We start from the raw sequence: 123,803 nt of genomic DNA, 5'->3' as shown, positions 1-123,803 counted from the left end.
AATTATCTGAGTTAAAATTACTATATATTCTGCTAGATTCGTAACAACCTTTCTAGCTCCTCCCTTGGAGTCAACTATTCTATCTTGTGAGTCAAGTACTTGCTATTAAAAGGAGTTTATAATAGTTCGTATTGCTCCCCTTCTTGACTAAATTATTTGGTTGGATCTTTGAAAATTCTTCCCAACGCCAAACGTAATCACCCGTACCACTTAGATGCTTTCGTAAAATTTCATCTCTTGCTTATAAAAACTACAACTTCGAAAAATATTGTTTTGTTAAGATTGTACTTAAAATGATTTCCTTTTTCTTTTAATTTATGTGGCTTGCTTTTCTTTTTAATCAGCTTTTCACATGAGATGTTAACACTGTTTACCCCGAATTTGGATAAGTAATTGAATTTGTAAGTAGGTATAGGATATGTGTTTGGATCCCGATATAAATCGTATGGAAAATGGAACGCGTGGCGCTTCCCAGTTGGCCGGAAACCATAACCGCCCAAACCCCATATCTATAAAACATCCACTACCCCTTCATTCTTCCATTTGAACACCCTTCAAATCTTCAACTCATTTCCTCTTTGCCTTGAACTTTTGGTACTTCGTTTCTTCACCTTCATCACATCTGCTCTTCTTCTGTATCAAGTTTGTTGCTAATTTGTTGCCTATTCTTTACGCAAAAAGGGCTCAACTCTGCTTCTTTCCTTACACTGATCTGTTACTGTTCGTCGTTGGTTCTCGCCTTCTAAATTCTCCTACATTGCCTGTTCCCTTACTGCCTTCTGCTTTCCTTAGCCCTTCTTTTGTGTCCCCGGCTAAAGCGAAGAGCTCCTTCGAGCCTACAACTTCGGACATTATACCGGCCAAATTCAACTTCAACAAAGACCTCGAGGTTGAAAAACCTTCGTCGGTGTCTGATAGGGGGTACGACGTGAGGAGATACCCCTCCTCTATTACCGAGGACAGGATCGACCTTGTCCGGTCCGACTAGGGATGGGACAATCGCCCGATCCGAGTTTTCGCCCCCGGTCTTGACGAGTCAGTCACCGACCATCAGGTGGGTTTTTTGTATGTCTATACTTATCCCTTCACCCTCAAGCTCGATCCTCCGATAGATTCGGTTATTTTGGACATGTGCCGGACCTACGGCGTGACCTTAGCACAAATTGGTCCGATCATCTGGAGGGTCGTGGCGTGCCTCCGGTTGTTGGTCGACAACGCTGAGAAGGAGCTCACGCTGGCCCACCTGATACGTCTATACTCCCCGAGGCTGTTCCGGGGTGGCGTAATGAAACTTGCCAAGCGCAGCCGGAATCCATTCTTCTCGAAAATGGACGAGAACAGAGATAGGGGCTGGTTGGAACGGTATGTCCGAGTGAAGACCGAAGACATAATTCCGGCAGACCACCTGCCCTTCCCAGAGAAGTGGAACAACAAGCGTAAGTCCTGAGCTTTTAAGTGATCACTTTTGTATGTTTCGCAAAATTTCGATCCTACTTTCTCACCGTTTTTCCTATTCATGCAAGCCAATGGGTGCGTTCCCCCGGTTGTCCGTAATCTGAGTAAATGGGTCACCGCACTCCTTAGCCAACATGCCCATGACAACCGGACGTGGGCCCACTTGTCACGCGGCCGATGGGTCACCCAAAATCACGGTAGTGTTTTTACTTCTATCCGTGTTCACTGCGTCTTTTACTTATCCATACTCATTGTCTCTTCGACTTTCAGGTTTTCCCAAGGGCTCGGTAAACCCCCGACCGGAGTCGACAGCTAAACCCACAACGTCGGCATCCGAGTTCGATACAGCGGGTGCATCTCGTGCCCTTGCTGCTGCTTCTGCTGCCAAAAGAAAGAGGCCCTCGGATAAAGGGCAACCGTTGAAGAAGAAGATGGCGAGAAGCGTTACTCGGACCTTACGGGACGAAACAGAGCCCGATATTATAGTTCGGAGGGACGATGCCGAACCTTCTGTAGCCCCGATCCCGGAGGAGTCTGTAGCCGTTGCACCTCTTCCTTCCGCCGGTGAAAGACTTTTAGTTCCGGTTTCTCACACAGGTGCGGAAGAAATCCTTTCCCCAGCTCCTTTAAGGTCGATTGATTTCGTCGACATTTCAAGTGAAACTTCCTCCGAAGAGATTCCCCTTCAAAGGATAAGAAGGCCCGGGGAGGCGGCCGCTGCTGGAACCGACCAAGGGACTGAACCGGTCCCGGAAGTTGAAGTCCCTACTGTTATTCACCTGACGCTCGAGCATGAGCCCGCTGCTGTTACGGAGCCCCCGACCTTTGCCGAAAATATTGGGGCCGCTCCCAGCTCCTCTACTCCGGCTTCGAGGTCCGACGAGTTCGAGGACATTCTCGGGCACCCCTCCTTCTACCAGTGAAGCTTCGGGATTTGGGCATCTCCCTATTCCTCTGGCCACGAGGTCGGCCAGCCGGACTTCCGAATCCGGGGTTAGGGACAGCCTAGTGCGCACTTTTCCAGCCCCAAGTGTGGAGCCGAGAAGAACGAGATCGGTTACGGTCACCGTCCCTGAAGATTGTAGCTTTCTTTCTCGCCCGGTGGGTATGGAGAGCTATCTGAGGCCCCTTGTCTCGGATTCGGATAAGCGCAAGATGACCGGGGTCTCCTGGTAGTGCCTTATGAACGAGGGTATGCATGCTAGCAACCGGGTAAGATCTTTAGCCGTCTATGCATAGCTTCATTGAGAGCTTCCACTCTGTTTTGTCCAAGTTTTTAATTTGCTTCATTTGCAGAGTGTGGTGCTTGTCAACGAAGCCTTCGTCCGTGCCCAGCAGGAGGTGGACGATCTTAAGGGCCAACTGGATGCCCAAGGCCGCGAAACGGAGAAGTATCTGCACCTTCTTCGGCAAAAGGAGGAGGAGTTGAACCGGGCGGTCGCCCTTTCCAACCTCCGACCCGAGCTTGATGCGGCAAGGGCCGAAAACAGTCAGTTGAAAAGTGAGCTGGCCGCAATGACCGAATATAATCGGAGTCTCGAAGCTGACAAGATCGGCCTGACCCCGGACAACGCTCAAATTTCCTCGAGGCTTGGTGAACTCGAAACCACATTCTCCCAACTTCGGGGGGAGCTGGATCCGGTGAAGTCCGATGCTGCGGGCTTGGCCGAGAGGAATCGGCTGCTTGAATCGGAGAGCGCCCGATACAAGGAGCTTGCGAGGGTTTTTGAAGAGAAGGCGGAGACGAGGGCCCGGATGTGCGATGACATGAAAAATGAGCTTAAGGAGACGGCTGATGCCAATGATTCTCTCCAGGTCGATCTTGAAATGGCCATCCGAACCCAAAATGTTCTTGGAGAGGCGCGGGATGCTCTGGCGGTGAAGTTAGCCCCGACCGAGGCTGATTTGGACGAAGCTCAGAGAAGCGTGGAGGCCGCCGAGGCTCAGGTTATTATTGTTGCTCAGTACGAGAAATGCAAATCTCGGAGGATCACTCTTGAGCAAGCCGAGCATGGCTTTTCTGATCTTCCGACCCTTATTGCCGAGGCTAAGAGAATCGAGGGAGAGGCTAAGGATGCCCTTGGTTCCGACTCCGATGATTCTGAGCGGACGATGTCCGAACGTTCCGGCTCCAGCCATTCCAGATAGTTTAGAGCCTGTATTTGGCTTTTATCTTTTTATTTTTTGCCTTTGTAGGACTTTGGTTTTTCTTTTGATGTAAAAAACATCCCTTGTATAAATGAAAAGTGCATCTTTCTTGTTTCTTCGTTTGAGTGTTTGCCTATTACTTTTGCCAGAAGTGTTGGTCCGTTTCGAGGCAAGCTGACTCGTGGTCGTTAATTCATTGTGCCCGTAGGACTTACCCGATGCTTTGTGAAATCAGATGTCTCCGAGACACGCTAGGTATTTCCCTAGGGCCGGTATATTTCGGCAATATTTTTGGGCCGAGCGTCTTTCGGCCTTGGCTAAATTTTGCCGTAACAGTCCCCGTTTGGGGAAGTTTATCAAATTTTGGCTCGGATCATTGTGACCTCGTTGCCCTAGCCGAATTTCGACCATAGTGCCCGGTATAGGGTATGTGAATGAGGCAGTGCCGAAATACAGCGGTTATCATCGGGGTAAAGTCCGTTTAACAGAAAGACACGCGAGATTTTGTTATCCAAACTTCGATAACTTTTTGTTTGCAAAATGTTTGTACATATGAGGATTTTAATTCCTTCTGCCTTTGCCGTAGCAAATATAAAATGGGACATGATTCACTATGATCGTTTGGTCCTAACATCGAAGGCTATGGCCGATAGCCGGGCCTTAGTTTTGCCGTAGCAAATGTTAAATGGGACACGATTCATTATGATCGTTTGGTCCTTACATCGAAGGCTATGGCCGATGGTCGGGCCATAATTTTGCCGTAGCAAATGCTAAATGGGACACGATTCATTATGATCGTTTGGTCCTTACATCGAAGGCTATGGCTGGTGGCCGGGGCAATTTTGCCATAGCAAGTGTTGAGTTTCCCCGTCTTCTTTGACCGAGGTAGTCTTCGATGTGGGCATAGTATTCCCCTAGCACTTATCCGAGCTGCAAGGTCGGGTGAGTGATATTAAGTCCCCACTCGGAGGGTGTGACCACGGTGGTCCGGACGCTCGTCCTTTGTTTTTGTCAAGTAACACGTTGTACTTGTTGCCTCAATAAAAACCTTGTCGGAAAACCCATTTTGGGACAAAACCGTACTAAGGAAAAGAGTGCAACACGTGTTTTCAGTTCCGGGTTCTCTGCTCTGCCTGGTACTTGGTTCTCTGCAAAAAACAAAAGGTCAAAAAGAGAGAAAACATGGGGTGTCCCTACCTTAACAGTAGTATCTCTTTAGATGAGCCACATTCCAGTTATTGCGCCACCGCTGCCCGTCCATGGACTCCAGCTGATATGATCCCTTGCCCGTTACCTCGGTTATCTTGTAGGGTCCTTCCCAGTTCGGGCCCAGTTTTTCCTCGTTGGGATTCTTGGTGTTCAAGGTAACATTTCGGAGCACCAAGTCCCCAACTTGGAAATGACGAAAATTGGCTCTCCGACTGTAGTATCTTTCCACCCTTTGTTTTTTAGCGGCAATACGGACCAATGCGTTTTCACGCAGCTCGTTCGTGAGGTCGAGTCTTACGGCCATGGCCTCCCCGTTTGATTCTCCGGTTGCATATCGGAACCGGAGGGTCGGTTCACCAATTTCTACGGGGATAAGAGCTTCAGCCCCGTAAACCAACGAGAAGGGCGTCTCCCCGGTGCTCGATTTTGATGTAGTTCTGTAAGCCCATAATATCTCCGGTAATATTTCTCTCCAATGGTGCTTTGATGCTTCGAGTCTTTTTCTCAGGTTTTGGATTATTGTCTTGTTCGTGGATTCCGCTTATCCGTTTGCACATGGGTGATACGGAGTTGATACAATTTTCTTGATCTTAAACCCTTTGAGAAATTTGTTGACTTTGCCGCCTACGAATTGGGGCCCGTTGTCACAAGTTATCTCGGCGGGGATGCCAAAGTGACAAACGATGTGATCCCATATGAAGTCGATGACCTCTTTTTCTCTGATTTTTTCAAAGGCCTGCGCTTCAACCCATTTGGAGAAATAATCAGTCATAAACAAAATGAAACGGGCTTTACCTGGTGCCCTCGGTAATGGGCCGACGATGTCCATTCCCCACTTCATGAAAGGCCAGGGTGACACCACCGAATGCAGCAGCTCTCCGGGCTAATGAATCATCGGAGCATGCCTTTGACACCCATCGCATTTATAGACAAAGTTTTTTGAGTCCTCGTCCATCCGGTTCCAATAGTAACCAGCCCTGATAATCTTTCTGACCAGAGCATCGGCACCGGAGTGATTGTCGCATATACCTTCGTGTACCTCTCTCATCACGTACTCCATCTCCCCGGGGCCCAAACACCTAGCCAGCGGTCCGAAGAAAGACCGCCGATATAATTGGCCGTCCACCAAGCAAAAATAGGCAGCCTTGGTCCTTAGTGACCGTGATTCCTTCGGGTCGTTTGGCAGCTTACCATCACGCAAGTAGTCGATATATTTGTTGCGCCAATCCCAAGTTAAACCCATAGCGTTTATTTCAGCGTGTCCGTTTTCTATGGCTGTGTTTGACAAGTGCACCGTCGCCCCGGGGTTGATTTCCTCCCCTTCGACCGAGGATCCCAAATTAGCCAATGTGTCGGCCTCGCTGTTCTGCTCCCTTGGTATGTGCTTCATGGTCCATTCTCTAAATGGATGAAGTACCACTTGGGTTTTTTCAAGATACCTCTGCATCCGCTCGTCTTTGACCTCGAAGACGTCGTTCACCTGGTTCACGACCAAAATCGAATCGCATTTTGCCTCGATTATTTCAGCCCCCATACTCCGAGCTAATTCCAAACCTGCAATCATAGCCTCATACTCGACTTTATTGTTAGTCAATTTAGCAGTCCTAATGGACTTTCGAATGGCATCTCCGGTCGGGGTCCTAAGGACGATCCCTAGTCCGGAACCTTTAAGGTTCGAGGCTCCGTCCGTATGTAGAGACCAAATGCCCGAGGCCTTTCCCGAGGTCAGCAGAAGCTCTCTCTTGACCTCGGGGACCATAGCCGGTGTAAAATCTGCCACGAAGTCGGCCAAGATCTGGGATTTGATGGTCGTTCGAGGTTTATACTCGATATCATAACCGCTAATTTCTACAGCCCATTTGATTAACCTACCCGACAATTCCGGTTTATGCATGATATTTTTGAGAGGGGAAGCGGTTACTACACATATTGGATGGCACTGAAAATAGGGTTTGAGCTTTCTAGAGGCGCTCACTAATGCCAATGCCAATTTTTCCAAATGGGGATAACGGGTCTCTGCATCCCCCAAAGTTCTACTTACGTAATAGATAGGGAACTGTGTACCTGATTCTTCTCGGACCAAGACGCCGCTTACCGCTATCTCGGAGACAGCAAGGTAGAGAAAAAGCGGCTCGTCCGCCTTCGGTGTGTGCAGCAATGGGGGGCTAGACAAGTACCTCTTCAATTCCTGCAGAGCTTTTTGGCACTCCGGTGTCCAAACGAAGTCGTTCTCCTTCCTCAGTAAGGAGAAGAAACGATGACTCTTGTCTGAAGACCTTGATATGAAGCGACTCAACGCCGTTATCCTTCCGGTGAGCCTCTGTACTCCTTTGACGTTATTCACTACCTCGATATCCTCGATGGCCTTGATTTTGTCCGGGTTGATTTCAATACCCCGGTTTGACACCATGAATCCCAAAAACCTACCGGATCGGACACCGAAGGTGCATTTTTCCGGGTTGAGCTTCATGTTGTACTTGCGGAGCACGTCGAAGGTTTCCTGTAAATGCTTCAAATGGTCCTCTGCTTCCAGGGACTTAACAACCATATCGTCAATGTAAACTTCTATTGTTTTTCCTATTTGTTCTTCGAACATCCCATTAACTAGGCGTTGGTAAGTTGCACCAGCATTGTTTAGGCTGAAAGGTATCACATTATAGCAGTAAGTTCCGTACCGGGTGATGAAGGACGTTTTCTCTTGATCCCCCGGGTGCATCCGAATTTGGTTATACCCGGAGTAAGCATCGAGAAAACTTAACATCTCATGTCCGGCCGTCGCATCGATCATTCTATCGATGTGGGGCAACGGAAATGAGTCATTCGGGCATGCTTTGTTCAAATCCTTATAATCGACACACATTCAAAATTTATTACCTTTTTTGGGTACCACTACCACGTTACCAAGCCAATCCGGGTATTTCACCTCCCGGATAGAACCTATTTTTAAAAGCTTCCTTACCTCGTCTTTTACGAAGGCGTATTTTGCTTCCGTCGTGGGCCTTCTTTTTTGCTTCACCGGGCAGAACTTCCCGTCCAAGCTGAGCTTGTGGGTTGCCACTTCTGGTGATATACCTGTCATATCTATGTGCGACCATGCGAAGCAATCGACATTAGCTTTAAGAAATTTAATTAATTTGCGCCTGAGCTCCGGGGTAAGCCCCGTGCCCAGGTATACCTTTCTGTCCGGTAGGTACTTGAACAGGATGATCTGCTTCAGCTCCTCTACAGTTGTTTTAGTTGCATCCGAGTCATCCGGCATGACGAACGATCTGGGCACCTCGAAGTCATCCTCTTCGTGCATTGGACCCGACCCGGTGTGCTTTGATTGCTATTGGGCGTGCTCTCCTCCGGTCACGCCCTTTTCCTTCTGAGCCGATTCTATGGGCCGAGGCGCTGCTTCCTCCACTGCGAACATTTCCCTTGCAGCGGGCTGTTCACCTCCGACGGTTTTCACTCCTTCCGGGGTGGGGAACTTCAGCAACTGATGCAGCGTCGAGGGCACGGCTCTCATACTATGTATCCAGGGTCTGCCCAGCAATGCATTATACTTCATGTCCCCTTCGATCACGTAGAACACCGTTTGTTGAATGGTGCCATCGACGTTCACGGGCAATGAGATCTCACCCTTCGTGGTTTCGCTCGCTATATTGAACCCGCTGAGTACCCGGGCCACCGGTACTATCTGATCGAGCAGCCCTAACTGTTCGACCACTCTCTATCGGATGATGTTGGCCGAGTTACCTGGGTCAATCAAAATACATTTAACATTAGTTTTAAAGATAAGTACAGAAATTACCAATGCATCATTGTGCGGTTGAATGATGCCCTCTGCATCCTCATCATCGAAGAAAATAGAGCCCCCGGTTGAGTGATCTCGGATGCGCTTTTCACGAACAATAGAAACCTTGGTCCGTTTCATTACCGGCCCCCGAGGTGCGTCAATACCCCCAACTATCATGTTGATTGTATGCTGGGGTTCGACCGGCTCGACCCTTCGATGAGCTTCCCTTTCTATGTAATGACTTTTGGCTCGCTCGCTTAGCAGATCTCGGAGATGACCGTTCTTCAATAACTGGGCTACCTCTTCTCTCAACTGGCGACAATCCTCGGTTCTATGGCCATGGGTTCCGTGATATTCACACACCATGCTCGGATCCCGTTGGCCCGGATCCGACCTTAGAGGTTTCGGCCATCTTACATCCGGGACGCGGTCGATGGCCGAGACGAGGCCCGAAGTACTAACGTTGAAGTTGTACTCCGAAATCTTTGGCAGACCCTTATTACCGGCAGAACTTCCGGCATCGCTCCTGAATGAGAGACCCCGGCTGTTTGACGGGCGTTCGCCCCGTTTGCTACCCCGACCTGAGAAACGGCTTGGGCTCTCCCTTGACTTTTCCGACCTAAAATTTTGCCTCTCCGAATGGGAGTATGGCCAGTACCTTTCCTTCGGTGATTCGGCCTTTGTTTCGTAACCCTTCCTTGGTTTCTCAAAACTTTTATCCATATTTACCGGGCCCGGGGGGAGCTCGAATTGATCATCCTCCACCCGAATCTTTGACTCATACCGATTATGGACATCGGCCTATGTCACAGCCTCGTATTCCATCAAACTTTCTTTTAATTTGAACGGAGCTGTTGAACTTAGAACATTGAGCCCCTTTGTGAAAGCTTGCACGGCCCATTCCTCTGGAACCGGGGAGAGTTCCATCCGTTCCCTCTGGAACCGGTTGACGAACTCACGCAGTAACTCATCGTCCCTTTGGGTTATTCGGAAGATATCGGCCTTGCGGGCCTGTACTTTTTTGGCACCGGCATGAGCTTTTACGAAGGCATCGGCGAGCATTTCGAAAGAGGTGATCGAATGCTCGGGCAGGTGGTCGTACCACGTCAACGCTCCCTTTGACAGGGTCTCCCCAAATTTTTTCAATAACACCGACTCAATTTCATCTTCCTCCATATCATTGCCTTTTATAGCACAAGTGTACGATGTCACGTGCTCGTGCGGGTCCGTTGTGCCGTCATATTTCTGTATATCCGGCATTTTGAACCTCTTTGGGATCAGTTTCGGGGCTGCGCTCGGAGGAAAAGGCCTTTGGATGTACCTCTTCGAATTCGGCCCCTTCAGCAAAGGTGGAGCCCCCGGGATCTGGTCCACCCGAGAATTGTATGTCTCGACCCTCTTTTCGGTTGAGTCTACCCGTTTTTCCAATGTTTCGAGCATCTTTAGAACCTCGGTAGAAGAACCGGCTCCAGAGCAGTTGCTCTCAACCATTCGTGCCTCATTTCTTCCGGTTTCGGCAACACCCTTTGACTTCTCCGGCTCTGCTTCATCTTTTCCGCTCTACAACCGGGCAATCGCGATTCCTTGCTCGGCGATTGCCGCTCTTTGTTCCCGTAACATTTCAAAAATTAAACGTAAGTTAACATTATCGTTTGGTGCGTCCGGTTCTCTCCGGCCCTGGGTCCGGGACAATGTAACGGAATTGTGAGTATTTAGAGGATCAGTGGCCGGTAGGGTGGCATTCTCCTGGTCCACGGTGTTTTGGCGGTTGAGGCCCTCCCTCGAATCGACGGGGTTCGGGTCAGCGGGATTTGGCAATCCCCATGGTCCGCTGCCTTCATTTTCTGCCACAATCTCGGTGTTGTTGACATGGCCAGATTGTTCGATGCCAGCCATTTAGTTCGTTTTTGCAGAGACGGGCAGGAGATGTTTTTGATTTTGATGAATACGATAGAAATCAAGACCAAAGACCACCATTATCCTAGCCCCACGGTGGGCGCCAAACTGTTTACCCCGAATTTGGATAAGCAATTGAATTTGTAAGTAGGTATAGGATATGTGTTTGGATCCCGATATAAATCGTATGGAAAATGGAATGTATGAACATTATGTAGCAAAGCAATTGGTGAAGTGTATTAATGTTTTCCAAATGACGTACACTACTTATTTGAAGAAATACAACGGAAATGCAAATAATTGCTATGGACCGAATCCAATCTTAGAGAGAGAGAGAGAAATTGCATATATGTTTTGCTATTACAAGTGTTCTTGGAAAATGAAGAAGCCAACCCCTTCAAAGGAGGGGGATGAGCTCTATTTATAGTGTTGCCTCTATGGGCCTCATACCATGTGAATCATAAAATAATAATAATAAGGAAAACTCTGAACGGATTTGGTGGGATTAGGTTGGCCGTACGGTCTGACACACGCATGGTTGGTGGTTGACCATGGCAGGTCGCTACTGACGCGTGGCTCGTGTGCAACGGCTGTACCGGACCAACGGCCCGGATACTCGGGCTAACGACCTCGACCAACTCGGTGATGAAGGGACCGGACCAAATGGCCCCTCCAATAGCTCCGGGCAAGCGTTCCTCCAGCTAAGAATGAAAGTCTTCATGTACGTTCTTGTCTCCTTCTTCCTTCGGTTTCTCGTCTCACCGGTTTGACCCATATCCGGTTTTTACCGTATACAAACACCACAAGATTTAAAGGACATTTTGTTTCATAATTATACATATCTTTAATTTAAGACCATAAAATTATACAATCTTTTTAAAAAAAATTGTCCAATCAAATTAAGACACACCAAACAAAACGGAGAATAATACAGTAATGTAGATTCCTTTTTTCTTTTTTAATTGTAATTAAAAAAAAAAGAAAAAAAAAAGAGGGAGTGCAGGTGGAGTCATTTTCTCCAACAAAAATTGTTTGCTTAGTGATTCATTCTGTATCCTAAAAGGTTCAAATAGACCCCCAGTAATTTGAACCTTAGCCCTTCCCTCTCTTACTAAGACTATCTAATGTTTTTTTATCAATTATGACCAATATCGACTACCGAGTATATATGTTATACCCCGTATTGTCGTGCGTTGGATTATTCGTAAGCTTATCGACATGAATTCAAGGACAAGGTTATTTTTGAGATACGAGACAAGGACTGGTAATCCCGATTTTAATAAATACACGATTTGCTTGTAAATTCCAATTAGTATGAAAATATTAGTGGAGATTAGGAATTAACTAACCATGATTAGATTATTAAGCGGGGATTAATAATTAATTAAGCTAAGTACACCGTGAGTGGGGCCCACCCGATTCTTTAATAAATAATATATATATATATATATATATATATATATATATATATATATATATATATATATATATATATATATATATATATATATATATATAACAATAAAACAATCAAAATTGGATGATTCATGATGTGGGACACGTGTGGAAGTTAGGGGCTGCCTATAAGTGGCCTAAGATGACTAAGGAAATACTTTTCATCTTCACAATTCAAGTTGAATTGAGAGAAAAAACACTAGCCATGGCTGCCAATGCTCACGGCCAGCCATGGTGTTAATTTTTTCTTTTGTTTTGCTTAGATTAAATTTCCAAGAGGTTCTAGACGTTCGAGTGGTTAGCAACGTGAATTAATCCATTGGGGGCAGCAAGAACGTTTGTTATTTGAAGTTACAAATTTCAACAACGTCAAGGAGCCAAGCTTGTTAAGGTAAGATTTAATTTTCTCCCACATGTTTTAGAGATGGTTTGGTCTTTGTACAATTTGGTAGATGTGGAATTGGATATAAGGAATTGTATGTGTTGACGCTAAGTTGCTGTTGGAACGTGTTGGGGGTTGTCCTAACTTAATAATGGTGAATTAATTTTAATTGGTATTGTTGTTGTTGTCATGGATTAAGTGAAGGAATAATGATAATTAAAGTTGTAGCTGTTATATGGAATTGTTGAGTTGAAAGACTAGAAGTGTGGTTTATGTTCATATGTTGTTGTATTGCCGTTGATATGGCTTCTAAATTTGGAAGAAAGAAGTGTATAACGTATCGTATATAAAGCGTATGTTGATCTGTTTGGCGTATGATCTTAACTGTTAATGATTTAGATTGGAAAAGGATTAAGAAAGGTTATTGGGTTGTTTGAGTTGTTTATGGGATGGATTGTAAGGATATGATATGAATATTTCTATTACTGTCGTTGTTGGTATTGCTGTGATAACAGGAGGTTAATTGGAAGTTCGGGTTAGGCGAGTTACATAGGGGAAATGCTGCCCGATTTCCGTTAAGTTCTTAACTAACCAAAACCTTAATCAAGGAAGTATGAACTAAAGAATAGCTCCTATAAGCGATTGGTTGTAGATTTATAAGCTAGAAAGTATAGTTTACTAACGATAGCATTACTTTCATATTAAATAGGCTAAAGGGACGACGAAGCGAACTTGGTTATGGTTAACCTATAACAGGTATATAAAGCTATCCCTTCTTTCTTTTGGCATGTCTTAGATATAAGTGACGTATGATATGAACTTTGGGATAATTCTATTCATAAGTTTCGAGTGTGATTCATAATCCTTATTCACTTCTTGATGTTAGAACTCTTAAGGTAATTGAGCTATTGCCTCTCAAGTCTTCTATACGTTAGATAGTAGTCGGTATGTAAAAGCTCCTAATCTTAGAAACTCTACGATGACTAATGTCCTTGATTTCCATAAGCTGTTTCATATTATCTTGATACATGTCTATGATTCCTAAGGTTCTATTTGATATAGTCCATGGTGACATCCAAAGGGTACTTAGCATGACTATCGCCTTTGATACTCAAGTGTTAGTTTATTCTACTTATTCTATTGAGTCTCAGATGATGATTTAGTTGCATATGGTTGTTCATGATATTCTACTCATGCATGTTGTTATTGTATCATTCACCGAGTCCCGGGCCGGGTATGTATTTGTCGCGTATGTATTTGTGCACAGTTTCACTGCATTATTCACCGAGTCCCTCATTGGAGGGCTAGGTACGGTATATGTATATGATGATATGATTATGGCACCGAGTCCCATGATGGGCCGGGTATGGTATACGTTTACACGACTTTATTCACCGAGTCCCATAATGGGTCGGGTATGGTATATGATAATGATATGCATGATTTTGTTCCGTAAGGCACAGGTACAGTGATTTCTTGATTATCATACTTGTCTCCTGGAATCTCTACTTCAGTTATGATCTTCCTTAATGCATTTCATGCTTTATATACTCAGTACATATCCCGTACTGACCCCCTTTCTTCGGGGGGCTGCGTTTCATGCCCGCAGGTACAGATAGTCGGTTTGGTGACCCTCAGCATAGGACTTCTACTCAGCTGTCTTGGAGAGCTCCGTTGTTCCGGAGCCTAGACTTTTGGTACAGATCTTATGATGTATATATATATATATATATATGTTTACCCAGGGGTACGGCGAGGCCCTGTCCCGTCATATTTCGCTATCGATATTCTTAGAGGTCTGTAGACATATGTGTGGGTTGTGTATAAGTTTGTTCAGCTGTGTCTATACGATGTGCTATGGATATGTTCGTATGTAGTGGCAGCCTTGTCGGCTTGCGTATCATTTTATGATTTGATCAGTTGTGACTCCTCAGGAGACAATTATCTGGATATATATATATATATATATATATATATGACGACGTTATGAACCTTCGGAGTTCTTTGCAAGTTTCCATATTGTTCATAGTTTCAATTTGGCTGTATCTAACAGGTACGTATATGAGTGTCCAGCTCGGGCACTAGTCATGGCCCATGGGGTTGGGTCATGACAATATAAATAGCAATTTCAAATCCAAAGGTTAATGATTCTGATAACTCTGCATAAGACGGACTTTTTATTTTTATTTTGAGATAATTAAAAAAAAAAAAACTTATAAGTAAGTCACTCTTACTGTCACTCTTCAGCTTCGCACCTGATTACTAACTTCAATTAGAAATGCTTATAATTGTGCTTCATCTTCCCTTCTCTTTTTTTTTTTTTTTTTTTTTTTTTTTTTTTTTTTTTTTTGGTTCTTTGAGCTTAGATGACGGTGCAAACATCTTGGATTTGAGAGAAACATACTGTGGAGAGCGTACGAAAATCAATTATCATACTTATCTCTAATAACTAGTTAACTAGTGGAGTTATTATTTATTTTACAATTAATTAAAATAACAAATCAGTTGGATCCGTTTTTGGACTTTTTGCTAGCTGAAGAAGACTTAAGTCTATACTGTATAGTGCGACTGACCAAATGGAAATTTCGTGCTAGTTTCTTTTGCGGATGAGTCACTGTCTGTTCTAAATGTAAATTGTAAGTGAAGATGTCATCTGAAGAAAATTTCCTCGTCATTTTCAAATAGTACTTTATATTTTGGAGTCCAACGTTACGATCAACCATGTTTTAATATTAGAAACTAGTAGTGTATTCTTTTTCATTCAATTTATAAAGCTAAGAATTAATATTAGACTATTAGTCATTCTTCATTCACATTCTCAACATCATTTAATTCTTTTAATTAATAATTGTTCATGATTACGTAATGAAAAGCATCAAATTTGATTGTTGTATATTCAATCTATAAATTTGCACCAGCATATAGATGAACGACATTTATTTACACAGATTTCCCTCACCTAATCATAATTAACTATGCATGTACTTTCACCTATTAAACCGTTTACCATGACAACAACAACGACAACATACTTGGTTTAAGGAGGGTAAAGAGTGTATGTAGACATTATCCGAGCTAGTTTCCGATAGACTCTCGATTATCTGTTTACCATGACAAATTATACTATATAATTTATATAAACATTAGATGTTGATAAGTTTCTATTGTTACAAATTGTTCGCATGTCTCTTTCAGAGGCGTATCTAGCCTAAAAGGTTGGCGTTAAATTGAACCCCAAACTTTTGACACGGAACCTAAATTTATATGTAAAAAATTATTAAAATTGCAATAAATAGTAGATATGAACCCTTAACTTTAAAAATATAATGAATTCAATGCTAAAAATTTTAATATTAAACCCTTAAAATTTAAATTTTAGATCTACTTCTGATCTCATTTGTTTTTTGCGAAAAAAAAAACAAAGGAATGGATCAACGTGATGAAAAGAAAAAGTACACTATTGTGGTCAAAGCTCTAAAGTCAAAAAGCAAAACAACATGGTGGTTGGAATTTGTTAACCCCAAAGCCATGTTCATATTGGTCAAGGCAAGTAGTCAGAGTCTGTTAATCTATCATTGGATTACCATATATATTCTACTCCCTCCATTTCATAATAAGTGGTTTGGACTTTGGATACACTCTTTAAAAAATTACTCACTTCTAAAAAGTAAAAAGTATTTTTACTAAATCACTCTTAATCAAATGTCATGAAAAGAAAGTGTAGCTGTTTAATGTTTCTTTGGTTATGTAAAACTCCACTTATTTAATAAGGATAAAATTGAAAGAAAAAAGTTAATGTTTTCTAACATCACTTATTTTTTAATATAAAATAAAAAGATAAAAATATCACTTATTATAAAATTGAGGGATTAATATAAAGACTATTTGACATTGAACTCTGTGAATAAAAGGAGATCATTTTTCAATTTCTAAGATATTCTCCTATTATTGATCAAACACACTTCAAGAAGATCGAATGATCATCATGGACTATATTAATTTGACTTTCGTCCTACATATTGAATAATTTTATGGTGTCCACTTCACAATTTATGTTATGTAGCGATGTGCATATATCTACTGAGACATATAATAAAAAAAAATGGTTGAGATTTAGTCACTCTTAATTGGACAGACTTGAATTTGAAGAATGAAGAATATTCCAAAGCCGGCTAAGAGCCAAGCCAAGCAAGTGAAGTCCTTGCTGTAGGCCTCTCTAAACTTGAGGCACCCTGAAATTGTTAGTAATTATATCTGTAATTTAAAAATCTTTTAAAAAGATATTGAATTTCGTATTAAAAAAAAAAAGTACAAGATCTTTGTTAAAAAATATTATTACGGAAAAGGAAAATTTAAAGGAGACGTGTGTATAATGAGCCTTTTTGTGGAAAAAAGTGTTTAATTTACAACCTGGAAGTCACATTTCCTTTTTGAGGTCATTTCTTCTAAATTCATATTTATACGTATGCTCTTTGTTTTCTTCTTCATATGCATCTACAAAATCGGTCAAACAAGAAGGTCTATTGAATAATTTGAGTTGCACATTATTTCTCACATTTTCAAGTATTGAAGTAAGCGAATTGAGCACTGAAACTTCCCCACGTACGGATAGATTTATTTTAGTATCAATCATCAAGTGTGTGTGTTTTTGCTGGAAAAGAAAGCATTTAAATTAAAAACTGGAAATTAAGAGTTATTACAAACAGTGTTAGATCTTGACGATACTATCCCAAGGTAATCTTTGCACAAATTAAAACGAGTAAATCATTAAGTGTTTTGCTAAGCTGTGTGCCACGCTATTAGCTTCACGGTATATGTCAATCATCAAGTGTTCATTTGACGATTAGTCTGTATATAAGTATTTACTGTCAATTTACATGCATCTTAGTTTATCCACGTGAAGATTTTGAATACATTTACACATGTTGTGTTTTCAACATTAAACTAATTTTATACTTAAGCATCTTGTTAAATGAAATCATATCACTAATGACAGTTTTGTGACTATTTATCGTATTCATTCTTCTTATAGTCATGAGTTTTTTCCTCTCTTAAAACATTAGTTACCAAAAGGTCAACTTTATCATAAAGACAGAATAAAACTATATAGTAATGTGTCCACACTATTTCACATATGCTAACACCATCATTCTCTTTACTATACTTCATTCGTCTCAATTTATGTGACACTTTTTTCTTTCGGTCTGTCCAAAAAGGGTAACAGCTCTCTATATTTAATAACAATTTAACTTTATATTTTTCATTTTATCCTTAATGAGATGATTTATAGTCACACAAGTATCTATAGCTTATTTTGGACCACAAGTTTCAAAATTCTTCCGTTCATTCTTAAACTTTGTGCTCAGTCAAACACCTTCACATAAATTAGAACGGAAGGAGTAACTATTAGTGTTATCTGCAACAATTTGGAAATGGATATTGAAATTCCGCAATTTTGTTAATCATTTTTTGCGCCGGCTCAATATTAGCTTCAAAATATGTGATCAACTACATGCTATGGGTTCATTGCAAATTTGAACGACGAATGATTTTATTCATCCTAGGAATTAGACCTCTCACTTTCTACATGTCTGTCATTGGATAAGATTAAAGAGTTTGCATATTAATTAAGCTCAAATAAGCAGCAGTAAACATTTTCAATATGTTGAAGGATGGGAATATTCGTTTGAATTGAAGTGTACCTAAATCTCATCCTAATTGTTTTATGAGTAATAAGTGCATCATCTGAAATCTCATTTTAGCCCTTTTTACGATCATTTCCCTTGTGTTTAATTTGATGGATGTGTTGAACGTATATCATTTCACCATTAAAGGTTAATGTTGTGGTAGAATAATGAGTATTTCATCATTCTTAATCAGAGGTCTTAAGTATAAGTGTTGAGAATGAAATCACATTTTATAGGAAGCGCTTTACCCCCATAAATTGGAAACCGATACCGAACACCGAGCAGAAAACATTGTTTTTTAAAAAATAGAATCTTTATTATTCGTTCTCTGTTTAGGGTGTTTGCATCCTCGTGAAAATGCAAAGTGATTGCAAATACTCCTACTTCCTCTTGGCATTGCAGCCAGTTTATTTTCAACTGCATAATGGACACAAGGTGTTGAAACGGAAAAAGCTGAGAGAAGCTAATTATTACTAGAATATGCAAGAAAACATTGAAGAACTTTTTGAGGTAATGCTTACAGAATCACATAATTTAATTTTTTATCCACAAAAGAGTGTTCCATCTCTTTCAATGAATACTTCTTGTCCTCTACCACTCATCAATGTATCATGCTTTAATAGGTCGTAAACATACCAAAAAATTTGAAAAGACAACAAAATCAGAGACATTTACTGGAAGGCATAACTACGAATTACATAAGATACATTCTCAGAAAAAGAAAACAAGAGGCAACATTTTTGCAGCAGGAAAGAAGAGAAATTCAAATTCCCAAAGCTCTAAATACAGAAATGATCAATTTGTATTTGAGTTGCACCCCACTCCTTAATACCCGGTTCAAAGATTCATTTCTTGCTGGGGAAAGATTCACAATGAAATTACAGGATACATGATGTCCCCCAAATAAGACTTTTCAATTCACTTTGAATGTTATGACCTGTTGATATAACATCATTTTAATATTCTTGATCTGGCACGGTTATTCTCCATCTCGATAAACAGTAACCACCTTAATCGTTGTCCCATGTTCAAAAGCTGGTGATCCATCCACGGCAAACCTCGGGACAGTTTACAGTGAGCACTTTCCTCATATCGGAAAAGAAAAGTTATTTCAAACCTGCAACTAGGATGATCGTGCTAGTGAAAATAGACACCGGTTAATACATGTCAAATCTCAGTGAAACAAAAGGAACTAATAGAAAAGTACAGTGATATTGAGCAACCAACTCAAGGAAAAAAAGGTATTCTCCTGGATTTAGTTCCAAATAATTTGTTATTGCACTTTGAGAAAAATTCTAGTGAACAAGTTCCTTTCAACTAGTTCCAAACAAATGATCTTCCATTATTTCCATGCTGGCCTATTATGCAAATGGCACAAAAACAACCAGTAATGCTGGTTATCAATTCAGATGCAGAATTAGACATTGAATTAACTTTCTCCATTCGGAAAAAAACAACTTTCTCCAGATAAGAGGATTACAAACAAAATAGGCAAATGGGTATTGACCAAATGGAAAGGATCATACTTACATGGCATTTGAGTGAACAGGAAAATGCTTATTGACTTGCTTAAGAATATGGACGGACACCAAGTAGTGGCTCCATACTGGACAATTGATGTTGCAGAAAATTGTAGACTGATTCGGTAGTCACGGCAGCTATTCGAGTAACAACACCAATTCCCTGCAAGAAAAAATCTCTTGTGAAGAATAACATGGAAGTGAGTTCTGGTTTGCACTTCAAAATGGTTCAGAGTTTTTATTTTCAACCACAATTAATAGCATGAGAAGAGCAAGTTCAGATATAGTACTGTTCGGCAAAGATATTTATTTCTTGATGGTAGTAAGCGATACTTTCATCAAATGCCATGGTATGCAAAGAAATAAAATATGGTAAACAAAAGGTCCAAAACAGGACGTCTAACAGAGATAAAAGTTTGGTGATGGTACTGTTACCGGTATCATATTTCTGTGATTAGAACAGTATACAGCCCGTCACAACAAAATTGGGAGTTAGTGGAAAACTCCCTCCGTTCCACCTTGTTTGGCAGGGTTCGGAGTACAAAGGTCGAAGTACTTGATTTTTATGTGAATCTATGTCTGGATAGTTTTTGGAAATAAAATTTGTCTATTTGGAAACAGCATAAAAAGAACTATATATAAAAAAAAATACTACAACAACAACATACCCAGTGTGATCCCACAAGTGGGGTCTGAGGAGGGTGGTGTGTACGCAGCCTTAACCATACCTTGTGAAGGTAAAGAGGCAATTTCCGATAAGACCCTCGGCTCAAGTAAAGCATATCAAAATCAAGTATGCAAAGGAAATACAGTAGTGAAGAAGTCATGCTAAAAATAAAGGAGAAGAGAACAGTAGTCAGTAGCAACAACAAATAATACTGCAACCGAAGCAAAGGAAACATGAGGTAACAATAAAATCAAAGAATAAAAATTTAGGAGAGTAATAATAATGATACCTCGACTACCTACAAACCTTCTACCTAATCCTCGCCTCCATATTCTCCTATCTAGGGTCATGTCTTTGGTGAGCTACAGTATGCAAATATTGAAAAAATATTTAAGAAATACGTGGTCAAAGAACCTGCCGAGGGTCTATCGGAACCAGCCTCTCTACCTTTAAAAGGTAGGGGTAAGGTCTGCGTACACTCTACCCTTCCCAGACCACACCTGGTGGGATTATACTGGGTATGTTGTTGTTGTTGTTGTGTTCAAAGAAGAACCTCTGACTCTGGAACTAGTAGATCTGTCAAAAACAGAGGGAATAGCAACTAAAGCATTATGGGTCAGATATTTTTGAAGTCTTGAAAGACCAACATGGAGAGGGGGCCAATAAGTGAAGGGAAAAAAAAGAAAGAGGACAAGAAAACTACAAAATAAATCAAATGATAATGAAAGCAACACATGGACAATCCGAGTTAAAATATTTAGGGGTTGACTTGGTTTTTAAAGCAATTAACAGATTGAATAGATAACTGTCTCAAATTTATAGGAGTGGTGTATTGAGAGCAATGATTAGTCTTATTTGCACAAAGACCTACTCCCTCCGTCCCAATTTATGTGACACACTTTCCTTTTTAGTCTGCCCATAAAAGAATGTCACCTAACTTTAAAATTCCCTTTTTACCATTAATTAAATGATTTACAGCTACACAAATTCCTAAGGTTTGTTTTAGACCACAAATTTCGAAAGTATTCCTTTATTTTAAAACTTTGTGCCTAGTCAAACGGTGCCACATAAATTGGGACGGATGGAGTAATTGATGTACTCAAAAACTAGCGTGAAATGCACAGGTCCTACCCCTGCAAGGCAACTAGAGATATGGAGTAGGTGTTGATGTATGATACCTTTGGACCAAATACGCTGCAGGAAGCAAGGAAACTTGGTTTGGTCAAGTTATGATCATTATGTCTACTAGTGTACTGTCTTGAACCAATTGTAGGCATGTGTAAACTCTCAGACATTATTTTCTTTACATCTTCCTGGATTTGGTTTTGGACATGCTTCAACTTTGGCCTGCAAACAAATAACAAAGATTCATAGGTTAGTGCAACTTCCTTTTTCGCAAAACAGATGAATGCTGGCTTAAAAGGTAAAAATTACACAAGGAATGAGAAAAAGAATGACAATGGGCGAGTGAAGAATACTTTAAGTACCGGGTGAGTAACCTATACATACCCCAATAATATCACCATCGCGGTCACTTGATAGTCTTGCATACGCTCAGCAAGACCTGCATCTGTTCCTTGTTCTAACAATATCTGATTAAAAGTAAAACGGTTAAAGGCTGAAGCATGACATGAAAAAAAACATGATGTTCAGATGAGTCGCTCTAAATATCTAATTTGAAATAGAAGATCAGTGTGACGGAGATTGGCTATTGGTAAAAGGAGCACTCGTGGATATGCAATGGACCAAGTGATATTGATTAGTGGCTAAGATCTATGTTGCTCGTACTCTACAAAATCCTTGCCACACCCGTGTTGAGACAAGACAACATGGGTGTAGGTGTGGGTGTGGGTGTGGGTGTGGATGTGGGATGCACACCGGATTTGGTCAAATGAATTTGGGTACTTTGATGGGGTATTTGGTTTAATTTTTGGGAGTTATATAAAGTATGAGAATGTTTTGTTATTACACGAGATATCTTATGAATGAAATATAGGTGTTTAAAGAAATAATTTTTATTAGTTTGAGTTCAATAGCTTTAATTAATCAAGATATATACTCTATATGTCGTAATCTACATTTATTGGCCGTGTCCCAACACCCGTATCCCGACTTGGATCCATACACTCAAATCCTAAAATTTATATGATGAAAAAACTGACCTTTAGATCCGCACCCGTATAGGATGCCCGCACTCGAGTCCGAACAACTTAGGCTAAGACCCTTATGGAGATGGAAAGGGAACATCATGAGTCATGCTCAAAATGAAAGGTTGGTTCCGTGTTATTGAGGTACAATATACACATTTATGGACTAAATCTAGTAGAGCGACAAGCGTAGAGAACAGACATCAGGGTTCCAGCTAAAAGGCAGGGAAGTGTCTAGGGTCGAGATGCTGGGGTTAATATAACACATTTTTGGGCTAAATCTAGTAGAGCTTAGTTGGAAAATGGAGAAGAAATATAGTATATCATTTAGCAAAAGGCATTATTAAGCAAAATTAGGAAAAACTACAAGAAGCTCAATGGAACCACTGAAAATCTCCTAGCAATGTTATCTACAACTCCAGTAAGAGAAGAATAGGAGCTTTTTTTTTTTTTTTTTTTTTTAAGTAAAGATTTTATTAAGAAAGTACCAAGTTGGTACAGAAAAAAAGTACAGGACCTAGCAGCAAACTCTTTAATCCATATTACATATTATCTCCTAGCAAGAGTAAAAATTCCAAATACTTCTCCATCCTATATTCCTATCTATAGTACTGCTATTACACCAAAAGGACAGATTTTTAATGCATTTGTTTTGTACTCTAGAAATCTGTAACTTCTTCCCATCAAAGCATGCCTTGTTTCTTTCCAGCCATAAGGTCCACATTATGCAATAGGGAATAGTTCTCCGTATTGGTTTTAAGCTCTTTTTAACCTCCTGAGATTGCCACACTTCCAACAGGCTACTAATTTTCTCTGGTAACACCAAAGATATGCCCATTATGCTAAAGAAAAGTTCCCAACATTGCCTTGAAAATCTGCAATGCAAGAAAAGATGTTCAACTGTTTCCTCCTCTGAATTGCAGAAATAGCATCTACTACACAAGGAAAAACCTCTCCTTTGTAACTTGAACTGTGTTTGGCAACCATCCCTAGCTGCTAACCAACCAAAAAAAGCTGCTTTCGTAGGTACTTGGTTTTCCAAATCATCTTCCATGGCCAGTTAGGGATTCCTTGACTAAACTGTTGCAACAACAGTGTGTAGCAGTTATTGACTGAGAATACCTTATCATTGCTGTTGACCCAAACTAGCCTGTCTGCTCTGTCTTGTTCTATTGAGCATGAGTTCAATTGTTGAAGTAATTGGCAAAAACTGTCTATTTCCCAATCATTTAGATTTCTTCTAAATGTAACACTCCATCCAGTTGCTGAATTAAATTCTACAATATAACCCTCTTTATTCCAAGCACAGTTGAGTAAGTCTGGAAACCTGCTCTTGAAGTTCTCATTTCCACACCATGTGTCCATCCAAAATTTAATCCTCCTACCATTTCCCACTTCCGATCTAGTGAACTGTAGAAATTCATCCCACCAACTACTAATCATCTTCCAGATTCCCCCACAACTTTTCAATTGTGAAGGATTTTGTTTCCACCCTACCTTTGCACCATATATAGCATCCAAAACTTGCTGCCAAATCTCATCACTTTCCTAACTATATCTCCAGAGCCATTTTAAAAGTAAACTCTTATTATGCATTTTCAGATTCCTTAACCCCAGTTCACCATCCTCCTTCTCTTTAATAACCATTTGCCACTTGATCAGATGAGTCTTTTTTCTGTTTGAGTTTCCATCCCACAGAAAGTTTCTCCTATAGAGTCTAATTTCCTTTCAACTGTTGTAGGCATACTGAATAAAGACATAGTGTATGTAGGAATCTCATCCAAGACACTGTTAATAAGAATCAGCCTGCCCCCAAAAGATAGGTATTGTTTTTTCCATGGAGTGAGCTTATTCTTGCACCTATCAATGACCCCTTGCCAAATGCTATTGTCCTTTCTTTTTGCCCCTAAAGGCAACCCCAAATAGACAGTAGGTATTGTCTACCAGCTCTTCTATATTCTCATCAACATTTATGCTAAAGATGCTACTTTTAGCCAGGTTAACTCTTAGCCCAGTGACTACTCAAAACAAACAGCACCCCTCTCAAATGTAGAATATGATCTATATCAGCTTCACAAAACAAGAGAGAATCATCAGCATACAATTTATGATTATCATACCCTCCTGGTCATTTCTGCCGATTTTGAGCCTCCTAATACAACCTAGAGATTCTGCCTTCCTCAACATGTTGCTGAGGATTTCCATTACCAAAAAAAAAAAGATAAGGTGAGAGAGGATCCCCTGTCTGATTCCTCTTTGCGAGCTGAAAAATCCTTGAGGGTTACCATTGATTAAAATGGAAAACTTCATTGTCGAGATGCAAAATCTTATCCAATCCGTCCATTTCTCACCAAAATTCATCAACTTCAACAAATACAATAAGCCTTCTCTAAATCAGCTTGCAAGCCACGCCTTTTTTCTTTATCCGAAACAGATTATCTAGACTCTCATTTGCTAACAGGGGAAAGCATTTTGATGAGGAAACACCAACTTGCTAATGACTGCCTTAAGTCTCTCTGCGAGCAATTTAGAAACAAATTTGTAAGTCTCTTTGAGAAAGCATAGCACAAGGGAGAGAATTATTCCTTGTAAGTTTTTTCTTATACCATTGTTGAAAACGTTTAGCTGCTTTTTTTCTTGTTCTTCTTTAAGGCTTTCCTGTTAAACAAATCATGATACCATGTTCTTTTGCTTTTGATTCCTTGTTATGCCAGTACTCGACATATCAGATTGTGCAGGGTTACAACCATCCAAGGGACATCTGCAAGGAATATCCAGTCCTTGTTGACACTCTTAATTTAGATGATGCTAAGATCGCTATACATAGCAGGTTACGTAAGATAGAGCCAAGATTTAAGGGGAAAAATAAAAAAAACTCTTAAATGAAATACAGGCAATAAAAGAAGTGATGGACAAGCTAAAGGCAAAAACCATGAAGTATTTATTCCAGTTATCTAAAAAGGGAAACTCCTACTGATGCGACTATCCATGTTTCTAGTTATGGAAATAGTAGACTGAAATAACTGATAAAGTTATCCTTTATGAGGAATATTTACTATTTTCTATGCATTAAATAAAAAATACATACTACTAAAAGGAAGAAACTTACTGTATCAAGGAATAAAGGCTCATCACCATCATGAAAGATGTGATTCGTGCTCTTATAAAGATCAAAATCCCATTTTTCTCCTCTTTCATGACGGCCACTAGTCATCCAATCGACTATAAGCAAACTTGAGTCTGACATAGCTTTGAACACTTGCCTCTGAGAATATTTTGCGGTGGAAAAACAGGTCACTGGATCTGGAATTACAGCCAAAAAGGCATTGCTTCCTATTCTTGCCTACTGCATGGCATAAACAGCCACTTTTACTAAGATGGCTAGCCAGGGATCAAATGAGAGACTTAAAAGGAGCTAAAATAACAAATAAGAAAATGAAGATAATGATATGCTCTTTAGAACTTACTACATGTTCTCCAACAAACCTCATCATCTATTTACCAATTATTACATTTTTGAACTGTAAAATCTTTGGAACTGATAATGACAAAGTTAGGTCATAATTCTACCCATCCTATTTGATTGCTAGCTCCCTCTATTAACTAATGCAAACACTGAGAAACAACGACTCCATTCACACATAACTTTCACCTCAACCATTTTGACACTGATTTCAGGTTCTCAATTTCCCTACTTCCTTTTCTTTCTTGTCCTGCGACTATCTCCCTAAAATATAGGGTTCTTTTGCTTTTTCTGCGTCGTCAAATTCAATGCAATAACATGGTGACTAAAACCTAATTTTTCTTTTTTTGTATGCATGCAATGGCTTTTAGGATTTGCAGCCTTATGCAAGTACAATATTTTTGGGATTTATCCAAATGCATTAAGAAGTTATACACCTAAATAAACACACAGAAGAATAATTTAATTGTCTTAGAATGGCATTACCTCCAACATTTGTTCAGAACACTTTGATCCCACAGCTTTATAGACCTGCAATGGAAATTTTACTGTACTATAAAACATGAAACAAGCTAAAAAGGCCACACAGTTATGAACTTATCTATTTGTAAATAATAAAAAAGAACTATAACCTTGGTAGAAGCTTGAGTGGTCAAAACAGTGGTGCAACCATTTCCCACTATAATATCACATGCTATAGAATCTCCCTGGAAGCAAACATATACCCACATTGAATTAGCTTTAATCAAATATAGACATTGAATGAATAAAACCCATACTGCGAATCAGCATAACTCTAGGGGGTAAAAATCTGTTTGCAGCCACAATTTCCTTAAGGCTTAATACATAGCAGCCCCTTGAACTTGCCAACAAATTCCATTTAGAAACTCGAACTAGGGTTTGTTCTAACTGAGCACCTGAACACATAATAAAGTGTTCTTATAGACACTTAAGCGTCTATTAGGTAGTTACGCTAACCACATAAAATATGTCATCTTCTTTAAGTATACACATCAGCCTCAATTGGAATATGACTGAGGTTTTGCGGCTTATTGAAGCAAATGCATATAGTTAAAGGAGGTGACATATTTAAGTGTTTAACTTATTTATGTAATCGACGATTGAGAACACGCACTGAAGTTTTAAAAAAATAAATTGAGCTGAAAGTGTGGAATAGGAACAATTTATTATGTGCTCAATGTCAGGTTTTCCCTGAATTTTCCTATCTTGTTTGGATTCTACCATAATTATGTTTTGTTTCAAAAATAAATCTTGATGGAAAAGGTTTCCTTGATGGAAAAAATCTATTCCATATTTGAATAATCCTTTCCTGGAGAAAAAGTTTCGAACTTCTATAAATTGAAGATTCGTCTCTTTCACACAAAACACAATAGTATCCACAATATAGTCTTTTAGGTCAAGAGTTTTATTCAGAGGGAGATTTTTCTCTACAATTTTTATAGTGTTTTATATTAGTTTTTCATACGTAGGTCAATTGACCAAACTATGGAAGAATATTATGCTTATTTTAGTATAGTTCTTTTTGTTGTTTTTTTTGTTGTCTGATTTATCTTGCAATTATTAACTTCTCCATGATGTCGTGTTATTTCGATTCCAACATTCAATTAGAACAAGCCTCAGTTCAAGTGTCTAAATGGAATTTGTTGGGAAATTTAAGGGGCTGTCTATGTATTAAGCCTTTCTAAAACAAATTTACAATCTTGGGTTCTGGAGGGCAGATGACGTACAGAGACAATTCCTCCACCATAAGTGATTGTGTAAATCCAAACAGCTTCACTTTCAGAAGAACCCACCTATTAAAATGAGATAAACAAATCAAGATTATAACTTTAGTGCATATTGAGCTATGCTAGGTGACAAACTGGGGAAATGATTGATAAGCTGACCTTTCTGGGGATGATGAATTTGAGGGGATACTTTGAGAAGCACTTTGTAACTGTTGATTTTCCTCTTACTTTCTCCACTATTACTTTCCCTGTTTCCATCTCTCCAATACTGCTCTAATTGAGAATTGGGTTATTTTTTCTTTGTTTTCCCTAGCATTTTGAGTGTTCCCTTGGCCTTTGGTCTGTTACAAACCCCATGTTTGGAGAGTGTGCGACTTAAGTGACAAAAAAAAAAAAAAAAATGAAACTAAAATAACACAAAAAAAAAAAAAGTTGAGAAAATACTTAAAATACCCCCAATGTTTGACCAAAATTTCAACTACACACCTAACTTTTGCGTTGGTCCTATTACCCCCTGAACAATTTTTTTCAATATTAAAATGCTCATTTTTTGCTGATGTGGCAGTCCAATATGACAACCCCCAATTATTAACAGGCGTTTGTCCATACGCACCTAGCCCACGTGCCACATCTTTAATTTCCCCCCATTTTTTATTAATTCCCCCCCTTCCTCCATCCATCTACTTTTCTTCAAAAAAAAAAAAAAAAATCTCTCAATTTTTCATACTCCATTTTCAGTATGAGCATCCGAAAATCCATACCCAATTCTCCTTCATCTTCATCAACATCATCATCATCATCATCTTCATTAGGAGTTGGAAAAAAAAATCACACCAACTTCCTCAAATCTGATCCAAACAAACCCAAATGTGAAAGGAAGCTTCCTAACACCAAGTAGAACAAAGTTCATCCATTAATTTGATCAAACAATCGAGAATTTAAAGAAACTCACTTGGTGTTCTTCATAGCCTTCTCTAAATTCCTAGCAATGGAGTTTAATTTTCTCCCCAAATCAACTCAAAGAATTAGTACTTAAACAACTCCAACCAAGCAACAAGCAGCAACTCCAAACAAGCAACTTCCAATAAGATTTTCTTTAACAAGATTCGATTTTCAACCTTGTTTTTTTTTTCCAGATTTTTCATTTTTTTTCTTCGGAATTTTTTTTTGTTGAATTTGATTTGGGAAAACAGTGATTATAAGAATAATCACTATCCTAGCTCTAAATTTATCTATGTGGCAGTCCAGTTGGTAATGGAGTGTACAAATCAGATTTTCTTTAAATTTATCTATGTGGCAGTCCAGTTGGCATTTTAAAACACGTCAAATGTTGTTTTTTAAAGGCTATAACGCGCCACTGAGCGGTATAGTCACGCTCTTGTCCACATCAGCAAAAAAGGGGCATTTTAATACTGAAAAAAATTATCCAGGGGTAATAGGACCAACGCAAAGATTAGGTGTGTAGTTGGGATTTTGGTCAAATGTTGGGGGGGGGGGGGGGGGTATTTTGAGTATTTACTGAAAAAAAGTTATAAAAGTAAGTTTCACGCACAGAAGGACCAAACCGTAACTATTTGAGTTTGGTCCTTTCACGCACAGATTCTGTGCGTGAAAGAGGCTAGGCTACTTTTTTTTTTTTTTTAAAGCTATCAAAATCACATTTTTTTCATACTTTGGGCAAAGATTAGTCGTATTAAAACTCCGAAATATCAATATTATATATAGAACTTAATATATAATTTTTTGCGTATAATAACGTCGGCTCATTACATCAATATACCTAAACGTTTGGATCGTCGTTTTAGGGGTTGTAATGCCTTGAAGTAAGTTTTGTTTGTTTGGAAACTTGTCATCTTTAGATCTAAGTGTCATATTTTATAGGGTTTTGATTTAAGTGTTTTATTATTTAGTCAAGTCGAATGTACAAATAAGAATATTATATTCAAAAATAATTCATCCAATACGAGAGGTTCAACCAAGGTATAATATATCTCATCCAATGCTCCCACCAAGGTTTGATCTCATGTTGTTGGCATAAAAAAGAAGCAAGTAAAAAAGAGAGGCTAAACCACCAAGCCAAATTGGTGTAAGCAACAAAGTAGACTATTTTTTATTTTGTTCACTAATGCTATCTAACTCGTTTTCATAAATTGAATTTCGAACCTCGAAATTGACATTCAAAACATCACTACCACAGGATTTCCATCTTGAAATCTACTTTTTATCATCAGATTTTCACCAAGCAAGAATGAAAATTGTGCACCAATTTGGGGAAAATTCAAATTGAATGGGATAATGGGCATTTTTTGGAAAATCGGCCTAGCTAAACTCGAAAAAATACCCTGAGTCGAAAAAAAATCGCGTAAATTGGACATCCGAGCGTAAAGTTATGACCATTTAAAGTTTCAACAATTTACAACTAGTTTTCTACCTATGCTCCTATCCTTATTTTTTATTTACGTCAAATCTTCTATGATACATAAATTAATTAAGGTCATGCCACAACGTTAAGGGTTTGGAGCTACTCAAATTTAACATTTAACTTGGGAATATGTCAATTTTTTTCGTCCCACTATAAATACAATTCAACATTTGTTTCCATTAGCAATCATAAAAATGCAAATTTGCCTCCCTCTATTTGAATATTTTTCAATGTATATACCTCATATGTATGGGCAACACGTTTTTTGGCCTCTCATTTTTTGGCATCTCGTGTGGACAACAAGGTCGTGGTGGTGCAGGTATGTCTCGTGGTGACAGAACATTTCAGAGTAAAAGAGCCTCTCGTACTTGAAGTTTTATTTTGAATATTTTGTTATTGTAACCACGAAAAAATCACCAAATTCGTGGTTACAAAAATTGGGACTTTTCATGGTTATATAACCATGGGATCAACTACGGGTTTACAACACCATACCACATAATTTTAAGAACAATGAAAACAAACATGGTTTCATAGAAAACCATATATTAATGAACCACGGGAAACCACCATCCAAACAGGGGGTAAGGAAAAGAAAGTAAATGAAAGGATTGAGGTATGTTCAAAATAGTCCCTCATGTCTCAGGGTAGGTTTAAAATAGTCCCTTAAATATGCACTCAACAGTTTTGACTCTTTTGAGTTTGTCAAAAACTTAATAGTTTAGTCTCCGTCAAATATTATTGAAGTTTTCTGTTTGGTTTGATGGAAACAAAGGAAAAAAGTAAATTAGCGGGAATCACATTTAGAAGTATAATTTTTATAGTTTCTGCTATTTTAATTTATTTCTAGAGTGGGGTGCAGCCTTTTAAGGTGTAATTTCTATAGTTTTATATCTTTTAGTGTCTAGTGTAGTCTCTTGTATAGCATATTTTAGAACTTGAAAGAACTTTAGTTTTTTGTGTTATACTAGTCAGTGAAAAGTATTTAAATGGCACAGTCAGACCCTACTTTAAGTGTCTAAATGAAACATGATTTGATTAAGATATTTAAGTGAAAAATCTTGACGACCACAAGGAATTGTCGATGGATTTGGCCATAAAAATACTATATATGATTACTTAAACTTAAAATACAAAAAGAAACAAGAATATTTCTAATATATCTTCAAGGAAATAATTCGACGATGTGTTTCAAGATTCTGAACCAAGTCACACGTGTCTTATTGAGTTTCTCTATGTTTAAATCTCTATCTTTGGGTCCCGTTTGGATATAATTTGAAATTATGATATGAAATTAGTGATTTGAAATCAAGATGATTTGAAATTGAAGTTTTGTTTGGTCAGGCAATTTAGATTTATTAAGTTGTATTTTACTCATAATCATAAAACCCCACAGGTTGTGAAAATCATCAAAACTTTCTCAATTCGTATACAATCTTACCTAATGATCAAATCACAGTTCATCACAAAGTTAATACACTACTAGAATACCTTTTTTTTTTTAAAAAAACAACATTTATTGATCGAACTTTTGTTAAATAAAAAGAAAATTTGAACATAAGTTGTAGTTTAACTACTCTTTAATATAATTCTCCCACATGATATGAACAACAGGCGAACATTAATAAAGGCTGGTAGAAGTAAATTTAGTTGGTAAATGGTTGGTAAGATTAAATTTTTTATAAATATACTACCAACTTGTAAATCTTATTTTATATTTGATATAAATGATTGGTAAATATTTCTACCAAAGATCTTTATTTTACAAATATAAACTTATGAGTTAAGTTTTATATTTAAAAAAAAAAAATTGAAATCATGCCTTGTTGGAGAATTTGAAATTTGAAATCATGATATGAAGTTGAAATTGAAATTTTGTGTAAATTTTATAAACAAACACTGATTTACAATCAAAATATGAAATCATCGCATGTTCAAACGCTTTCTTAGTAAAGATTGTGTAAGAATTAAAAAAGTTTTGATAGTTATCACAACTTGTGGGGATTTTTATGTCTATGAGAAAAAGTACAACTTAAGAAATTCAAATTACATGTCCAAATAAAACTTCAACTTCAACTTCAAATCATCATAATTACAAAATCACTAATTGTCCAAATGGCTCCTTAAACTAGTATTATGTGGAATGAAATTTATTTTTAAAAAGTCGCAGATCATTCCTTTTTATTTACCCAAAAAAAGAGGTTTCCATCCATTTCGAAACAAATAGCAGAAGGATAACGAAATGACATTATTGTCCCTGTGTTTTAGGAGAAAAGGCTAAAACTAATTTTGAGATTCATTTCTAAGGGTGCTCCCAACTATCTCAGTGTCTCTGCAAGTGCCGCTGTCATATTCCTTGGTCAACTTAAGGTCAGTTTGCACCCAATATTCATTTGCTGATTTGTGGTAGTTATTCAGTTTCATTTGATAGGTCGTATCTTGGCGGGGCAGTTCGGTTATAGGATTTGTAGCCATGGCCGTGTTAAGATTTCCGTGCCCGAGATGGAATACAGATCTGAGCCTCAGAATCTTTCTTATTATCATATATATATCTGACCTTTTGTCTTGTTTTTCCTCTCTTGTTCTCCTCTCTTGAGCCAAGGGTCTTTCGAAAACAACCGTCCTACCTTTCAAGGTGGGGGTTAGGTCTGCGTACACTCTACCCTCCCCAGACCCCACCATGTGGGATTATACTGGGCTTCTTGTATTTAGTTTCATTTCGATCTAGCAATAGATAAAAAGAATCAGCTTCGCTAAGGAACAAAAGTAGTTTATCTGGAAACTGCTAAATAATGGTAGTCACCCACTTATTCTAGTTTCGTTACTCATGAAAACAATAGAGCGCGGCTGTGGCTCCAGGCGAAATCCCAGTTTTTTTTTTCCTTCAAAATTATGTGGATTTTCACTATGCGGTTCCTCCATTTCAAAATAAGTGATGTCTTTAGTTTGAGTCACACCCCTTGAGAAAACTAGAAACCAACATGTATTTTTACTACCCCCTCTGTCCCAAAATAAGTGTCACCCTCACGCCCATTCAGAAATTAATGAATACAACATAGAGTCTACTAAACTACCCCTATATTTATTAGATGCTTTTTGAGAATTCTGCAATATTAAACAGGACTTAAGGGCATAGTTGGAAACACATGTCAATTTTTGTCTTGAATTGCGCAGGTGACACTTATTTTGGACAATTTTTTTTTTTTTTTGCTAAGGTGACACTTATTTTGGAACGGAGGGAGTAACTTATTCTTAATAAATACCTTCAAAAAGACTAAACTCTTTAGTAGTTTCTTGGTTATGTAAAATTTCCTTTATTTAAATGAGGATAAAATTGGAAGAACATCATTAATGCCTTCTTGATTATGTGAAACACCACTTATTTTAAAATAAAATGAGTACATAAAAACACCACTCATTTTGAAATGGAGGGAGTACTACATATAAATAAAAAATGTTGACCTTGTATATACATCAGGCTAAGGGGGTTCCGATGAACCTTTTTTACTCCTCTAGCTCCACCCCTGGGTACGGGGCATTGTGGTTTTTTTTGTTCAGTTTCTATACATGTAGCGGAGGCAGGAGGCCGATTTAAATGTTTGTGTCAGAGAAATGATTTAGTTGTTCTTTTATTTTTAATTTAAGAGAAATAATCATCCTTATGTTAAAGAGGACCTTTTTCAGTATAATTAATCTTATTTGGGGTATGAAAAAAAACCTTACTATCACCCAAGGATGTGGCCTAGTGGTCAATGAAGTGGGAGGAAAACCATGCGGTCTTAAGTTCAAATACCAATGGAGGGCAAAAATACTAGGTGATTTCTTCCCATTGGTGGACAGAGTTACCTTGTACCTGTTATTGATGTGAGGCAACAGGTATTCCGTGGAATTACTCGAGGTGACAGCAAGCTGACCATAACACCACGGTTATCACCAAAAAAAAAAAAAAAGAACAAAAAAACTTACTGGTGTATCTGCTTCTATTTACGACGCTTCATTTCATTATAAGGCTTAACTAAGGAGCATTGGTTCAGTACATGTCAAGGTCATGGGACCTAATAGCGTTGATCACCCTTATCATCATCGTGTCCATTGTGCAATCTGTCTTTTGTATATATAAAGTAGCAGTTACAAAAACAAGCGTAGTTCACCAAATAGTTCCATGAAATCTTTTTCTTTTTTCATTGCAACTCTTAGTAGTTTTTTTACTGAAAAATTGTATTAAATTTTCATTTAGTTTTTCTAGATTTGGAAAGAAGACCTTAAGCGGGATGGGGTGGGCTAAATTTGTTGCAGGGAAAGGCTTCACCCACTCCGCTTGCCATCCATAGCTGTTGCCCCTGCTCTAACATCTTCTATGAGCTTTTTCAAAGTTGTCATTTTGCTTCTGCTTCTCCTTCGTAAACACCCTTCTATTTCACAGACTACTCACAGTAATTCCTTTTTGCTCTTGGTTATTAAATTGAAATTGAGGCTGCTATGCTGCTACTTGGATTCGATCGAATTACCACGTGCAAGACCATGCACAAGTAATTGCGGACATTAGCATTGTAACTTTACTTGCGGACATTAGCATTGTAACTTTACTATCACACATTACTATGTGATTCTCCAAGTAATCCTTAAGGGGGGTGGTTGAGATATAGTAAGTAACAACCTATAAATCCCTCGTTCAACTACCAGTTACAACACATCAGTTTGAGCCCGTCTACTCGAGCTTTAGTGGGTAGGTTTAGTTGGCACACGGACAATTGGGGAATCTCCGATGACTCTTCAAATGTCTTGGTTGCAATTAGCATATTCGAGCCACTAAGGGAGCAAAGTGGAAAGAGAGCCATTATTGATTCCTAGACAGTGGGTCGGGGTGGAGTTTAGCATATAAAAAAGGGGATCTAATTGGTACCTATGCTTGTGGGCTATAGTAGGTTGCCGGGTGAACTAATCGAGGTGCGTGCAAGTTGGTCTGGATTCAGCCACCTTTGTTTGACCTCGAGTAATAAAGGAATACTGGGTCAAGAGCAAACATTCAAACCCATTCAACATGCAATCCCAATTCAAAAGTGACGGTAAGCATTAAGAATGGAGAAGGAAATATATGCAGTAGCGTTCAATTCCACCATCTCCTTTTTTCAAGGCATAATAAATATCAGAGGATGTGTATCCAGATTTGTGGAATTATTGCCGCTATGTTTCTGTGAAATTGCATAGTTGCTTGGTGCCTTTCAAAATAAAGTGTCTATTGGTTTTAGAGAACAATTGCTATCTAAACTTTTATCAATGCTGATGCAGTGCAAGCAGGGGCGAGTCCACATATTAACGAGTGGGAGCTCGATCACCCATGATTTTTTACTTGAAGTATAAATTATTTTACAGGTCATTAGTAATAAGTTATATATGTGGTGACCGCCCATGATACTACCAAGTCACTAAATTTATTTTACAGGTCATTAGTAAGATACCTGTCGAAATGATTCATTTTCTTTCTATTTTTCTTCTTTTTTTTAATTCACATGGATTCTTTTGTTTTTTCTTATTTTCTTAATTCACACGAATTCTTTTGTTTTACCTTTTTGGCCTTTCTTTTGTTCATCGTCTACAATACACCTGCCATCTTCTCACCTAGGAATACAAAGTTCTTTTTTTTGGATAAGGTAAAGTGATGGCCTTTCACTGGGACATTTGGTTCTTCTCTCTTGCAGCTAGGGACGAACCCTCTTAGAGCCAGGTGGGTGATTGAGCACCCATGGCTTTAAAATCTTGGGTCTGCCAGTGTTTGAATGTTACACTTCTTCATGACTTAGATAGGTTGTTGTAGAGAGAATAAACAGCCTTACTGTTGTGAAGTGAAAAGACCATCAGATATTGCACAAAAGAAAATACTTATTGTTTTCCTCTCAACAATTAAAAAAAAAAAAAAAAAAGCTTACCATTTTTCCCTCAGGTTTAATGAGGCACCAGATTTTACGTTTTTGTTGTCCATTAGACAATTGGTAATATATGTTCCGAGTAGGAAATATAGACTTGAGCAAATGCTGTATTTTTTTAAGGGAATTTTCAAAAACTTATTCTATATGATTTTATCAATGTTTGGGTGTGATTCTGGTGGTAAATTGGTATGTACACTGTGCAGTGGTGTATATACCTTCTTATTAGTGTAATAAGCTTTAGAGTTGTGTTGCATCGAATGGTGTGGCCTAGTGGTCAATGAAGTGGGTTGAGCACCATAATGTCTTTAGTGTAAGAAGATTTAGAGTTGTGCTGCACCCAAGGGTGTGGCCCAGTGATCAATGAAGTGGGTTGAGCACCATGAGGTCTCAGGTTCACTTTCCAGCAGAGACATAGCACTAGGTGATTTCATCCCATCTGTTCTATCCTTGGTGGACATAGTTGCCTAGTACCTGATGCTGGTGGGAGGTCGCAGGTATTCCGTGGAATTAGTCGAGGTGCGCGGTAGCTGGCCCGAACACCATGGTTATCAAAAAAAAAAAAAAAAAAAAGCTTTGGAGTTGTGCATAACATATACAGTTATGCACTTGTTAACTTGCTTCTAGTTCATGCTGAAACTTTTTGTTTTTTCTTTTTGATCCTAAGTGCTCTCACTATATAATTTGGAAGTGGAATTAGAGCTTCCATCTTTTTCGTCTTGTAAAGTTGTGCATAATGTATACAGTTATACACTTGCTTCTCATTCATACCTGAAACTTGTTATTTGTTCTTTTGATCGTACCTGTCACTATATAATTAGGAAATGGAATTAGAGCTTCCATCTCTTCTTCTTCTTGATATATAGTCTAATATCTATATAAAAGCTTTAGAGTTGTGCATAATATATACACGTTCACACCTGAAACTTTTTATTTGTCTTTTTGATTCCAAGTGCTGTCACTTCATTATTTGGAAATGGAATTAGAGTTTCCATATGAACTTATTGTTGCGTTTTGGTTTTTGCAGGTCGTTGATTGACCTTTTGAAGGATCAGTAGATGGTTACTTTCTAGTTCTGTTCCCGGTGCAGAGGAGGATTCGGAAATGAGTTTGATTTCACGACTGCAGCATCATTTGCCTGGTGTACTCTTGAGACAATCTGTTCAATCCAATGTGGCTGCCTTCCATTTTGTTACCTCAACTGTGTTTACTCGACACTTTGGTCAGCCTGCTAGGAAAGAAGAAGAAGAGGAGGAAGAAGTAGAGATTGACCAGAGAAAGCTTCCAGCTGATTATGACCCTGCAACTTTTGATCCTACTGAGCATCGGAGTCCTCCATCGGATAGGGTATGGAGTCTTGTCGATGAAGTTTCGGGACTTACCTTGGTTGAAGTTGCAGAACTATCCTCCATTATTATGAAGAAGTTGGGTATGAAAGAGCAACCAACGGTTGGCGTTATGAAGGCAGGGGCTGCTGGATTGGCAGCGGCAGCTATGAAGGGAACAGAAGCAGCTAAAGAGGAAAAGAAACCGGAGAAAACTGTTTTTGAACTTAAATTGGAGTCATACGAGTCAACTCAAAAGATAAAGATAATCAAAGAAGTCTGAAGTTTTACTGATTTGGGACTCAAGGAAGCAAAGGAGTTAGTCGAGAAGACTCCTGCTGTTTTCAAGAAGGGAGTGTCAAAGGAAGAAGGTGAACAAATAATTGAGAAAATGAAAGCTCTTGGAGCAAAAGTTGTTATGGAATGATAATGAACAAAGTATTAGGTTTGATATCGGGTTCATCCAAAAGTATTTTGAAACTAGATTATGCTTCTTTCGGCTATGCAGTTTTGTAGTCTACTTTTCATTCCTTTTTCCAGAACCAGAACCCCTCGGTGTGGCTCACAAATAATTTTGTCCATCGTGTTTGTTTGACATGCTTGGCAGAAGATGAACGTGACGTAGTTGTAGTCTGCTCTTCTTTGACTCTACTGCAGGATGAATGATTCTTTTCTTATGGGTGGTTGGTTTGGAAGGAATTGTGTCTTACCGTGCTCGTTGCATCTAATATGCACAGACGGACATGAACTTTTCTCTTTTGTTCAATATGTTCTATGCATAATGCTTAGGCTCGACTTAATTCCTTATGCAGAGTCCTTGATTAGCTTAAAGAGATGCTGAATATTGCTGATTTCTAGATCATTTGAACTTCCATCTTTTGCATGGCAGAGATTAGCTTTATGATTACTCTTGTAAAGTGCAAATAGATCTGCATTTGTACTTTGTTGTGTCGAAGTATAGAGAACTGGTAATTGTGCCCAAGTACACAAAATGAGGAAGATAACTGGTGCAATAAACATCCTCTTCTCATGGAAAAGCACAAAGTGACATTAACATCCTATTAATGCATCAAGTCAACGAGGGAAGAAACAAGAAGTATGATTTCCATCTCAATCTTAAAAGTGTGAAAATAAAATCAACATTTGATAAAACTATATCTGCTTATATTTGAAGTGTTCATTGGTTCCGTTTTAGGGGTTGAGGTTCTCTAACCACTTTGGCGTATTTTTACATAATAAAGTATCTTCTTAGACAATATTTTTGATGAAATTAGTCGCTTTAAATTTCTTAAGAAGTATCTTTCTCAATAAGAACATTTTACAACGGGAAACCAAATAACACAATTTCTAAGAGTATACCACTTTCCCTTATAAGTATATTAACTCTTTTAAGTCTTAATTCATGTCTCAGCACCATTATCCTCATATCATCTCCCTCAGATACCTCCTTGTGCCGTTTAAGATTGTTCTGCAATGTTGGAGAAGGACTAATGTTAATTAAAATTCATTTAGCTTTTGATAAAAAGGTATTTTAAGAAAGAAAAAAAAACAAGAGTTACAGAAGCATTTACTCTCCAACTTCCTTGTTGAAAGTTTCAGTGAGTTGCTCAGGATTTTCATTATAAGCAGCAAGAGAAGACTTGATGGCTTCTTCAGCTTTCTTTTCCAAATAAGGGTCAAAATCAGCAATGTTGGCATGCAACTTTGGGATTAATGAAGCAAAAAACAAAAGGGAAAAATAAAATATAACTGAATTACAACTAACAGAGGCCATTATTTTCCTTTTTTCCCCCTCTACAACTGTTGATTTTGGTATTGCAGGTGAGTTCCAAAAGGTGGGGAAGAGAATGGTGACAACATATACACCATACAAGGAACAATGAAAGATAGTAACTTAAGGGGGAACAACGTACGGATGACCAAATAATAATTTGAGGTTGACACCAACAGTTTTCCTAACTACTACTTTTGAATGGTTGTGTGGAAAAAAAAGTCAGGGGTATGATTTCTCTCTCCTTAATCAGAGGTTTGACGATTCCTAAGAATGAAAATGTTTTAGAGCCTGTTTGGATGGGCTTATGCCTATAAGCTGTTTCCAGCTTATAAGCTAAAAAAAATAAGTTGGGGTAGTCTAACTTATTTTTTTTTGGCTACCCCAACTTATTTTTTTTGGCTTATAAGCTGTTTTCAGCTTATAAGCTGCTTTAAATAAGTTAAGTCAAATGGGCCCAATTATTTTTTTGAGCTTATTTTAAGCACAAAATGACTTTAAGCTGGTCAGTCAAACACTAAAAAAAACCAAAAACAGCTCATAAGCAACTTATAAGTCAATCCAAACGGGCTCTTAGTAGGGAAGCTTATCCTTATAGAGACTTGCGCCGCGTGAATCCAGATTAATCGGACCAATAAATATCAAATGCCGAATGATTAGGGAAAGAAAAAGACAAATAGAGAAACAACAAAGCGGATTTAGAATATTGTTAAACTATATTTATAGTAGTGCAAATTCGTAGTCTTGAAGACGATAAAAAATGTCATAAAGTCGGACATTCACTTTAATTTACCTTTGTTATAGACTATAAAAATGCCCTTTTAGGGAAAAAAGGGTAACAAGTCTCTATCTCCGGCTCTAATGTCTTCTTTTTCAACAGATACGTTAAAGGAGTGAATATATAATACCTATGGGTAAATGCTAAAGAGATGACTCAATGATTATGTTCATTCACGAAGATAAATCGGGGGAAAAGATTCTCCGCGTGTAAATTAGAAAAGGCGCTGAGTTTTGCAATCAGCCCTGAGGTCTTGAGAACTCGTGGATACAATCAAATAAGAATCTAATAGAGCCCATTGTTTACCTCGAATTTGGATAATCAATTAAATGTGAGTGAAGTATAGGATATGTGGTTATGCCTTGAATCCCTTTGATAGAGAAGAGAAATGTATGAATGTATTATGAAGAAACAACTAATAATTGGTGGTTTGTTATGGACTTGTATGTTTACTAATATATGTGTGTTACTTGATTGAAGAAATGTAATAGAGATGAACACAATATATTCGGATTGCACACGATAATGAGAGAGATTTGTATATATTTCTAGTACAAAAGAATGTTCTTGATGTTAAAGAGCCAAACCCCCCCCCCCCCCCCCCTAAAAGTGAGCAATGACCCTTATTTATAGTGTTGCCTCATGGGCTCCATACAATAAGAGAAAACTAAAAAATAAAGAAAACTCTGACTTGGATTAGGTTAGGTTAGGTTGGCCGTACGGTCTGACACCCGTACGATTGGCAGTTGAGCGTGGCAGGACGTTATCGACGCGTGGCAATCGCTCAACGGATCTCCCGGACCAACGGTTACGAATAAACGGACTAACGGCCACGATCAAACGGACCAACGGCAATGACCAAACGGACCAACGGCAACGACCAACTCGGCCATGAAGGAAACCGGACCAAATGATGCCCTTCCTTGGCCTCGGTCCGAGCGTTCCTCCGGTTCAGAACGCATATCCGATTTTCACCGTATACAGATAGTCCCCACACTTCCCGGACCGTAGATTTATCGGAGTAACGGGAAGTGGATGAATCAAGAAGCCGATGACTCCGTTTGCCCGTTGTTATCTTTTCATTTTTGGCGGGAACAGTTGCGTCACGTCCCATTTTCTTCGGCCACGTGTCTTATTCCGGATGGTCAACTCTGAAAACTGCCGTAACGCACGTTGCTTCAGGTCATTCCTCATTAATTATGGGACACGTGGCTCCCCCTGGTTGGCCGGTAACCGTTCCATTCTCATGCCTATATTGTCATACCCCATTTTAAACGGGTTAAATTAGAGTACAACATATTGGAGATTCCTATATTGCTTTATTTTAAGGAGTCGCCACCTAATTGATTTTAAGGTGAATTAGGGCACCTAATTATTAACTAAGGTAAAGCTAACTAAACCTCCGTTAATAGTCTGCTTAATCAGTGTGATTCTAGGTAAGGGTTCTATATTATCTTAAAGGAAAGGGGTTAGGCATCCTTTAGAATCCGTTAAATACGGTTATCCGGTCAATCTTAGGTTAATTAATTAAGGTTTAAAATTTAAGAAAATAGCTTTGAGAACTAACAAAGTTTAAAATATTATTATATGAATGATGCACTCTATATGGTGAAAATAAGTACTTAACGTTCAGAGCGGTAATCTTAAGTGATAGAATCTACCCCTTTCTAATCCTACATGAACTATAGGTTCTCCACCTAACTTTAAGCCACGCACAATCCAAAACGCAGACAAATTAGCAATCATAAAGATGGACGAAAGAAAATGAATGATAAGAAAAAGAGAATAAAATGTTACAGGCGGCCTCTAACGAGTTTCGCCTGCACGATGTGATCTAAGAATTGCGGAACGAGATGAATCTATGGATGGGTGTGCCGAGTCTCATCTTGAGACTTTGTTTTGATAAAGTCCCGAATTAAGACTCCGTTTGCTCCGATGTGTACATGTAAAAGAAAGGGGAAAAGAGATAAAGATTAGCATCCAATTGTGACAAAAGCTATTATTGTTCTAAGAAAAAAGTAACAGATTAATTAGATACAAATGAACAGACTCTTTGGTACACAATATACCATCAACTCCTATCTAAAGGGAAATAGCAAGCAACACAGCAACTATGACATAATCAACTTTAAGAAGTCATGGTATTATGCCAGACATCCTGAACATTTAATACAACATATTGAAATCCTTACTAACTCGCTTGATCAAACAACATCTAAATCTGCCTACTTAATCAATTCTAACAAAACAACCTGTAAATCATGATTAACTAGAACACAACCAATATATAATGCATACTTAGCATAAACAGCCTAGACCAAATGGCTTCTAAAGCATGTTTATATGAGCAGACTAAACATAGTACACTTTCCAATGAATGCAACAGCAAACTAATCACCACTATTAAATTAGTTCACATAATCATTAATTAAATTACTAGTTAAATTGATTCATATAATCTTTATTCCTTTTCAATCTAAAATCAAGATTGAACACGAATATGACTCAACACGGACTAACTATTCTAACGCATATACATATGTTTAGACTACGTACACAAATCACACAGAAACAGCAAAATGAGCTAACACCGAAAAAATATTATTTAGCTAATTAACTCATCACATGAACATTCTTAGTCACAAAAAAAATGACAAATTTAAGCTAACACATAGCAACTAAAGAAATGAAAAAAATGCAGAAATGAATGGAAAAGGGGAATTACCTGCTTCGGGTGCAGCGAAGTGGGTACGGGGTTTCCAATCTACACTCGTAAACTATTAAATCTGAGCTTGCGACGCTCAGATTCGAACCAATACCCAAGGACGAAAGAGGGAAAAAAATATGATCTGCTATTTAAAGCACAACCGACGCAAACGAAAACAAAAATGACGGGATTTTGACTCGATAATAAGAAATAAAGCTGATGCACTAATATTGCTTAGGGGATTTTGGCCGCTCCAAAAAAAAACCCCCTCTTCGATTCAACTAGCCACTATTTATAGGGTTTTGCTCTTTTTTGTGTTGAATAAAAGAGAGACGCGTGGGGAACAGAGGGAACGGGGATGGCAGTGAGCGTGGGGAACAGGGGAATGTGGAAATGGCAGAGGCAACGTGGGGGGAGAGAAGAGGAAGGTAAAGAGAGAGATGAAGAAGAAGAAAGAGAGAAGGGAGCGTGGAGATGGGGTGTGCGGCGATGAGTAAAAAAAATGAAAGGGAAACCCTTCCCTTATTTTGAAATGGATGGGTCGGATCCGGGTCAAAATTAAACGGGTATGGGCTGGTCCATTTGGGTAGTTATTTGGGCTGAATTGGTTGAAAATGTGGGCTGGGCGGATGAAAAACATTGGGCTGCTTTTTTATGAATTGATCCGAAATAGTATGGGTTGATTGGGCTACTACATCTTAAATAAAGACCTATTTAGATAACTCGATACTAAAGTGTGTTAAAATATTACTTAATATAAAATATGCAATTATTAGTGCTCGGACAATAAAATTATATGCCGTTGTAAATAGCCGTGCAATAAGATTTTGAAAATCAACAGTAAATGAATGCTATTATTAAATTACCCAAAGATAAATGCGATGCGTGTGCATAATCTAGTAAAAATGCTGAAATGATAAAAAATGCGAATAATAATAATAATAATAATAATAATAATAATAATAATAATAATAATAATAATAATAATAATAATAATAATAGTGGTAGTAGTGACGGCAATAAAAGATAATGACAGGATAATGAAATGCCGGTATTAATAAAAGCTAATAATTATAGTAAAAAATGCAAATCATTATTTTTTAAAGTTTGCCAAAATATTGGAAGCGAAAAATAGGTATTTCGGAGGAAAGGTGGGACAAAATTGGGTGTCAACATATATAAGGCTCTTCACCTCTTCATTCAAACATTTTTACGATCCATTCCTCTCCATCTTCACTCTTTACTACACTTCTTCATCTTCACCATATATAGTTATCCTCCATAGCAAGTTTACTGCTGATTCATCGCTTATACCACGTGAAAGGAAGCAACTTTGTCACCATATTTGCTAACTGCTCTTGCTCTGTTCAAGTTTTTAACTTGCTTCATTTGCAGAGTGTGGTGCTCGTCAACGAGGCCTTTGTCTGTGCCCAGCAAGAGGTGGACGACCTCAAGGGCCAGCTGGATGCTCAAAGCCGAGAGACCGAGAAGTTTTTGCATCTTCTGCGGGTGAAGGAGGACGAGTTGAATCAAGCAGTAGCTCTTTCTAACCTCCGACCCGAGCTTGACGCAGTAAAGGCCGAAAATCATCAGTTAAAGGGTGAGCTGGCCGCGATGGAATACAATCGGAGTCTTGAAGCTGATAAGATCGGCCTTAGCCGGGATAATGCTCAATTTTCCTCGAGGCTCGATGAGCTCGAAACCACCCTTTCTCAACTCCGGGGGGAGCTGGATTCGGTGAAGTCTGATGTTGTGAGCTTGGCCGAGAGGAACCGGCTGCTCGAATCTGAGAGTGCCCGGTACAAAGAGTGCATGAGGGTGTTCGAGGAGAAGGCGGAGCAGAGGGCCCAGATATGCGATGATCTGAAAACCGAGCTTAAGGAAACGGTCGATGCTAATGACACCCTCAAGGCCGAGCTCGAGTCGGCCATCCGCATGCAAGATGTCCTTGGAGAGGCTCGGGATGTTCTGGCAGCAAATTTGGCCCAGGCCGAGGCTGATTTGGAGGAAGCTCTGAAGAGCGTGGAGGCCGCCGAGGTTCATGCCACTATTGCTGCCGAGTACGAAAAATGGAAGTCTCGGAGGATCACCCTTGAGCAAGCCGAGCATGGCTTTACGGATCTTCCGGCCCTTATTCTCGAGGCTAGAAGAATCGAGGAAGAGGCCAAGGGTGCCCTCGGGGATGACTCCGAGCGGACAGCGTCTGAACACTCCGGTTCAAGCCATTCCGGATAGATTTAGGGTCTGTACTTAGCTTTTTATTTTTTTTTGCCTTTGTAGGGGTCTCTGATGTAAAATCCTCTATATAAATTGAACATGTGTTTTTCTTGATTCTTTTCTTTGAATGACCGTTTGTTATGACCTTCGCCCGAATTGTCGGTTCGTTTAAATAGTCATTATTTATGACTATGCCTGAATATCGGCTTCTCACTTCATCCGGAACATTTTGTCCGAGAATTTTATTGAGGTTTTGCCCATGGGACTTACTTTATGCTTTGTGAATTCGGACGTCTCTGAATCACGACGGCCATTTTTAGGGCCGGAATTTTTCGGCTATTTTTATCTTTTTTAGGGCAGGTATTTTTCGGACACCTGAATCTCAGCCTTAGCTAGTTTTTGATGTAAAAGTCCCCATTCGTGGGATTAATGACTTCGTCCTGGTTCGCTATGACCTTGTTGCCTTTGTCGAATTTCGACCGTAGTGCCCGGTATGGGGCGTATGAATGAAAATAGTGCCGAAATACGGCGGTTATCACCGGGGTGAACTGTTTTGACAAGAAGACATCCGAGATATCGTTTATCCAAACTTTCGATAATTTTTGCATTGCAAGTGTTTGTGTACATGAGAATGAATTTTTCCCTTCCGCTTTTGCCGTAGCAAATACTAGATGGACACGATTCATTCTGATCGTTTGGTCCTTACATCGGAACCTAATGCAGAAGATCCGGTTCTTGGTTTTGCCGTAGAAAATGTTATGTGGACACGATTCATTTTGATCGTTTGGTCCTTACATCGGAACCTAATATTGAAGGTCCGATTTTATTTTGTTGAGGGTGGCCTCCGGTTTCAGCTAATCGGGGTAAACTTCGGAGTGGGTGTGATAGTCCCCTAGCTCTTATCCGAGCTGCAAGATCGGGTGAGTGCTAATAAGTTGTTATACCCCATTTTAACCGGGTTAAATTGGGGTATAACAGCTTGGCGACTCCGCTGGGGATTATAGGTTCTAACCACAACATACTTAGGTTAATTAATATTTTGTTGGGTGTTTTGTTTGTTTGTTTTCTTTATTTTGCCTTATATGCTTTTAAATGTCTTTATTACTGTTGTTTTATGCCTTATTTGCCTTTGCTATGTAACATATATGTTTTTGCTTCTATTAAATTGCCATTCCGTTCATATTTCTTCCACTCCCGGAAAATTCACACAATTCATACACTTAAAGCGGTTTCGCGGTTCGTGGCCGTGCACTACTAAATTACCTTTTTAGTTGGATTGATCTTGTGGATTTAGTCGATCGGTGGTGCAGTCGATAGCCACGGACTTTCCACTCCCAAGTTGTCCGCTTGGGGGAGCCTTGTGTATTAGGAAACCAACTCCTAGTCAGCCTAAGATAGAGCTAAGACAAAACCCTCTTTAAGAACATGCATCACGCAAACCTAGGAGGCTTAATACCCAAGGTGTATTAAGTCCATTAGTCAACCTCATCCAAATGTCCGAGTGGGTCTATGACCCCAAGCGACGATTATCACGTTATGTGCATTGATTTGAAGTATAAACATGTGTATTATGTGGACCATGTGCTAATTAGGTAAAATTAACCATTTGTGAATGCAGGAAGCCATGAGTCAGTACACTACGAGCAGCAGGCACTTAGTTACGAGCAAAGCATGCAAGAATTAGATACACTTCTAGCCCAGTAAGAAGAAGATGGTATCAAAGAAGGCATCAAAATAGGAGGACTTCCAGCTATGTCATACCTTGTCCAGAATCGCCGAAATATTGGTCAATCAATCCAAGCAACCAAGAGGTTCAGGAGCGATGAAGGACCTTCCTCATTTTAATTAGCTTATGAAAGTCAAGTAGTAATTGTAATAATTTCTTTTGCATCAAGATTTAAACATTGTATGTTTTGGGGCCTTCAATTAATAGCACATTGGGATGACATATAATTGCATATTTTATCCTTCAAATCCGCGTTAGGCCTACCTCTGGCGCAAAAGAGGTCCCTTGCATAATAGGTCGCGCTGTGTTTGCTATATCTCCCTTTTTACTATGTGATGTGTTTGCTATGCAATATGTGTTTTGTTTGCTATGCAATATGTTTTTCTTTCAACGTTGTTTGCTCAATGTTCGCATTATTTTAATCAGTAATCATTCGCACTATACTAACGCAGTTTTCTTCATCTTTGAAAGGTTTTTATTTTATTTTGATTATTCCCCCCAAAGGTTGATTCGTGTTGACTGCGAACTGGCAGACCACCCGTACTTTACAAGATCAAAGCACGAGTATCCAACGATATGAATGATTCAGGGGCATCCGAACAGACTGGTTTGGGACTTGTCACCATTCCAAGAGACGAACCTGAGGCCTCGGGAGGAGGAAATGATGAACTTATCGCCCAATTGGTGCAGCAAATAGCCAATATGCAAAGTGAAATTGAGCGACTGCGAAATGTTATCAACCTCTCCATTACCCTCAACACGCCTCACCCTGAACAAAGAACAAGTGCGACGATCCCACCATTTTTTTTTTCGCCTGTTGACTCGCCCGCCCCTCAGCCTTTTCCCTCAAACCCTCCACTTCACACAGTCAATCCCTACACTACCAATTCACACCCCCCCCCCCCCATCCCACAACAAACTAGCCTGCAGCAAACCATCTCACAACAATCAATTCCCCAACAAGCCATTCCACCACCATCCCGCAACAAACCACCCCGTAACCAAATGACCCGCAACAAGCCAACCCCTAACAAATTAACTTCCAACAAGCCAATCCGCTATCTTTCACCACTCCCTATATTCCTCAACCTACAATTACCCAAGCTGTTATTGTCACACCCCAACTTTACTAGGGTGTGATGGGCACCCGACCCCATATCTGGAGCCGAGCGAACCCGCTGACTCTTATTACATAGACAAACTCTGGTATCAGTTAAGGAATAAATACATAGTAAGCTCTCAATATATTTTTTTTTTCTCTTCATATGTAAAGTCTATCATCTGTGGGACCCGTGACATGAAATACAGTAATAGCATTTGACTGGTGAAGCCGTCTACCAATGCTGACACTCTATACTCACGACTCTGTTTGCAAAGTCTCTAACATTGAACAAACACCATAGCTCATATACTCTGACTCAGCAGCACTCCAGAACAAGTGGAGCCCGCCAACTCCGCTGGAACATCTTCTATGATATCTGTGGCTCATCTGGTGTACCTGCGCGGCATGAACGCAGCCCCCGAAGAAGAGGGGTCAGTACGAGTAATGTACTGAGTATGTAAGGCATGAATAGTAACATAATAAAGGAATATACAGTATGAATAATAACAGAATAGACATATGGAGTTTATCCTGGGACAGATGTAACCTGTACATATGGATGCCTTTCAGGCAGATGCCATGCATGCTTAGTCCCTTTCTCAGAAAAACAGTACTTCTTATTTATATGTATAGAAAACAGAACGTTTCAGAAAATGATATCCTTTATTCACATTTACAGACGCCGGGTACATCGGCTCTCCCACCCCCCTCCCCAACAGTGTCCCAACATATCATATATAAATATATATATAACATATACAGACGCTGTATCCGGCTCTCCCATATCCCGCGTCCGGGCATCCCGCGTCCGGGATGGAATCCAGCTGAATCAGGTGGTGATATAACAGTGGCCCTTCCCCTTCCCCATATACATATACATATACATATTCACTTCATATTCATATGTCATACAATTGGCATGCATGAGAGCCCAAAGAAAGTCGTGTGCCCATCGGAGTGACGTAAGGTCGAAATCCTCCGATTACATAATGGGATAATCGGGTCACTTGTCTCACCTTAAAGGAACGAAAATTATAAGGCGAGACTATCAACGGAAGACAGCTTTAAGAGGAGACATAGAATACGATCATAGGCATTATAACCATTAATCCATATGCTTTGAAGACTTTTAGAAACTAGTATAACACTTCCATATTCCCATTGGATTCTTAGCTCAAGACTCTTAGTCGTGAGATCATTCTTGTCGTACTTATCTTAGGCATATTCTCTTTTCTGACATCATCGTTATCATTATCATCATGGAAGTATTCTCGTTGGGATAGGTACAGTACTTGTCGTTTGGTAATGGAATAAGGATCGAAGGTTTCTCTTGGATTCAGCATCAAAGTAAGTCAAGTGGAGTAATAAGGTAAATCCGGGAAACAGTGGGCCCACCTCAGATCAAATGAGGCGGCGTACCAAGTTTACATATATTACATATCATGGCGTTACTTGTGAGGGTTTAGGGTCATCAGGTCCTATTTATGCGAGTTCTAGAGGTTTAGGACATTCTTCCAATATTTGCACACTTTTTAATTCAATTCTACTGAAGGAAAAAGGGAAAACTTTAGGTGCGGATTCCGGGGAATAGGGTTGTCCTCGAGGCTCGTACCCGACTTATTACGTCTAAGACATGCCATAGAAGGAAGGATAAAGCCTTACATACCTTTTTCCGCTTCTTACGCTCCTCCAAATTCAGGTTGCAATTTCGCCAAAATCTACAAATTGGTCATGTTTACCAAAACTTGATTAGAGCTTTTAGAAGTTGATTCTTCAAAGTAACACTTTGTCTGCCGAAATTTCGGCAGCATTTCCCCTGCAAATACACCATACCACCAAGTTCAACTTGGCCAATTTCAATCAACAACAACCCGAGAATGGAACTCGGCCAAACCAACAACAATACTAGCAATTATTCTAGCAACACTCCAACATTCAATTCATTTCATACAATATTCCAACGACTTAATCAACATACTATTTCATCCGAAACCTTCAACAAGAACTTAACCACACATTTTTTTCTTGTTCTAAATTCATAAACCATACCCACAACCATGCACTAACTACACCATTCATGCAATGTAAGAATTTAAACTAATATGGTATTAACTTCTTCAACATTCTCATATCAATTTCCGTTTTGTTCCAAACCACCAAACTTACATTTTTCATCATAGAATCCATAATAACAACAACTAAAATATCAAATAGAATTAAATCATCATGGTTTGTCAAACCACACCCCATTCGGCCATACCACAACAACAACATATTTCATGAATTTCCTATCTTTTCCTACACATTACAACAACAACCAACACAATACGTAACATTAATTCAATTTTCCATACAACACAACACACAACACACACCATGCACGGCTACAACTTCAATCATGCAAGGTTTCATGTTTTCCATTCATTTCTCCATACAACAACATATACCAAGCATTCATACAACCTAAGGGAGATTGGTTCTTACCCTTTTTCCTTCAACTTCACCCTTGGCTTAGGGTTGGTATATGACACCAATGAGCATTCCACTTGCTTCAACACCTACTCCATGTTGTAGAGGACCTTCCATTGGGTAGAAATTTATGAAGAAATAATTTTTTTGGACCAAGATTTCATGGGGAAATTTTTCTCCCTCTTGGCCGAACCTAGGCCTTATTTTTCTCCTTCATCTTTTTTTTGTCTTTCTTGCTTATTTCTTCAACTAAAAGATGACTCCACATATATATACATGTCTTCCACTACTTTTTCATATTTATAATTTAGTCCTTCATGTATGACCTCAAGTCCCTTTCCTTCATCTTCTAGACTTTTCTCTCTTTTTCTTTGACTTTTTCATATGGTCAAAGAAGACCAAATATCTTCTTAAGGAAGCTTTGACCCATATATTATTCTATAACTCACAATTAGCCCCCATTAAATATGAAATAACCACATTTCTCCCTTTCTTTCCTTTCCTAGAGTTTTCTTCTCTTTTTCTTGAATTTTTCTACAAAATAAATCAAGAAGACCAATTGTCTTCTCTTGCAAACTTCATCCATGCACATGCACAATTTCCCTTATTAATTATGATATGGCATACACCACATATACTACACGGCCATGTGGCCTTTTCTTGAGTTTTTCATGAATTTTGTGAAATTCCCATTCTACCCCTAGCTTTCCACAATATTATCATAGACCACTTTGCGAATCTCCCTTTTTACCCTTAACCTTTCTCAATATTTTCATGCAATAATATTCATAAATAATATTTATAACCAACTCGTACATAATAATTTTTTTTGAAAATGATCTCGCCCCTAACTTTCCGCGACGACTTTGGAATTTCCAAACGTACAATATACGGGCTATAACAGTTATACCCCATTTAAACGGGTTAAAGTAGGTACAACATATTGGAGATTCCTAAATTGCTTTATCTTAAGGAGTCGCCACCTAATTTATTTTAAGGTGAATTAGGTCACCTAACTATTAACTAAGGTAAAGCTAACTAAACCCCGTTAATGGTCTGCTTAAATTTTAATTCTAGGTAAGGGTTCTAATTATCCTAAAGGGAAGGGGTTAGGCATCCTTTAGAATCCGTTAACTACGGTTTATCGGCCAAACTTAGGTTAATTAATTAAGATTAAATATAGTGCTTAAATTTTAGAAAATGGCTTACAACTATTGCTAAAGTTTTAAAGGAAAATAATGTTAGTTAAAATAAGATTTACAGAAAATATAATAATTTGTATAAAAGAAGAACTTTAAAGGCTATTTTTAAATAAGACTTATAAAAGTTGTTAAGGTTTTGAAGAAAGAATATAATAATGCTATTTAAATAAGATTTCGTAGAATAATTTGCACCAAAAAGAGACTTCAAATGCTATTTAAAATAAACTGTAAATATTGCTATGTTTAAATAATAATGTTATTTTAAAAATGAGACTTGCAAAATATAATGATTTGCATATAAATAGAAGCTTTTAAGTGAAGACCTAGTCAATTTAAACTTGGAATAAAATTACTTTATATGTAGAAAATCTAGACTTATTTTTACAAATAGAATGCAAAAGGTGATAAAGTTTTCTTCCTCTTTTTACTAACTTTATTTAACTATGCTCGGCTTAAAAATATGTATAATTTGATAAAATTTGAAGAAATTGTTTAAGAGTGTATTTGAGTTTATATTTGCGTATTAGCGGCGTTTAATTTTCTAAAGCAATAAGAATAGGATATAATTCCTTTAACTCAAAATATTAATTTACGCTATTGAAAATCAATTATTCTAAAGTAAATATTATAGATATTACAAATAACTTTATTATATAAAAAAAGAAGAAGAGAAAATGAAACTTGTGGGACTAATTGTGAGTTTTTCTCTTAAATTTACTACCCATTATACTAAAGTCAACCCACTAAATTCGCTAAGGTTCATCTAAACTAAGAAAATAAAACAAAGCAAAAGGTTAGTTGCATAATACAAATTAAATGCATGAAAATAAAATAAAAGAGCAAATCATATCAAATGGGCCCAGCCCGTTTTGGGACTGCTCGATCTATTTGCTGTTGGGCCTCGACCCAACAATTTTTATATTGCTGCGGATTGGGCTATTGTTGTTAGGCTTAGCCCAGAAATTTTATTTTGCTACAGATGGGTTGGCACGGGAATGACTCAATAATATTACGTTGGGCTTTGGCCCAACAAATATGCGGAAGACGAGTCCCTCGGACTCGTATGCGAGGTTCATGCATAAAAACGAAAGGAAAGGATTAGTATACAATCAATGAATAAGGTTAAACATGCAAAAAATATGAATTCAGACAGCTCAATAGATTATATATATACTATGTATATTTAAGTATACCTCATGTATACACATTCATAAGGATGTACAGAAGGTAAATATTGGAAAGCTTTCGCCCCCGTCTTCCCGATGTTGCACAAGTTCCAAGGGATTTCGTGAATCCCAGGTATGGCTAACACCGGGGAGGGTTCAAGCTTGATCCATAATGACCAATCTAACCTCCTCATTAACGTGTTCTCATAAAGGTTTACCAATAATATACATAACCAACTGAAATATACTTGCAACAGCGCACAAAATTTATACCACACCAAACTGATAACAAACTATACCCGAGACTCGCTGATACATGTTTACTCACACGAAAATGCATATGATCTAGACTAAGCATTTCGCAGCATTCAACCACTTGAAGAATTTAAATCAGGCATTTTGTATATGTAACACGTGCATAGCTAAAAAAAAAAGTGTGCTGCCAATTCATGATACATACCAAGTCCAAATATGATAGGTAACTGATATACAAAATACCTACTGAATTCGGGAGGAGTATTTATAATATTCTGACACATTTTAGTCCACATTCTTCATATTAACAAGGCAAACACTAATGACTACATCAAAATATCACCCCTGCCAACAGCTCACAATTCATCTCTAAGCAACAGATTTTCAGCCCAGTGGCCATGGGGGACTTAACAGGGTCAACAACATAAATCAAACTAGATTTCACATACTTAAGTCTCTCCTTATAATGCCGTCTACCTAGCATAAGGACCTTTGCCATGGACATAGATTGACAAGAATGACAACAAGACCATGCATTAAGCAAATGAAAGACAAAACTTAAACTACTTCCCCATTTAGCAGCCAGGTTCGAAACCACCTAGAATTTATTGTAAAATGGGCACTCAACTGCCTCTTAACAAGGCAAGCATATATTTATGACCACAACACATACTTGACATAAATTTGTAATGCCATAGGCTTAAAGGAATATGCGTGATCACACAAGTTGAGTCAATAGTACAATCATGCTTGTCTAGGACTGTTTTGAGCTATAATAGCACATAAGACATGACCAACCTTAATGGCACAGAGAATCATGCAGGAAACAGGCTTGTTAGCAGACTTAACTTATTTGCTCCAAACCACAATATTGCACCTACCAACAAGATACTACTAAACTAATGCAGGTTCTGCCAACATTGTTTGAAACCGACCAACATCTAATCTTCATTATAGAATGACCAACCTCGTTATGACAACCAGATTAATCAACATAGAATGCTTACTCAACATAAATACTGACCTAAAGGACACTTTAAGGCATTTGATCTAACATGCTATACTAATCAACCAATTCAACTTTAATATAGCCAACTGCAACAGGTAGGTCGAGCATAGAGGATCAGGTTAAAGTAGTCTATAGGGCCATGAAAATTAGGTCAAGTCGAGGTGCATAAACAAATTCCTTTATCAAACTGAAACTAAGGTATAGAAGAAGAGAAATTATTCATCCAATCCGCCGCACAACATGAACAGGTTCACACATATTAGGCCATCATATGCAAAATGATTAAATCAACTTGAGTTAAATAGGAAGAACACAACTCACACATTTTGAACCAGCTAAAATCAAACTACTATACCCAACATATGTAATTGCATAAACAGAACTAACTTGGCGACTAAACCATCATGCAGGACTGATTAAGCCCGGATTAATATCATTATACCAAACAGATTTATCCATTAAACTAAACTAATCGAACTAATCAACATGTTTTAAAGCCTACACATCGATCACGAAAACAGAAATAAAAAAAAAAAAAAAAAAAAAAGGGAGAATTACCTTCTTCGGGTGCAACGAAGTGAGGCTTCGAATCTTCGAACTACCTCGAAACAACACAAACTCTGAGCTCTCGGCACTCAGATTTGAACGAGCAAAAACAGAAAGGATTTAATATTTTGAGATGATATCAAGAAAACTGAAACTAATATTTTAAAAAGGGAATTTGAACGATTAAAGACTTTGTATTTTCGGGTATTCAAGGGGACTAAAATAACTCCTATTTTCAGGGATTCGAAGCAGCTAAGAATAATCTTTTCTTAGGGGGATCTCGGCGACTCCAGAACCTAGTTTTTATGGAATTTTCCAGACGACTAAAAAAAGACTATTTTTCAAGGGGTTTGAGGCGACTCAAAATTTCTTTTTCTTTTAGGGAATTTCCGGCTAACAGACCAGACCAGAAGCACACCTACTTCTTAAGGAATTTCACGACTCCAAAAAAAGGCCTTCTAATTTTTTAGGGGATTTTCTCCGACCTGTAAAAACTATTTTTGTAGGGGGATTTTGTGGCTTCAAGAACTTTTTTTTATTATTTTTTCAAGGGGATTTTGTGCGGCCAAAACGAAAGCTTTAATTTCTATGGAATTTTTTCAGGCGGCTAAAGAAGAGACTCTAATTTTTAAAGGAATTTCCAAGCGGCTCCCGAACTCCCCTCCCCCAAAATGAAACTCGAAGCCAGCATTTATAGGACAGTAGAACCGCTAAGGTTTCATTGGGCGGGAATTTGAAATATGGATTCAAAATCGAGTTAAAGACCCGTGCTAAATTTGAACGTTGAAGGGGTTTTCGAGCAGATCCTCACGTGGTTTGACTTGAGTATTACCCGAAATGGTTCGACCACTCTAATCTTTGAGGACCGTCGGGTGTTTTGAAGCAAAAATGGGAAAGCCTTTCCCTTTCACGCCAGTAAAACAGACATAGAGACAACCTTTGCGTGGAAATGGAATGACACAACTGTGCACACCTAAAGTGAGGGTGAGATTTAGCCAGAAATAAAGGAAGGAGAGAGAGGGGGAGGAGAGAGAGAAAAGGGGGAGAAGGAGGCGCCGCAGGTCTGAAATGAAAAGCAAAACCCTATGGTTCATTATGTTGACGATCGGGTCGGGTCATGGGTATTTCGGGTAGTGGGCTGGTGGGTTTTAGGATTTAATGTTTTAGTGGGTCGGGTTATAGGAAAACGATTTTTTATGGGCTGGTCCGAAATATTTGGCTAATTGGGCTCGGATTTGGGTCTAAATTAAATAAAGATCTATTTTAATAAAAATATTACCTATTGTAAAAGTATGTATTTATCAGTGGTCGGATAAAAAAATAAAATTAAATAAAAACTATTATTTAACTGCGCAAAATAAATGCGATGCGTGTGCATAAGATGGTAAAAATGCTGAAGTGATTATAATGCAAATCATAATAATACTGGTAATAATAATAATAACAAAAATAATAATAATAACAATAATAACAATAATAATACTAATACTACTACTACTACTAATAATAATAATAATAATAATAATAATAATGATGATGATGATGATAATAGCGGTAGTAGAAACGGTAATAAAATAAAGATGATGACAGTAGTGACTACGACAGGATAATTAAATGCCGGTATTAATAAAAACTAATAATTATAGCAAAAATATAAATAATTATTTTTTAAAGTTGCCAAAAATACTAGAAGCGTAAATAGTTATTTCGGAGGAAAGGTGGGACAAAATTGGGTGTCAAGATAAGTCCCCACTCGTTGGGTGCGACCCCGAATTTCTAGGCGTCTGTCTTCGTCTTCATTGAGTAACACGTTGTACTTGTTGCCTCATTAAAAACCTTGTCGGAAAACCCATTTTGGGACAAAACCGTACTAAGGAAAAGAGTGCAACACGTGTTTTCAGGCCTAAATTCTAACTTTATTCGGCTCTCGATTTTTCTGCAAAAGAGAAAGGTTAAATAGAAAACATGGGGAATCCATACCTTAGCAGTAGTATCTTTTCAGATGGGCCACGTTCCAATTGTTGCGCAACCGTTGCCCGTCCATGGACTCCAACTGATACGATCTTTTGCCCGTGATCCCGGTTATCTGGTATAGACCTTCCCAGTTTTCCTTCGTTGGGATTTTTGGTGTTCAAGGTAACTTTTCGAAGCACCAAGTCCCAACTTGGAAATGCCGAAAATTGGCTATTCGGTTGTAGTACCTTTTCATTCTCTGTTTCTGGGCTGCAATACGGACTAACGCGTTTTCGCGAAGTTCATCCGTGAGGTCGAGTTTTACGGCCATGGCCTCCTCGTTTGACTCCTCGGTAGTATAGCTGAACCGGAGAGTGGGTTCACCAACTTCCACCGGAATAAGGGCTTCAGCCCCGTAGACCAACAAGAAAGGAGTTTCTCCCGTACTTGATTTTGATGTGGTTTTGTATGCCCATAACACCTCCGGTAATATTTCCCTCCAGTGATGTTTTGACGCTTCAAGTCTTTTCCTCAGATTTTGGATTATTGTCTTGTTCGTGGATTCCGCCTGCCCGTTTGCACACGGGTGATACGGGGTTGATACAATTTTCTTGATCTTCAATCCTTCGAGAAAATCGTTGACTTTGCCACCTATGAATTAGGGTCCGTTATCACAGGTTATCTCAGCAGGGATGCCGAAGCGATAGATGATGTGGTCCCATATGAAGTCAATGACTTCCTTCTCTCTGATTTTTTCAAAGGCCTGCGCTTCAACCCACTTAGAGAAATAATCAGTCATAAACAGAATGAAACGGGCTTTACCTGGTGCCCATGGTAATGGGCCGACAATGTCCATTCCCCACTTCATGAAAGGCTAAGGTGAAACCACCGAATGCAGCAACTCCCCGGGCTTGTGAATCATCGGAGCATGTCTCTGACACCCGACACATTTTCGGACAAAAGTTTTCGAGTCTTCGTCCATCCGGTTCCAGTAATAACCGGCCCTGATGATTTTTCAGACCAGAGCTTCAGCACCAGAGTGGTTGCCACAGGTTCCTTCGTGCACCTCTCTCAACACATACTCCGTCTCTCTGGGACCCAAACACTTAGCCAGGGGGCCGAAGAAGGATCGTCGATACAATTGGCCGTCTACCAAGCAGAAACGCGCAACTTTGGTCCTTAATGACCGTGATTTTTTTGGGTCATTCGGGAGCTTTCCATCACGCAAGTAGTCGATGTACTTGTTGCGCCAATCCCAAGTCAAACCCATTGTGTTTATTTCGGCATGTTCATTTTCTATTGCTGTGTTCAACAAGTGCACCGTAGTCCTGGGGTTGATTTCTTCCCCTTCGACCGAGGATCCCAAATTTGCCAATGCATCGGCTTCGCTGTTCTGTTCCCTCGGTATATGCTGCATGGTCCATTCCTTAAACCGATGTAGTATCACTTGAATTTTTTCAAGATACCTCTGCATCCGTTCGTCCTTGACCTCGAAGACGCTGTTCACCTGGTTTACGACCAAAAGCGAATCGCACTTTGCCTCGACTATTTCGGCCCCCATACTTCGGGCCAGTTCCAAACCTGCAATCATAGCCTCATACTCGGCTTCATTGTTAGTCAATTTAGCAGTTCTAATAGACTGTCGAACGGCATCCCCGGCCGGGGTTCTAAGGATGATCCCTAGCCCGGAACCTTTGACGTTCGAGGCTCCGTCCGTATGCAGCGACCAAATACCCGAGGCTCTTTCTCAACCTCGGGGACCAGAGCCGGGGTAAAATCTGCCACAAAATCGGCCAAGATCTGGGACTTGATGGCCGTTCGAGGTTTGTACTCGATATCATATCCTCTAATTTCGACGGCCCATTTAGTTAGTCTACCCGATAATTCTGGCTTATGCATGATGTTTTTCAGGGGGTAAGTAGTTACTACACATATTGGGGGGCATTGAAAGTAGGGCACGAGCTTTCTAGAAGCACTTACCAGTGCCAATGCCAATTTTTTCAAGTGGGGATAACAGGTCTCCACATCCCCCAAAGTTCTGCTTACATAATAGATAGGGAATTGCGTACCTGATTCTTCTCGGACCAAAACGCCACTTACCGCTACCTCGGAGACAACAAGGTAGAGAAAAAATGGCTCGTCCGCCTTTGGCGTATGCAACAGCGGCGGGCTAGACAAGTATCTCTTCAATTCTTGTAAAGCTCTTTGGCACTCCGGTGTCCAAACGAAGTCGTTTTCTTCCTTAGTAAGGAGAAGAAACGATGACTCTTGTCCGAGGACCTCGATATGAAACGACTCAACGCCGCTATCCTTCCGGTGAGCCTCTATACTCCTTTGACGTTATTCACCACCTCGATATCCTCGATGGCTTTAATCTTGTCCGGGTTTATTTCGATCCCCCGGTTTGACACCATGAAACCCAGAAATTTGCCGGACCTTACCCCGAAGGCACATTTTTCCGAGTTGAGCTTCATGTTGTACTCGCGGAGCACGTCGAAGGTTTCCTGCAAATGTTTTAAATGGTCCTCTGTTTCCAGGGACTTGACCACCATGTCGTCAATATAAACTTATATTGTTTTTCCTATTTGTTCTTCGAACATCTCATTAACTAGGCGTTGGTAAGTTGCACCGGCGTTTTTTAGTCCAAAAGGCATGACATTATAACAGTAAGTCCCATATCGGGTGATGAAGGATGCTTTCTCTTGATCCTCCGGGTGCATTCGAATCTGGTTATACCCGGAGTAGGCATCGAGAAAACTTAACATCTCATGCCCGGCCGTCGCATCGATCATTCTATCGATGTGAGGCAACGAGAATGAATCCTTCGGGCATGCTTTATTTAAATCCTTGTAATCAACACACATTCAAAATTTGTTACCTTTCTTGGGCACCACTACCACGTTAGCTAGCCAGTCCGGGTACTTTACCTCCCGGATAGAACCTATTTTTAAAAGCTTTGTTACCTCGTCTTTTACGAAGGCGTGTTTTGCTCCTCCATGGGCCTTCTCTTCTACTTCACTGGGGAAAAATTCCCGTCTAAGCTGAGGTTGTGAGTTGCTACCTCCGGTGATATACCTGTCATATCTATATGGGACCATGTGAAGCAATCTGCGTTAGCTCGAAGAAATTCAATTAACTTGTTCCTGAGCTCCGGGGTTAACCCCGTGCCCAGGTATACCTTTCTGTCTGGTAGATACTCGAACAAGATGATCTGCTCCAGCTCCTCTACTGTCGACTTGGTTGCGTCCGAGTCATCCGGCATGACGAATGATTTGGGCACATCGAAGTCATCCTCTTCGTACCCCGGGTCCAACCCTGTATGCTGTGATTGCTATTTGGTGTCTGTTTCCCCGGTCGAGCCCTTCTCTTTTTGATCCGATTTTTCGGGTTGAGGTGTCGTTTCCTCGACCGCAAACATCTCCCTTGCAGCGGGCTGTTCGCCTCGGATGGTTATTATCCCCTCCGATGTCGGGAATTTCAGCAACTGATGCAATATCGATGGCACGGCCCTTATGCTATGTATCCAGGGTCTGCCTAGTAATGCGTTATACTTCATGTCCCCTTCGATCACATAGAACACCATTTGCTGGATAGTGCCATTGATGTTGACCGGCAGCGATATCTCCCCCTTTGTGGTTTCGCTCGCCATGTTAAACCCGGGCTACCGGTACGATCTGATCGAGCAGCCCAAGCTGTTCGACCACTCTCCACCGGATGATGTTAGTCGAGCTACCTGGGTCAATCAAAATACGTTTAATGTGAGTTTTAAAGATAAGAATTTCGAATGAAGTGATCGAATGCTCGGGCAGATGGTCGTACCACGTCAATGCCCCTTTTGACAAAGTTTCCTCGAACTTTTTCAACAATACCGATTCAATTTCGTCCTCCTCCATATCATTGCCCTTTATAGCGCACGTGTATGAGGTCACGTGTTCGTGTGGGTCCGTTGTGCCGTCATATTTCTGGATATCCGGCATTTTGAACCTCTTCGGGATTAGTTTTGGAGCTGCACTCGGAGGAAAAGGCCTTTGGATGTACCTCTTCGAATCCGGCCCTTTCAGTAAAGGCGGAGCCCCCGGGATTTGGTCTACCTGAGAGTTGTATGTTTCCACCCTCTTCTCGGTTGAGTCTACCCGTTTTGCCAAAGTTTCGAGCATTCTCAGAACCTCGGTGGAGGACCCAGCTCCGGACCCATCTCTCTCGACCATCCGTGCCTCATCTCTTCTGGGTTCAGCAACACCTTTTGCCTCCTCCGAGGTCGTTTTATCCCCTTCGTTTTGCAACCGGGCTATTGCGATTCCCTGTTCGGCAATCGCCGCTCTTTGTTCCTGCAACATTTCAAAGATTAAACGTAAGTCAACATTATCCTTCGGGGTACCCGGTTCTTTCCGGCCCTGAGTCTGGGATAAAGTAATCGAATTGTGTGTATTTAAAGGGTCGGTAGCCGGTTGGGCTGCATTCTCCTGGTCCACGGTGTTTTGATGGTTGAGGCCCTCCCTCGAATTAACGGGGTTAGGATCAGTTGGGTTTAGTAGTCCCCGTGGACCGCTTCCTTCGTTTTCAGCCACGATTTCGTAGTTGTTGACGTGACCAGATTGCCCACTGTCAGCCATCTAGTCCGTTTTTATCAGTGACGAACAGAAGATGCTTTCGATTTTGATGGGTAAGGTAGAGATCAAGATAAAAGACCACTATTATCCTAGCCCCACGGTGGGCGCCAAACTGTTTACCCCGAATTTGGATAATCAATTAAATTTGTGGGTGAGGTATAGGATATGTGGTTATGCCTTGAATCCCTTTGTTAGAGAAGAGAAATGTATGAATGTATTATGAAGAAGCAACTAATAATTGGTGGTTTGTTATGGACTTGTATGTTTACTAATATATGTGTGTTACTTGATTGAAGAAATGTAATAGAGATGAACACAATATATTCCGATTGCACACGATAATGAGAGAGATTTGTATATATTTCTAGTACAAAAGAATGTTCTTGATGTTAAAGAGCCAACCCCCCCTAAAAGTGAGCAATGGCCCTTATTTATAGTGTTGCCTCATGGGCTCCATACAATAAGAGAAAACTAAAAAATAAAGAAAACTCTGACTTGGATTAGGTTGGGTTAGGTTGGCCGTACGGTCTGACACCCGTACGATTGGCAGTTGAGCGTGGCAGGACGTTATCGACGTGTGGTAATCGCTCAACGGATCTCCCGAACCAACGACCACGAATAAACGGACTAACGGCCACGACCAAATGGACCAACGACAACGACCAAACAGACCAACGGCAACGACCAACTCGGCCATGAAGGAAACCAGACCAAATGATGCCCTTCCTTGGCCTCGGTTCGAGCGTTCCTCCGGTTCAGAACGCATATCCGGTTTTCACCGTATACACCCACATCTCCCCTGCAGAACAGAAACATGTCATATGCAAATCCCAACTATACTATCTGGAGCATATTGGGTGGTAGTTAAAGTTGAGATTCAATATCATTATCTTCAATAGTCTGTTCAGATTTTCCATGGCCAAAACAAATAAGAATGGGAAGAGTGGATCTTCCTATCTCAACCCCTCTCTAGCTTGGAATGGTTTGGACTGTCTCCCATTTATCATAACTGAACAAGATACAGTGGAAACACAAAGCATGATCCAGTTAATGAAGATATCAGGGAAATTTAAATTGTGCAGTACTTGTTGCAAGAATAGCAACTCCAAAGAATTATATGCCTTCTGCATATCCACCTTTAGCATACGTCTATGGGATATTCCTTTTCTACCATAACGTTTTACCAGTTCATGTCCAAGTACCAAGTTGTCAGTAATGACCCTGCCAGGAACAAAGGCACTTTGACTAGCATCAACCAAGTAATCCATGACCCTTTGTAATCTCTTTATCAGGATTTTTGAAATGAGCTTATACAAGATGGTACAACAAGAAATGGGCCTAAATTCTCTTATAGTTAATGGATTCTTTACCTTTGGGACAAAAGTGACAATTGTGCAATTTACGGGTCTATGCCTAACACCTGTATTGAAGAAGTCCTAAACAACCTCTGTGACATCCTCCCCAACTACTGTCCAAGCTTTCTTAAAAAAGCAAGCATGGAAACCATCTTTCCCCGGGGCTTTCAAGTTATCAATATCCTGTAAACACTGCTAATTTCCTCTATGTTGATTGGTGCAATAAGTTCCAGCTACTGACTCCTACACAAAATGGGACCATTATTCATTACAGTAACTTGTATGGCTGGTAGTTTATCAGCTGCAGTACCCGATAGACTTTTATAAAATCCTATGATTTCTCGCTCTATATCCTCCTCATTATGTAGAGTGGACCCATCTGTATCATTCAACTATGAGATATGATTCTGGGATTGCCTATTCTTCATATTGGCGAAGCAAAAGGCAGTGTTTGAGTCCCCTAACTGCAACCATTGAACTTTAGACTTCTGTCTCAATATACTTTCTTCAATATTTACCTATTTTTCAAGCTCCAATTTTAGGTTCCTTTTCTGGTCAAATAAGTCATGATTATGATAGGGAATCCTCGTATGTTCTTGTAGCTCCAAAAGATCCTTCCTCACCTGTTGTATCTTATCATCAATTTTAGGGAAGGCTGCATTTTGAAGTTTCTTAATAGCGGTCTAAACTTTGGCCACTTTGAACCACACCTTTTGCATATTGGCTCCCTGAACATTACTAGTCCATGCTTCTTACACCTTCCCCACATGTTGAGCTACATAGTTAAAGAATCTGAAATTTTTAGACCTTGATTTATGATAGCTCTGAAAATTGATACACAAGGGAGTGTGATCGGATATAAAAGGATCCATAACTAGTACTTCCAACTGGGGCCAATTTGTCATCCATGCAACATTTACTCGCGCTCTATCTATCTTGCTATGCACACGACTATTTTGTCCATATGAAGAATCTCCCTACACTCTTCATCTCAGTAATTCTAATGTCTGTAAGGAAATCAACAACATTTTGTATTTGGGCACCCCTATTTTGTCATCAACCGTTAATACTACACTAAAATCCCCCATAATCAAACATGGGCTAGAACAATTTGCATCCATCACTCTAATCGCTCCAAAGGCTTCTTCTATCCTCCACAGTGTGTAAACCATATATCCCCACTTTTTTCTTAGTTAGAGAGACTTTAAAAGAAAAGAAATAAAAAAGGGGTTCTTTAAAAATACTTATTTTATTAGGAAAAGAATGTATTTTTTTATTTTTAAAAAATACGAGAAAATGACATTTTTAACCCAATTAAGTAACAATAGACTCATTTGGACCAAACTATCGACAACAAGGCTATTTTAGACCTAACCATTAATGAAGAACATTTTTGTTCAATTTCACCTAGTTCAAGGGCATTTTGACCCTTTCTCACAAAACATTCACTGCGTCTGTTCACTTTTACTTATATACTTTTGACTTTGTACGACGAATTAATAAATGAGGTATATATTTTATCATAATATCATATTAATTGGTGTATAGTTTCAGTAGACTTGGAAAATAATTCAGAAATGAATAATTAATACTAAGGATAAAATAAGAATTTTTATTTTATGTTTATCTTATTATGTTAAAGTGGATAAATAAAAATAAAAATTTATTTTTATAAGAGCCGTAACATAAGCCTGCCGCGCGTGAAATAGGCTGCAAGTGTTTTGAGTGGACGAAAAGAAAACTTTGTCCCCTTTAACTAGAAAACAAGTCAACATTTGACTCTTTCTTACTATGGCAAACCTGTAGAGATCTATCAGTTCCATGCGTCGATTTGCTTCTGCTATTAAATGTAGATGTTTGTGATGACAACTTCCCATCTATTACGGTAATTAAACTGTTTATCATCATACAAATCGCTATTTCTTTTTAAGTTTGGATTTTAAATAGTATGCTTGATTTAACTGAAATATTTGGGTTTTGGATATCTGTTTGTTGATTTTCTGCCCCAGCTTGATCGTTTAATTAACTACGTTTAGATCAGATCATTTACATCAAACTTATTTTTTTTGTTGATGAAATAATTGATTTCATTAGAAGCATCAAGAAGATGCAATTACAGGTAAGGTTATGCTAAAGATTTTGTAGCTCAGCATTATATAAAGACACTTATGAGACGTATTTTTGACTTTCTTCGGAGATCATAGGTTCAAACTTTAGTAATCATAAAAAAAATGAAATTAGTTGCTGTGAAGGTTGAAAGAGTGAGGAAAGTAAAACAACAACAAGAAGATCCCCAGTATAATCTCACCAGGTGCGGTCTGGGGAGGGTAGAAGAGTGTACGTAGACCTTACCCCTACCTTTGAAATGGTAGATAGGTTGTTTCCAATAGGAGAGAAGAAAATGCAGTAAAAGCAGCAAGATAATAACATAAACAAAGTGAAAGAAACAAGCAGGTAGTACTAGAGATCTAAGAATAAACAAAGGTAAAAAGATACTAATACTCCTGACACGGAAAAAGATACTAACAGTGAGGAAAGTAAAACAAAGGAATGAAAGGCCGCCTTGCCTTTGATGTTGTCTTGGGGAGCATCGAAGCTTGCTTCTTCTCCAGAGTTTTCTTGGTCACCGAGGTTAGTGTGTCTTGCTGGGAGTTGAATTTTGGCTTGTTAAAAAAAGGGTCCGGAAAAGTGTGGCTAATTTGTTCTTTTATCATATTAGCCACACTCTTCTGTTAGTCGATCTTGATAGGGAAAGAATAACTCCTCTTGGAAGAAAACTAAAGTATGTGAGGAACTTTTGGCCGAATTTTTTTTACCTGCACAAGGTCTTTGCACCAAACATATATGAATGACATGTGTGTCTTGACCTTTTTTTATCACGAATTATGAATATAATTAGTTAATTCTTATGTATTCTCTCCTTGGTTTGTATTTAATGATCCTCTTAGAGTATTTTTAACTTGGCTTGGTACAAGCGTTCAGTCCCGGATTGTGTGACGTGCCGCTTTTGAAGACATCTTTTTATGAAATGGAATAAAGTTTTAACCTTGAGGTGGAGTTTTAGGAAGGTAGTTACATTTTGAATGATATCTTTACGTATGTTACCTTGCTTAGGGCATGTAACATGTCAACCCTTAACTTTATCTGGTTAATCATATCCTGATGATATACTAAGAGCCTGTTTGGATTGGCTTATAAGTTGGTCAAACCAGCTTATAAGCCATTTTTAACTTATTTGGGTGTTTGGAAAAAATAGAAACAACTTAAATTAAGTTAAAAAGTGCTTAAAAAAAAAAAAAAAAAAAAAAAAAGAACCCTCAGGGGTTGGCCTGGTGGTAATTGGCTTGAGCCTTGGGGTGCTCCCTTTCAAGGTCTCAAGTTCGAAACCCACTGGGTGCAAACAATTTCTGAGGGCCATTGGACTGGGGTAAAACCCTGAATTACCCGTGGTGCACTTGCGGGAAACTCCTTGCCGAGGGCCTGTGCACCCCCGGGATTAGTCGGGGCTCAAAGAGACCCGGACACCCGGTGCTTAATCAAAAAAAAAAAAATAAGCCAAAATCAAGAAGTTGCTCAACCCCACCTTATTTTTTTTTTTTGGCTTAAAAGCCATTTTGGTTTGATCAACAACTTTACCCTTTTATCCCTTATATTTTTTGTTAATAAAAATACCACCTTTACTTCTGAAAAGTGAAAACCCTTTAAGCACTTTTATCCAAACACGTAATTGCTTATTTATAAAATAACTTTCAGCACTTAAAAGTACTTTAAGAACTTATGCTTAAAAGCCACTTTTTTTCAGCTAATCCAAACGGGCTCTAAATGTTCGTGTGCAGGTTGTAGCTCTTCGCAAGGATCAGCTTTTACCTAAAAAGGGCAAGCACAAGGTACACCATTAGAAGTTCTCAGTTAGGATAACTGAAAAAGAGTCAGCCATAGCACATCTGTCTATTTACAAGGGTCTTCTGTTACCTAACTGCTCGATCAAAAATTCTAAAAGAGATAGCTAAATAAAATCAGTTATTACTCATTTCTTTTTAAAACATCCTATTGAGAATAAAGTTTGCTGTTGAGATTGGAAGTGCTTACTTGCTTGCTGTTCCATGGTGATTAAGTCTCCTTATGGGGTGAATGTTAAGAATCAATTACAATGGATAGGGATTTTGGAAAGGGCATGACGGGACAGCAAAATAACTTTGAACAAGCTCGTTATAGTTCTATAGACACTAGAACACAGGTCATTGGTTCTTCAAACCAGAGATTTTTCCAGGATCCATCCAGTTCTATCAATACAGACATAAGACCACCTGATCTCGCTGTACCAGTTGGAGCTAGGCCTGTAATGAACTATTCCATTCAGACTGGCGAGGAGTTTGCTCTGGAATTTATGCGCGAAAGAGTTAACCCAAAGCAGAACCTCATTCCTCATGCTACTGGGGGGACTGCTGGTGCAACTTCTTATATGGACCTGAAGGACAGACATGGAAAATCTCATGCAGGTTCTGAAAGTGGATCAGATATTTCCATGACCGCCTCAGTTGGAAAAACTCGAGTTCAACATCACGAGAGGTCTACGTCTGTAAATGAAAGGATAAGCAACCACCAAGCTGTGCAAACTGGAACTAGAGCCTCATCAAGAAATAACAACATCCATGGGATTCAAAGCCATATGTCTTCCAGATCTGGTACATCAACAAAGTTGAAGTTTCTCTGCAGTTTTGGTGGTAGAATTATGCCTCGTCCAAGTGACGGGAAACTTAGATATGTCGGCGGTGATACGCACCTCATCTGTGTAAGAAATGATATTTCTTGGGAGGAACTCAGGCAAAAGTTGTTGACAATATTTAACAATTGTCATACAGTAAAATATCAGCTTCCTGGTGAGGATCTTGATGCATTAGTGTCAGTTTCTTGTGATGAAGACTTGCAGAATATGATAGAGGAATGTAATGTACTAGAAGGTGATGGATCACAAAAATTGCGGATATTTCTTTTTTCTTACAGTGACTTGGACGATTCTCTGGCTGGTGTGGAGAATGTTGAAGAAGATTCAGAGATGCAGTATGTTATTGCTGTCAATAGCATGGACTTAGGTTCAAGAAGAAACTCCATTGCTCTTGCAAGCACTTCAAAAAATAACTTGGATGAGTTTCTGAGTGCAACAATTGCTGGGGAGAATGGTCAAGTTGCTAGGCGTGTAGCAGGGGCTGATACTTCTGATCCAGTCATTGACATGCCTCTAACAAGTCAATCCGCTCATGAAGGGGTGTCAATTTCTTCACATACCTTCGACTCCAATCAACCAAGATACTTGGGTCAAACTGTACGTCATGGTGGCGCTGAATGGCAACCTTTACCCTCTTCCATACCAGTTGACAACTTCCCAGGTGTAGATGGCAGAAGCCTGGTTCTTCCATCTACGCAAGTGCAGTATAACCATGGTTATCATCCACCCAACTCTTCACAACTTACAGATGACTTTCTTGTAAATTCGGCCCATGGTTACATGAATTGGAAAGAAGGCATGGCTCTCGAGCAGTCTTATCAGAGCTCACAGGTGAATGACCAAGAAACACATGTTACAGTAGTGGATCTGAAAAGAGATAACTCTCCCCGCAAGATGTTAGAACTTAGTAAAGATCTACCTCGAGAGAAGGAAGTACATGAGAAGGGAAATAGAAAGATAGAAAGCTCTTCACAGAAAATAAATGAGCCTGAAAAAATGTGGCCTTTGGAATGCGAAAAAGTTGTCTCCTCAAATGCACTGGATGATTCCACAGAGGTATCGACCTTCACTGCTGTGGCAGTTGCTGGAAATGCTGTTATACAATCTAAAATTGATGAAAAGAGTCAGGAACAAGTGCAGAGTTCAGTGTCTGCTGAAGCTGTTCAGGAAGAAAAACTTGATAGGTTTACTGAAGATGGCTTCTCTGGATCTGGTAGAACTTCAAATGCTGGTTATGGGAACTCAGGGGCACATCCACATGACATTAGTTATGAACAACCATCAATTCCTCAACGGACTTTTCGTTCTGAATGGATACCCAGGGAACAGTCGGGCCTCAATCGTTTATCTAAATCTGATGATTCCGCTGCTTCACAGTTCATAATGACCCATGCACATTCTGAAGGCTCACAGTATATCATAGAATCAGTTAATAAATTGAACGATGGGAATGTGGCTCCTCAGACTGAGCTTTTTATACCTTCTGGAAGATCTTTGTCTGCTAATCAAAGTGCTACTGCAGAGAAAGGGGTAAAACTTCCGGAATCTCTGGAGTTAAGTGTCAGTGCCAGAGAAGTTTATACCAAGGGTGGTGGAGAAGTGTCCGAAGCAAATCTCTATAAGCCTGAGTTGAAAGCAGCAACTTATGCAGAGAAAGTGAAATCTGGACTAGGTGATCATATCATAAGCAATAATGTCCAGGCTGAGTCTGCTTCCGAGCAGACAGAGGTTCATTGTGGTGATGCATCTGCAAATAGAGCCGAGGGAAATAAAGCAGCAGAGCAAATACAATTTTTGGCTGAGAAAGAGTGTCAGGTTGGAGAAGCCGTTTCCACAGGGAGGCCCTCTGTTACGGTTGGCACACTTAAGCATGGGAGCATTCTTTTTGACATTAATGACCGCTTCCCCCGTGATTTTCTCGCTGATATATTCTCCAAAGCCAAACTTATGGATACTTCACCAGTCCCTGCCCCACTGCACACTGATGGAACTGGTTTGAGCTTGAATATGGAGAACCATGAACCAAAGCACTGGTCCTTTTTCCAAAAGATAGCTCAAGGTGAGTTTGTTAGAAGAAATGTCTCTTTGATGGATCAGGATCATCTTAGTCTGTCTTCTACCCGTGCAAATGTTGATGATGGAGTGTCTACGGATTATGGTTATCCTCCTTTCAAGGGTGATGGACCAATGATAGATCATATGGACCCTCAGCTCAATACTGAAGCTGAGTTCCAACAACCATTACCTGAAATTGTTGTCCCAGACACCATGGATTTGCCTTCAGAGTACAACCCTTCTCAATCCACTGACGTTCAAACTATGCAGTATGATGTTGAATTGAATTCGAAAATACCTGAATCGGGCTATCAGGTATTTAGCAGTTCAGATTTCTAGCAGCATTATTTTGCTTCAATTTGAAATTATTGTTTTTCAGTAACATGTGCTAATATGTTGAAGTAAATCCTTTTATGTAACATGAAGGATGAGAACCAAGGAGCTCAGAATGCTGGCTTTCCCCTTACCAATCTCTCGCCTGGAGACTTTGATCCCAGCTCCTTGCAGGTAGCATGGACTTTTGCTAGTAAATTTTTAATATCTTCTGTTTCACCTTGGAATATGTATTTTTAATTGGTGGTTGGATATAGGTTATAAAAGATTCATGTGAATCAAAAAGAGAACTAAACTTTTGGAAGGAAGTGAGGGATCGAGATGAATTATGCTACTCCACTAATTATTTACTTATAGTACATCACCCTTTCCTTTCCTACCCTTTTCATTCCTTGAATTTCTATACTAAAAAGTTCCTTTAGGAAAATAAAATAAAATAATCTAAATACTTACAAAGTATATATCAAGTCTAAGAATCTTTTCACAATTAAGTACAAGATATAGAAAAGCTTTGAGTTTCTACTTTAAGGTCCGCGATGTACTTGCACAAGTTTCATGAACAACTTATAATTTTTCTGAATCGTTCCATTTGCTAAATCAAAATATATTAAAGGGTAAAGACTCAAATATGCCACTCGTTAATAGTTGGGCTCATTTATGTCATCGCCGTGTCTGAAATGGCTCATCCATGCCACTTGCCGTTAACAACTCAAATGGCTGGTTTTCGAAAAACCAGATTTGACACGTGGCCTCCAATTAGAGGTCCAGATCGCCAAATTAAACCAGCCCAAGTAAAATTAAAACCTGTCCCAAATAAAATTGAAACCCGACCCACCCAGAATCCTTTTAATGCAAATCCCTATTCTTATTTCCCCCATCACATTGTACGATCAAAACAAAAAACCTTAGCTATGTTAGATTGAACGTAATGGGAAGTAAAGAAGCATGATCCTGTACAAAGTGAGAATTATAAACTTCACATACTGGATGAATCCTTTTAGAGCAGTAGCTAATGGATCTGACCAATAATTTCATATACATTATTAAGATTGGTATTTCTAGCTAATGGATGGTCGGACAAGTAGCTAATGGATGGTATTCATATCCTTTTAGAGCATTAGTTAATTTTCAATCTAACATACGCATTTTTTTTTTGAGATGATAACAAACTGTATTGAAATCAAAAGTGCCAGTGGAAGGCCATAGTTATGGGGTGTCTAGCAAAAGCTGCACAAAAATAATAAACTAGCAACTAAAGAGACTCTAGAAATTTGTGGATTAGATGTGGAAACAAACGACCACCTTTTCATTCATTGCAAGACAACTGCAAATCTGTGGTACATGTTCTTTTGTATTCTTGGTGTTAGTTGGGTCATGCCTAAAACTACTTTTGAACTACTCAACAGTTGGCAAGGGATTGGCAACAGAAATGGAGAAGAGAACTGGTGGCAGGGATTCCAGCTAATCCCTGCTTGCATTTGGTGGATAGCTTGGAAAGAGAGAAATTTAAGAGTTTTTGAAGACAAAAGCAACTCCATCCATAAATTTAGGATGAATTGTCTTAGTGTCTTATATTTTTGGTGTAAACAGAACTTATTGGGGGATATAGGGGATTTGATAGATTTTATAGGCCAATTGTAATGATATAGCAGACTAGTTTTAGACTAGCTTTTGACAGCTTCACCATGGCTCTTTTTATGAGCTTGTAATTACCCCTTCAGCACTTCCAGGTGCTGCTTTTGGATATGAATACAAGATGTTACCTTTATCAAAAAAAAAAAAAAAAAAAAAAGAGACTCTAGAAATTGTATGAGTGTCTCTGCGTCATCTATGTACTTTTCTTTACGCCAAAAATACAAAAGTCGAATACAATTAAGCTTTGTCTTCTGGATAGGGTTGCTTGTTATCAAAACATCTTGAATTCCTTTCCTTCCAGATAGTCCACCATATGCATCCTGGGATCATACTCCAATATTTCTTTGAGCTTTAGTCTCTCCACTTCTGTTCCAACTAGATATCATACCTAATGTATGAACTGGCATTGCCCAACTCAAACCAATATTAGCAAGAAATATGTCCCACAGTTGAGTAGTCACCCTACAATGCAAAAAAGGCGACTGTTTGTTTCTGCATACAGTCCACATAAGTGACAGAGAAAGCAAAGGTGTATTCCCCTTCTTTGTAGTCTGTCTTGTGTTAAACAAGCATTCTTTACTACCAACCAAACAAAGCATGCCACCTTGTATGGTATGTTTGTCTTCCAAATTTGTCTCCAAGGCCATTGTACCTGAAGATTGTTGTTGTGATTAATCCAAAGGTAAGCTGTCTTGACTGAAAAAACTCCTGATTTGTCTCTCTCAGCCGCCATAATTTATCTTGCTCAGGTAAGACTCCGTTGAAGAGATTAAGTGTGCTGAGGAAGGCACTGAATTTGTCTATTTCTCAGTCATTGAAAAGTCTTCTGAAGCTAAGGTCCCATCCTTGGTTGTTCCATACCTCATTGATATTGGCCTTTTGCTGCTGATTTAGGATGTAAACATCTGGATAGAAGTGCCGGAGAGAGCCATTACCTAACCGGTTGTCTTCCCATAAAGAAATATGTTGCCCATTCCCAACGTTGAGTCTGGTATTAATGCTGAAGATACTCCAAAGATTTCTGATAGTCCTCCAAGCCCTAACCCCATATACAGTGCTGACAGCTTTGGTTTTCCACGCATCATCCTCCCCAAATTTTTCTTTAATCGCCTTCTTCCATAACTGATTGATCTTCATTTGAGTACCTCCAGAGCCATTTCATAAGTAAACTCTGATTCTTCTTTCTAAGATTTTTTATACCAATCCCTTCTTGTTGTTTGCTTAGTGTCAGAATTTTCCACTTGACAAGATGGATACCCCTTTTATCATAAACATTTCTTACTAATGGGTTTTGTTTTGATCGTATAATGTGATGAGCGAAATAAGAATAGGAATTTGGGTTAAAAGGGTTCTGGGTGGGTCTGGGTCGAGTTTTAATTTTATTTGGGACAGGTTTTAATTTTATTTGGGCTGGTTTAATTTGGAGACGTGGACCTCTGTTTGGAGGCCAAATGTCAAATCTGTTTATTGAAAACCAGCCATTTGAGTTGTTTATGGCAGGTGGCATGGATGAGTCATTTCGGTCACGGCGATGGCATAAATGAGCCATTTCGGAAAGTTCGATGGCATATTTGAGCTTTTTCCCTATATTAAATAGAGAAAGGTTCTGTTCTTCTTCTTGATGATCTGGACGTAGTTACAGATTTTGCTTAGGCCATGCATGCCATATATACATCAGTCTGTATTCTGTCTAGTTGATATTGCCAAGTAGTGGCGCCCTGTAGGGTTGTACATGGAAGAGACCCTGGCATCACTTTTCCCGTTCACTTCTCTTTTTTGGTGATGGTGGTGGTTGGTAGGGGTGTGTGGGGGCAGCCGGGCAGCAGAAGCTGGAGATAGGAGTTGGTGCTTTATGTGCAAAAAATTGGGAGAGGACACCTTCTCCTACATTGCCAGACAACTTCACAGTTGTGATGGGAAATTTTGCGATGGTCCGAATTGTTGTGGACCATGCCGGTTAGTGTGAGGGACGCTTTATTCAGTTGGGCCTTGAAAGACGGAAGAGAAGATACACGGTGTGGGGTATTGCTCCGTTAGCTCTTATGTAGGTGGTTTGGAAAGAGAGAAATATGAGAGCTTTTGATGGAAACGAAATTAGTTTTGTACATATAAGCCTTTTATCCTTAATTTCTTTTTGGTGTACCCATTAGGTTCCTATTTGTATTGAAGGATGAGTGTCTTTTTAGAGAACAATTTAGTTTGTAGTTTCTCTATTTTTTGGTATACAGGTAATACATCTATATGAAAGTTCTTTTCTCCATTATTAATGAATATATTCCTTACTTGATCCAAAAAAAAAAAAAAAAAAAAAAGAAAAGAAAAGGAAAATCAGTGTTGGAATCTCTATTCGGACCCTACGACGCCGAACCTGCAATTATCCTATCGCCTTCTCTGCATTACCAGATTTTGGGGACACCTCGAACGTGAAACTCGATTTTTAAATCCAAGATCTAAATAAAATGAGTCCATTTTATTGATTCCCAGCAGGGTAGAAAACCAACAAAGAAAGAGACCCAGATGGAGAAACAAAAGAAAAAGTGCAGCTTTGGTGGAGCGGTGGGTTCATGCCTTCACGAAGATGCAACACGTGTTTGTTAGTTGAAGCATCTGGGAAACGAATAGAATTTACTTAAAAGAACTCTTTTTTTGGGTCAACTTAAGAAAATGTACACACAAACACAGTATTTACAATTGAATTAAATTCAAATTCCCAAAGTGCCCTTGTTCGTCCTAGGCAACTCCCATGTGTATATAAAAGCAGACTTTTCCTAAATCAAGAGAAAAGGTAGTATAGTTTTCTTGTCCATGCTTTCATTTTCTTAAGCAATAAAGGTAGCTTTAATCAAGCCTTGTTTAGTGTAGAAGTCATTTTTGCTTTAAGTTTTGTTGTTTTCTCTTTTTGATTGTGTGTGCCGCGGGAGGAGCAGAGGTTGGTTGGGGAGGAGAGCGCTTGTCATTCATATTGCTTTTCGTTTTTGCATCTGGCTTATATATAGAAAGTGTTTCCTACTTTTTATTAGTCGTTTCTCATGCATTGATTATAGTTAATTAAACATCTCTTCTATTTGGGGCTTTAATGGATATTTGCAATAATCATTCTGTCAATCTTTGTTGTTAACTTGTTTCCATTCCATTATAGATTATCGCTAATGAAGATCTTGAAGAGTTAAAGGAATTGGGTTCTGGAACATTTGGGACCGTATATCATGGAAAATGGAGAGGAACTGATGTTGCCATCAAGAGAATAAAAAAAAGCTGTTTCACAGGTCGCTCATCAGAGCAGGAGAGATTGGTGAGTTTGTTCTCGAACTGCAAAGTTTGTAAAATTAAACTAACAGAAGCTAAAAAGTTATAAACCATGTTATTGTTTGCGCTGTCTGTATCATGGTAGAAGCTGTGAAGTATTTTCTTGTTGACTCTTGGTTTATGAGATTTAGCTTAAATTGTACACCCAATTGATATTTTGTATCATTCCAAGTTACTTTATACATACTTGAAATGGTTTTTGTCGCAGTATAGAAAGAGATATGGAGTGAGTTTCATTGCAGTCTAGAATTTTATAAAAAAATAAAACTTGTAGAAGCTTTTAAGTACATACATTTTCTTTTAACTGGTAAGTAAGAGCTTTTAAGTACATACATTGGCCATGCTTCTGCTTTCTTTGCACTAGCTATTTTATGACAGAACTTGGGAACTATTTCCAGACTGTGGAGTTTTGGCGTGAAGCTGGAATTCTTTCAAAACTTCATCATCCCAATGTGGTGGCATTTTATGGTGTAGTGAAAGATGGGCCAGGAGGGACTCTTGCCACAGTAGCAGAATTCATGGTGAATGGTTCTCTTAGACATGTTTTACTTAGCAGGGACAGGTGCAGTTACTGGATAATATGCTTAAAACTATTCTTTTTGTGTTCTCTTTTTGCTCAAGAAAACTTATTACATTGTCCTCCCTACTCGAACTGCCCAGATACCTTGATCGTCGCAAGAGGCTCATAATTGCAATGGATGCCGCATTTGGAATGGAATATTTGCACTCAAAGAATATTGTGCATTTTGATATGAAATGTGACAATTTGCTTGTCAACTTAAAGGATCCTTCTCGACCCATTTGTAAGGTAACCTTCAAGAATGTGCTGCTTTTGAATTTTTTCAATGGATTCTGCATTTGCAAGAATGTGCTGGTTTTGATCTGAAATGTGACAATATGCTTTTTCTTTCTATAGCATACAAGTCTGATGAACATAATCAGCTTACTAACCAATATACCTTCGAAAGTAGTAGATCCAAAACATATAAAATGCAGTAAATCCCGCCATGGTCCAAGGTATCATTGCCACAATTCGTGATACAATCATCCATCATTAAGAATTTCATCTCTAGACCAAAATCAAGCAACAAGTGGAATACCACAAGAGAACTTGTACCTAATAAACATGTGTGCATGCTTTCTAGATTGTCTTTTCTGGATTACTAGCTCTAAAAGGCATAAAAGGAGTTTCTAACCCCAAATTGTAAACAGCTTCTTTAGTCACTTTGATAGCCACTCATTATACCTAGTTACAAGTTTAACATGAAAGTTAAAGTCTTCATCAAGTAAAGTGTACGGATCAGTCCCAAGCTAATGGAAAATTGTGTTCTGTGTAGGTGGCTGATTTTGGACTGTCAAAGATTAAGAGAAACACCTTGGTTACTGGTGGTGTCAGGGGAACGCTTCCATGGATGGCTCCAGAGCTATTGAATGGTGGCAGTAATAAGGTTTCTGAGAAGGTAAGCTTTCGATCCTTTTTTTTTTTTTTTTTTTTAATGTTAATCTTTTGACATGTGAACGCAAAACTTATAGTCTATTTTAGATATCATTTTTTTTTCACTTCGTGTTGGGGGCAGCGGTGCTTAGTGCTTATCATCTCAACATGTTGTTATAAATTTTTTGCCAACTTCAAGCTTATGTATTTTCTTACAACACTTCTATGTTCCCTTTGAAATGTTGTTTCATCATAACTTTATCAGCAGGAATTTCACTTTTAAGACAGAACAAATCATGAAAAAAAAGCTAATCCCAGCACTAGTTGCCATTCCTAGTGACAAATTTTGAACTTTGCAGGTTGATGTCTTCTCCTTTGGGATTGTGCTTTGGGAAATCCTCACTGGCGAGGAACCTTATGCAAATATGCATTATGGAGCAATTATAGGTTTATTTTACTATATCCCTTCCAACATCTTGCTCTTGCTATTTCCCTTGCAGTTTGTGCTGCCATTGCTGTCTGCATCTCACAATGCAAATTACTTATTATATGCTATATTTCCTGCTAAGTACTGCCTTAATGAAGGATCAGCAGGAGTGTTAAGAGTCCATTCTAGAAGTAAGGAACAGAGGTTGTTTTTTCACTGGAAAGTAAAGCACAGCAGTATAGACATATTTGGTCAATAAAGCTGCTTCCAATTTTTATCCTCTAATTTCTGAAGCAGCTACATTCTTCCAAAATAAAATAATCAATATCTAGAAGTTCGTGATCAAAACTTTGGGTCTTCTCAAGCCACTATTTAATTGATGTTATACTATATCTGGTAGGGCATTCCGCAAGTGCCAATATAATAAAAGACATTGAAGCTTAACATGCTTCTATTATTTTTAGTGTTTATTTCTATTCCCGCTAATCTTTTACTTAGGAACCCACTTAGAATGTTAGGTGCAACTTTGAACATACAAGAAAAATTGTATATGAATTGAGAATTGAAGTGGGCCGAAAAGACAGTATGTATTGGTGCGAAATGGGCTCGAATAGAGCGATAGAGGATTCTTGTAGCTGACCCCAACTATGTTTAGGGTTAAAGTGTAGTTGATTGATTGATGGAATCTAGAATAGAACCACTCCTCTCCACCCCACTTCTTTATTCCCTATAATTCTCTCTTTGCTTTTTTCATTCTGTTCCACTCATTCTCATGCAATATCCCCCTTGTTGGTGTCCTTCCCTGTAGTTTTTACTGGTTCTAAGCTACGGTAGAGATATGAAAAGACGGGCCTAAAAATGTGATCTAATCTTATGTAAAAGTTGAAACTGTATGAACCACAGATCCAGTTTGGAAATTAATGCAGTCCTATATCCTTCGTATTGAATGCAGGTGGTATCGTCAACAACACATTGAGACCGCATGTGCCAAGCTTCTGTGATACTGAGTGGAGAATGCTTATGGAACAGTGTTGGGCTCCAGATCCTGCCATCCGCCCATCTTTCACTGAAGTTGCCAGACGCTTACGTGCCATGGCTGCCGCCTGTCCACCAGGACGTCAAGCTCATCCAGCACAAAATCAGCAATCCAAGTGATGGTATGGCGTCTTCTTCCTTGGTATCCGTGAGTTTCTTCTAAGTATACTCTGTTTATTCTTTATCATTCAGAGAGAGGAGAGTGGTCTCCTTCAGAGTGTGAAACAACATTGTCGAAAAACTATTGAGCGACATTATATATATACCCAGGAAACATGAAATTCTAGTTATATGTTGCAATTTGTAAAGCATAATTTGTATCTATGATAAATGGAAATGTAGCTTTGGCCTCTGAAATGCTTGGTGATATTATAAGTTTTAAGTGATTTATTCTCGTCTTTGTAATTTGCCTCGTTTTTGGCAACTAAAGGGAGGACATAGTTCCTTTTTTTGTTTGTCATACAAATGCAAAATGGAAAAGAGCAACTCACTTTTTCTCCATTATTTTAGAGGGGAATATAGTGAAAAATTGCAAAAAACTATGGACATTCTTTTCGTAACAAAGTATATTCATTGTATCAGCTTGTATAAGCAAATTAGGAGAAGGTTTTGTTCACCAGTTCACAATGCAAATGGATGTTTACAAGAGATTATTTGAATTAGGAAACTGGCTGTCTTTTATGTTCCCATCGAGGCAAGTATATTTTAGGATTTCACTTTTTTTAAGGCGTATTTTGTTTACGTTTAATGCAACCAGTTGTACAAATACTTCTGTGCATCCATCTTTGAAGAAGCAATAATAAAATAGTTGGCACAATAAAAGTTGGAATCAACTATATATAGAATCTAATGGTTCTATTTGTCCACTTATTCAAACACAATAAAATCTTTAACCACTTGAAGCAAGCTTCCACTGTTGAATTACAATCTACCACACCTGAACATATTGATCATTGTAAGAAGATATCATCAAGATAGTTATATGCATATTCGATAATCCTTTGATGCGTGAGATCTGAACAAAGTCCATAATATCTCGAATTGATCATCTAAATAATTTACACATAAAAGATCTGTCCAACATTCAAGAGGCTCTCATGAGGTACATTGAAGATAACACTATTTTCCCTGCATATTTTCCTAAGAAATGCATATATATAGTCTATAGCAAGTTTCTTATAAAACCTGGATTCCCTTCTTGCTCTAACTACAGTGTTCCCAAGTATGTGTACAACCCCAGCATCTCTACAACTATTTAAGAATTCCAATTCATCAACTTCTGTGTGGTTGCTCTCGTGGCCTGATGACGTGAATGTGTTGTTACCCTGAGGATGACATCTGACAGGGGCTATCGAGTCCATTGATGAGTAACTGAGTTCAATATTTGTAGTAGATGAGTTCCCATTATAATCTCTTGATTGTTGTGTTTGCTGTCCATATAAGCTGTACTCGTCCGAGTCTGAGCAGCCATCCATCATGGAATCCAGCCGTACAAACACAAAGAGATTATCAAAAAGCTTTTTCTCAAAGTCATCATCCTTCTTATGTAGGTCTTTGTAACCATACCTTGCAACACACCGGAACATGTGGAAATTCTTCGGTCCTATTCGTTTCACAAGGAATCTTTCATCTTCTGGAACTGTGTAAACAGGAAGGTACTTCACACAGACAAATACCACAACCGAGTGTATAGCAGGTAGGTTGGTAATGAAATGAGAAAAGATGTGAGGCACTCCACTAGCTAGCTCGGTGTACACGAGTCCTATTCCTGGCACACGTACCAGCCCTAAACTGGGGCCAAGCCCAAGAATCCATCCCATAGATACCTTGCTATGCATCTCAAATTCATAACGTTTCACTGTTCCATAATGCCATACATACATGATGAGAAGAAAAGCTGCAGCAATCACAAGTGGAACCCAACCACCCTGGTCAATCTTAAAAAGTACTGCAGAGAAGTAGGTACATTCAACCACCAGAGATAAGACAGTGAAGAGAAGGACAACAGCCCAATGGCAGTGCCAAACTAGTAACATTATCAAAGTCATTAGCAATGTCGTCACCAGCATGACTATCACAACTGCTGTGCCTGTTCAAGAAATGCCATGTCAACAAGTGAGGCTCTCATATGTTGTCAACAGTAATGAAGAAACCAATTACAAGAAGACACGCCTTCTGGTTTGATTTTGTTGGGACAACTTTAAACTGATGTGCTGCTTTCATTTTATTGTTGAACCATTAGACAGACTTCATCTTTCTCTCCTCTAAATTGAAATGCAAATGAAAACAAAAGAACCTTAAACCATGGACGACTGATTAACTCATGCTAGTACTAAACTCTATTATGTGGGATTCAATTATTGAACTCCAGACTTCATTTTATAAACATAAAACTTCAGCATACATGTCAGCGACAGCACCAAGGAGGAGAACTTTAAGTGATCTACAATGACCTGATTAAGTACCACCATAAAGAAGATTATCAACATGCATCTGCTCGAGTGCATGTAACTCTATTGCCGGAAATAGTTATACAACATTAATAAGGACCATAAATGAAGACAAACAAACTGAAATAGATTTATAACTCGAGCAGTGTCCCTTCAGGAATTTAATCTTATCAAGACTTGAATCTGTCTTTGCATGTTTAAAACGCCAAAGGAATCAAGAAATATTAGATGCAAGGCAAAACTCACCATAAGCGTTGCCAATTTGGCTTTGGTTTTGAAATCCAGCAGTAACGGCAATGCAAAGAACCATAAGAATCCAATTTATATCAGGAATATATATCTGCCCTAAGAACTTCTTTGATGTATGCACAACCTTTACTCTCGGGAAACAGCCAAGTGCTAGAGCTTGCTTGATTATCGAAAAAGTTGCAGATATGGTCGCCTGACTTGCAACAATAGCAGCTAAAGTTGCAATGATAAAAACTGGCCAGTATATGCTTTCTGCATCACGAAAAAAGATCGAGTTTAGTAATTGATGTCACCTTTTACTACCAGTCTACTACCATATCTTTATCTACTTTGTTTCCCTATTTTTTCTTCAAAGGAGGGCTGAAATGGTAATCTGTTATAGAGATTGTACACTATAACATGATGTATAACCTGATCAGTACTTGTTACACTTGTGTGTAAATAGAAGAGGCTCAGTTTGTACTATTAACATAGTAAATGATCAAACAATATCAGAGATACATGATCAGCTTATTTAGGAATTTATGAACATGTTTCCGAGCCAAACCACCGCCCCATATTCAAAGATCCTGTCCTAGCTAACGCATGAAAAATGAATCCTTAGAGCTTGTTAAGTTAGTAATAATAAATAGGAGAACGGTGGACGAGCCTCACTCATAGTATTCAAGTCTTGTTACACGGAAAAAAAAAATCATCTGTGTCTGATAATCATTAGAAAGAAAAAAATGGGATGTTCAAATCCGTTGACTCAATTAACATACCTATAAGGGTCATTATCTAACTCATAATACCAATCATCAGAAGCCCACTCTCAAGGAAAAAAGGCACTAAGGAATCTCTATAGTTCCTTCAATAAGCCATAAATTTTGGGCCCAAGGCACAACTTCCTCTCTTAATTTTCCATTACAAGAGAAGGTTTGCTTTTTAGCTTTAATAGGTAACTGGTGCATAATTTAAGAATTCTATATTTGTAAAAGATCATTTAAAAAGAAATTGGATGAGTCCCTATAGGAAAAACAAGTTTCAGATTCTCCTCTATCACCATTCTTCTGCCTCAACCTTGCTCGTGACAACCCCACATTTTGTTTCTCTTATATTTCCTCTCCAATGAATATGTTCTCTAACTCGATGATTAGATAAAGTTGTAACAAGCTACTTTAATGTCTACTGAATGTGCACTGTGCAAAAGATACTACAATCTGCACTCACAGCTCTCAGAGACCAGAGCTCTCGATATTACGACTTTTTGGGTCAACACAATGTTAATCCATTTTATCATGATTGAAAAGGAAAAACAATCACTTTTGACATTATCAACGTTCGAGAGCAAGAAATACCTGGAATAGATCGATAGAATGCATCAACAACGTGATCCTTATTTTGCATGAGGTATGCTGCTTGTCCAGAATAAGCTAAAAGAAGGCAAGGGAAAACAATAACCGTGAAAGCAAGCCGTATCGCTGACAGTGGAAAATGAGCAAGATCAGCAAAAAGTGCCTCCGTTCCTGAAATTGCCAGCCAAGCAATTATAAGTAGGAGCACATCTCTTTGCGCTCTAATAAGCTATTGACAAATAACACATATAAAAGATGTTTGAAAAGAGGGAAATGGGAAAGAGGGAGAAAACCTGTAATGCTGAGCATGATCCCTCCCAGCGATGTCCAACCATCTCTTTTTCCCCTTCTAAAATACCGATATATGTAAACAGGAGAAAAAGCCCGCAGAACAGAGCTATCATACTTCCAGATGTTAAAGATACCAATACCTCCTACTAAAAGAAACCAAAGCAGCACAATTGGAGCAAACAGCCAACCCACTCTGTCTGTGCCATAATGCTGTAAGCTAAACAAACCAACTAATATAATGACAGCAACAACCACGACTACATCTGCAACGAGCATAAAAATGAATTTCTTTGTGAGAGTGTCATGAATAACTTAAAGAAATACAAGTAAGCAAAATCAACAAGGACACTAAAGAAAGGTATTTGGAAGGTAGTGTAGTACCATTACTCATCTTCGGATGGTCCACCTTGATCCCACCAGAAGCTGAAAGAACTGAGAAATATATTCTGCATAAATATTTTGTTGCAAAATAGAAGTATACTTTTCTTTGATAAATAAAAAATCTTTTAGTTGATTATTACACCTACACAAGTGTCATCCCATACAAAGTCATGACATGAAGTTCCAAAATGCCATCCAACTAGTTCGACAAAAAAAGGAATTTTTCCATTACACCAAAACACAAATGAAGTAAAAAATCTTAAAATACACACAAAAAAGGCTGCTTTTATTTCTAATCCTCGAACTTGCCTTAGCATTTCCCCACTGTTTAAGAGGTAACCTAAGCTATATTAAATAAAAGTATAGTAAGGCCCATAAACTGCAATAAAATTACAATGCCGTACTAGGTGGTCCATGTCTTTCCCACGTGACTAACACATGCAACACCAACTCAACATACATCATCTCCTCTTAGTAATCTGCTGTTAAGCAATTACCTATTAAAATAAAAAAAATGCTCTTTTTTTTTTTTTTTTTTGAAAATGTAACATTGGTGTGTATTGACTAAGCCCCCGTTTGGCCATAAGAATTATTCACTTTATTCCGGATTTTTTTTTCACTTTTTTCGGAATCAGCGTTTGGCCATGAGAATTCCGAATACAACTTCCGGAATACCAAAAACTCAAAAAACTTATTTTTCAAATTTGTTTCACTTTTTTACAACTACATTTCACCAAAAAGTACAATTTCAAAAACTATGGCCAAACACAACTCCAACTCCAACTCCAATTCCAAAATTCCAAAAAAAAGTGAATTTTTTTTTTGGCATCTATGGACAAACGGGGCCTAAATCAGGGCATAGCTTGCACTGAAGCCATATTTACAGCAAAAGTGAGAAAACTGATCCAAAATCTGAAAATCTAACAAGAGCCTAGGATTTCAATTATGGAGTCTCCTCTAGGTAAATCTGCTTGCACCAAAAACAAAATAGTTTAATGCTATTCAGCTCGGTCTTTTCTACATCACTACTACTGTCTTCAAAGCACCTTGAATTTCTCTCTTTCCATATTGTCCACCAAATGCAAGCTGGGACAATCCTCCATCTATCTCTGTCTGAGGCTCCTATTCCTGCCTCCTCCCAACTATGGAGTAGATTAGTAATCCTATTTGGCATTAGCCAAACAATGCCCCTAAGATTAACAAAGATCCTCCAAAGCTGCATTGTGATCCTAAATTGTAAAAATAGATGACCGTCTCGCCCTCTTCACCACAAAAGTAACATCTGGAACAAAGAGAGAATGCATTTCATGTCAATACCATGAGAAAATCATCACTATCTTAGATGCTTTCTTCTTCTATACTGACTTCCATCCGAACCTCCTTCCCTCTATTGCGAAAGCATCTATAGTTTACCCCTTTCAACATCATTTTATCATATTCTATGAACTCTGATGGCCATAGATCTTTGTTAGGAAACTCTTGAACTCGTCTCATTCCTAATCCGAGATGGGTCTTCTCAAAGATACTTCCCAGGACACTTTGGTCTATTGTTCTTTCTGAGTGTTTCGGCTACTGTGACATGCTTATTGACCATGATAGAAAATAAGCTTGGAACTCTTCCTTGTTAACCCCCCCCTCTCTTCCAAAAATACATCGAGCCAGAATGAGATATGCTTATAATTACCAACTGTGGACCTGATGAGTTGAAAAGTCCTCGAATCCATATCATTATATCCGTCCACACTCCTGCCCCCCATTAGGTCACAACATGCCTCAAAACCTATCATGCCCTCAGCATCCGTGCTAGCAAGAATCACTTCCCACGAGAAGCCCTCCTTTTAACTTTGGATTTTGTACTACTAACAACTTCAAATTAAGCTTTTCCGGAGAAGCAACAACAAACGTATATAGCCTCTTTGTCCCGCTTCATATGACACTATCACTATTTAGAGAATTAAACAATTGTTTCTTTAATTATTGCTCCCTCTGTTCCATTTTATTGGCACTATTGCAAGAATGTCAAATTTATATGGAAACAATTTAACTTTAAACTTCATATTTTACCCTTAATGGCATGCTTGAACTGCCACAGAAATCTCATGGAATGTTTAAGACCGCAAGTTTCAAAAATCTTTCTTCTCTCATAAACTCCTTGTCCAGTCAAAGATCGTCACATAATTGAGATGGAGGAATTTTTTTTAAAGAATATGTCTAAATATTTAAATTGTCAATATATGTACTTTCTGAATATGTAAATTCTATTTCAAAAAAGCTTGAGGAAACAAATGGATATCGGGAAGCATATAATTTAGATTCTTGGCAACTTAAATGGCATTTTCATCATCAAATGGTGAGTTTGGATGTACAAGGGAATAGCTACTGGAACCTTTGGATGTACAAGGGAATAGCTACTGGAAACGTACAACGCTAGCAATAGAGGGTTCTATCGAGTGCAACTAAAGTACTTTTTGTTAATCATTAAAATGCAAGATTAAGAAATAGTCAACAATATAATCTAATGTAAATAATGGATCTTGGCCCTAACTCAACCCCAAAAGCTAGCTCAAAGGGAGAAGGATTTCCCAAGCCATGTAAGGAGACCAAGGACCACTTATCCCACTGATGTGGGAGAACTCAACATCTAACAACAATAAAACTATCAGCAGGTAGTAAACAAAATCTTACTAGAAATGTATTCAATTGTCGTTTCTAATCATCGAGTTTTATCTAACACCAGCTAATAAGATTGTTTTCTAAGAGAAATGTTATCAGGTAGAGTTCTTCACTTGATAATTAATGAAGAACTTCAACTTAGTCAGTAACAGCTGACAAGTATAAGATGAACTTCAAACTAGTGTACCTGATATGGCAGGAGTGAGAATTCCATCACCGATTACCATGCAGGTGCCAACAACTACAAGGATAAGAAGTGCATTCTTCCTGAATGGATATGCCTCCAACCATCTTTTTGTTTTCGCAGCAAATGAATGCTCATGGAATGTTGTACGACTATAAGTTGTCAGCTCCTCATCAGTTCGGTGTTGGTTCGGAATTGTATTTATCTTAGCATGTCGACAGAGTAATGAATAAAGAGCAAAAGTCCCACCTGAAAATGGTAAATTCAGTTCTTCCACCCTAGTGCATCATAAAATACTTATATCGGTGCTTCTTTAATTTATCTAGTTCTTGCATTAGGAACGTGTAGCTGATGATTCTGGCAGAGAGCAGCTACAATTAGATAACTGATAAGATACCAAGTAATTATCAGAAATGTATCTCTTGTTTCACTATAGTTACACAACAATGAGGAATTCATCAAAACATAGAGAAATGGACAGTAACTACCTTAACCAAATGTGACAAAATCTGATGAACACATACAAAGTCTTATCATTTGATTTGAAAATGAAGCTCAATTTTACTTTGTGAAGCCTATATTGTCAAATTAGAGAATTGGTTTACTGCAGCAAACAACTAGCCACAATTTCTAAACAAAACAGTGCATACAAATAGCATTAATATTCAGCAAAGCATTCCTATCTACTAAACAATCACATAAGAAGGTTATTTTTGAGTATAATCAAATTAACAATCCAAGTCCCATATTTTTGTCAAGCTAGAAAACATTAAGCAAAGGCATTAATGTTGATGAAAGATAAACTCTCTTTTGTCTTATTTCATATTGTTCCACTCTGTCCTTATAGCAATATGAGCTACTTATAGCTTAATAGCTTATTGATGGACCATTCAGTATCAGTACGGGTTCTCTTGTATAATGGAGGATTAGCGTCAGCCTAATGGATAATGATAGGCAGACCAAAGACTACATAATGCAATCTAGGAGGCATGGTTGCTTAGCACCCCAACATAGTTGGATTCTTACTTGTACTCTTTGTTGTTTTAAGGTATCATTTGGTGGCAATAGAGGGCACATACTTTCGAAGATTCGGTTCACATTTAACATTTTAATTTGAGAGGACGTCAAGAGACAAATCCTTGTGATGAAACATCTCCAATTAGACTAAGCTGAGGGCAAAAGAACTGGATAGACTGCTCATATCTCCAATTAGACTAAGCTTGGTCTAGCGGTAAGAGCGCAGAGCGTGATATGTGGGTTAGGCGCGCGTCCCGAGTACGAGCTTTGCCACAAACAAAAGCATGCTATTTAAGTGGAGAAAGGTAGAGGAGCGGGCCCATTATCCAGCGTGTTTCGAATTGTGACAACTTGGCCTCGGAGATTTCTTGGTTACTAAAACAAAAGAATTGGGCAGACTGCTTTCAGGATGCTAGACAGCCTTTTCCTTCTCGACAAATCGATATTTGTCGATTGCGCAGTTCGAATGCTTCAATGATGCAGTGACTGAACAAATGTGCTGTGGTGTACCAGGTTAACAATAGCTAACCCACTTTATTAATTACAGTTCTAGAACAGATAATCAAGTGTCATATTTCTTGTTATGAATCTTATTATACCTCCTTAGAATTCAGCAATGGTGCCTTATTTTGAGAGGCGTGAGATGAAATTTCAGGGTTGCATGTAAGTAGTATTGAGTGGCTAAGACTCATACTAAGTTGTCTTTATATTGTTCGTCGCATTGAGGCAGATGGCAAGAAACTGTTCGAGCGGTTTGGGAAACACTGTGTTTCCACATCTTTGCTAATGAGTTTAAACTATTAAATATTGTGATTATGGTGACAAGAAGGATGGACAGATACTATGCTGTTGCTGGTAGTGGTATGGTGGACAAGGTTAGAATGCGTGCCTGGAATGTGGTGTGTTTCTGTAGGGTATAATCTCTAACAAGATCAGAAGTCTTCTTTTTTGTTGATTAACTTTCTATTTACTCAAAATAGTATAAAACTCATCCACTTCAGTATAAATTTATTGTAGATTCAGAAAACTTAAGCGATGGGAATGAGAATACCAGTCATGCTCGAATGAGAATATCAGTCATGCTCTAGCATTCTTGAAGTTCTTTCCACTTAATTCTATCTATGTGAAGCAAAAAATGGAGTCTTTCTGAAGGTAAGTACAGGTGGATTGTTGTCATATACCAACTTAGGTGACATGAAAATGAATGGGGAGAGGAAGAGTATGGAAACATTACTTACAATGGATACTAAAAAGAAAAGGAGTGGGAACTGAGAAGCATCACCATCACCAAAATTACTTAAGGAGAAATGACCATTTTGCTTGTCAAAACAAATTTTAAAACCATATTTGAATTGCTTTGTGAAACAAATCACATAAACTAAATTGCCCGAAGGAGAATTTTATAGGACATGCATGCAGAGGTATGAGGTATCAATATATTAATCAGATGATTTACTTTTAGTGCAAAATCAGCTTACCTTGGCCATTGTCGTTTGCTCTACATACTATGAAAACATACTTGAGGAGAGGGATAAGCGTAAGAGAGTATATAATTAATGAGAGTGCTCCAATGACATCTTCTGTATCCTCGATTCCATGGGGAAATGTATTATTGTAGACATACAAGGGAGATGTTCCAAGGTCTCCATACACCACTCCAAGACTCTGATAAGCAAGCCGCAATAACAACAATGTCGAGAATTTCTGAATTAAGACAAGTGAATCAGACAACTCGCTAAACAATGAGCAGAACTAAAATGGTTCATAAGTCACTCATTTTTGTGATCAACGGAATTACAAACAAGCACCGGTTCATAACCACGTTCGAAGAAATGCAAGTATGAAGTTTGCAGATGATGTACAATATCAATTATCTGCTTTTGATCATTCATGGCTATTGCGTTCATAAAGATGAATTAAACAAGTGCATACATGACTGAGGGGTCATTTGGTTGCTGGTTAAGAGGTGAACTAGTCATGTATTAAAACCAGCATAACTAATATCACGTTTGGTAGCATTTTAGTTGCTATGTATAAAATTCAGTACATCAAGTACGGTGTTTGTTACCTACTTACAATCTCGCATAACTAATACATGCATAAGTTATGAGGGAATCTATGTATTATTTGATGCAAGATAGAAGATGGAATAATTAATACATGAATAACTAAACCTTGCATAACCAATCCCTACATTACTAATATCTGCATAACTCTAACCAACAACCAAACGACCCCTAACTACATATGCATACATTGTATTTGTGAACCAACACCACCACCACTGTCAGACACACACACAGATATTTGTTATCAATCTAAAATCTCCTCTAGGTATAATGGAATAGCTACCCAATCATCTAGTACAGATAAACTAATTCATGTAATTCTTTACATACATATTTTATGAGACTGCAAATTATTCATGCATTAAAATCAAGTATGTAACAAACCATCCAAAAGCTTATTGAGTACTAACATCTAAAGTTCAATTAATCAAATTAATCCAGCAGTGATTTGACCCCTCTAAAAGAAAAAGAAAAAAGGAAAAAGGAAAAAGAAACACTAAAGAAGTAAAGAAAACATAAATAAATGGTCCAAACAAAAAAGAAAAAGAAAAAGAAAAGTATCTTTGACATTTCTGATGAATCAATTCATGCACAGAAAAAAGAAAGGTACAAACTTACCTTTTCTCTATACATATTTCTTAGCCTTCCAGCTTCCTCATCCATAGGCTGATCAAGTTTTTGCTCTAAATCCCACATCCCTCCTTTATTTTCATTATTATTTTCTTCATCAATTTCCATCACTGAAGCCATCTCTCAAATAAATTCCAAGAACTACTGTTTCTTTCAGGCCAAAAATCACCTTAAGCCAAAATTGGAAATGAAACAGTTCAAGAACACAGTGTATATATCCAATAAAGATTTGATTTTTTTTTCTTTTTAATTACTAACTTGTATTCTTAAATGTAATCAAAATTCTCAAGTGGGGTCAACTCAATCAATATCAGCCACAGAAGAAAGCAAACCAATTTGGTAACTTCAACCCTTTCATGATTAGTAATAACAGTAACTTAATTCTCCCAAATACTAAGTTTACTGAATTAAAGAAAGATTCTTTTTTTTTCTCTTCTATTCAGTAAAAGATTTGAGAAAATACAATGTTTGAAGAAAATGACTAAAACCCAATTCTTGAAAAGGAAAAGGAAAGAGAAAAAAGGATAATTTGTGGCTGTTACAAAGAATAAGAGTTCGTTTTGGTTTTTTGTATTTTTGCAGTCATTGCTGCTACAGAAAACTTACTTTACAAAGCAAAAAAAAAAAAAAAAAATCCAACTCACTCTCAAAGGTTCTTCATCTCCATCTCTTGCTAGTTGTTATGCTGCTCTCTGTGTGTGTGTCAGAGAGAGATTTGATAAGAGTCATTGCATGCAAAGCTGGCAGTTTTGGATATTAGTAAGATGTTACTGCAATGGTTAAATTCTTTACTATATCTATTAACTTTATAAGGAATCTGTATTCCGCTAGTACCTGTTTGGCCCAAACTTATTTTTTCCTAATGGGTCGTTTGGTACACGGTATTAGCTGGTATATCCCAGCATTAATTATGAGATTAATTTTATATCATATTTGTTGTTTAATGCTCGTGGGTTTAATTTATGTAAAACTTACACAAATAAGTACCTTTTAACAGCTTCTAATAAGCTATAACTATAAGTTGAAGATTTACAATTCATAACTGCTTTTGGCTGTATGTCAGTTGTATCTCGCGTTTTTGAAATACAGTGAAATATAGCGAAATACAGTGAAATACAGCGTGACTGTTGAATAAAAAAAGGCTATATTTATGGCAATAAAAATCTTTTTCAAATTATATGGTAATTTGTATTAATGGTTCCATGATTCATGCAAACCTCATGAGGTTCCACTACACCTAACGTCTCTATATCAAAATTACTCCATTCAAAATTTTTTTACTGGTTTTTGTTGTATTCGGTTGTATTTCGTGTTTTTGAAATACACTAAAATACAAAGTTTGGCAGAGTAAACATAGGCTGTATTTATAGAACATATTCTCTTCTTTCATTTTAAATGGTAAGTCAAATTAAGTCAACCATGTATCACAGAACGACTGAAGTTCCATAACAACCCACGTTTCTCTCTCCAAATTAATCCATTCCAAACTTTTAGAAATACTTCCAAATACAGAAAAATATACACTCGAATACAATGAAATATGGTTGATTGTTTAAGAAATATAAAATTGCAGTATGCGTCTATACAATGGAATACAATGAAATGTATCAGAAAACTGTGTCGTAAATTAGAAATACATTGAAATATAGTGAAATATACTGAAACAGTACACTGAAATATACTGAAACAGTATATTGAAATATAGCGAAATATACTGAAATATACAGAAATATACTGAAACACCACAACCACAAACTTTACCGAACCACCACAACAACTGGAAAAACCCTCCTCCTTCCTCCGCCGCCTTTTTTCCGATCCACCATCCTACTTCACTCCAAAAACCCTACCGAACCACCACAACAAACTGGAAAAAACCTCCTCCTTCCTCCGCTGCCTTTCTTCGATCCACCATTGTCCTCCTCCACTCCAAAAACAATACCGAACCACCACCAAAAACCACCACCAAAAACAATACCGAACCACCACAAAAAAAAATACCGAACCACCACCAAAAACCATTAATACATGAAGCATATGGAGTTCAGATCTGAAGAGCTAGAACCTTAAGGTTTTTTTCGAGTTTGAAGATGGAGATGATAATAATAGTGACGGTGGTAGTGGCGGCTCCGATGGCCTCATAGGGTCATGTCTTTTTCTTGAAGTTGAGACAAAGGGACACCCAAATGGGACACACTTGATTAGCTAGGCGATCAAACAGTTAGGGGGATACAAGAAAGTACTACTAACAACAAAAAAAAAAAAAAACAGAAATGATAGTACTCCAGATCTATCTATGAGGGACATCATATAATAATCAACTCATAAATCAGACCATTAATTAAAAACACACATGCTAGCAGCTTAGATGCTAGCAGAATTAACCACCTCATCGGTTGGATGGTACACCGAAAGCACCTCAAATCCTCGTAGATCACGAGGATCGAGCACAGGATACAGAAAAGCGCAGTTTTTAATAGTGGTGGTGGTGGTGTTCACTACAAGAAAATGTCAAAATTGTGACGGAATTTTTGAGATGGATGAGTCCGTCACAAATTGTCACGGAATTTTGACGGATTTGTGACAAATTAACCTTATCTAGACGAAATTTTTTATTTATTTTTTTCTATAAAAATTCTGATAGTGATGGATTTGTGACGGAATTGTAACAAATATTTAATATAATTTTTGTGACAAAAAAATTTCCGTCACAAAGTTATAGAAATGAAAATATGTGACAACATGTTGTCACAAGTCCGTCACTAAATTTGTGACAGATTATTCTTTCCGTCACAAAATGTAAAAATATAATAAAATAGTCGGAAAAGGGCCAAAATTACCCCTGAACTTTGGGAAATAGTTCATTCATACCTTTCGTTATACTTTAGGATCAATTATACCCTTACCGTTATACTATGGGGTCAATTATATCCTTATGTCTAACAGTTGCCACGTGGCATCATCCTAGCCCTTCAAAATTATTTTTGCCCTCAAATAATTTTTTACCCACTAAAATAACCCGACCCGACCCGATTTTCTTTTTTCCAACCAAGGGGTAATGGGTTGGGTCCGTATCACTTTGGTTGGAAAAAAAAAATCGAGTCGGGTCGGGTTGGGTTATTTTAGTGGGTAAAAAATTATTTGAGGGGAAAATAATTTTGAAGGGCTGGGATGATGCCACGTGGCAGCTCTTAGACATAAGGGTATAATTGACCCCATAGTATAACAGTAAGGGTATAATTGACCCTAAAGTATAACGAAGAGTATGGATGAACTCTTTCCCAAAGTTCAGGGGCAATTTTGGCCCTTTTTCGTAAAATAGTAAATCCTTAACTTTGTGACAAACTATTTTCGGTCACAATTAGTTCTTGACATCTTTTCTGATACAATTTAAGAAAAATTTGGTCAACTTTTTAATTTTCCCGCAATATTTTCGTTTTTCCCACCCCAAACCCCTTTATCGTACATGGATAGTCTTTTATTTTTTCTCTCACTTCCGCAGAACTCTCTAAAAAGGAATTTATTTTTCTCCTTCAAAACAACAATGGTGATTTTCTCTTTCAAAGCAACAATGGCGAATTTTCAACACTTCTAGACTTCACAGGTTTGTATTTTCTCTGTTCACTTCATCCGTTTAGTTCATCTATAATGAATAACTTTTGGGTCTTTTAACTCTTACTCCAATTTGTATCCATTCTTCTTGAATAAGTTTTCTAAAGTGAATAATTTTTGGGTTTTGTTGTTAGGTCCTCTAATCTAAGTTAAAAAAACTCTGATTTAGGCTAAAATTGGTCTTTGGTCTTGATCAAACTATTAAATTGGGTCCTTTACTGAAGTGGGTTTGAAGTAATTTTTAAGCTTTTTGGTTCATTATTTAGTGTTTTATTCATTTGGGTTTCTACCATTTTTGTTCTTTAGCTAATGCTTGTTGGGTTTGTGCTTAGTTTTGTTGATATTTAGTTTATCAACATATGTTCAACTCATTTACTGCAATTATTTTGATGTTTATGTCGTGTGAGTAGAAAATGGGTTGTACTTTATTCATATTTTCTGGTGTGAATGCATTATATTGGTTTCCATTATACGCAGTCTTCTCAGTTCTCATTTTGCTTTATTGTTAAACTTCTGTTGAATTCCTTTTCTGCGTTTTTTTTAATGTCTGGAAAAGACTGGAATTTTGTGAATATTGTGGTATGGATGCACTATGCTTATTTCCATTATGTTTGGTTTTATTATTATCTTTTTTTGGATCAGGTTCTTCAACATTTAAGCAAAAGTCAAGCATATTCCTAGTGAAAAGATAAAAAAAAAGTACGCAATTTCAAGTATTTTTCGTATTTATATAGTGAATGGTAATCCTTATTTCCATATTGGCCTTGTATTTTTGCTTTGGTTGGAACTTTTATTGCATGCTAACACATATAATCGTTGAAAGTGCTTTCATTTAAATAGAAAACTTGTGACTTTTCTTATTATATTTGGATCTTGTGAAATTATTTTCCTTTTCGGCCAGAAACAACTTATCATCATTTAAGCTCTAACATGTATTTGTCTTTGTGTCAGACAGCACAATATGAATAATTCTAATCGTGAGTGGATGTATGATAGAATATTGGAAGATGGATTTATAAATCCTAGGTTTATTGATGGGGTTGAGGACTTCGTTGCATTTGCTAAAAGACATCCACAATGCATGGATGGTGGAAAGTTAAGATGTCCTTGTAATCATCGTAAGTGTCGCAATAAAAACATTTTGGATGAGTTTACAGTCATGTCACATCTTGGGACTTTCGGCTTTGTACCGGGTTATTACTGTTGGTATCACCATGGAGAAAGTTATCCATATCCAAGCGTGCTTAATGATCATCTAGGAGAAGCTTTGGGTGAAACTGTGAATTCTCAGTCTGATAATGCATTTTGGTCTATGGTTTTTGATGTTGTTGGGCCTTCTTATGATGGCAACTTGGAAGAAGACCCAAATCCAACAGCACAACATCTTTATGATTTTCTCAAAGCGTCAGAACAGGAAATTTGGGCGGGAAACCCACACAGACATTCACAATTATCTGTCGTTCTAAAGGCAGAACATCATTTTTCTGAAAGGTTGTATGATGAGTTATGTCAATTTCTATCAGAATTGATGCCAACTGACAACATAATGACAGATAGCTTCTATAGTACCAAAAAGCTAATGCGAGGATTGGATTTGCCGGTAGAGAAGATTGACTGTTGCAAAAATAGCTGTATGATTTATTGGCGTGAAGATAGTGAACTTGTCAATTGCAAGTTTTGTGCTCACCCTCGATTCAAGAGATCAAAACATCGACGTTCCAAGCAGCAGACTAATATTCCTTATAAGCAGATGTCTTAATTTCCTTTGACTCCGCATCTGCAAAGGTTGTATGCATCTAATGCTACTGCAAAGCATATGAGATGGCATTCTGAGCATGAAAGGGATGGTTTCATGCGTCATCCCTCAGACGCTCCTGCTTGGAAGCATTTTGATCAGGCATATCCATGTTTTGCATCCGAAGTAAGAAATGTTAGATTGGGTTTGTCTACTGATGGGTTTCAACCGTTTGGTCAATCAGGCAGACCATATTATTCTTGGCCTGTGATAGTTACGCCATATAATTTGCCACCCTGGATGTGCATGAAGGATGATTACATGTTTTTATCTGTGATTATTCCTGGTCCAAAAAACCCAAAACAAAAAGTTGATGTCTTCTTGCAACCCCTCATTCATGAGTTAAAAGAATTGTGGGAGGAGGGAGTCCAAACATATGATGTTTCAAGTAAGAATAATTTTCAAATGAAAGTTGCATTGATATGGACAATAAGTGATTTTCCAGCGTACTCAATGTTGTCGGGTTGGAGTACAGCAGGAAAATTAGCTTGTCCTTATTGCAAGGAAGACTCAGATGCTTTTTCACTACCCAATGGTAGAAAGGTCTCATGGTTTGACAATCATAGAAAGTTCTTACCATCGGATCATCCGTGGCGAAGGAACAAAAAATGGTTCAAGAAGGGCCAAACTGTACATAAAGTTGTATCAACTGAACAATCGGGTTTACAAATACTTAGGGAGATTGAAGATTTGGGGCTCATGAAAGTCACAGAACTTGGTTCTGATGCGATAAATGCAAGAATCTCAAAGAATAGTGGTTGTGGTTGGAAGAAAAGAAGTATATTTTGGGACTTGCCTTACTGGAAGACAAATCTTATTAGGCATAACCTTGATGTGATGCACATAGAAAAGAATGTGTTCGATAACATTTTTAACACCTTGATGAATGTCAAGGGGAAAACAAAGGACAATGCAAATTCTAGAGCAGATTTGAAATTACTTTGCCATCGTCCAGAGTTACATCAGGATGAAAGTAACAAAAAGTATCCAAAAGCTTGTTATATGTTAGACGATAATGCAAAAGAAGTGCTTTGTAAGTGGTTGCAAGAGTTGAGATTTCCTGATGGTTATGTGTCTAACATGGGAATATGTGTTGACATGAACAAGCTTAAACTATTTGGTATGAAGAGTCATGATTGTCATGTGTTTATGCAACGCCTAATACCTATTGCATTTCGAGAACTGCTTCCACAAAATGTGTGGCAACCATTGGCAGAGTTGAGTCTTTTCTTTAAAGATCTCACCTCTACTACAATAACAGATGGGACAATTAGAAAGAAATATTCCTCTCATCTTGAATAAGCTTGAACGTATTTTTCCTCTTAGCTTCTCGGATTCTATGGAACATCTTCTTATCCATTTAGCTTACGAAACACGTTTAGCTGGCCCAGTTCAATACCGATGGATGTATCCGTATGAGAGGTAAATCAAATTAATTATATATTATAAGATATGTAAATGAACCCAAATATCATATTTGACATACTTATTTAATGTATGAAGGAATCTCCGAAGGTTGAAGAATAATGTCAAAAATAAGAATAGAGTCGAAGGTTCTATGTGCAATGCATGTCTGGTTGAAGAAGCATCATCGTTTTGTGCGCACTCTTTTGAGTCGCACATTTCGACAAGGCATAGGAAAGTGCCATGAAATTCAGATGATGGTGGGGTGGGAGAGGGCCATCCTGGAATGCTTTCTATTTTCAAGCATGCTGGTAAGGGTTTTGGTAAGAAGAAAAAAAGGAGGTTAGATGATAAAGAATATCATGCAGCTCGCACATATATTCTGTTGAATTGTGATGAAGTGAAACCATATATAAAGTAAGTTAATCATGATTCAAATATCAATATCACTTACATTTGATATTGTTAAATCAAATTAGCTTTCTTTCTTCAGAATTTATGAAGATAACTTGAGACAAATTCAACCATACATTCAAGATAGCGAGATTGATACTAAACTTGAAACAGAGTTTGCATTTTGGTTTGAGAGATACGTAAGTATTAATAGGTTTACATTATTCTTTTTTGTCCATAAAATATAATCTATATGCATGCTTAATTACTTATAATGTCAATAGGCACGAGATCCTTCATCCGGCATCAACAATCAAATCATGAAGGATCTTGCAGAAGGGCCATTGCATAAGGTTCAACCCTTTAATGGATATGTCATAAATGGTTACAAGTTTCACACCGAAGAATACAGTTCAAGTAGATCTACAATGAATAGTGGTGTATGTATCAAGGGCTCTAGCCACAGTGCAGATGATATGGATTACTATGGTCGATTGGTAGAGATTTTGCAGTTAGAGTATCCTGCATTACCATTTAAGCGAACTTTGTTATTTAAATGTTCTTGGTTTGATCCAACACCAAAACATGGTACAAGAGTACATCCACAATATAACCTTGTTGATGTTAACAAGAGAAGGACCTTTAACAAATATGAACCATTTATTATGGCTGTGCAAGCTACCCAGGTGTATCTTGAAACATATCCTACTCTAAAGAGGACAGGGAATGAATGGTTGGCTGTTTGCAAGATAAAGGCACGCTCAGTTGTAGATGTTCCAAACATAGCAGAGCAACCTCATACATTGAGCTATCCAGCTTTTCAAGAGGATGATAGTCAAGTGCATGAAATTGATTGTAATGCAAATGAAACACTTCAAACACTGAATGATCCAAATCGTGTGCTCGTTGACATGGAGGAGGCTGATGAGGAAGAGGAAGAGGAAGAGGACGAGGATGAGGAGGAGGATGAGGATGAGGATGAAGAGGAGGAGGAAGTGGAGGAGGAGGAAGGAGAGGAAGAAGAAAGTGACTAAAAGTTTGTGTGTTTTAATGAGTCTGGTTTTGAATGTACCTTTTAATGAATTTGGTCAGTAAGTCAAGCTAATGTTACTGTAGAAAATTCAGATTGTTTTAACTTTAAGTAATCGTACGTTATAAGCAGTTTTGACTTTTTAATTATGTCCTTATATCTTGTAATTTGTGTTGGACATCTAATATTTTGTATCTACAAAATGAACTAATATAATTTGAAAGCTAGTTGCTTTATTTTCCAAGAACTTTGTTGCTGCAGTTGTTAAACTTTATCATGTTCTGAATTATTTCATTAGTTGTTTTGTTTTTATTCAAAGTTGTGCAAGGCATAGGTAATTGACACTTAAGATTATGAGTGATTCGCCATCATCAGTTGCCGGTGTTCCTTGTACTCCTACTACTCCAAGTACTCCAGATATCTCTATTGGGTCTACTAGGGGCTCATCGACATCTAGTCAGTTGGTCATCTCAGTTGTAGGAGAAAAGTTAGAAAATCTATTTTTGTATAAATGGTTTTAGGTTTTTAAAAATATAAATATCAAGAAATGTGTTATTTATTTGTTGTCAATTTTGTTTCAGGTTTGTTCCTAATGGTCATTCTATTTCGAAGAGCATCACAGAAACATTCAAGGAACGACAAAATGCTACTGGTACTCATGGAAGGATGTTAGTGAATCCACTCGTAAATTCTATTGGCATGAATTTGTGGTAATTATTTCTCTACATTAAAAACTTATATATAAAAACTTAGAGAAAAAAGTTACTATTTTTTAGAGAAAAAAAGTTACTATTTTGATTAGAGAAAAAAGTTACTATTTTTTTTTAGAGAAAAAGGTCACTGTTCTGATCAGGGAAAAAGTTACTTGTTTTGATTAAAGGGAAAATTACTAGTTCGTGAAGATTAAATCTGTCGAATATGTGATTAACTTCGTCCCCCGCCTAATTTCTGTTTTTTAAGGCTTATTAGAATCTACCCTGCCCTGTTTTTCTTCAAAAAAATGGTGTTTATGTCACTGATCGAATTTTTTTCCAGAAATTATATCAGTGGAACCCTTCTGAGACTACCGTAATCGAACACACCTGGAGTAAAGTGGCATCCACCTTATACTTTAAGAAATTGCACCGTTGGCGAAAACGTCCCAGACCTACTTTTGTTCCAGAAGATGTATGGGAAAGCTGGAAGACATATTGGGCCTCTGACAAGTGGCTGGAAAAATCTCGTATCGCCACAGTGAGACCGGTGGTCCAGGCACTGGTCCAAGCAAGCATACTGGTGGTTCTAAATCAACAGTGGAGCATACTATAAAATTGGTATCAAATTCAACTTTTTAGTAGAGTAATTCTCTAACCTTATTTTGTACTTCAATATTAAACTCTATTTTCCAGGCAATAGACCTACGTCGTCCTGCAAATTCATGGGATGTCTTTAAGAAGCTGCACAAAAGAAAGGATGGCAGCTTTGTTGATCTCAAGTCTAAGAGCATTAATGTAAGTTTCTTTTGTAACTTAACGATCTGCAGAATGGTTATAATTTTGGGTTAATTTTTGCAATGAGTTTTTTTAGTACTTCCGTTTTGGGATTAGTTACTAGTTTACACGACCTGTTTGCAACCAATATAGCCAAATTGCCAATATTTTCCCTGAACCATCTGCACAAGAAAAGAGCAGCCTTTGTGCAGATTTTCCTGTATCTTAGCAGACTCAGCACACCAGCGACAGAATGAGTTTTTGTCCATATTGTACCTTATAATCCCCTGATGCCTTTAGAACTTTTCAAACCATCTCCTATTTGCTAAAAAACAACTAAAAATCTGAAAATTGCATCATAATTAAGTGTAAAGACCAGATTTTGATCATGAAATGACCAAAACAATAGTTCAGTGAAGTGGTGAAATGCCATATATCCTCTGCAAAATCTGATTTTTGCATATATGGCCTTTTCTGTTGTTGTGATACCCTATGACATCTGGTGGTTTCCTTGTATTTCTTCCCAGTTACTATCTCTGCAAACCAGCAAGTTGATCCTGCACATTCTTCAGTCCAATTGCTACACCAGTCTTTGTTGTCCTTCCCATTTGTCATGTGTGTCTTACCATGTAGCATCCTGAATTGTACCACATGATTTCATATATGTAGGATCAAGAGGATACAATATGTGGTGATAAGAGACTTCAGCTTGGACATCAGCCTATATAACTTAAATTTTTTTGTCTTGGTGCCTTGACATGTTCCTTTATGTACTAAACCATCAGAAAGTCATGTTATTTTCTTTTGCCTCATCAGTTAAAAGTTTATCATTGTGTTTTTCAAGTCCTACCTTAGTTCTTGTGGAAGATAAATTACTGGTAAAGTGATACGTGATTGTTCTAGGAGAGTAGGAGTTGTCAAGTTCATGTGCAGTTTGTTGTTCTCTTATTCTCTCCACAAATATGCTCTCTTCTATCTGCCTTTATGGATGGCCCATGGCTGTTAGCACTTTCACATTTAGATGCCTGGCAAAAATGCTCAGTATCTAACAAAGATTCTTATCCCTAAAGCCTTGGAAGAAAAAAAAACAAAGGAAAAAAGATTTGTCACATCTCAAGATCCCATGGATCGCATAAATAGATTTTCGTAGAAGTTCACTCTTGAATTGCGATAATTGAGTGAATTTTGATACAGCACTATTGTAGCTCTGAAAGTTGCACTGCTCTTGGCAGATGATAAGTAGACTGGCCAGTTGCTGATGTGTTATAAGACCTTACATCAGGATGTGTTCTTTTGAAGTGGTGAAATGCCAAATATCCTCTGCAAAATCTGATTTTTGCATATATGGCCTTTTCTGTTGTTGTGATACCCTATGACATTTGGTGGTTTCCTTGTATTTCTTCCCAGTTACTATCTCTGCAAACCAGCAAGTTGATCCTGCACATTCTTCAGTCCAACTGCTGCACCAGTCTTTGTTGTCCTTCCCATTTGTCATGTGTGTCTTACCATGTAGCATCCTGAATTGTACCACATGATTTCATATATGTAGGATCAATAGGATACAATATGTGGTGATAAGGGACTTCAGCTTGGACATCAGCCTATATAACTTAATTTGTTTTGTCCTGGTGCCTTGACATGTTCCTTTATGTACTAAACCATCAGAAAGTCATGTTATTTTCTTTTGCCTCATCAGTTAAAAGTTTATCATTGTGTTTTTCAAGTCCTACCTTAGTTCTTGTGGAAGATAAAATACTGGGAAAGTGATACGTGATTGTTCTAAGAGAGTAGGAGTTGTCAAGTTCATGTGCAGTTTGTTGTTCTCTTATTCTGTCCACAAATATACTCTCTCCTATCTGCCTTTATGGATGGCTCATGGCTGTTAGTACTTTCACATTTAGATGCCTGGCAAGAATGCTCAGTATCTAACAAAGATTCTTATCCTTAAAGCCTTGGAAGAAAAAAAAACAAAGGAAAAAAGATTTGTCACATCTCAAGCTCCCATGGATCGCATAAATAGAGTTTGGTAGAAGTTCACTTTGAATTGCGATAATTGAGTGAATTTTGATACAACACTATTGTAGCTTTGAAAGTTGCACTGCTTTTGGCAGATGATAAGTAGAATGGCCAGTTGCTGATGTGTTATAAGACCTTATAGTTTTGGCTGAAATAGAGGAGACCGCTTTAGTGTCTGTTCCAGACAAAAGGCATTCTGATCTGGAAAAAGCACACAGCTCTGAGGACATATGCCTATGTCTCTTTAAATCTGGACCTATAGTCTTCAAATTAGGAAGACTGTCACAAACTTGAAGGTTTAGATTCTTGATTCCACCACGAGTGCTGTTACTTTGGCTTACTCTCAAAAGTAACAGCTCCCTCATTTCCACATTTGATAACCTAAGAAGACTTGTATTTGAGAAAAAGAGTGAATAGGGAATAGGTGATAGGTAATTGGAGATGTGAAATGCAGATTATATAAGAGTTAATCAATCTGTTTTTGCTCGGTTTTTGGTCGTAGTTAGGAATTCCCTGAACAAATCTGTTTGTTCAGATGATCAAAGAAATCGAGGAATGCTATACTGAATCTCAAATTAAAATGTTAATTATTACTTCGAGTAATAATTTGGATCCAATTTGGAAAATGAAAAAACTTTGAGGAGATTGAAATCATACACTTCAGTGATACATGTTGAAGTAGCAAACTCAAATAGCAACTTCAGTCCTGGTCGAACCAAAATCATGTGATGAGAGGAATTAAATTCATTTTTTCTTGAAAGTGCAGCTTGAGTAAATCATGAGAAGCAACTAAATTTAGAAGAAGAAAAAATTAGGACATTCTATATCTGATAAGATTATCATAACATTTTTAAAAGACCAGGACACTTAAATAGAGACTTAAGAAAGGTTGGACCACATCATTTCCAGAAGAACCAGTGGTATAAGCAAAGTTTCAGAATTCCACCACTTGTGTTGTATGTAAATTTCCTTGCATAAATACCTGGAAAAAAAAAAGAAAATAGAGTTAGAATAAAATACCACCAATTTCTCCTTCCATAGGACTGGAACATGATAGTAGAAACACTTCCTCCTTTCCACACAAGCAATCAACTCCAACCATATTTGCTCCTTTAGTTGAGTAACACCAGTAACCATCAGGACTCTAGTTTGCTATAGTTCATTAATGCTGTATATGTGCAGAACTTGTGCCCCATTCTAGCCTTCAACCCCGTGTGTTTGGAGTGTGCCTCCTGTCATGTAAGAAGTTTATTGCTAGTTTGTTTTGGTATTTAATTCCTAAAGGATGACCAAAGAATTTCCACAAGAACTGTGCTGGTTCACTGTCTATGGAGACATGTTTGATGGTCTCAGGCAGAGGAGTGTTGCAACAAAGACAATCTTGTAGGCTTCTGTTTTGATCCTTGCATATCACATCATTAAAAGGTAATTTAGTCTTAAGCAATCTCCAAGAGACAAAAGAGACTTTAAAAGGAATACTATTATGCCAAACTCTTTTGATCAAAGAGTCTGGCTTTCTGTTGTCTCTAATGCTATTCCAGGAACTGCTGTTTGTGAATACACCATCACTGGATGCATTCCAATAGAGGAAGTTAATCCTCCTGTTAGAACTAATCTTCATATATGAAATTCGTTGGACCAGCCAATTGAGAATGATTGTGTTTATCTTCTTGATGTCCCAATCTTTATTGTTGAAGATTTTTTAACCAAAATCTTGATGGTGTATCTTTAATCAAAATAATAGGTGGCAATTGAATCAAAGTTTGTCCAATTATTCCACAAAAAAACTACAATTTCCATTATGGATGTTCCAGATTATATTGTGCTCAGATTTACTTCTAGTTTGTGCCAATGTTTTCTAAATATGAGAATTTCCCAGAGTCCTTAGCCTTAGTGAATTTATCCCATAAAGAATCCTGCTCCCTGATCCTCCACCACTTTTAATATTAAAAGTTCCACATATATCATTTAAACCAACAATGATTTTTGTACCATAGCTGATTCTCATAGTATTCAATTTTTAAAATTTTCATATATGCTCCTATGCATGTAGGCTTAATGAACCAGTGGCATAAATCTTCCATATGAATAGACTCCACGATGCAAGTCTTCATCTCCTCCATGTGAAATTGTATTTCAAAATATTCCTGATGTAGTTATTTTTCTTGTAATATGTACTTATTTGTGGAAAGCTTGATGTTTGGTAGCTGATTATTTGGGTATTTTCAGGATGAAATGGAGGCTAGGGTGGCTGATGCTATAAGCTCATCAGATGATTCACAAGAAGTTCAAGAACTCGATGTAAATGGCATATACTTGGATGTTGTGGGTGGAGAGAAAAAACGACGTGTGTATGGATTGGGCTCTCAAGCTTTGACTATGTATAAAGATTATAATTCTGCCACTTCATGCAATATAGTGACTGATCGTGCTGCTGATCAAGAGCGCATCAAATTACTTGAGGAAGAGATGTTGCGAATGAAAGAAAATCAAGAGAGGATTCTTCAGGAGCGTGTAGAGGTGGAAGTGCAACAACGCGTAGAGAAGGAGGTCTCGGATCGGTTTAAGTCTATGGAGGATCGATGGTCTCACATGATGAGCGTGATGGGATTATCTTCTCGCTCATCTGATAGTCCTACTCTCCCTAACAGGGACTCACCAAATACTTAAGTGTTTAACATTTTAAACTTTGGTTAGTTGGATATTCTAAGTGTTGTTTTCAACGTTGTCAGACTTTTGTTAGTTGGATGCTTTGTAAGTTTAAAATTTTTGTAGACTTTTGCTTATTGAAGTTGTGCATTTGCGTGTTTTAACTGTAAGTTTTTGTATTATAAATTTAATATTATGTTTGTCATATTTTGGTGGTTAGTTATATTTTATGCTTTTAGCTAATTTACTATATATATTGAATAATATTGTCAAATTCAAAAGTATTGTTTAATTATTATTTAGTTTGTCATAATCTATACTAAATATGTCACAATAAAGCTGCATGGCAAATAATTTGTGACCAAAGATTCTGTCACAATTTATTTGTATCGAAATATTCAGTTACAATTGTTGTGCCAGATATAGAAATTTGTCACGGAAATTATTCTGTCATTGTTTTGTGACGGAGAAAGCCGTCAAACATCGGTCTCAATTTTGTGATGGAATTTAAGTCAAATACAAGGCTCTATATTGTAACGGACTGGGTTGTGACAATTCCGTGACAAATATTTGTGACAGAATTCAAATCCGTCACAAAGATTTTATGACCAAGGGTTCTGGGACGTCCATAATTCCATCACAAATCCGTCACAATCGATGATTTGTGACGAATTTGTGACGGATTTGTCTGTCACAATTTTGACATTTTCTTGTAGTGGTTGACAGCGGCGTGGGTGGTGTAGATAGAGAAACGAGGGAGGGGTACGTGAGGGGAAGGAGAAGAGAGGCTGGAGATAGAGAAAGGGAGGGAGAGAGGCGACAGTGAGGGAAAGGGGAGAGAGGAGAGAGAATTTTTTTAGGGTTTGAAGAAGATGAGAATAGAGAGGTACATGTATTTTAAAAGTTACTGGACCAGTTATGAAATGTAATTTTGAAAAAGTAAAGCTACAAAAATTAAATAAAAAATAAGGTAGTTATTATTCATAAATAAGTCTTAGAGGTAGCTATGGCAGGTAAATTTTCCTTAATTTATACATAGCATTTGTATACTCCCTCCTTAGCAATTTAAGTATTTTAATTTGACTAGGCACAACGTTTAAAGAATAAAAAGAGATTTTTGAATTTTGTGGTCCTAAAAATGTGTTTTGAAACTTGTCTGATAAGATGTTTGAATTGTTAACCCATTAAATATAAAAAGAAATACCCTTTTTCAAACAAATAAAAAAAAAGAAAGTAAGACACTTAAATTAGAACAGATGTAGTATTAAAATGTTTGATTGCACTAGCAATACTCTTTTGTGTCTCAACTCATGTGAAAGTGTTACTATCTCATAAGCCAATCATTTTCTTTGGCTACGACTTTCTTATACTTCTTTTTTAAAAATATTACTTCCTCCGTCTCAATTGAAGTGTTTTAGTTTAATTAGACGTGGAGTTTAAGAAATAAAGACGGGATTTTGAATCTTATGGTCCTACATTAAAGATGTGTATAATGTACTAAAATGTTTTTTTTTAATCTTGTGGTTATAAAATTACCATGTAAGATGTTTGAATTGTCAACTTACTAAATATAGAAAAAAACATTCTTTTTGGGACATATCAAAAAGGAAAGCAAGACACTTAAATTGGGACGGAGGGAGTAGTAATTATTTTAACATGTACTCCCTCTGTTTCAATTTATATGAACCTATTTCCTTTTTAGTCCGTGCCAAAATGAATGATCTCTTTCCTAATTTGGAAATAAATTCACTTTATGAAATGATTTACAGCCACACAAATATTCAAGGCTTATTTTAAACCACAAGTTTTAAAAGTCTTCACTTTTTCTTAAATGTCGTGCCCAGTCAAATGGGTTCACATAAATTGAAATGGAGGGAGTAGCATTTTTCATGTAATTTTTAATTATGTAAATTTTATTTTTAAATATTGAAGAATCTATGCTCATATTATATAAGAAATGAACCTTATTGGGTCTAACTTACTCCGAAAACAAATTTTTTCACCCGCACCCGATGTTAAACCAAACCATGATAATATGACATGTGTCTTCTGCATACTTTATATCACTTAATAATGATTAATTATTGTGCATAATTACATAATTTATTACTAATCATGTAAAAGCAAAGTGATTTTATGTAAACACCTAATGCTTATAAGTTTTTACCAAAGAAAACTAACTCATGAGGTGAGGATTGCTCAAAATCATATAAGGAGATCAAAGTACCACATCCCTACCAATGTGTGAACTCAACACTCATCTTCACCCCCTCCTCTCGGCACGTCAATAACTGGACATTTGGAGCGTCAAAAAACATAAAAAGGAGGCCTACTATCGAGTAAATTATGTAATTTAAGTTTAGTCTGGCTCTCATACCAAGATAAAAAATGAATCTTGATTTAACTTAACACCAAAAGTTAGCTTATGAGATGAAAATTGCTCAAAACCATATAAGATGACCAAAGTTCCACAAATGTCAGAACTCAACAAATTCACATAAACAATTAGATGTTTTGGCCCTTCATATAAATTGTGACAGAGAAAGTACATTCTATGTAACTTTGTAATTGTATTTCATCTATCAAATTTACTTTTTAATCATTTTTAACGTTTTCATTTATATAATTGATATAACACGTAAATTAAGTTCGTACTTCGTTAGTGCTTAGGCAAGCGAAACAGTACATGAGTTTGCGTCTTAAGGTGAGGGTACATTAAAGTAAGTTGATGAATCAATATTGAAGGATCTGTGTAAATTTTATTTTTAAAATCTTGAAGGAAATTTTATTGTAAAAGTCTTGAAGGATCTATGCTTGAATTCTCATCAGGAAGTAGATGTTTTAACTCCCGTACTCCGAATTCCTTCGCATGATTTCAAACGGTTGGAGTAGTGGCAGCGCCAGGATTTTCACTAAGAGAGTTCAAAATATGAAAAAATACATACACGAAGAAGTCAAAGGGGGTTCAACGTCTACCATATATACATAAAATAATTTTAACCATGTATAAGCAGTTTAATTTTCCGCTGAAGGGCCCTTGGCCTTCCTCCCTCCACCCCCGGGTTGGAGTACTATTTTACATAGTTTTTGTAGGTATATTTTATCTACAAAATAATTTTTATTTTATCATCACTAATATAACTCATTTTTCGTAGCTCTGAATGAAACAGTAGAAAAGTTTGTGTCTACATGTTGAGGGTACGTTAAAGAAAGTTTACAAATCAATACGTCTAACTTATTTTCATATGTACGTGGAGGAAAGGTGATGAGTATTGAGATTGCAGCCACAAAGGAATATACGTTATGGATTAAATTAGATACTATTAACTTTCAACCCAGTATTCAGTCAAACGTGAATTAAGATAAATACTGCCTCTCAGAAGTTCCAATATTAATTAAATCGAGCATCAGATAATTATAATTACTCCAATACCATATTGAAAAATGTAAGAGAAAATGATCCTGGAATATATAGAACAAAATAGATATTAAATAGTAGTACTATATTTTTATGATTATTGAGGCATTTTTGTCACAGGATCTTAAACCTTGGCAGGTACAAAGGGGGAAAATAGGTCAATTCTTGATTGACCATTCATTAATAAACAAACGTGTTAGAATGATCATTACATGAGAAGATAATGGTATTTAATAGATCAATAATCAGTAAAATAGTTACTAGGTTTTGAGAGCCTTATTATTAGATTTATAAGCAGTAGGGAAAGATGTAACTAGTTTAATGTAATGTTAAAATCATTATTTTTTTCTGTCTTTAGCCAAAAAGTGAGGGACCACCATTGATTATGAGTGTTTAATCTAGTAGCCCAGCCCACCAAATTGCATAATTCATGTCATCTAGTAAATAGCCATCATCTGGGGGACACTAATTCCTCCAGTTGGCCCTCCATTTTCCATAAAATTTTCCTTTTCCTCCCACTACATAATGGAAAAAATGTCAACCTCAATACCTAAAAAAAATTAAGAATAAAGAAAGAGTCCTATAAATATATGCAAACTAAAAATACTGATAATCCACCACATCTAAAGTTGAATGAATGTTCTATCTCTTTGTCACTATACACAAGCTTAATATAATATATAGAATAATTAACATAATTATGTAAAGTAGTACTATGAAGTTTGTGAATTGTAGTACGAGTGTAATGGGTTAACTTTCTTGATAAAATGTCCTTGTTCTTAAAGTATCAAACAAATTATACATTTTTTAGGATACATTCACCTAGAGCTAGCGGATCGAATTGTATTAGTGTCTATAATTGATTTTTTTTGTGAAATACTAATCAATAGGACCTCATTGGTAAGTGCTACAAAATCTCTGTGATAGATAATTAGTTAAAGCACTAAGTTTAAATATTTGAGATTTACAGCGGAGGGTACAAAGGTTTTGGGGGGGGGGGGGGTGTGTGTGTTGAGACAGAGGATAAAATAGAAAAATGCTGCTTAACACGATTTTTTTATTCAAATATTATATTAATAAAAACCATATATAAGTTAAACTGACGCTGAGGGATCATTGTAAAATATTGGCATACTAACAAGTGTTTAACTGTAACATATAACTTAAGAGGATCTAAAACATTGGGTAAATCCGGAATAAGGGTAAGGATGGGACAAAAAACTGCAAATTAGTGTGTAACAATGATGAATAGTGATGTATGTAAAACTAGCGAGTGGCGTCGGCATTTAAAGTGTGACTAAGTGAAAATATCATGCAAAAATATTTTATATATACACACACACAACACTTTTGATCTTGATTTTAGTTTATCAGTTTGTGACAATACTTTTGCAAAACAAAAGCACCCTGGTACTCTCAGATTTGTTACCATAGGTTTTTCTCCCATACAGTCTTCATAAGGTGATTGATTTTTTTAATACACTGCTAGGAACTCTATTGATCAGATAAATTGCTGCCAACACACAATGACCCCAGAACTTAATGGGAATCTCAGCTTGAAATCTTATAGCTCTTGTTACTTCTAATACATGTCTGTGCTTCCACTCATCAACTCCATTTTGCTAAGGGGTATAAGCACATGATTTTTGATGCATTATTCCCCATTTGATTGAACAAAATATCACATATACCGTTGACAAACTCAGTTCCATTATCAGTTCTTATAATTTTTACTCTCTTGTCAAACTGATTTCTAATAGAACAAAGGAAATGCTCGAATACAAACATCATATTTGTGCTACAATAGAAAGATCCAAATCATTCTAGTAAAATCATCCACTAGTAAAATCATCCACTATGGTAAGAAAGTATTTATTTTCATCATATGTAGTTGTTTTGTAAGGACCCCACAAATCTACATGAATCAAATCAAAACAACTGATTGTCTTAACACTACTAGTAGGAAACACAATTTTGGTCTGTTTAGCAAAATGGACAAATTACACATTTGTCTACTTCCTTACAAACACTTTGTCTACTTATATCTAGTACCTTATTCAACACATTAGAAGATACATGTCTAATCTCCAGTTCCTTCTTGTACCCTTGAAGTTTGTTTAGCAGCAAATGGTGATACTTTGTCATTCTCAGTAGTTAGCTTATTCAATAGTAAGTATAATCCTACTTCTTCCTTATAAATCTGTCACTTTTCCAGTACAGGAAAGAATGTGACTGATAAGCCTAACTCTCTGGTGATCGTGCTGACATACACTAGATTTTACTTGAATTATGGCACATGAAATATATTTGTAATTACACTTCTTCTTGAAATTGAACTAGCACCTGTATTTTTAATTAATGCAACATCACCATTAGCTAATGATACTCTTTTTGGATCATCTGTCTCAACTATAGACTCTTTAGATAACATTCCTATCATAGAGATCATATGATTTGTAGCCCCTGTGACTATAATCCAAACTTCACTATTTTCTGTAACTAATAAAGTCTCACCTGCTGCATTAGTAGATTCATTACCACTCATAGCAAGATCATGATTCAACATTTGAATAATCCGATTATATTGACCCTTAGTGGATGTGCACCCCTGCAACTGAGCCATTACATTATCACCAGACCCTTGAGATACATTTCTTGCAAAACTGAATTGACTACCTGCTGCAACATTAGTATTTGTTCCATATTTGAAACTATCATGATTATCAAATAACACAATATATGCAGCACCATTTCCACCATATGGATTCTTCTTTGACTTGCAATTAAGTGGATACCCCACCAATTTGTAAAACCTTTCTTTGGGTTGATCATCTTTGCATTTGCAAAATTCACAAATGACATTATATTTGGTATTAAAGTTCCTTTTGAGTTTTTGATTACCACCGGTATTACCACCAATCTTCGAATACATTGTAACAGCTTCAGGATTACCACTGGTTGAGATAGAACTCATCTCAAGAACACTAACATTGGAACCAACAGCTTTCTGTCCCCCATTCCTAACTATCATAGCATAATCTTGATTCATGTTTGGAAGGGGATTCATCAACAAGAATTGACTTCTTGCTTGCAAATATGAATCATTGAGAACCATATAAAATTGATATAACTTCTGCCTTTGTAAAACTTGCACAAAATCTTCAGACTTATCACAATTACATGCTGGTGAAGGAACCGAAATTTCAAACTTAGTGTACAAAGTCTAGTAAAATATGCAGTAATAGTTGAAGAGTCTTGATTTAGGGTAGCAATCTCTTTATGGAGGTTAAAAGTTCTTGAGCCATCAACCCTATTGAACTTTCTTTAAGATCCTCCCACACTTCATGAGCACTCGAACCAAACACTACCCCTCCCAACAATGACTGAGAAACATAATTCATCAACCAAGAAAGGACTATTTCATTTACCCTTTCTCATTGATAAGCTAGTTATTATCTGAATCTTTCTTTCTTACATGAACCATCCACCATCCCCATTTTATTCATTCCTAACAGCGCGATCCTCATTGATCTATACCACACAGTGTAGTTTTCAATCTCAGTTAACTGAAAAAGAAATTATACTATTTCCAGTAATATCAATAGGGCTAAGGAATAGAAGCTGATTATAATCAATACCTTGACCAGAATTCAATCAAAAACTAGCATTTTGCCCGTAATTTGCCCATTTCTACCATTGTTAGCATTGATGGGTTGTGCAGAAACTCCAATGTTGCCATTGTTGAGATTCTGATCGAGATCACTCCTTGATTGTTCTTTAATTATTCCATTGCAGATTTCTTACAATGTGACAAATCTAGAAATATTTCCAAAATTTGATTTCAATTTTTTTGAATCTTTGCGGAATTTTTAACGATTTGAACCTTTTCGAGACTGCAATGTTAGTCAAGATGCTCTGATACCATAAAGATAATCAGGCAAGAAAATGAACTAGAGAGAGAAATTGTGTGATCTTTAATTTTGTATTGAAAATCTGATCTATACAATGAATGAGCATAGCTTTATATAGTTATCTTAGCTCTTAACTTCCTAACTAACTAATCTTAGTTAACTAACTAATGGAAGATTAGTTACATAACTAACTTTACACTGAAATGACTAAACTACCCCTGCTAGCTTGCAACTTGTGTTCTTGTGATTCAACAATATATATCGTGACACTTGTTCCTGCCCTCTACAGTCAGCGCCCATACAGGCTGTAACACTCCGTAAGTTCGGGTTATGTAACACTCCATAAATCCGGGTTAGGTGTGATTGTGTATAATGAGTGTTGATGTGACATATTAGCTATATGAATCCTTTCGGGACGAATTTGGGTGAAAGATAGTCGTTTTGAAGTCAAACCAAATAGTGAAGTTCATAAGAGTTCTTAAAATCATCTAAGTCTGTAGTATTCCTAACTGATGCCCATTTTTTTGGGTAGTTACACTAGGACTATGAGAAAACACATAACATGAAAGTTATAGATCTTTGAAATACCTTTCCAAAGGTATAATGTGAAGCTCAAATGGAGCTCTGTCCTAGGAGTTATGCCCATTTTACCGAACGCTGTCGATAAAGCTGAAAAACGTGAAATTTTGACTAAGTGTGAAAATGGACCTAGGAGCTCGCTGAGCTAAGCTCAAAGTGAGATAGGGTCATGCTATAGACCTCGCTCAGTGAGGTGTAGGGTCCCAAAATAAAAAAATTCAGAAAAATTGGCAAAATATAAAATGGACCTAGGAGCTCGCTAAGCTAAGCTCAAAGCGAGATAGGGTCATGCTATAGACCTTGCTCAGTAAAGTGTAAAGTCCAAAATTCCCCATCCTATAAATTCAACACTTAACTCGACATTTCATTTATCAGACATTCCAACTTTGTAGAAACCCCTTGAAGGACGACTTTTTGAGAGCAAACAACCCTAAGGCTTCCCCAACACATCTAAGGTAAGTTGTTGATCAATTACTATGATTCTTACCTTAATCTAATGAAGATTAACACTAGAAACTTCACCTATTCCATAGATTGTGAAAATTCGATTCAAGAACGGTGGAAGATGAACGTTGTTGAGAATTTGTTGTGAGGTAAGTTTATGAAATTTAAGTATAGTTATGGGGATTGTTTTGGGTTTATAGATCGTCTATATACCGTTAGAATCCATGGGTTAATCGCATGAAAGCAAGAACACAAAATTGACTTAAAAACCCTAGTTTTCAAAAAGGGTGGGAATTTAAAAGAAAAGTATAAAATTCTAATCTTTCTCATCTAAATCGATTGTATAGTGATTGTTGAACCTCGAAAAAACTCGTTTGCTAGATTTTAGTGGGCATTGAGGTATGTCTACTTTTAAAAAAAAAAAAAAAATCCGTTTTGGATGTATACCAATATTTGGGAAATCTTCTTTGAAGTATGTTTATGTTGTGAAAGCATGATTGATGTTTAAGAATTCTACTTTGATTGTTTGTACTAGTGAAAACCCTAGTTTGGTGGTTTTTCTTTGTTGAAATTGTTTTCGAAATAAAAGATGACTTGTGCTTGGTTGTGTTTGGGCCCGTATGGGCAAGTTGTGCTAGTCTAGAGGACGATTAGCCATTATGGATACTCGTGCCTCGTGGAAATGGCTTAAACTTGTGCTGCAACTACTAACTATGTGAACAATCGTGGTATGCAGTGCACATTGGTCGTAATGTATAGTGTGATAGACGGTACGAAGTCGCTTGGATTCAATAGTAAGTGTATATATATGGTGATTATAGGGTGTAGTTGTTGATAAATTGAAACGTGTATAGAAAAAATAACAGTTCTAATTACGGGGAATACTCTGCCGAAATCTTGGTAGACCTACGAGAATTGTTAAGATGGATAAAGTTTTCAATGGGACAGACATAACCTCTGCTAAGAAAAAGAGATATAGTAGCCAAAATATGATATAGTGATGGATGAAAGTATGTAGATGAGTGTCGTTGATTTGTTAGGTGAAGAATGAGATAGTTATGTCCTTAGGTATTGACAAAGGGGTAGTGTGATTTGGAGATATTTCGTATTGCAAATAGAGAAAAGCATATTTAAGAGATACATTCAAAAGTTTAAGGTATTAATACTTATACTCATTCCTTGTTACCTTACATTATAGGAGCTACCATTTGAGAATTTAATGATATTTTATTTAACAAATGAGAACCATAGAGTTTATTAGCAGTAAGTTCCTCAAGATTTCTATTTTTGAGATCAACTCAGGAACTTTGCAATATATTCTATTTTGAACCTGGATCATAACATGACATTAGTGGTAGTGGTTACTTACATTAAATTAATTGTTTATTAGAATATGTGTTGAGACTTTCTTGTGATATAATTATTTTTTATTAGAACTTATTAAAGTGTTGTAAAGAATTTACGAGACTTAGAGTATATTTGAAAATGAGGTGAAATATTATGATGGTCTGTCATTATAGTGGTGATCATAAAGAAGATCTAGTATAAGGTATGATAAGAGGATAAAGTAGTTAGGAATTGAAAGGTATTGCGCTATACTTTTGGAATTATGGAAAGGGGACTCTATAATTTTTGTGGGGCTATGAATTTAGTTGCGATTAAAGTATATAATTAAAAGAATAAGAAATAATTAGATCTTGAAAAGAGAGTGTGCTTTTAGACTACATCCTTTGGGGATTTTATTCTTTCTTCTTTTGCTTGTTCTCTTTCGATGTTTGAAGTTTAGGATTTAAGGTTCAAGCTTTGATATACTTGTAAATTTGTTGGTGTGACTAGATCAGGGACAGACATAGGCATATTTCTGAATTGTGTTATGATGTTACTGTGCTCTCTACGGGCTTAAGTAGAAGGATCTATCTATTTTATGGCGTTGAGACATATAAAGATGTGATATGTTTAGTGTACTGGAGATTAGGATGAAGAGAAATTTTATGACATCTCGTAGTAGATTAAGAATTATTGTACATTGAGGTTATGTTCTTATTTAGTTAAAGGATCTGTGCTATTTTGATGTTTGGTGGGAGAACTATATTTTAGGCTTGAAACTCGAAAACAATCGCTTGGGGAAGAATGACTTAAGAAGATGATGGAGTTTGTGTTAGGCTTTAAATTGTTGTTATAGATTTTGATATAAGAAATTTTGATTTGAGGCTGCAATTAGATGGACCTATGATTTGGATGAATTACTTTTTGTCATGGACTCTCAATGGACTAATGTTTCTTTTATTATACTTTAACAACTAGCTCAAAAGGATTTGCGTTTCTGCCCATGTTTCGTACTAAATATTAGGTTGAAACTTTAAATAATCACCTTGGTGGAAGAATGATAGTATGAGAGTGGTAAAGACTAAATTTGATCTAGTAGGTTTGCTATAGAGAATACAAGAACCCAAGTCAATAATCTATGTCATGTGTGAAGGTGTGAGTAAGAAATATGTGAGTTTTAAGATGAATAAGTGAATGAAGGTTAAGACACTAGATAAAGAGGAAACCTTAAGAATTACAAGAGTTAGATGGTGTGCCCAATGAGGAATGTTGTTGCAAAACGAGATGCTAAGCTTATTTACTATGTGATTCTAAATTAGTATTCTGGAGTTGCAATAAGTGAGAAGACACTAAGTATATTTTATGGTGTCCTTAAGATTCGAGTTGAGATTTGATCGAACTAAGATTAAATAAATTCTTGCATTTTAAGAGTGACGATAATGTTGCAGGTAAGTCATGAAGTCGAGAAATATGCTTATATCGTATTGTGAATATTAGTTTATTTAGTTTAAGGCCGATCTATTATGCATTAAAGATAGTATATGTTGAAGGTAGTCATAAATTTCTCAAAGAAACCATATGAGGAATCACATACGTGCGAATAATAGTTATACATACATATACATATATTTATTATATTTAGAAAGTAAAGTTGTTTTTGCTATGACTAATGAGACTATAGTTGTGCTAAAGAGATTAGAGAACAAGACCAAAAGGGCAAGGTGTCATAACGTATCTAGCCTTAGAGAGCAGGTCACTAGATTTATAAAGGTTTACAAAGAGGCCAATGGCCAAGATCTAGGGGAGATACCCCTGGTAATTTCAAAATTTGTACGATTTAAAAGGCATATGGTATGTGAGAGTGTGTATAGTGATAAGGGAGGAAAGATATTATGTTAGACAAAGTTAAGATCTAAATGAGCAACTTCAAATAAAGAAAGGAGAATATATGAATAGTTGATACTCCCTCTTATTGGAAACTATAGGGATGCTTGTTCTTTCCAAATTTGATGAGAACTGGAAGTAACGTAAATTAGGCTTGAATCATGTGTTGTTGAATTAGCCTCCTTTTTGGAGTGTAAAGTTTAGATTGATATATTGTCTATCTCCTTGTCGAAGCATATATGTGTTGAACCTTTTGGTTATCAAATTCGTACGATAATGTAGACTAAAGGCGTAGGTCCCTTATTTCATGCTTAGGCTTATTTGTTGTAGTTGTGGGAGTCCCTATGGGACCATATGCTTATTGTTAGGGTATGAGAAGAGTTTTATGATGGGATAACTTGCAATACAAAGGAACTTTAGTGAAAATTTGAAAACTTGAGGTTTATTGAAAAATCTTAGGCCATAACTGTCACACCCCAACCTAGGTGAAGCATGACTGGCACCCGGTGCCTTACTAGGCCCGAGTGAACCAAGCTGTGACTCGCATAATCTATGTATAGAAAGACAAATTAGGCCAAGGAGGCTAATCTATAAATATAATATCATATCTAGGGCCGACGAGGCCCTAAGTTGTAATGTACTCCAAACTAGCTTGGGAAGATGGGATCATCCCAACGCATACATAAACAACTACCTGGCCGACTAGGCCAATATACGTCTCTGAAGCAGCAAAACCCAACAAGAGATATATACAAGGGCTAACAACGCCTATATATTGACATACTGTACTGGCAAAATAAGTCCACAAGACTCTACAGGAGTGTAACTGTAACATGGTCGGGAAAGGGCCCCGACCTACCCATACTGCATATACACAAAACTCTGGACCTGGTAACTCCGAATGATATGGAGCTTACCATACTAGCTAGTTATCGGAAAATCTTACGGGCGCGATCCTCCCGGCAATTTGTCTGAACCTGCGGGCATGAACACAGTCTCCCCAGGCAAAGGGACGTCAGTACGAAATAATTTACCGAGTATGTAAGACAAAAATGAAACACAATAATAAGACATAATAAAAAAAAGGGATACAAATCAACCTAAAGCTATAAAATGCCACTAAGGGCCATGATACGTATAATGATCATACTTAACTTATAATGTTATTATATGGCATTACATCGATGTCGTAACTTTAATCATCCAACTACCCAACTGATCAGTGGTAACTGCCTGACCGGCCGTTGCTCGGTGATAAATGCATAGCTTTCGAATCGACCGTAGCTTGGTAGTAAATGCGTAACTACCCAACTGGCCGTAGCCCGGTGGTAAATACGTGTCTGCCCAACCGGCCGTAGCCAGGTGATAAATAGAGATGCATAACTGCCCAACCGATCGTGGCTCGGTGGTAAGATAAGAGTACAATGTCTCCATATGTACTATATATTTATGTTTATATAATGCTATGTCTTACCTTTATGAATGTATACAAGGCATAAGGAATCGTTTAGGATCTTAGAACTTCCTTTGGAGTGACGTAAGGTCGTTACGCCTCCGAAATCATCATGCGCATTAACATTATCATCATGTGCCTCAATGGGACTTAGAATCTGATATGTAACATGCTTAAACATTATAAAGAAAGGAATAACATAGACACCCTTTACTACTAAGAGTGGAGTCATTTTGGAATAACATTCGTTTATATTTCGCTTCACTTTGAACATGCTAAGTGAAGAAATGGTGTAGCTTTAACATACCTTACACCAAGCGCTTGTCAACCACAGTGAACTCAACTCATAACACCTCAACCTTAACCATCAAGAACAGTCCCCACCTGGGCTTACTTCAACTTGGGATTATCCCTAATTCTGCAATAACAAGCAAGAACTCGATTTCAATAGCACTATGGGGTTCCCGATGATGAGTTTAGTTGTTTCACCTTTGGTTTCACTCTTTAATCACTCATGAACCATTGAAGAGCTTCGTAGGGGTGTATATACTCAGTTGGGTAGAAATAAAATGAAAAATGGGGCCTCCACCGCTTAAATATATAGAGGGAAAATTCCACCGCCTTGCAGATGCCATATGCGGCTACATTTGCCATGGCATTCCAAAATAGAAAGTTTCTCTTGGATTTTTCTTCCATATGCGCCTCAATATGTGGGGAAGATCCCTTTACGATGCATAAGGCCCCTCCTACACTTTTGAGATAAAATGTGGGTGAAAGATAGTCGTTTTGAAGTCAAACAAAATAGTGAAGTTCGTAAGAGTTCTTAAAATCGTCTAAGTCTGCTGTATTTATGACTTATACCCAATTTTAAGGTGGTTACACTAGGAATATAAGAAAACTCAAAACATGAAAATTGTAGATCTTTTAAATATCTTTCCATCCATATAAGTTTGAGCTCAAACAGAGCTCTGTGCTAGGATTTATACCCATTTTACTGAACGTTGTTGACAAAGTTGAAAAACGTAAAATTTTGACTAAGTGTGAAAATGGACCTAGGAGCTCGTAGATCTAAGATCAAAGAGAGATAGGGTCATGCTATAGAGTTCGTTCAGTGAGTTTTAGGTCCAAAATGACTTATCCTATAAATTCAACACTTAAATTAAAATTTCATTTATCAGACATTCCAACTTCGTAGAAAACCCTTGAAGGATGACCTTTTGAGACCAAACAACCATAAGGATTCCCCAACACATCTAAGGTAAGTTCTTCATCAATTCCTATGATTCTTACCTTAATATAACGAAGATTAAAAATAGAAACCTCACCTATTCCATAGACTGTGAAAATTCGATTCAAGAACGGTGGAAGAGGAAAAGTGTTGGGAATTCGTTGTGAGGGAAGATTTTGAAATTTAAGTATAGTGATACATGCTGTGGGTCCACCAAACAGTATATGACGAACCTGGTCGTGTACAAGTTCCCTTATGCAATGCAGTACGAGAATCAACATTAGATTTTTACGTGGAAAACTCCTTGCTCAAGGAATTAAAAACCACGACCTACCGCTGTAGGATTTCAACTCCACTAACCGAGCAACTCAGGTTACAACTCTATCGTAAGCTAGGAATTAACTCGTATAATCCCTTACCCTTACAATAACACTTATGCAATCCTCACACTTGACTAACCCTAGCCAAGCACACTAATACACCTAGACTCACCACAGCCTAGTGTGCCACTCAATGGCACCCTTTGAGAATTCACCACAGTGACTGACTCTAGCCACACACTAATACAACTTAGCTAACCCTAGCCTAGTGTACCATTCAAGAGCTTGTAGAAGCAACCTTGAGAATTTAGAACACCTATAAATAGATTCTTTTTATGGAAGAGTAGGCTTAAATTTTAAGCACAAAGAACAAAGACTCAACAACCTAAGGACCTAAAATATCTTCAGTTCTGGACCTGGTCCTTTGGGTTGCTGAGGCTCTGTTCTTGAAGAACACCTTGAAAGGTGGAGACTTGCACTTTTTATGGAGTAATTTTCAGATTGTGCAAGAATGAGTCTTCGCTTGGAAGATGATGTCTTTATCTGCATAGAGAGAGAGAGAGAGAGAGAGAGAGAGAGAGCAGAGATTACCGTTAATCACTCGGCCTTGATGAGCTACTGCTGTACAACTGCATTGTACTTTTAAGCCGCTCACTTTACAACTGTGAATTTGGACTTTCAGCTTCAGCGACCAGAAAATTTATCTGGAGGAACCTGCTTCCTTATCTGTTTTTTCGAACACATTGTAAGTACTAGATACACTGTCAGTAGCTTTACAGCTGCATTGTTGGCTGAGTAGGCTGGAGACCTGATCCCATGTGGTCCTTCTGAATCAACATATATGGTCTCTCATATATGAGAAGTTTCTGTAGGCATCTGATCCTTCAAGAAACAAGTTAGACAAGTAGCATATGAGATATCATCAGGTTAACTAAGTTCAGACAAATGAGCCTAATTGTATCTGGTTCATTAGGGTTTTTCATGTCATCAAAACATGTCATTTCTTATCAATTTTCCCCTTTTTGATGATGACAAAGAGACATCCTTTGTATTGCCCCTAAGGACCAGATCCCTTACCCAGATACCTCATTTGTTCCCCTTAAGACTCAGACCTCGAGATACATAGTAGTCTTCTAGTTATTTGAGTAAGGTTTGTCAAATCATCAAAACATGTCATGATATATCAATTTTTTCCTTTTTGATGATGATAAACTCATAGACAAAGTTCCCCATGAGAACCAGATTCCCACTCGTTCCTCCTGCGGATTAGCCCTTCACTTGCCCAGCTTGTAGTCCTCTTTCCCTTTTTCATGGTTCCCCTTATCTTTCACACATGTCTCTTTCACATATATCGATTATATTCTTGAGAGTATGAGATGTATGGAGAGGCCATATTGAGGACCAGGTTTCTCGTTCTCTCTGGTTCCACCAGGTTTGACAATCATTAAAACATACATATAGTCATTCCCCCCCTCTTTGATGATGACAAACTATCTCTCTCACACCATACTTCCTCATTTTCGCACCCCTTTATTTTATTCCCCCTTTTAGCATTATTGAAAAGAGTAATAAAAGTAGCATAAGCCAAAAAGAAGTTCAGTAGCATTAACTCATGGCCACTAGGGCAACACAACATAAGCAAGAATAGTAGCAACAAGTATTAAGATCATTGCACAAGTCAGGGTAGTTTCCTAGATTAGATTAAGCATATCAAAAACATAGTAGCCTTAGTCAGTACAAAAAAATGATGCTTAAACTGTCATAAGTTCCATAGCCATTAAGCGATAAAATATAAAGGGTCAGATATTCAGGGGGACTAAGAGGGGCTCAAGAACTAAGGATTAATAGGTCTATACAGAGGTTTTCAGCTTTCTTTATAGCACCACTGAGACCTGGTCCCTTTGCCTTCTTGAGCATTTTCATTTCTCCATGATTTCCACATCATCTTCAATGTAATATCGTGCACAACATGCAACCAAATATGCATAATAGGCTAGTGGATTCATGGAGACCGAACGTGTACACCTTGCATATGTGGCATAGCCACGCCGGATCCGTTCTCATCAACCAGTACATGGTTAATGAGCTGGACGACTAGTACTTCGAATTTTAGCGTGGCTATACTAGCAAACATTAGGCTCTATAAGGTGGCACATCTTGGTATCTATCACAGTATCTGGCAAGGTGTTTCCATCCTTGTCTATCATGTTAGGATCGTTGTGATTTGCAGGGAGCAGATGTGCATGATGTCTCTTCTGCACTACCACAAGGATTACTCGTGACAAATACCTTTCTTCTAATGAATTGCATGCATTGCGGATTGCATCTATTTCTCCCCTAGTAGGTTTATTCCCTTTCATTAGCTTAGTCATCATACCCTTTTGAGCTCCCTCACCACTTTCTTTTGCCTTCAAGGCCTCTACAACCCCTTTAACAGTTTCAGTTCCTCCTTCCATGATATTAGATCTGTTTCTCTCCCTTGTTTAGAGTCATCAAGGAAAAGATCTGCACAAGGCTCATAGAGTCCTTTAATTATTCTAGAATGATCGATGGAAGAAGGGCTTACCCGAGTCAAACTATTTTTGGGATCTGGTAGAGATATGGTGGGGTTTAGGATCTAACGAGGTAAGAAAGACGATTAAGATTTAAGCAATGGGGAAAGAATTTCGCAATATCTGAGGAAAGAGAGGTTTTCTTTTAAAGTATGAAGAGATCCAGGATGGTCATACATTTTAAGGGCTTAATTTGGAATAGGAAGCGAAAAAGGCTTTGACGTGGCATTCTAGACAATTCGAAAATATATTAAGCATTGAAGAGACTACTAACCTGAGTCATAGAGACCAGGTCCCTTGACAATTTTGAAAAAGAGGCAAGAACTCTAAGATGTGCAATGTCACTTCTGCTTGTGCTGTCCTGACCCTGTTATGCGTGTGTACCTGTGACGGTAGAAGAGTGAGTTAGATGTCACCAAAGAACACCTTTTAACATTGTACCTTTCCTCTTAACATAGCCAAGCATGAGGAAATTTGAGGAAAGGCAACAAGTTGAGCTTGATCAAACCCATCTCCTATCTTCCAAAGTGCTTCCTGTTTAGCTTTATTTCACAAGACCATACTCCCATTTGAAGCTCCTTGAATGAGGGGAATCATCCATTCTCTCAGTTGTATGCTTTGGGCAGTCTCTTTTTATGTATCTTCTGGCTGCCTCTTCTCACTCAAGCCTGCAACCAGATTCACTCATTTGATTTGGGAGCTGAAGGTATCTTGGGTCTCATGCAAAGATAGAACATGTGAGTTTAAGATTTTTTTTGTCCATGTAGGCAGCACCTTCTTCCCTTTCTGGAAACTGGGTCGATCAACTCTTGGCTTCTTCTCAATCTTTTGACCAGTTCCAGATTCACCCCCGCAAATTTTCATAGGAACATAAGGTTCATCACAAATGATGTCCCACAGCTTAGATCCTCATCCATGAAAAGTTATGCCTTTTCCCCTTCCCCCATCCATGATATTCTCTGTTGGATCTTGGTGGTCTTGTGATAGATTCTTCTTTTTCTAGGCTTGGTGAACTAGCCATGATGAAGATCCTCTCTAGGTGTTAACCTTTTAGAGCGAACATGCTCTGGTACCAATTAATACATGTTGTGCGTCCACCAAACAGTATATGAGGAATTTGGTCGTCAACCAGTTCCCTTATGCAATTGAGTACGAAAATCAACACAATATTTTTACGTGGAAAACTCATTGGTCAAGGGATTAAAAATCATGACCTACCCCTGTAGGATTTCAACTCCACTAACTAAGAAACTCAGGTCACAACTCTATCGTAAGCTAGGAATTAACTCCCATAATCCCTCAACCCTACAATAACGCTTATGCAATCCTCATATTTGACTACCCCTAGCCAAGTTCACGAATACACCTAGACTCACCCCAACCTAGTGTACCACGCAAAGGCACCCTTTGAGAATTCACCACAGTGATTAAATCTAGCCACACACTAATACAACTGAGTTAACTCTAGCCTAGTGTACCACTCAAGAGCTTGTGGAAGCAACCTTGAGAATTTAGAACACCTACAAATAGCTTCTTTTTATGGAAGAGTAGGCTTACATTTTAAGAACAAAAGAAAAAGACTCAACAACCTAAGGACTTAAAATATCTTCAGTTCTGGACCTGGTCCTTTGGGTTGCTGAGGCTCTGTTCTTGAAGAACACCTTGAAAGGTGGAGACTTGCACTTTGTATGGAGCAATTTTTGGATTGTGCAAGAATGAGTCTTCTCTTGGAAGATGATGTCTTCATATGTACGGAAAGAGAGAGAGAGAGAGAGAGAGAGAGAGAGAGAGAGAGAGAGAGAGTAGAGATGACCACTCGTGAAGTCTTGAACGTTAATCACTCGACCTTGATGAGGTACTGCTGTACAACTGCATTGTACTTTTCAGCCGCACACTTTATAGCTGTGAATCTGGACTTTCAGCTTCTGTTACCAGAACCTTTATCTGGAGGAACCTGGTTCCTCATTCGTTCTTTAAACACATTGTAAGTACTGGATACACTGTCAGTAGATCTACAGCTGCATTGTTGGCTGAACAGGCTAGAGACCTGATCCCATCTGGTCTTTCTGAATCAACATATCTGGTCTCTCATATATGATCAGTTCCTGCAGGTATCTGATCCTTCAAGAAACAAGTTAGACAAGCAGCATATGAGATATCATCAGGTTAACTAAGTTCAGACAGATGAACCTAATTGTATTTGGTTCCTTAGGGTTTGTCATGTCATCAAAACACATCATTTCTTATCATATAGTTATAGGGATTGTTTTGGGTCCATATATCTTCTATATACCGTTAGAATCCATTGGTGATTCACATGAAAGCAAGAACACGAAATTGGCTTAAAAACTGTAGTTTTCAAAAAGGGTGGGAATTCAAAAGAAAAGTATAATGTTCTAATCTTTCTCATCTAAATCAATTGTAGTGTGACTGTTGAACCTCAGAAAAATACGTTTCCTAGCTTTTAGCGGGAAGGTATGCCTACTTTAAAAAAATGTTTTGGATGTATGTCAGTTTTTTGGAAATCTTCTTTGAAGTACGTTTATGTTGTGAAAGCATGATTGATGTTTGAGAATTCTACTTTGATTGTTTGTACTAGTGAAAACCCTAGTTTAGTGGTTGTTCTTTGTTGAACTTATTTTCGAAATAAAAGATGACATTTGAACAAGGTCATGCGCGTGTAGGGTCAAGCCCGCATCGAACCTTATACAAATTATAGTATCGTGATGAACATGTTTTTCCCTAATATGGATGATTAAACTTATTTCTCTAGATTTTGGAACTTTAAACATGTTTTCCTTGAATGAGTTTCTTGAACTTGAATGAATAATTTGGACATCAATTTCTAAATTTATTGTGACTTGAAATACCTCTATTCCGAGAAGATGACTTGAGAAATGAATTCGACTATAAGCTATGTTCGATGATTCTGTTAATATGCCATGACTTGTGTTTGGGCATGCATAGGCAAGCCGTGCAAGTCCAGAGGACGATTAGCTGTTATGGACCCTAACGTATTGCCTTTGAGCATTATTGTGTTAGTCTAGAGGATGATTGACCTCCGAGGCGTGTAGCCCGGTGCATCTATTGTTGCGCCATCCAGAGGATGATTAGCATCCGTGAGATAATAGCCCCTGTGTATTGAATGATTATTCGCCAATGAGTTGGCATGTATTGATTTTTTGGTTATCCATAAGTTGACTTGTTGATAATTTCAAATTCGTAAGTGAAAGACTTGGTGTGGTAAACAGTAAATGAGTTAAACTTGGGTATTCTTTGTTATTGGTTTCTCTCTTATGATTTTTATTAAGTTTGATGTTTTACTCTGACTCTGGATTTTAAATTGTTGCATAGATACTGCTTTATTGAATTTTTTTCTATCTTATCTTGTTGTATTAACTATTTCCCCTTAGGCACTCACTGAGTACTCAGTACTCAGGCATACCATTGTTATTTTTGATCGTGTGTCAGGTAACATAGAGGAGCAAATTCCTAATATGTGTGCGAACTAGGAGAGTTTTCTACTTTCAGACTTTTTGGTGAGCCAACACCCTTGTTCATGGGACACCCCTATCTTACTTATTGCTTTTAGTTTGCGCGCGAGCTGCGTGCCGAAGTTATACTATTTGTTATCTATCATCTTAGAGGCTCCTTAGATAAAAGTTAATACTGTGGGTAGTTGTTGAAGTCATTATTTGACTCATTGGGTGTTGCTACGTTCTTATGACACTACATTTATATTAGACTTCCGTTGTTTTATTTCATAATTGTGATCATGATCAATTAGCTATTTATAATTTGTTGGAATAAGTAATGAAAGATTATTAAAAAGGAACTTGATGTTTATTGATTCATAAGGTGCTTCCAGTGTTGTTTAGAGCATCAGATGCTTGTTACGTCCAGGGTCGGGTTTGGGGCGTGACACAGGTGCAGGCACCTTTTTTGTCATCCAATGATGTCTTCTTCTCAGTTAATTCATTTTCGTGTTTTTCTTC

The 123,803-nt window shown here is 37.8% G+C and overlaps 4 protein-coding genes and 1 pseudogene across 11 annotated transcripts; 2 read left to right on the top strand and 3 right to left on the bottom strand.

The window, feature by feature from the left end:
- Positions 1-18,546: 18,546 nt before the first annotated feature.
- On the bottom strand, positions 18,547-27,959 carry LOC132606291 (urease accessory protein D). Of its 6 annotated transcripts, none has more exons than XM_060319732.1 (10): positions 27,718-27,959; positions 27,559-27,624; positions 26,443-26,517; positions 26,297-26,341; positions 25,457-25,612; positions 21,710-21,792; positions 21,379-21,547; positions 20,202-20,261; positions 19,544-19,696; positions 18,547-19,150 (listed from the first exon to the last, which is right to left on the bottom strand). In XM_060319732.1, exons 1-9 carry the CDS (start codon positions 27,814-27,816, stop codon positions 19,583-19,585), a joined length of 867 nt encoding a protein of 288 aa, XP_060175715.1. In that variant the 5' UTR covers positions 27,817-27,959; the 3' UTR covers positions 18,547-19,150; positions 19,544-19,582. The 6 variants fall into 6 exon arrangements, 5 of the variants coding, with proteins under 5 accessions (XP_060175715.1, XP_060175713.1, XP_060175712.1 ...); XM_060319730.1 differs by having other exon boundaries at positions 18,547-19,130; positions 25,457-25,690; positions 27,718-27,949; XM_060319729.1 differs by having other exon boundaries at positions 25,457-25,690; positions 27,718-27,947.
- Positions 27,960-32,293: 4,334 nt separating this feature from the next.
- On the top strand, positions 32,294-37,911 carry LOC132606289 (uncharacterized; annotated as a pseudogene).
- Positions 37,912-38,316: 405 nt separating this feature from the next.
- LOC132606290 (pectate lyase-like) lies at positions 38,317-39,063 on the bottom strand. Its single transcript, XM_060319728.1, has 2 exons — positions 38,801-39,063; positions 38,317-38,697 (listed from the first exon to the last, which is right to left on the bottom strand). Exons 1-2 carry the CDS (start codon positions 39,001-39,003, stop codon positions 38,652-38,654), a joined length of 249 nt encoding a protein of 82 aa, XP_060175711.1. The 5' UTR covers positions 39,004-39,063; the 3' UTR covers positions 38,317-38,651.
- Positions 39,064-63,806: 24,743 nt separating this feature from the next.
- LOC132606287 (uncharacterized) lies at positions 63,807-77,404 on the top strand. 3 transcript variants are annotated; one of them, XM_060319724.1, is made up of 9 exons: positions 63,812-63,980; positions 65,932-69,191; positions 69,303-69,383; positions 73,984-74,136; positions 74,549-74,712; positions 74,811-74,958; positions 75,488-75,610; positions 75,945-76,032; positions 76,965-77,404. In XM_060319724.1, the coding sequence occupies exons 2-9, from the start codon at positions 66,246-66,248 to the stop codon at positions 77,165-77,167; spliced, it is 3,906 nt and encodes a 1,301-aa protein (XP_060175707.1). In that variant the 5' UTR covers positions 63,812-63,980; positions 65,932-66,245; the 3' UTR covers positions 77,168-77,404. The 3 variants fall into 3 exon arrangements, with proteins under 3 accessions (XP_060175709.1, XP_060175707.1, XP_060175708.1); XM_060319725.1 differs by lacking the exon at positions 63,812-63,980 and adding an exon at positions 64,001-65,163; XM_060319726.1 differs by lacking the exons at positions 73,984-74,136; positions 74,549-74,712; positions 74,811-74,958; ... (1 more) ...; positions 75,945-76,032; positions 76,965-77,404 and adding an exon at positions 70,616-70,953 and having other exon boundaries at positions 63,807-63,980.
- A 618-nt stretch (positions 77,405-78,022) lies between these two features.
- Positions 78,023-89,121, bottom strand: LOC132606288 (potassium transporter 11). The gene is made up of 9 exons (XM_060319727.1): positions 88,970-89,121; positions 88,314-88,494; positions 87,105-87,330; positions 84,613-84,858; positions 81,753-81,803; positions 81,374-81,634; positions 81,084-81,251; positions 79,744-79,998; positions 78,023-79,136 (listed from the first exon to the last, which is right to left on the bottom strand). Exons 2-9 carry the CDS (start codon positions 88,443-88,445, stop codon positions 78,106-78,108), a joined length of 2,370 nt encoding a protein of 789 aa, XP_060175710.1. The 5' UTR covers positions 88,446-88,494; positions 88,970-89,121; the 3' UTR covers positions 78,023-78,105.
- Positions 89,122-123,803: the final 34,682 nt, after the last annotated feature.

This window comes from Lycium barbarum, chromosome 8 (assembly GCF_019175385.1).
Source record: "Lycium barbarum isolate Lr01 chromosome 8, ASM1917538v2, whole genome shotgun sequence".
Lineage (NCBI taxonomy): Eukaryota > Viridiplantae > Streptophyta > Magnoliopsida > Solanales > Solanaceae > Lycium > Lycium barbarum.
The sequence above is the reverse complement of the archived record's forward strand: the minus strand, read 5'-3'. Positions and strand labels throughout refer to the sequence as shown.

Coding starts and splice junctions, on each gene's coding strand:
- LOC132606291 (XM_060319730.1), bottom strand. CDS start 27,816: ATGGAAACAGGGAAAGTAATAGTGGAGAAAGTAAGAGGAAAATCAACA. Junction 21,793..25,456: donor AGCCTTTATTCCTTGATACA/GTAAGTTTCTTC, acceptor ACTTTTAATCAG/ATATTGTTAGAACAAGGAAC. Junction 20,262..21,378: donor GCAGCGTATTTGGTCCAAAG/GTATCATACATC, acceptor TACCTTCACAAG/GTATGGTTAAGGCTGCGTAC.
- LOC132606290 (XM_060319728.1), bottom strand. CDS start 39,003: ATGGCCTCTGTTAGTTGTAATTCAGTTATATTTTATTTTTCCCTTTTG. Junction 38,698..38,800: donor TTCAACAAGGAAGTTGGAGA/GTAAATGCTTCT, acceptor CCAACATTGCAG/AACAATCTTAAACGGCACAA.
- LOC132606287 (XM_060319724.1), top strand. CDS start 66,246: ATGGATAGGGATTTTGGAAAGGGCATGACGGGACAGCAAAATAACTTT. Junction 69,192..69,302: donor TACCTGAATCGGGCTATCAG/GTATTTAGCAGT, acceptor TGTAACATGAAG/GATGAGAACCAAGGAGCTCA. Junction 74,959..75,487: donor CTTCTCGACCCATTTGTAAG/GTAACCTTCAAG, acceptor TGTTCTGTGTAG/GTGGCTGATTTTGGACTGTC.
- LOC132606288 (XM_060319727.1), bottom strand. CDS start 88,445: ATGGCTTCAGTGATGGAAATTGATGAAGAAAATAATAATGAAAATAAA. Junction 84,859..87,104: donor AGCAAACGACAATGGCCAAG/GTAAGCTGATTT, acceptor TACCATTTTCAG/GTGGGACTTTTGCTCTTTAT. Junction 81,252..81,373: donor GATCATGCTCAGCATTACAG/GTTTTCTCCCTC, acceptor TGGCAATTTCAG/GAACGGAGGCACTTTTTGCT.